The 107,512-nt window shown below is 42.6% G+C and overlaps 2 protein-coding genes and 1 long non-coding RNA gene across 3 annotated transcripts in view; 1 reads left to right on the top strand and 2 right to left on the bottom strand.

Annotated features, from left to right (window-relative positions):
* LOC311146815 (protein patched homolog 1) overlaps nucleotides 1-15,484 on the top strand; it is a 28,471-nt gene extending 12,987 nt beyond the window's left edge. The window contains exons 6-20 of the mRNA XM_084183414.1: nucleotides 1,634-1,829; nucleotides 2,013-2,134; nucleotides 3,087-3,234; nucleotides 4,185-4,316; nucleotides 4,452-4,700; nucleotides 4,979-5,104; nucleotides 6,113-7,001; nucleotides 7,905-8,047; nucleotides 8,241-8,421; nucleotides 8,635-8,915; nucleotides 10,180-10,317; nucleotides 10,494-10,636; nucleotides 13,820-14,201; nucleotides 14,338-14,863; nucleotides 15,043-15,484. Of these exons, the coding sequence (XP_084039540.1) occupies nucleotides 1,634-1,829; nucleotides 2,013-2,134; nucleotides 3,087-3,234; nucleotides 4,185-4,316; nucleotides 4,452-4,700; nucleotides 4,979-5,104; nucleotides 6,113-7,001; nucleotides 7,905-8,047; nucleotides 8,241-8,421; nucleotides 8,635-8,915; nucleotides 10,180-10,317; nucleotides 10,494-10,636; nucleotides 13,820-14,201; nucleotides 14,338-14,826 (3,619 nt within the window). The 3' untranslated portion in view covers nucleotides 14,827-14,863; nucleotides 15,043-15,484. The remainder of the gene's footprint in view (nucleotides 1-1,633; nucleotides 1,830-2,012; nucleotides 2,135-3,086; nucleotides 3,235-4,184; nucleotides 4,317-4,451; nucleotides 4,701-4,978; nucleotides 5,105-6,112; nucleotides 7,002-7,904; nucleotides 8,048-8,240; nucleotides 8,422-8,634; nucleotides 8,916-10,179; nucleotides 10,318-10,493; nucleotides 10,637-13,819; nucleotides 14,202-14,337; nucleotides 14,864-15,042) is intronic.
* A 23,073-nt stretch (nucleotides 15,485-38,557) lies between these two features.
* Nucleotides 38,558-58,294, bottom strand: LOC311147028 (kinesin-like protein KIF2C). The gene is made up of 21 exons (XM_084183637.1): nucleotides 58,198-58,294; nucleotides 57,330-57,424; nucleotides 56,934-57,017; nucleotides 56,769-56,817; nucleotides 49,809-49,937; nucleotides 47,985-48,098; nucleotides 47,660-47,760; nucleotides 47,336-47,431; nucleotides 47,189-47,243; nucleotides 46,920-47,082; nucleotides 46,619-46,709; nucleotides 46,471-46,534; nucleotides 44,546-44,637; nucleotides 44,197-44,339; nucleotides 43,614-43,818; nucleotides 42,535-42,645; nucleotides 40,859-40,926; nucleotides 40,676-40,769; nucleotides 39,611-39,694; nucleotides 39,071-39,164; nucleotides 38,558-38,968 (listed from the first exon to the last, which is right to left on the bottom strand). The coding sequence occupies exons 1-21, from the start codon at nucleotides 58,256-58,258 to the stop codon at nucleotides 38,892-38,894; spliced, it is 2,070 nt and encodes a 689-aa protein (XP_084039763.1). The 5' UTR covers nucleotides 58,259-58,294; the 3' UTR covers nucleotides 38,558-38,891.
* Nucleotides 58,295-74,074: 15,780 nt separating this feature from the next.
* LOC311146214 lies at nucleotides 74,075-86,957 on the bottom strand. The gene is made up of 3 exons (XR_014614662.1): nucleotides 86,752-86,957; nucleotides 76,785-76,834; nucleotides 74,075-75,965 (listed from the first exon to the last, which is right to left on the bottom strand). It is a non-coding gene; the product is annotated as an uncharacterized lncRNA (long non-coding RNA).
* Between the last annotated feature and the right edge of the window lie 20,555 nt (nucleotides 86,958-107,512).

Here is a 107,512-nt window from a genome sequence, read left to right as displayed (position 1 = left end):
AAATGTCTTTGTTGTTATTTATTTGCTGTTTCTTTTTGCTGCTCTGAAGAGAGCTGGGGGTGGCCTGGCCACTGAGGATAATGTCCCCTCAAGCTTCCGCTTCAGTTCAGCCGAGTTTAATGCAAAAAGAGGGAGAGAGAGAAAAAAAACTTGCGAGAACAAAGAGCAGCAATCTATGGAAAAACAAAAGGCCTAGGCCGGTTCACTCAAGCAAAAAATAGCAGATAAAGGAGCCTCTCTTTGCAAGCAGGAGCAAAGGCGCTTGGTATGTGGGAATGGGAGACTAGCAGCTTTATTTGAAGCCACTCTCTTCATGAATCATTGGAGTGAGGTTGGGCCCAGAGTTAGGACACTTTAGGGATTGCTATGGCCATGGATTCCTTTCTCTGCCTCTCTCCCAACTAAAGTAAATGGCCTCGAAGTTTCTATATGTATATATATATATATTTTTTAAAACTTTTTATATGATTGGTACACCATTATTTTATGACTTGTAGTTTTAGTTTTTGTGTAGATTTTTTTTTTAAAGATAGTTTCATTATTGGATTTTTTGGAGGTGTGAGAATGTCAAATTAGAACATAAAATCGACCAAATGGGTTATATATTTGCCATGAGGCATCTTTAGATTATTGTATAGAATAAATGGTACAATGTTAACACAGGACAAAGTCAAAAAGATTTTGATGATCATCAAAAGCACCTTGCTACATTACGACCTATACAGCCAAGGCCATTTCTGGTTATCTGGTGTATTATGGGTAATGTGGTATGATATAGATGTCACAAGGGCAATCTTGTAAAGCAGAGGGTGCTTCCTCTTGACAAGTACTCTCCTTGTACTGGTGGGAGCCACTGAGTTAGCGCACTGTACAAAGTTGACTTGGTACAGCCAAAGCTGTCAACTGACACCAAAGCATTATCCCTCAGGCCACATAATTGCCTACTCTTTGGAGCAAATTATAAATTTTGCATGGGAGGAGGACCCAAAAGCAGCAGCAGCGAAAAGCCTCAGGATTAGGCCTTTTGAAAGGCTCTGTGAACATCACACCACTAAACAGCGTGAGAGGCAGGCAGGCAATCAGTCCGGCCTCCCAGCAGACAGGCTCCCTGCTCGCCTCCCTGCTCAGCTCACCCATCAGCCAGCCAGTGCCACCAGCCAGCCAGCACTCTCACTGCTCTACTGCAGCCTTATCAAGATGTCTGCGAGCCAGAGGTAATTGTTATGACTCGATGCACAAAGTTAAGAAATAGGAGCGAGCAGCCTGCCGCCGTGCCTTTCCCTCTGCATTGTGGCCCCGTGTAACAGGATAATAAACGCTACTTTATAAATGCAGCATCTGCAGCTCCTCGCCACCAGGGAGAGTCCGGCAGAGGCAGGGCAAGACCAGAACCAGCCGATGGCATACAGGAAGGCAGGGAAGTGGGGAGGTGTAGGAACGGTGGCATGGGTGCAGCTGGAGGAGGAAAGGTAAAGGAAGGTGCAGAATGTTCTGCAGAAAGAGCACAGCTGAACTGCACTGGATAGGACTGTATATAAAGACATGCAGTGACGCAGATTGCTATGGCCATGGCATCTCTCTACTGTGCCCTGCGACTCCCTTTGAGCCTGTATGTTGCTGTGTTCCTCTACAGGGGGATGCCTGACATCCAGTGGATGAACCTGGACCCTCTGAAGCTGATGGAGGAGCTCAGCCAGTTCACCAGTCTGGAGGGCTTCAGGGAGATGTTGGACAAGGCCCAGGTGGGCCACGCTTACATGAACCGCCCCTGCCTGGACCCCAACGACCTCGAGTGCCCCATCAGCGCCCCCAACAAGGACCTGAGAGAGGTAGGCTAGCGCCACATTACCCCTCTCTCCATTCCATCTCTCCCTCTCTCTGTAACTCTCTATCTCCTTCCACAACCACTCTCCCTCTCTTTTAAAGAGGAAGGTATTTTTGTGAGCCCGATGTTCCTGGTTGTTAAATAAGCTAACTGTTGGCCCTGCCTGTCTGTCTGTCTCCCTCCACAGAGTCCTGACATCGCTGGGCGGCTCCAAGGCGGTTGCCACGGCTTCTCCAAAAAGTTCATGCACTGGCAGGAGGAGCTGATCCTGGGCGGCCGGGTCAAGGACACCCAGAATGCTTTGCAGAGGTAAGAGGGGGAGGGGGTGTACACCAGGGCCAGGGCGGGATTGAGGGTGAGTGAAGGGAGTGAAGGGAGTGAAGCGAGGACAGTGAGGGCCTAGCTAGCAGTGAGGAATCCCTCTGACTCCTAAGAACTTCACACATCCGAGGAATGCCTCGCATGAAGCTGGATCCGTTTCCTCCTCTGACCCCAGTGTAGGATAAACCAATTAAACATGATGGACAGCCACCTAAACTAGGGACAGATTTGTTGAGGAGTGGGACAAAAGGGAGCTCTCCTTTAAGTCAGAGAAAGAAAAAGGGGACACCAAAGATAATTGACAATACAAGAGTGTCTACCACACATTTCTAATGCTAAGGATTTGTAAAACATCTTGATATCTTGATATACTGCCGTATGTGTGTAAGACACGATTCCTGGGCTCTGTTAAGTATTATGAATGCTTTCTTTTATTTCAACTGAATTCAAAACCACAGCACAAATATGAATGGAGTGACAGTGTTGGGCCTCTGCCCAGATCACGACCTTCGCAAATCTGGATGGAAGGGATACAGTCATTTAAAGCCACAGACTATATTCCATAATATGATTTATGATAATCTTATTCACATTTTTTAACACCACAACTCTCACATCGGTGCCAAGTCGCCTTCAGGGCCATCTGCTGTGGAAAAAGGCATCAAGACACCTGCTTTCACCCGTTCAGGCAATAGAGCCTGTATCTGCATTCAGAAACACTAGCCAACAGCTGACTTCTCCTCCCGTTTCTCCACGTACACTGTATGTAATAGTATGTCATATCTATGACAGCCGAGACAGGAGTCCCCTACAAGAGGACTCATAAGGATTCTCTGTAGTATTTGGGGGGTCTTGAATGTGGGGAACATGACTCCTCTGTGTGGCCTGAGCTCACTTGGCCGCAGGCGTCTGACTGTGTCTCTCTCTCTGTCTCCTGCAGTGCGGAGGCCCTCCAGACCATGTTTCTCCTGATGAGCCCCAAGCAGCTCTACGAGCACTTTAAGGATGACTATGAGATCCATGACATCAACTGGAATGAGGACAAGGCCACCGCCATCCTGGAGTCCTGGCAGAGGAAGTTTGTGGAGGTATGTATGGGTCAAAAGTAGTACACTCATTAGTGCACTACACCTGGTCCAAAGTATTGAACTATATAGGGAATAGGTTGCCATTTGGTACAAAGCCTATGTTTCTGGCCCCTAGCGCCCCGCCTCTGCCGCCTGCACCTTTCACCAACCTGTCTTGACCCATTTGAGTAATATGCCGGCAAATAAGAAATTAGAGAACAAATCATAGAGCGTACTTTAGGTTGGCCTCAGGTTGGCTTGTTTTTCCCTACTCCTTTAAGTTTGAGTCATGCTGTTTATCTGCCACATGCTTAGAGGAGGGGCTTTGGCCCAGGCACTGCAACCTCTGCCTGAATTCCATCAATCCTCAACTGCCTAGTAAACGGAGTCCTCCAAGGAGGCCACTGACAGACTACCAGTTATAGGAACAAGCTGTTTTTGTGATAGCTGACACCCAACATGCTGACTGAAGGGGTGGGAGGGTCATGCCTCCAGCAATGCCCGCTCGCAGAAGAGGAGGGAGAGAGGGAGAGAGGGAACGGGAGACGAGGAGAGGGGGAAGGTCACTGTAAAAACAAAGTGCAGGGTGTTTGGTTCCCCTAAGGTTGTCGGCCATTCATGGTGCTGATGGGGTAGCTTGAGAGACCATTTGATTTCATTTGATCCCCCTGACCCTTGCTCTCTGGTCATTAGTTGTCAAGCTTCATTGGGGCTCACCCTTATCTTGTTTGTGTGTTGTTGGCCCAAAATAGGAAGTTATGGGCATGCCCTGATCTTTGAAGAATACCCTGTTTGTATGGGACTGTCAGGAAAGGAATTTAAGTATTACCTGACAAAGCCTCAGCCGCCGCCATGCAAACTATGTCACTACAACTGGCTTATATAATAGAAATAAATGAAATAAACTGTCAATTCTATTATTGACCCTCACCTAATTTTAAATACAGTTATTTTATTTATTTTGTTCCCAGGTGGCTCATGGAAGTATCCCCCAGAACTCCACTTCAGAGATCCACGCCTTCTCCACCACCACCCTCAACGACATCATGAAGTCCTTCTCTGATGTCAGTGTCATCCGGGTGGCTGGAGGCTACCTGCTCATGGTAAGAAGTAGTAACCTACTCTCTCTACTGTAGGTTCATCATTAATATTAGTGGTTCAGTACAGATGCCTATTCGCCTGTGCTGATTTCAAAGTTCAAACCCTCACGCTCTCTCTTCTCTCCCGTCCTATTCTAGCTGGCCTACGCCTGTGTGACCATGCTCCGTTGGGACTGTGCCAAGTCCCAGGGGGCCGTGGGGCTGGCTGGCGTGCTCCTGGTGGCTCTGTCTGTGGCAGCTGGCCTGGGGCTGTGCTCTCTGCTGGGCCTGTCCTTTAACGCTGCCACCACACAGGTTCTCCCCTTCCTGGCTCTGGGGATTGGTGTGGATGACATGTTCCTTCTGGCCCACTCCTTCACTGAGACTGGCATCAACATCCCCTTTAAGGTAAGCTAGCTACCTCCCCTCCCCAAGCCCCCTAGTTCAATCACCTGTAGATCCACTGTAACCTCATACTTAGTCTCTGTCCCAAAAGAGGTATATAGTATACTACATTTGAGCAGACCAGGGCTCTGGTCAGAATCTGTGCACTATATAGGGAATAGGGTGCCATTTGGTACGCACACTTAGTTATATTAGTTAGAATGATAAAAGTGACTTATATTAATGTACTCTGGCTGGCCTGGCACTAACACCGTTGACTGTGTTTTGGTTCACCCCTGCAGGAGAGGACGGGGGACTGCCTGAGGAGGACTGGCACCAGCGTGGCGCTCACCTCCATCAACAACATGATTGCCTTTTTCATGGCAGCCCTGGTCCCCATCCCAGCACTGCGTGCCTTCTCTCTGCAGGTACCAGACTGTGCTGTATGCCTCACTGTGTTTACACTGCCTAGCTCTGCCGTGGAACCAGGAGTGCCAGGCACCCACACCGAGGGAAACACTGCCAGGCTTTTTCAGAAGTGACATTTATTCAGAGAGGGGGAATCTTTCTTCTTTTCTCTTCCTCTTTTTATTGCTCGCTGCACCTACAACGCCAGGACAGGCTCCCTCTCTCGCTTTCTCTTGCTCTCCCTTTCACTCTCTCTCCCTCTCCCTCCCTCTCGCTCTCTCTTTCTCTCTCCTCTCTCAGGTGGGGAGGGTGGAAATAATCAGAGGAGGAGTGGATCAGTATATCACTGGGCCGTCAGCCTCTAGCTCTGTGATCTGCCCGCCTTCCCCTGGGTGGTCTGTGGTGCAGTGGAACCATACCGACTATAATGTCAGCCCCAGGGTGGTAGAGTAGGGAGGTAGGAGGGGTCCTGCACAGACACGCAGAGAGGGAAAGGGGGATACCTAGTCAGTTGCACAACTGAATGCATTCAACTGAAACGTGTCTTCCCGCATTTAACCCAACCCCTCTGAATCAGAGAGGTGCGGGGGGCTGCCTTAATCAATGTCCAACTGCCTTGCTCAAGGGCAGAATGGCAGATTTGTCCAACTTGCCGGCTCGGGGATTCGTATCAGCGACCTTTCGGTTTCTGGCCCAACGCTCTTAAGAGCAGCAGCGGCCTTGGGAGTCCCCTTTCCTTTCCCTCAGTTCCCTGGCTTGTTGACTATTTTCGCTGGTGATTTAGGGAGCGTTTTCTTTTACTTTCTGGGACTGAATCCGAGGCACTAAAACAGCAAGAGAGCTTGAATGTAGAGACCTTTTTGTGGAGCTCAAGGCGGCAGCTGTGGAGTCAGGTGGCGGTGTGGAGCGAAGTCATGAACAGGGTTGGCCCCTCTCCTAAACAGTATTTCTCTCTCTCCTTCCTTTCTCACCCCCCCCCCCCCCCCCCCCCTCTTTCTCTCTCTCTGTCTCTCTCTCTCTTTCCCTAGGCGGCCATTATTGTGGTGTTCAACTTCGCGATGGTGCTCCTCATCTTCCCGGCCATCCTGAGTTTGGACCTGCACCGTCGGGAGGACAAGCGTCTAGACATCCTGTGTTGTTTCTACAGCCCCTGCTCCTCCCGGGTCATCCAGATCCAACCCCAGGAGTTCTCCGATTCCAACGACAACACCACCACCACCCACAGCCACGCGCCTGGCGCCCAGACTACAACGACCTACACAGGCTCCACCATCACCACCAGCACCCAGATCACCACCACCGTCCAGGCCTTCACCCAGTGTGACGCGGCGGGCCAGCACATAGTCACCATCCTGCCCCCCACCTCCCAGATCTCCACCAGCCCTCCCTCTGTGGTGGTGGCCTCCTCTCCCGCTCCCCCCTCCCCCACCGACTCCTATGGCTCCCAGCTCTTCAGCCCCTCTAGCTCCACCCGGGACCTCCTGGCACAGATGGACGAGTCCAAGGAGGCCAGGGAGTGTGTTCCGCTCCCCTTCTTCCGCTGGAACCTGTCAAGCTTTGCCCGGGACAAGTACGCTCCTCTCCTCCTAAAGCCAGAGAGCAAGGTGGTGGTCGTGGTCCTCTTCGTGGCTCTGCTGGGGCTCAGCCTGTACGGAACTACCATGGTCCACGACGGACTCTACCTGACCGACATTGTGCCCCGCGACACCAAGGAGTACGACTTCATCAAGGCCCAGTTCAAGTACTTCTCCTTCTACAACATGTACCTTGTGACCATGGACGGCTTTGACTATGCCCGCTCCCAGCGTCTCCTCATCCAGCTGCACAACTCCTTCACCTCGGTCAAGTACGTGGTGAGGGACAGCGACCAGCAGCTGCCCCGGATGTGGCTGCACTATTTCCAGGACTGGCTAAGAGGTAAATACAGTTTAACTAAAGGAGACCTTGTTTTATTTCATTCCAGAAGCCCTATAGTGATTCTAGTATTAGTCAGTGTGTGTGTTTGAATGGGAACTCAGTCTGTGGTGGGTTCTTGCCCTTGGGGTAGAGAGTTTGGTGATGTCCGGGCCTTTGGAGTGACAGGCTGGGGTTTGATGTTTACCTTTAGTCTAAGGACGAAGGTGGAGGATGGGAGGTGAGTGAAAGCCTGTGGTGGTGAAAGTTCACCCCCATCCAGCAGGGCTGGAGGGCAGATGATGTCGTAGGAAGGCCAAAGGTTATCTCCCTCACCTTTTGGCCTCTTCCCTCCAGCTAAAAGTTGTTAGAGGTCCTAGACTAGTCATGAGGAAGTATTAAGCTACAAGGTATTAAGCTATTAAACTAATATTAAGCTATCGAGGATGGGCCGCGGGTAACCAGGTTCGCCGTTCCAAAACATAAGGAACTGAACTGTTCAATCGATGGAGAACTGGAGTGGGATAACATACTCTCTCCCTCTCCACTCCTCCCTCTATACTATTCCTTTCTAGTCCCTGTAATTAGATAAAGGTTGTGGAAACTGGTTTTCACGAAAGGCTTTGCTGGTTAGTTTATTCAGCCCACACACGAGGAACAGAACTGCTGTTTTTGGATGTGTGTGTGTGCTTGTAGGAGGTTGATATTCAGAACACTCTGTAAAACATATTATTTTAGTTTGATGACTCATTCTAAACGTGCCAGTCTACCATCATATTTTCACTACTCTAAAGTATAACTCCTAGCATGTTGTGGCCCTGTCAATAGCTGTATGATATAATAACCATGAGAATGTAGTGGTAAAAGTGGATCCGACAGAGACGGCTAACCCTGTTCTGTCCTGTGTTCTTTTTCTCTCTCCTCTAGGACTGCAGGCTGCCTTCGATGCAGACTGGGAGGCAGGCAGGATCACCTGGGATAACTACCGTAACGGCACCGAGGATGGTGTTCTGGCCTACAAGCTGCTCATCCAGACCGGCTCCAAGAAGGACCCCTTTAACTACAACCAGGTGTGTACAGTTACAGTGCCATGCCCCTACTGAGTTCAATATAATTCAGTTTCCCAGGTCTCCCTTGGGGAAAAATGTATTCTGACCTCATTGGGACTTCCTGGTTAGGTTGAATCACCCCTCAATATGTTAGAAGGTATAGTCCTGCTACTGTGAATGCTAAACCCAGTCTCTCTCTGTCTGTCTACTCTAGCTGACTTCTCGTCGTCTGATGAATGAGGAGGGTCTGATTCACCCAGAGGTCTTCTATATCTACCTGACTGTGTGGGTGAGCAATGACCCTCTGGGCTATGCTGCCTCTCAGGGTAACTTCTACCCTCACCCTCGCGAGTGGATCCACGACAAGTATGACACCACCGGAGAGAATCTGCGCAGTAAGTGTCCCACTTTAGGCGTCTCCTCACAATCATATGAATTCATAATTTTTAATCAAGTTGCTACCATGATCCAAGTTCATAATGGTCTAGGACATTTGTGTCTTTCCTTCAATGTAAAGGTATTGTTAATACTAACAACAGGTTGTAAATAAGAATACGTCATTCTGTTAGGACCTGAGTGTCTAACCCCTCCTCCTCCATCTGTCACAGTCCCTGCTGCGGAGCCCCTGGAGTTTGCTCAGTTCCCTTTCTACCTGAACGGCCTGAGGCAGGCGTCCGACTTCATCGAGGGTATTGAGAGCGTGCGCGCCATCTGCGAGGAGTTCACCCGTAAAGGTGTGCTCAACTACCCCAACGGTTACCCCTTCCTGTTCTGGGAGCAGTACATCGGCTTGCGACACTGGTTCCTCCTGGCGGTCAGCGTGGTGCTAGCCTGCACCTTCCTGGTCTGTGCCATCCTCCTGCTCAACCCCTGGACCGCTGGCATCATTGTAAGTCCCCTCAGCTCAGCACCCCTCCTCTTCTTTCTCCTCCTACACGTCCTCCTCCTCCTCATCCCAGGCCTCCCTCCCTCAGCACAGCTCAATAACCCTGCCACAGAGGGAGCGGAGGCCCCATCTCTGGGGAGGGCCCTTGGCGGGTTGGCCAGAGGGTGCTACTCACACCCCCCAGGCCTTTGTCATTCTAATTTGGCCCGGCCGGTCTTAGAAAAGGAAATGCAAAGCCTCTGCTGAAGGCTTTACCTCCAGCTCCCTTTGTCAAAAATTGGGGACAGGACGGATCTGCCCAGTCGCGACCTTGGCCTGCTAAATCCATCCATCAGGCCTGGGGGGAGACGGCCTGTCAGCTCAGCGGCTGGGAAACATTTCACACAGCCTGGTCGTGAGGGGAGGGTCCCTGGGCCGCCCGCCTGGTCAGACCGCACTGAAGGGTGACTCTCGTGACCGACCGTTGGGGCTGTAGTGGCGTGGTTCAGTCAGTGTGGCACAGGTTTCAGTTGGAATTGGAATGTATTTCATTTCACTATTTAAGTAGTCAGTCCTACTGAAAGACAGACGGCACAATCTTCCCAAACACACAGAGAGCAAGAGAGAGAGGGGGGAGGTGGGGGGGGGATGAGATCCTTTCAGGCCTACATGTGCACAGTCACATTGTCTCTCTTTAAGCTGGAGCCTCTATAGTTTCACTGCCTATATGTGGCCGCGCAATAAAACAGGGTTTTATCATTTCCAATTTAACCGTGACCAAATTGGGACCCCTGCCAGCATCAGAGGTTCACGAGGCTAAGGATTTTCAAAGTCCTCTCTCTCTATCTTATTAAAAACAGGGGAATGTTTTTCTGGAGAAGTACATTTGTGGTGAAATTGTGTCAGGAGAAATGACAAGCAGTGGAAGGGGAGCGGTGAGAGTCCATATTGTATTTTGTCTGACACTGTCACTCATTTCAGCAACCTTGAAAGAGGGAGCAGCCAGGGAGGGGGAGGGGGAGGGGGAGTGAGACTAGGGCCTGAGTGTAATTCAATGCCATGCAGATGACAGTGAGAATCTTCCGAATGTAGGGTCAAAGATTCTGTGGGGTGAAGACTTAACTCTTACCTAATAGTATTATGGAAATAGGCACTGAAAGTTGTGGGTGCAAGACATAACTTTCTCTCTTTTTCTCTCTAACACTTTCACCTACTCTTCAATGGTTGTGTTTCATTGTGACTCCAGAGTTTGAGGCAGTGTCTAACCAACCCGTGTTCCTCTCCTCAGGTCTTCATCCTGGCCATGATGACGGTGGAGCTGTTCGGTATCATGGGCCTGATCGGCATCAAGCTCAGTGCCATCCCAGTGGTTATCCTCATCGCCTCTGTGGGCATCGGCGTCGAGTTCACTGTCCATATCGCACTGGTAAGAAACCTCCCTGACTCTATGGCGAAGGGTGCAAAACAAAGTCAATGAAGATAAAAAGTGTTGTCATGGATGGAATGATGATGTAGCCACTAGTTGCTACTTTTTCCAATGAGTCTGTTCTACTGGACAGCCTGACCCTAACCCTCTGTCTCTTTCCTCTCTCTTGTCCCCAGGCCTTTCTGACGGCCATAGGGAATAGGAACAGGCGTTCTGCAGTGGCCCTGGAGCACATGTTTGCCCCTGTGATTGACGGGGCCATCTCTACTCTGCTAGGGGTCCTCATGCTGGCTGGCTCCGAGTTTGACTTCATCCTGAGGTGAGTGTGAGAGACTTCACTTCCGCCAGGGCAGATTCCCCCATTCCCCCCAGTCCATATGTCGCCTTACGGAGGAAGTGCTGGTGTTATGTTTATGTTTATGTTGCTGAGGGGGCTGATGCATGGAGACAGTTGTATTTTCCCTCTGAGTGAGGGAGCCAGTGTGGGCGGGGGTAAGGGGTGCATGCAGGTGGGAATGCGGACCCCCCACCTGGTCCTGTCTGTCAGTCCTTCGTGCTGCCTGCCTGCCTCCCCCAGTGCCCAGCGTCCTAATGGCCCCACCCTCACAGCATAACAAATGGAGAAAACATCAAGGGTGTGGAACAGCTGCTCGTAAACATGAAAATGTTCGACTACCCACTGGGTGGTGACTCGCGCACATGCACACACCACACATACGAGCACACACACACGCATGTAAACACACACACATTATTTTCATAGGGAATCTGTAAACATTCCAATCATCCGGTTGAAAGCTTTTGTGCCCAAATAGGGCACCACATTTAAAAAAAGGGTTTGAACTGGTCAGTTGTACCCCTACCAGAAGTCACCACCACAACCCTCACTCCAAACCAAGGCCTCTGGCTTCTGTTGGAGGGATATTTTTTCACTGCCAAAATGCATCAGTGGAAAAAAGCTAATAGCAATGTTTTTCAGCTGAATCTGGCCTCAGCTGGAACCAAACCACAGCCTTGAGAACAGCCTCAAACAGGCCCATGACATAAAAATCGCTAACTGAGAAAGCAGGGCAGCACATTGAAAATATAAATACGCTCAGGGTGGCTTTTTGGCAGAAACGCTCCAAGCTTTCTTTAAGTGTTTGAGTCAAGCAACATGGTGATACTGGGAAAGATTGTTTTCCCACCAAAAATGGAGAGGAGAGGAGGAAGGAGGAAGGACAAGAACAGCAGGGTGGGAAAGAGTGAGGAATAGAGAGTTGGGAGGAGGAGGGTGGCTGGTTCTAGGATAGTGGTGGAGGTTGGTTGGAGAGCTAACTGTGTGTGTTGTAGTGGTGGGCTAGCAGGCAGCACGAGCAGGGCATTCACACTAGGAGGTCCTGTTTAGATGTAGCAGAGGAGAGCAGAGCCGTCCCTCTAGCTTGGGAGTAGCATAAATACATTGCTGTAAACATCTCCTGGCGGTGGTACCATGAATAAACAGCCCAGCGAGCTCAGCAGCCCTTCTCCAAAGGAGCCACCCCTTCCAACTCCGAATGGAAAAGATTACAGTTTATATAAACAACAGAATTCTTAACACTATGTCTTCTCTGGAGGTCTAACCCAACTGGGGCCCGTGGATAGTTTAGGTACTCTCTTTTTTTTTTTTTTTACCCTTTAAATAAATCAAGCTCCACTTTCAGAATGTTGACTTAGTAAAATAAACAAGTGACTTTTTTTCTTGACTTTTCCCAGATGCAGGATAGTTATTATAGCGAGTGGTTGAGTATCTAACGAGTTGAGTTGGACGGTAACTAGAGGTGAACAGAGATGGTGGTTTCTGTTTCATCTGGTTTTCTACTCTTCCTTAGGGTATGTGTGTTTTCATTTGAAACTACTTTTAGGGGCTTAAGAAGTGACCAGTCATGTGTGTGTCTTTTTGAAGTCAGGCATGGTCATGGTTGAGATGACTGAACTGAAATATTTGGTGAAGTATTTTGTAATAACAAGTTAAGTTGAGGAGTAAAACAGAGAGGCCTCCATTGGCCTTGTTAAAGAGACAGACATAGGGAGAGTGGAAGAGTAAATGGGAGGGTGCAAGAGGAGCACTAGGTGAAATAAAGGCAAGTGCTATACCAAACTTTAAGAATGACCTTCCCTTCTGAGGTGTGACACGAACGAAGCCGGCATGGTAGAGTCGGGCCGGGGATGAAAGAAAGTTCCAGAATGCTATTGTCCATGTCCTTGTTTTTCATAATCCACTCTCTTTTTCTTACCTCTTTAAGTCTGGACCGCAGTGAAAAGAGCTGAGCTCTCTGTTTTCTGTTAGTGTTTAAGTGGAGTCCTCTCTAATTTTCTCATGCGCTCTTTCTTGTGGTAACCTCAGCCCTCCCTCAGAGCACAGAGAGGCTCACATAAACCCAGGCAACCTCACAGCTCTGTAGCCCATTATAGAGTACCATTCACCACGCAACCATTTAGGGCAGAGCTAGGAACCACAACAGCTCCATACAACTCCATGAGAGACAAAGACAAGGCTCTCAACAGCATTGGGAGCATCAGAGGCTGTTTTAGTTGGAGCATGTTGAGAATCTGATTTACCCCCTGCCCTTAACACACAAACACACATTTCTTCAAGAGCAGCTTCCCATTCACTCTGGTTCCCTTCAGATAACAGACTGAGTATACGGTTTCCTCTCTGTTCTCATTACAAAGGGACACTGACTGTATGTACATTACCTGTATCTCTACTATCATTTGTGGCCCACTCCACACACTAACCAGCAGTAACGTTGAATACAAAACAGGATAGGAGTAACAGTAGCTCTGGGACACATCCATCCAACAGGCCTTGTCTATCTCTCTCCTGTAGTGTCTGTGAGGTGTGATGTGATTTGGCTGACGTAGGCAGGCGGCTCAGCAGGGAGGAAGAACAGGCAGGATCCACTGGCCAGCCCAGTATAAACACAGAGGTGCCTTGCCCTCGCCACGCTGAAATTGGAGCTCAATGACTTCGGATATTAAGTTGTTAAAGGGAAAAGTACATTAGCAGCAGCGGCAGCAGCAGCTCAGAGGCCAGGAGGGGCACGTTTCTTCTCCCCAGCCTGCAGTCAGACAGGGAAGGGAGGGAGGGAGGGAGGGAGGGAGGGAGGGCCCTGGTGTTTCTGACGTGTAGGATCTGCTGGCTAATGTAAACACATATTTTCAGGAAGTGGCAGTGCTGTGGATAGATGAGGGCTCCCAGAGGGAGAAGATGGAGGCCAGGAATGTTCTTCCAACTTGTCAAGTTGCCAGCAGTAAAGAGGGACGGACAGAGGGAGAGAGGAAATTGAGGGGAGGGGGGGAAAGGGAATGAAAAATAAGGGGGAAAGTAGGGCCAAACCTAGGGCTTGAGGGAGGTGGTCTGATTCTATCTCTCTCGTGTCGCCTGTTTACTAATGTGCCTGAGTGCTGGTGGCATTGCTTATTCCCATTCAGAAGGAGCCTTGGTGACCGAATGTTCTCTCTGTGTTGGTTGTTCCAGGTACTTCTTTGCGGTTCTGGCTATCCTGACCGTGCTGGGGATCCTGAATGGACTGGTGCTGCTGCCCGTGCTGCTCTCCCTCATGGGCCCACCCCCGGAGGTCACCCCGGCCGACAACGGCAGCCGCCTGCCCACCCCGTCGCCGGAGCCCCTCCCCCCTCCCATGACCCACCACGGCTACTACGCAGGACACGGTCCACAGGGCCCACGACAACAGGCCTTCTCAGAGTCATCGGACTCTGAATACTACTCTGAAACGACTACCACGTCAGGGATAGGGGAGGAGGAGTACAAGTACTGTGACCGCAGTCCTTACATCACCCCTCCTACCTCTCATATACTACTGGAGGACAGCAAGAACCCCAGCTTCCCCAAACTCACGGTATGATAGCGCTGCTGTATAGTTGCTATTTCATACATGATACTTCCCAAATACTGTATGATATGTGCATTACATTGTTATTAACAATGAAAATCATGGTTGTAACCTCATGCCTATTATCATTCTACTTTTCCAGGTGGTGAAACCGTTCAAAGAGGGCCCGACCGTAACCGTTCAGAAAGAACTCTTAAATGAGTCTTCTCCGAATGCGGTGACCTCGGTCAGCTCTCAACTCACACAGTGGGATAACAAACATGATTACAATTCTGACCAGGGACCCAGGAGGCAACATTTACCCAGTGACAGGACCCAAGGTCCTGGGAGGACTAATCACTGTGGTCCCAGGTCTCAAACCAACAGAGGGCCTCATCAAAACAGGACTAAGATGCCGGCCTATAATGGTGGTATCGTGGCCAGTAGTGCTGTTACTACCATGGTTACGGCCACGGCCTCAGTGACTGTGGCTGTGCACCCCAGCTTGCCGGGGGCCTACCATGGGTACATGCACGAGGGCTACGAGGACAGTGAATCAGACTGCTTTGAGGACACTAAGAGGACTTCACAATCTTGTGGGAAAGCTCCCCAATCTTCCAAGAGTGAATCCTTGGAGCTTGAAGACCTGTAATCTGTACAGAACCAGCATCAGGCGAACCAGGAACAAGGTGAGTCTCATGCTGAAGCTAAAACATCCTTTTATATAGATCAACATTAGGCTATATTAGCATATTTTTTACATTAACATTCTGTACATAGGCTGTTTGTATATGTCTCTGTGTGTGCAGTTATGACTGCTGTTCAACAATGGTTCTCACTGTCCTCTTTCTTCCTTCTTGTGTTCCAGTTGGCCCACGGATCCAGGCAGCCAAAGATTGCTAGACACCCTGCTACCCCATCCTGCCCCCTATGTCTGGAATCCATCTCTGGCTGGCTGCCTCTCACTTGGGCGTCCCCGATACCCAGCCCTTTCTCTTTCAACTGTACATAGACCTCACACAGACAAGAGGATTTATTTTTTAAGATATTAAAAAATGTATTGTTTTAAGAATATATAAATGTATGAGTATATATTTTAATACTAAATAGAGGGAAACAACTATTTAAAAGAGTACTGTATAACTTGGGTATTCTCTTATGTAAAACTCAGATGTATAACATGATTTGGGGGGGTTTCCTCCCTTTGTATAGATTAAGAAGATGTGCTATATGTAAAAAAAAGTTCTGAAAAGTGAGACATTATTAAGATTAGGTTATTGAAAATATAAGGTCAGTGTTTGTTTTTTTGCTGCTACACTTCAAAAAATGGAAATGATTTGCCTTGAAAATATGCAGTACCCCCCTCCCCCGATCTAAGTTGAGAAATAACTTTAGATGTTCTAGATGTTCTTACGCTGAGGGTGGAGGGCGTCTTATTGATTAAGCTCTGTAACACACACACACTATGATCTATTCTGATTATCCATCGTTGGTTATGATTGCACTGTACAAATACAAACAAGCTCAGTAAATATTTTTTCCCTTCTAACAATAACCATTGTGCCTTCACAACACCTTCCCTCTTGAAATACATAAGCACAGTATATATATTCAAAGTTGGATGTAAATATGATATATGTCGTTTGTTTGAGAGCATCATTTCACCGTTTTTATTTTGAGTTTAGAATCCCCAGATATGTACTTCATTTACTAATGTGACATGATATATAGACATTTAGCAAAACAATAGAATCTCCCACTTTGACTTTTTCCATAATACACGGGCTGTTCATCCAGAATAATGCCTGTGTTCAGACAGTACATTAATATGTTACCATGTATTTGTCAATTTCAATTAACCTGTAGCTCTGTAATGCTCTGTATGTCTGTGTGCAGTCAGCAATTTGACTTGTGTCACTTTGGGTTTAAGTTTCTTGAGCGTCATTCATTGTGTCACAGCTCACTGGCATGTTGCATTATGTTCATCGTCTCGTTGTTATTTTGCAGTCTACATGTTTTATTACTTGAAGGAGCTGTGATAAGGGTTTTATTTCTTTCCTGAGTTTATCTAAGCTGTATATTGGGTAAGGTCAACTTTGTCATCCCCCTTGTCCTCTAACTCAACTGGGGTCTAGGGGTAGTATTTGACTAATGCTGGTTGTTTACCCAATCTTATTCTGAAAGGGAATTTACATCAAATGCAAAGGGAGTTTTTAGTGTTGTTGTTTTTACATTTTTTGGGCTGCTTTAGGGTTGTGGTAGACATTATTTCAACCTTGTGCAATTGTTGACTAGGTAGTGCATTTTGAACAGGACAACTACTCCAAGACCCACTTACTGTGTCATGGAGGAAGTCTGTGCTTTTAGTGCAGTAACTCTCTCTCTCTCTCTCTCTCTCTCTCTCTCTCTCTCTCTCTCTCTCTCTCTCTCTCTCTCTCTCTCTCTCTCTCTCTCTCTCTCTCTCTCTCTCTCTCTCTCTCTCTCTCTCTCTCTCTCTCTCTCTCTCTCTCTCTCTCTCTCTCTCTCTCTCTCTCTCTCTCTCTCTCTCTCTCTCTCTCTCTCTCTCTCTCTCTGTCTCTGTCTCTGTCTCTGTCTCTCTGTCTCTCTCTGTCTCTCTGTCTCTGTCTCTGTCTCTCTCTAGTGTAGGCCTCATGCAAGCCAGCATTTCTGTGATTTTGTTGTTATTTTATTTTTTACATTTGTATTATGGATAAAGTTGGTCGTTCAGTTGGTCACATCACTGCCAATTTAATGCAGGGAAATGTAATAGATTTAAGTGGTAGCTTGGGTTTCTTTTGTACATAGGGTTATGAAAGAAAAATAAAGTAGCTACTGTGCATTCTGGAAGTAAAAAAGTTTCAAGTACATCCTACATTCATTCACTGCTTCAATACAGAAATACATGAGTGTGTAAGTTATAGGAGTGCTAGGGTGGGGGTGGGGGTTCTGCATAGGGTTGTAGTTTTATTTCAAATGTATGACATGCCATATAAAATATTTATATAAAAAATTTATTTTTGTAGTTTGTACAGATGTTAGTCACTAGACTGAAGTTCTATTTTTAAAGAGTAAATATATATTATATATAATTATATCTATTGTTGAAGAGTTGTTTTTGTTTATTTGCTTTTTATTTTTTTTGGGGGGGGGGGTTGTGGGAGTGGGAGTGGGGGGAGGTGTCCACAATGAGTAGAGGGGTTTTTTGTTTTTTGGAGAGAAGGGTTCACTTGAAAATGAAGGAGAGGTGTGGCAGACACTGTCCACAATATTTAGTTTCCTCGCCTTTCCTTCTTCATGTAATGAATTGAAGTGTTATTACTCTTTTTGTCGATGTCTAAAACACTGTGACTTCCGAAAACTATGCTCAAGAAAACCCTTGTGTGACCATTATTTTCCCTCACCTTCTATAGGAATTGAACTAACAAAATAAATTCAAATGAAGAAAAAAAATCCTATCTGTTTCTATTTTCTTAATTAATTCAGTCTGGTGTGGGTTTTCTGTTAGCGTCTATTAACACAGTCAACACCTTTATCACCTCCCTATGTCATCTTACAACTTGTTAGTGACAGATCTGTTTGCTGGGTAAATACACAGTCCTGTTTAATAGCCCTGCTGACCTCCACAAGTTCTCCAGGGCACATTGTTGAGAAGCTCATCAAATAACAAATATTTAAGATTGTGTATCTGAAACCCATTCCATCAACCTTATTGTGGCGCAAGTAGTGGACACAATCCTGACCTGCTGTCTTATCTTTAGTCAATCATTCTCTTTCCAGAACTCCAGTGGCACTCCAGTCTCCTTTTCACCTCATTTAACACCTGATTTATTTAACAAAAGGCACATCTCAATAGGTGGTCCAGGTATGTCATGACACAAGTGGGGGGTGGGGTGGGCTTTCCTCTTTTGTTCTCTATGGCTCCTCTATTGTGCCTCAAGCAATGACATCACAAATTCCCATCGGACCAACTCCTTGAATGCCCTACTCCTATTTGCCTCCCCCAATTTTTTTTTACCCTTTAGTGTGTACTTTACTGTATTTATACTTGGGATATCACTTTTCAAGAGGAAAAATCACTGGAGGACGTCTTTAATAGTCAACTCAAGGACTCTCTCCTACCTCAAGCCAATATAACACTTGTTATTTTATATACAAATTATGATTTGGTCATGGAGGAAGGGCTCTATTAAATCTGTATCGCTGAAGCGTTTAATTGCGCGATAGAAATGGTATGGTAACTTCCAATTGAGCCTATGCAGCGTTTACCATGAATGCAGTCGCCGCTAACGTAGGAACATTGTCTTTACATTTAAATCACTGTGTAACCCGGAACTTCCGCGATATGGATTGAACAGAGCGTTCACACTATTTCCCCCTTCTGTTGCGCTGACAAATACTCAAACTTCAGCTAGCCACAATCTTTGCTGCTAGCTTGCTAATGCTTGGAGGAATAAGAAGAGTCAGGTACAGTTCTACTAGAGTAGTGAAGACTAGGCCTCTCTGATGACTTCCTGCCTCATTGTTATGACTCCAACACCACTGTCCCCCACATAACAGGTCCACCTGTGTAGATGAAAGCTGTTTGCTGTAAATTCCTGTGCTTCCCACAACAGCATCTAATTTGTCAGCTACCTGGGTCTTTCGAAGTTACTGTCATGCCCCTAGAGCCTTGGGAGAGGGAAGGTGGGTGAGGGGAAGTCTTCTAAGGTATAAGCACACAATGTACATAGGATAGTTCTTCAACATATTACAGGTAGATGTATGGATTATATTGGTGTGTGAAAGGAAGAAATAGCTTCAAAGTGCTACATTTCAATCCACATTTTCAATCAATCATTAATTTAGAACCTACAACATTTTACATTTAAGTCATTTAGCAGACGCTCTTATCCAGAGAGACTTACAGTTAGTGAGTGCATACATTTTCATACTGGCCCATTTAGGGCCATCATTTCAATGCCTATAGCCTACCTATGAAGGTGATTATATTTTACAGTTACACATAAAATATGTCTATGTGTGTGTTATCTACTTTCTATTTCCCACTCTAAAAAAGTCGTAGTCAATATTTGGAGCTGCACAGAAGAAGTGCTGGCGACCATGAAGTGGCAGAAGATGTTGCTTGCTGACCTCTATGGGTCAGTGTTGTTCACATAGGGCCCAATTCAGACTTAGGAAATGTACGCAGACACACTTCTCAGTAGTTGGTATCCAGACTTACCTTATGCAGGTGCGTAACAGGCTTTGCAGGTGTGGTCCCCTTGCGTGCTCAATACATTTCATTCAACCGCTGAAAAACCTCCCACTTGCTGGCCAACCGATTTTCTTGTGGAGATTTCATTCAATAGGGTTTTCAGTACATTTATCTAAAGCCATCTCTTTCAATTTGGTGTACCTTTAATTAGATTTTCTTCCACAGACTCACTAAAATATATGGAGAGAATGGTTCAGAATATTACAATGATTTGATTCATCCTGAAAGATGCCATATTCAATTGTTCAATGCCTGAAATATTGGAAGGTGAGAAAAGTGTACAATAGGGGTTGAACAATAGTCCTATAAATCTACCCTAATTATCCTCACTAATCATGGAACTGTGATGACTACAGTCCAGTCATTGTGAACCATGCGCCAGGCTCCAGGTTTAAACTGCAAAATATAAGGAAACGAACACTAAAGTGACAGTTATAAATGTATGTGGGCAAACCTTACGGTGGCTACAGATAGTGGCAAATATTTAACACGACACAAATTGTAAACAATGCAGTGAAAAGTTGGGGCATATAATTAAAACATTCTAGAAATCATAAATCAACTCGGTAGTTTTGGCACTATACTGTCATTTGTGCATGGCTACAGAAGCCTATAGCTTGGGTCTCCAAATTTCATCCCTGCAAGTCATAAGGCCAGCATTTCATAAACAATACAGTGGAAAAGTTGGTATGTTGATATGCTTCAGTTTGCTGCCGTATGACTGGTTTCACATTTATCTCCAGCGATCATAAGGTAAAATTAAAAACAATTATAATTTATGTTTATCCTTATCCAAACAGCTTTATAGCTCTTATAAAGTAAATGACAGTGTTATTTCTATTGGAAAAAAACAAAATAGATGTTGTTCCACTTGGAACCAACAGGTTGCTCGACCTTATTCATTGTTTCATTGTGTGTAAAGGTGGTCGAATTATGAGGGAATTAAGTCAAGGTCAGAATACGGTGTATCTGTAGACCAGGGCTTCCGTTAGCCGGTAATAGCCGGCTTTTGGCTGATAAAAAAAGAAAAGCGATAAATACAATTGCAGCTGGTCTATTGTCCAGGAGAAGAATATTTTTTTTTTTTGTTGCCTATTCATTGATGAAAATACCAGTCGATGTAAATTCATTTGACTGGTCATGCTTATTGGTCTATAGGTTCATTTGCATAATTTAGTGGAATTAAATTGGCGAGTGTTGAGAGTATTTTCATTATGTATCTTATTTATCAAGTGTACAGCATACAGATACAGAGTCTTTGAGCGGAAAATCTGTCAGACAGCGCGAGAGCTGCTGCTACAGCATCAAACACACCACTTTACAATGAGCTGGAGGCAGTGTGCATTTTGAAAAAATATACTTAATTGTTTGAAACCTGAACATTTTACTACATATTATGAGGCATGTCTTACCTTGCTTCAAAGTAGGCTAGCAAAAATCAGAACATACAGTATCCGTGGATGAAATATTTTTATATAAACTTCCTTTCATTGTCCTGTAGCCAATGTCAAAATCGCAGTCATATTAGCAACCCATGCTAGTTGTTGCATATTAGATATCCCCTCTTTCTACATTTCTAACAGATATTTTCAACTTTGTCACATGAAACCGCTTGCATGTGTGGTGCGCTTTTGAAACCCTGTCACATGAAACAGCTTGCACGTGCAGTGCGCTTTTGACAATTGTGTTTCCCGCTAATTGCATTATGGAATGAACATTCGCATAGTCTACTGCCTTGTGCGCATTGCTGTGCTTATAATGTGAAGAAATAATAGTTTATCAACATTTTAAACGAGACGTTCTATCTGTTGTATCAGCCTCATTGCTTTTAAACATTTTCTTATGTAGCCTAGGCCTACTGGTTGGATGGATTTGGGATCTATCGTCTCACAACTGTCCCAGAGTCTGTTTGGAATATGCTATTTCTTTCTTGACATGTACAGTACCAGTCAAAAGTTTGGACACACCTACTCATTCAAGGGTTTTTCTTTATTTTTACTATTTTCTACATTGTAGAATAATAGTGAAGACATCAAAACTATGAAATAACACATATGGAATCATGTAGTAACCAAAAAAGTGTTAAACAAATCAAAATATATTTTATATTTGAGATTCTTCAAAGTAGCCATCCTTTGCCTTGATGACAGCTTTGCACACTCTTGGCATTCTCTCAACCAGCTTCATGAGAAATGCTTTTCCAACAGTCTTGAAAGAGTTCCCACATATGCTGAGCACTTGTTGGCTGCTTTTCCTTCATTCTGCGATCCAATTCATCCCAAACCATCTCAATTGGGTTGAGGTTGGGTGACTGTGGAGGCCAGGTCATCTGATGCAGCACTCCATCACTCTCCTTCTTGGTCAAATTGCCCTTACACAGCCTGGAGGTGTGTTTTGGGTCATTGTCCTGTTGAAAAACAAATGATAGTCCCACTAAGCGCAAACCAGATGGGATGGTTATAATTATTGGTAATTATCTGTTTAGTGCAATGGTGGAGAGTGGTTTCCAATGTTAATGTGCTAGCTAATGTGCTAGCTAGCCAACGTTTAATTTTTGCTGCGTTATGAAAGGAACTAGACACGGACATGAATTATATGTTTAGTGTGTTAACACACTCTTGGTATGCTAGCTAGCTAGCGGGTAGCTACTGGTAACGTTTATTGGTAATTATCTGTTTAGTGCAACGGTGGAGAGTTGTTTCCAATGTTAATGTGCTAGCTAGCCAACGTTTAATTTTTGCTGCGTTACGAAAGGAACTAGACACGGACATGAATTATCTGTTTAGTGTGTTAACACACTCTTGGTAGTTTGTTGTAACCAAGTATTGGTGCTAAACTGTGTGTTATTGGATGCTAGCATGCTAGTTAGCTATGGCGTCATAGCTAGGCATCGTGGGCTGTTGTGGGTAGTTACTGTGGGTTGGCATTGTTTTTCGGCGGTGCCGGGGGTAGCACGGAGCTAGCTAGCTAGCCGTTCTTCAAACAAGGTCAACACAGTGGCCATTGCTAGCTAGCCAACAGACACGGACACGAATTATCTGCTTAGTGTGTTAACACACTATTGGTGGTTTGTTGTGACCAAGTGTTGGTGCTAAACTGTGTGTTTTTGGATGCTAGCATGCTAGTTAGCTATGGTGTCATAGTTAGCTAGCTGAATAAAGTGGGTTGAGTCTATTCCTTTAAACATTGAACCGCTGTGGTTCACAACAATTCTGATTTCTAAAGGTGGAAGTTGGTAGAGTTTTTGTTCGGGTGGTTCAGTGAAACAATTATAGTTTCTGAGGTAGAAGTTTTTGGTGAGGGAGGCCCTGCTCTCTACTCTCCCAGATGTTTAGTTCATTTCATTCCGATCTCCTCTGCATTATTGTAGCCATTTGCTACAGCCTGTCAACTATGCCTCTGCCTATCCCTGTTCTCTCCTCTCTGCACAGGCTACACAAACGCCCCACACCGCGTGGCTGCTGCCTCTCTAACCTGGTGGTCCCTGCACGCACCCCACACCTGGAGTTCCAGGTCTCAGGCAGCCTCTGGAACTGCCATTCTGCTGCCAACAAAGCTGACTTCATCCCAGCCTATGCTAATCTCCAGTCCCTCGACTTCCTGGCGCTGACGGAAACATGGATTACCACTGAAAACACTGCTACTCCTACTGCTCTCTCCTCGTCTGACCATGTGTTCTCGCATACCCCGAGAGCATCTGGTCAGAGGGGTGGTGGCACAGGAATCCTCATCTCTCCCAAGTGGACATTCTCAATTTTTCCCCTAACCCATCTGTCTATCTCCTCATTTGAATTCCATGCTGTCACAGTCACTAGCCCATTTAAGCTTAATATCCTTGTCATCTATCGCCCTCCAGGTTCCCTTGGAGAGTTCATCAATGAGCTTGACGCCTTGATAAGTTCCTTTCCTGAGGATGGCTCACCCCTCACAGTTTTGGGGGATTTCAACCTCCCTATGTCCACATTTGACTCATTTCTCTCTGCCTCCTTCTTTCCACTCCTCTCCTCTTTTGACCTCACCCTCTCACCGTCCCCCCCTACTCACAAGGCAGGCAATACGCTTGACCTCATCTTTACTAGATGCTGCTCTTCTACTAATCTCACTGCAACTCCCCTCCATGTCTCCGACCACTACTTTGTTTCCTTTTCTCTCTCGCTCTCCTCCCACACTACTCACTCTGCCCCTACACAGATGGTAATGCGCCGCCGCAACCTTCGCTCTCTCTCTCCCACTACTCTCTCCTCTTCCATCCTATCATCTCTTCCCTCTGCTCAATCCTTCTCCCTCCAATCTCCTGATTCTGCCTCCTCAACCCTCCTCTCCTCCCTTTCTGCATCCTTTGACTCTCTGTGTCCCCTATCCTCCCGGCCGGCTCGGTCCTCCCCTCCAGCTCCGTGGCTTGATGACTCATTGCGAGCTCACAGAACAGAGCTCCGGGCAGCGGAGCGGAAATGGAAGAAAACTAAACTCCCTGCCGACCTGGCATCTTTTCACTCCCTCCTCTCTACATTTTCTTCATCTGTTTCTGCTGCTAAGGCCACTTTCTACCACTCTAAATTCCAAGCATCTGCCTCTAACCCTAGGAAGCTCTTTGCCACATTTTCCTCCCTGCTGAATCCTCCCCCCCCCCCCCCCCTCCTCCTCTCTCTCTGTGGATGACTTCGTCAACCACTTTGAAAAGAAGGTTGACGACATTCGATCCTCGTTTGTTAAGTCTAATGACACTGCTGGTCCTACTCACACTGCCCTACCCTATGCTTTGACTTCTTTCTCCCCTCTCTCTCCAGACAAAATCATGCGACTTGTGACTGCAGGCCGCCCAACAACCTGCCCGCTTGACCCCATCCCCTCCTCTCTTCTCCAGACCATCTCCGGTGACCTTCTCCCCTACCTCACCTCGCTGATCAACTCATCCTTGACCGCTGGCCATGTCCCTTCCGTCTTCAAGAGAGCGAAAGTTGCTCCCCTTCTCAAAAAACCAACACTCGATCCCACTGATGTCAACAACTACAGACCAGTATCCCTTCTTTCTTTTCTTTCCAAAACTATTGAGCGTGCCGTCTTTAGCCAACTCTCTTGCTATCTCTCTCAGAATGACCTTCTTGATCCAAACCAGTCAGGTTTCAGGACTGGTCATTCAACTGAGACTGCTCTTCTCTGTGTCACGGAGGCTCTCCGCACTGCTAAAGCTAACTCTCTCTCCTCTGCTCTTGTCCTTCTAGACCTGTCTGCTGCCTTTGATACTGTGAACCATCAGATCCTCCTCTCCACCCTCTCCGAGCTGGGCATCTCCGGCGCGGCTCACTCCTGGATTGCGTCCTACCTGACCGGTCGCTCCTACCAAGTGGCGTGGCGAGAAGCTGTCTCCGCACCACGTGCTCTCACCACTGGTGTCCCCCAGGGCTCAGTTCTAGGCCCTCTCCTTTTCTCCCTATACACCAAGTCACTTGGCTCTGTCATATCCTCACATGGCCTCTCCTATCATTGCTACGCTGACGATACACAACTAATCTTCTCCTTTCCCCCTTCTGATAACCAGGTGGCGAATCGCATCTCTGCATGTCTGGCAGACATATCAGTATGGATGACGGATCACCACCTCAAGCTGAACCCTGGCAAGACGGAGCTGCTCTTCCTCCCGGGGAAGGACTGCCCGTTCCATGATCTCGCCATCACGGTTGACAACTCCGCTGTGTCCTCCTCCCAGAGTGCGAAGAGCCTAGGCGTGACCCTGGACAACACCCTGTCGTTCTCCGCCAACATCAAGGCGGTGACCCGCTCCTGCAGGTTCATGCTCTACAACATCCGGAGAGTACGACCCTGCCTTACACAGGAAGCGGCACAGGTCCTAATCCAGGCACTTGTCATCTCCCGTCTGGACTACTGCAACTCGCTGTTGGCTGGCCTCCCTGCCTGTGCCATTAAACCCCTACAACTCATCCAGAACGCCGCAGCCCGTCTGGTGTTCAACCTTCCCAAGTTCTCTCACGTCACCCCCCTCCTCCGCACACTCCACTGGCTTCCAGTTGAAGCTCGCATCCGCTACAAGACCATGGTGCTTGCCTATGGAGCAGTGAGGGGAACGGCACCTCTGTACCTTCGGGCTCTGATCAGTCCCTACACCCAAACGAGGGCATTGCGTTCATCCACCTCTGGCCTGCTGGCTCCCCTTCCTCTGCGGAAGCATAGTTCCCGCTCAGCCCAGTCAAAACTGTTCGCTGCTCTGGCACCCCAATGGTGGAACAAGCTCCCTCACGACGCCAGGACAGCGGAGTCACTCACCACCTTCCGGAGACATTTGAAACCCCACCTCTTTAAGGAATACCTGGGATAGGATAAAGTAATCCTTCTAGCCCCCCCCCCCCCAAAAAAAAAAAATTGTAAAGTGGTTATCCCACTGGCTATAGGGTGAACGCACCAATTTGTGAGTCGCTCTGGATAAGAGCGTCTGCTAAATGACGTAAATGTGCCCTTGAGCAAGGCACTTAACCCTAATTGCTCCTGTAAGTCGCTCTGGATAAGAGCGTCTGCTAAATGACTAAAATGTAAATGTAAATGTAATGGTGTATCGCTGCAGAATGCTGTGGTAGCCATGCTGGTTAAGTGTGCCTTGAATTTTAAATAAATCACAGACAGTGTCACCAGCAAAGCACCCACACCATAACACCTCCTCCTCCCATGCTTCACAGTGGGAACCACACATGCGGAAATCATCTGTTCACCTACTCTGCGTCTCACAAAGACACAGCGGTTGGAACCAAAAATCTCACATTTGGACTAATGTCCATTGCTCTTGTTTCTTGGCCCAAGCAAGTCTCTTCTTATTGGTGTCCTTTAGTGGTGGTTTCTTTGCAGCAATTCGACCATGAAGGCCTGATTCACGCAGTCTCCTCTGAACAGTTGATGTTGATATATGTCTGTTACTTGAACTCTGTGAAGCATTTATTTGGGCTGCAATCTGAGGTGCAGTTAACTCTAATTAACTTATCCTCAGCAGCAGAGGTAACTCTGGGTCTTCCATTCCTGTGGCGGTCCTCGTGAGAGCCAGTTTCATCATTGCGCTTGATGGTTTTTGCGACTGCACTTGCAACCTTTATGTCTTAAAGTAATGATGGACTGTCATTTCTCTTTGCTTATTTGAGCTGTTCTTGCCATAATATGGACTTGGTCATTTACCAAATAGGGCTATCTTCTGTATACCACCCCCTACCTTATCACAACACAATTGATTGGCTCAAACGCATTAAGAAGGAAATAAATACCACAAATTAACTTTTAAGAAGGCACACCTGTTAATTGAAATGCATTCCAGGTGACTACCTCATGAATCTGGTTGAGAGAATGCCAAGAGTGTGCAAAGCTTTCATCAAGGCAAAGGGTGGCTATTTGAAGAATCTCAAATATAAAATATATTTTGATTTGTTTAACACTTTTTTGGTTACTACATGATTCCATATGTGTTATTTCATAGTTCTGATGTCTTCACTATTATTCTACAATGTCCGTAATAGTAAAAATAAAGAAAAACCCTTGAATGAGTAGGTGTGTCCAAACCTTTGACACAAGCCTACCAGACGAGCTAAACCACTTCTATGCTCGCTTCGAGGCAAGCAACACTGAAGCATGCATGAGAGCACCAGCTGTTCCGGATGACTATGTGATCACGCTCTCCGTAGCCGATGTGAGTAAGACTTTTAAGCAGGTCAACATTCACAAGGCCGCAGGGCCAGACGGATTACCAGGACGTGTACTCCGAGCATGTGCTGACCAACTGGCAAGTGTCTTCACTGACATTTTCAACATGTCCCTGACTGAACATGTTTCAAGCAGACCACCATAGTCTCCGTGCCCAAGGACTCTAAGATAACCTGCCTAAATGACTACCGACCCGTAGCACTGACGTCTGTAGCCATGAAGTGCTTTGAAAGGCTGGTCATGGCTCACATCAACAGCATTATCCCAGAAACCCTAGACCCACTCCAATTTGCATACCGCCCCAACATATCCACAGATGATGCAATCTCTATTGCACTCCACACTGCCCTTTCCTACCTGGACAAGAGGAACACCTACGTGAGAATGCTATTCATTGACTACAGCTCAGCATTCAACACCATAGTGCCCTCTAAGCTCATCACTAAGCTAAGGATCCTGGGACTAAACACCTCCCTCTGCAACTGGATCCTGGACTTCCTGACGGGCTGCCCCCAGGTGGTAAGGGTAGGTAACAACACATCTGCCACACTGATCCTCAACACGGGGGCCCCTCAGGGGTGCGTGCTCAGTCCCCTCCTGTACTCTCTGTTCACCCATGACTGCATGGCCAGGCACGACTCCAACACCATCATTAAGTTTGCCGACGACACAACAGTGGTAGGCCTGATCACCGACAACGATGAGACAGCCTATAGGGAGGAGGTCAGAGACCTGGCCGTGTGGTGCCAGGACAACAACCTCTCCCTCAACGTGACCAAGACAAAGGAGATGATTGTGGACTACAGGAAAAAAAAGAGGACTGAGCACGCCCCCATTCTCATCGACGGGGCTGTAGTGGAACAGGTTGAGAGCTTCAAGTTCCTTGGTGTCCACATTACCAACGAACTATCATGGTCCAAACACACCAAGACAGTCGTGAAGAGGGCACGACAAAGCTTATTCCCCCTCAGGAGACTGAAAAGATTTGGCATGGGTCCTCAGATCCTCAAAAAATTCTACAGCTGCACCATCGAGAGCATCCTGACTGGTTGCATCACCGCCTGGTATGGCAACTGCTTGGCCTCCGACCGCAAGGCACTACAGAGGGTAGTGCGTACGGCCCAGTACATCACTGGGGCCAAGCTTCCTGCCATCCAGGACCTCTATACCAGGCGGTGTCAGAGGAAGGCCCTCAAAATTGTCAAAGACTCCAGCCACCCTAGTCATAGACTGTTCTCTCTGCTACCGCATGGCAAGCGGTACCGGAGTGCCAAGTCTAGGTCCAAAAGACTTCTCAACAGCTTCTACCCCCAAGCCATAAGACTCCTGAACAGCTAATCATGGCTACCCGGACTATTTGCACTGCCCCCCCACCCCATCCTTTTTACGCTGCTGCTACTCTGTTAATTATTTATGCATAGTCACTTTAACTCTACCCACATGTCCATATTACCTCAACTACCTCAACTAGCCGGTGCCCCCGCACATTGACTCTGCAACGGTACCCCCCTGTATATATAGCCTCCCTACTGTTACTTTATTTTACTTCTGCTCTTTTTTTTCTCAACACTTTTTTTGTTGTTGTTTTATTTTTACTTTTTTTGTTAAAAATAAATGCACTGTTGGTTAAGGGCTGTAAGTAAGCATTTCACTGTAATATCTGCACCTGTTGTATTCGGCGCATGTGACCAATAAAATTTGATTTGATTTGATTTGATTTACTGTACAAGCTGACCAATAGAATAGGTAAACTTTTCTACTATGCGGGATAGTAGATTGACATAGGCTAGTGATTTTGCTGTTCGTTACTCATCTTGTTGGCTGAGGAAAGGTAAATGTGGACAGCTATTCTAACATCTTCAAAGTGTGCATCAAAATTAGGTAAGAAGGACCGCATATTGTTGCATCCTCGACTTGCATGTTCTGTTAATATGAATTACCACAATCTAAATGTGATTTCTGTCATTCTGAGCACCGTGGGTGGATGCCCTAATCAGGTTACGCACCCAATGCATATGGGTCCAGTACATTTTTCAAATGTCCGGTAAATTAAAATGCTGTTGGTCAAACGTCCAGCGCCACATTTTCCTAACGGAAACCCTGTAGTAGACACACCTTTGCCACACCTCCATTTCTGTGATCTCTACCTGAAAGAATAGCTGGCTGAAACATGCGTTACCTCATGCCTAAGTTCAAGGTCAGAATACGAATAGAGAGAAAAGTGCATAAAAAGGGAATTAAGTCGGGTCTGAATCGGCACCATGGAGGGCTCAGGGCTGTGTGACTGTGTGAATGCATCACAGTCTGGTTTACCTCAAACCGTGGTTTACTATTCTCCTCCAAACAGTGTCCAGGCAGCCTGTAACCTACGGGGCTCTCCTCTGTCTCCAACCCAGGATTCACTCTCTCTCACCCTCACAAATCTAGTTTCACCTAATGGTTGATGTGGGAACCTGGATTTTCCCACAGGAATTATTACATTGTTACTGTGTTTGTGACGACAAAAGTAGTTGAGATATTACTCATAAAGATAATGCTGCAAACACAACTTTATTTTAAAGTAAACCTATCACATAGTTTTAAACACAGTCGTTGAAAATTATTGTTTTTGTTTTATGGGTTAATGAACTATAAAGCATGACAAAAGTGAAATGAGACCATGCTTACAAAATGCATGGCTGGATGCATTTAGAACTACTGTCTGTGGTTCTATCAACCCAAACTAGGGGATAAAAGCTAAACGTCTTTTGATTTTTACGGGTTTCAATGGCATTGGTTTTAACAAGTTAATTTAGATACAAAGTTTTTCCAGACAACTTGAAACCCTAGTTATTTTTGTTTGGTTTTTATAACGACACGAGGTCTAGGGGACGTGTTTCACTGAAATGTTGGATCCTGACGTAGCTTTAACTGCCTCTTACTGTGGACCTCCGTGACGTATGCTTCAACAGAAAGCAGCAGGCTGATGGTGGGGGTTGATATGGCACTGCTCATTCATGCCTGCTCCCTGCCTGGCACAGCTCTGACTGCATGGGCACTGAAGCCAAGAATCAGACTGAGTGGCACTTTGGGCAGCAGCAAAATCATGGGGGAGTTCTATTCTGTGAACTGTTCTCTCTCTTTATCACACCCGCTTCTATGAACTTTATCAAGACAGATTAGTGTTGAAGTTTGAAAAGGGTGTGGAAAGGAAAGAGCGCATGGGGGAGAAACATGGGTGTGTGTGTGTGGGGGAACTGTGGAGAAGTGTGTGTGTGTGTGTGTCCGTGGCGTGGGGATGTGTGGAGGCTGGGGGTAGCTAGCTTAGGGAACGAAAGACAGCAGCTGGCAGTAGCTGAAAGACCTTATCCCCTTTAAATAGCTAGCAATTTACAGTATGGGTGAGATAACAGCTGACATCTTTAACAACAGATAACTAGATCTTGGAGGCAAAAATCAGGACCAACCAGTCTCTGTAAAGAATTGGCAGAGGATAAAAAACTGAGGGGGACAAAAGAGCTAACACATGATCTGCTGTGCATCTTGGGTGGCCTGAGGATGAGCGCCCATTGTTGTTAGAATTCAATAGGGCTGATTAGTAAGAAGTGTGTGTGTGTGTGTGTGTGTGTGTGTGTGTGTGTGTGTGTGTGTGTGTGTGCACGCGCGCACGGCGCACTGGAATGCTTGTTTGAGTTTGTGTGAGGGGGTGTTCTGTGTTTGCACATTTGCAGCAAAAGTAGAAGAATGAATAGAAATAAAAAAAGTACTAGTTGACAACATACCTCCTAAATGTTATTCCTTCTGGAAAGTCTTCAGTTGGAATAATACCCCTAAAGCACTTTAGAGATGTATAACATAAATAACTAATGCCATAGTTTTCAATGGCAATCATTATCTTACATAAATGTATAATAGGCTACATAGTTTACTAACTTAGAACTAGTAGTCAGTTACTCCTTTACTACTAATTTACTACAAAGACAATGTAAAACTTGATCCAATGTGCATTGTGTTTGTGCAGTCATGCACCTATAGAATGTTGCTCCTATAGAATGTTGCTCCCTCCATTTTGTTTCTTCTAATCAGTCGTCTGACTACACTCCATCACGCAGAGAAGATATCAATATTTACTAAATGTACGTCAAGCTAACAAATGTGTTTGCAATTTATACATTCTCTCTGACTGGAGGAACAATATGAATTTCCAGGTCGGCCCCTGCAGTGTAAACATTTTTTAAATAAACAGGAACCAACGTAATGCCCTTTTAATTGATTCATTCTGGCCCGCCGTGTTTACAGAAGGGCCTAAATTTAAACTCGTAATGCAAACCTAGTGTACAGAAGTGGTTTGTTTGGTTAAAACAATAACAATTTGAATGCCAGCAACATCGGGGCTGTTTGCTTTGTGTTTCCATGATTGGGGCTCCTTTTGGGGACGAAAGACCAGTGAATCCATGCTGGCTGTTCTTTCACAAATTACACACACCATACCACAGCACAGTGTGACTGCGAAAAAGACTCAGAGAATAATCATACACTCTTAGAAAAAAAGGTGCTCTCTAGTACCTAAAAGGGTTCTTCAGCTGTCCCCATTGGAGAACCCTTTTGAGTTCCATGTCGAACACTTTCCACAGAGGGTTCTACATGGAACCCAAAAGGGTTCTCCTATGGGTACAGTCGAAGAACCCTTTTGGAAACCCTTTTTCTTCTAAGAGTGCAAGGTGGCATGGCATTGTAGAGCAATCTGGAAATGAAGAGAATCAGAGGATTATAATTAAACACTTGCAAGTGGCAGTAAAAGATAATGAAGGTATAGTGCAGACTGGCAGGCATTTAATGTGGCCGGCTCAACATGGCATATAGCTGTGGGAGCTGCACCATATGCCCCTCGCTCTGCGCAAACATCCCAGCTCTGTCCATAAAAAGGATGCTTGAAACCAATGCTAACAGCACACTGACATGTTTCTGCACTAGGCTATTTATGTTCCTTTCTATGTTCTCCCTAGGCTAACATACCTCTCACTCTCTGTTCTGAAGCTGAATGTGAATAGGATACTTTATTAGCCAAAATAGCATATCATAGCATATGTTCGGCCCTATATCTTGATCCTAACCATGATTTTCTATAGCCTACAACTGTAAAAACTGCATGGACTAATAATGTTCAGGACTGCGTACTTATTCCCTATACTGTATTGTGCACCACTTTTGACCAGAGCCCTGGTCAAAAGTATTGCACTAAATACGTAATAGAGTGCTATTTGGATTGCATCCCAGGGCTTTGGCCTGCTGTTCTGTTCTATTCCAGACCAGAAGCCTGTCTGTTCTTTACTCTACACTGAAGTCCTTCTCCACAGGGTGGAGTATTGCAGTGAGACTGAGCACTAATAGGGAAATTGTGAAAGACAGAGTGGCCCTACGGACTACTTACCACATGTAGAAACCAGGGAAACTCTGCTCAAGCATAACAACTGCTCCAGGAAAGGCCGCTGAAGAAAGTATTTGTTCCCATGGGGACCTACATTACTTACTACTCTAATACTGAGTGGAGAACTGACTGTCAACTGTAGTTATTCGATTAGGGCACGTTTTATGTCTGTCGTAGTTTAACTCTACACTTCAGTGCTTAGGTAATCATGTTGGATGCTGTAAACATAATTTCTAAAGGCTGACACTGTTTTAAGTGTTAAGGTGCTAAGCACTAAGAAATGTTTTCAGCTACAGTGTAATGGTTTGACTTGGAGGTGGTTGAGTGTACTTGCCTGGCACCCATCCACATTGGTTCGGCCAAAGTGACATTTCTTCTCCCCGATGAGTGTGGATTTCCCTCCCTCCCCTACGATTTCTAGAATGCGAACACATTCTGACCGTTCTGATTGGTCCCAGAAACCGATGGGTTGGGCCAGAGCCAGCCCACATGATGACGTTATCAACTTTGATCCTCTGATTGGTTAGATTTTTTTGAGAATCCAATCCCTGATGAATTTGTTTTGTACAACGCCCTTCATTTTGAAGTCACACAAATGACTTCTAGGATGGCAGATTCAGACTGAATGTGTTTAGCGATCGATAGAGCAGCGGAATTAAATTCAGGGTGAGTCATCAGGCAATGACTAGACTATGCTAGATGAGGTTACAAATCCCTAACCAAATGATCCTCATCACCTAAATACATCAGTGGTGGGGAGTGGGTCGAGCTCTTCTAGGAGCCCAGCCCTAGGCCACCTAGCCCCAGCAGTCCCAGCTCTAGCCCAAACTAGCCCCAACCCCACCCAGGCCAAACTAACCCCAAACCCAATCCCAACCCGCTCCAGCCCAGCCCACCAATCCCTTGCCCAGATTGCATGCTGCCTGTCCCAGAGCTGACTCACTGTGGGCCCACAGGGCCTCACCACATGAAACAGGGGTTTGGGCCAAAGGCCTGTCCACAAAGATACATATGCTTTTGCTATTAACCATATTTATGAGTAATGGAGGGAATGCCCTTTCAAATGGGGTAAGACACATTTTTGTTTCCCTTTTGAGCATGACAACTAACAACCCAACCTAGAAACCTTATGTAACTCCAAATCTATAGCAGACAACTGGATACTTCACCTCATTTCTGTAAATATATCTTTAGCAACTGTTTAATTTGTTGTGTGTATGGAAGACATACACTACTATCTACTGCTTTGAGTAGTGTAATTCAGTCATTTCTGTATGAAATGTGAGATCACCATCAGTGCTTGTTGTAATGGTTGGTGGTAATGACTGGTCAAACGAATAGTACGTTGTTACACCTGTGTGTACCAAGCTGGCCATTCACTCATTACTGACCAAATAAGAAAATAAATAAACAAACATAGCCAGCTGGGAAAACCTACACTAACATGGGGTGGTGTTGAACAAAATGTGAACGGTTGGTGGTAACATAAAAATCCCAAGGTTGTGCACAGTGTTTCATTGTGAGGGTATATACAGTGCATTGGAAAGTATTCAGACCCCTTTACTTTTTCCAAATGTTGTTACGTTATAGCCTTATTCTAAAATGTATTAAAATGTTTTTCCCCCCTCATCAATCTACATACAATACCCCATAATGACAAAGGAAAAACAGGTTTTTGAAAATGTTTGCAAATAAAAAAACTGAAATTTCACATTCACATAAGTATTCAGACCCTTTACTCAGTACTTTGTTGAAGCACCTTTGGCAGCGATTACAGCCTCAAGTCTTCTTGGGTATAATGCACAAGCTTGGCACACCTGTATTTGGGGAGTTTCTCTCATTCTTCTCTGCAGATCCTCTCAAGCTCTGTCAGGTTGGATGGGGAGCGTCGCTGCACAGCTATTTTCAGGTCTCTCCAGAGATGTTCGATCGGGTTCAAGTCCGGGCTCTGGCTGGGCCTCTCAAGGACATTCAGAGACCTGTCCCAAAGCCACTCCGGTGTTGACTTGGCTGTGTGCTTAGGGTCATTGTCCTATTGGAAGGTGAACCTTCACCCCAGTCTGAGGTCCTGAGCTCTCTGGAGCAGGTTTTCATCAAGGATCTGTCTGTACTTTGCTCTGTTCATCTTTCCCTCGATCCTGACTAGTCTCCCAGTCCCTGCCGCTGAAAAACATCCCCACAGCATGATGCTGCCACCACCATGCTTCACCGTAGGGATGGTGCCACATTTCCTCCAGACGTAATGCTTAGTATTCAGGCCAAAGAGTTCAATCTTGGTTTCATTAGACCAGAGAATATTGTTTCTCATGGTCTGAGAGTCCTTTAGGTGCCTTTTGGCAAACTCCAAGTGGGCTGTCATGTGCCTTTTACTGAGGAGTGGATTTCTTCTGGCCACTCTACCATAAAGGCCTGATTGGTGGAGTGCTGCAGAGATGGTTGTCCTTCTGGAAGTTTCTCCCATCTCCACAGAGGAACTCTGGAGCTCTGTCAGAGTGACCACCGGGTTCTTGGTCACCTCCCTGACCAAGGCCCTTCTCCCCCGATTGCTCAGTTTGGCCAGGTGGCCAGCTCTAGTAAGAGTCTTGGTGGTTCCAAACTTCTTCCATTTAAAAATGATGGAGGCCAGTGTTCTTGGGATCCTTCAATGCTGCAGACATTTTTTGGTACCCTTCCCCAGATCTGCGCCTCGACACAGTCCTGTCTCGAAGCTCTACGGACAATTCCTTCAACCTCATGGCTTGGTTTCTGCTGACATGCACTGTCAACTGTGGGACCTTATATAGACAGGTTTGTGCTTTTCCAAATCATGTCCAATCAATTGAATTTACCACTGGTGGACTCCAATCAAGTTGTAGAAACATCTCAAGGATGATCAATCAAAACAGGATACACCTGAGCTCAATTTCAAGTCTCATAGCAAAGGGTCTGAATACTTATGTAAATAAGGTAGTTCGTTTTTTTATTTGTAATACATTTTCAAAAAAACCTGTTTTTGCTTCATCATTATGGGGTATTGTTTGTAGATTGATGAGGATTTTTATTGATTTAATCCATTTTAGAATAAGGCTCTAACGTAACAAAATGTCAAAAAAGTCAAGGGGTCTGAATACTTTCCCAATGCACTGTACATATAACAAAATGTATCTCTATCAAGATTGGAGTCTTCAGGCAAAGTTATACAAATGCAATTGTATTTGGAGTCTTCAGGCAAAGTTATACAAATGCAATTGTATATAAACACAAACAAACACTGGGAGAATTTCTGAGCACAAACTACAACTATACACTAATGTTCTTACATACAGGTCTCACAGATTGTCCAAAGAAACATTTGAGTTCTCTACTAATTTTCGTGATTTAATCCCAGTGAAAAATTGTAGGAGTACAGTAATGAGTGGCCCATGTAGCAGCCCTTGTATGGCTCCCCCGGTTGCAGTTAGACTGACCTCTGCTGGATAAACTGTAGAATGCATTATGAAACTCATACAGCACTCATGTTTTCCCAAAAACAGAATAAATATTAAATCCAGCCAGGCAACTGCAATAAGAGAACAAAAAATTATACAGTTCACATTTTTTTCACTAAAAGTAAAGAGAATGTGACTAAGGTAAAAAAAAAAAAAATCTTAACCAAATAAATAAATGACTTTTAATTGCATTGCAAAAGAAGATTAAGACGACCAACACCTACAGGAATTCAAACGATGCTTTCTGTCCCGTGTTTGACTGATGTTTCCATAAATGGCTCCATTAAAGGATCAGCTTGGTGTGTTTAGTGCTAAACACACAGGACTCATGTTGAAAGACACATACAGGCTCTTGTTCAGATAACGAACACCACAGAGACAGACAGAGCAGTCCTGAGAGAAGAGCACAAGAGGAGCGGGTCAGGAAGAAAATAAAAACACAGGGCCGGCCGGCGCTCCGCTCTCCTCCGATGGACCGACTCGCTGGGTGGTTAGTCTGTTTATTTAGTCTGTGGAGGTGATGGGAACAGAGCAGCAGCCACTGCCAATTTTCTTTGCACCGAGAAAATATTCATGTTGACAGCTGGAATCCAGGGCACAGAGTCAAAATGGGCATCCCAAATGGCACCCTATCCCTTTTATAGTGCACTACTTTTGACTAGAGCCTTTTGTAGTGCACTATGAAGGGATATGCTAAATGGCATATTATTATTATTATTATTATTATGAAGGGAATGGGGTTCTATTTGGGATGCATACAAACAGTCTCAGGGCCAACAGATACAAGACCAAGCTCACATGAAACACAGCTCCAGATTCAAATACCAGCACCATTCAGAGGAATTTGAGAGAAAACAAGGGGATTTGGCAAGGCAATTAACAATTCAGAAGCAGAAATGATCAGTGTTGTGAAATAGTAGAGAAGGGTTTATTAATATGTCTGAAACATGAGCCTATTACCGTTTCAAAATGACAAATAAAAGAAAGTACTGCAACTGCTCGTCACATATCAAATTGTGTGAAGTAATAATGTAGTAGGTCAAGGTTCTCTGCTAATCCACTATACACTGAGTGTACAAAACATTAGGAACACCTGCTCTTTCCACGACAGACTGACCAGGTGAATGCTATGATCCCTTATTGATGTCTTGTTAAATCCACTTCGATCAGTGTAGATTAAGGGGAGGAGACAGGTTAAAGAAGGATTTTTAAGCCTCGAGACAGTTGAGACATGGATTGTGTGTGTTCCATTCAGAGGGTGAATAGGCAAGACAAAAGATTTAAGTGCCTTTGAACTGGATGTTAGTAGGTGCCAGGCGCACCAGTTTAAGAGTGTCAAAAACTGCAACCCTGCTGGGTTTTTCCACACTCAACCGTTTCCTGTGTGTATCAAGAATGGTCCACCACCCAAAGGACATCCAGCCAACTTGACACAACTGTGGGAAGCATTGGAGTCAACATGGGCCAGCATACCTGTGTACCGCTTGACACCTTGTAGAGTCCATGCCCCGACGAATTGAAGCTGTTCTAAGGGAAAGGGGGGAGGGGGGGTGGTGCAACTCAGTATTAGGAAGGTGTAAAACTGAATAAATGTGCCTTTATAAAACCGGCTATACTTCTCACTATAGAGAGCACCAATCACACTGTTGGAGATCTGTTCCTGATAGCTCTATTTTATAGTAAAAAGGGAGCTGCCAAACGACTGAGGCAAGCAGATGAAAGGGCGCAAAAAACTGGAAATTCAATTCTGAAACTAGTGTTGTGGCACAACGCTAGATGGACATCAAGAATGAGGCCGATAATAGATGTGACCATGAGCCATAGTTGATGTGGTTACGTGCGGTCCGTGTACCAAATTATTTTCTATAAAAATAAAAAAAACTCAAAAAGCAGAGCAGCATGTCATCACGAATAAGGAAAGAATAACCAGAAACCGCTGTGCTCGTTAACCATTATTTAGATGCAGAGTTCAAAGAAAAGTTCACGTTTGCGGTATACAAGGCCATTGGAAAGTGTTTCGCATAGCGCTTGCCTGTGAAAATGGGCAGACTGCTTGTTGGGGGAGGGTTGGTTTGGGGGAAGGGAGGAGAATACCACCCAGTGAGATGGGGGCTGGGGTTGCGCTCATAGGAAACAGTTGTGCTGCCTACAAGGCCTCACACTATGCAGTGGGGCCACCCAGATGCAGGCAGAATTTGTTTATTTTTATCCTTTGGGGAAAATTGTTCAGTGTGAGATGTTTATTAGGGCTTTGATTTGTCATGTGTAAACCTTTGCTTGCAGGGTGTGTGTATACACAAGTTGGAATTGTGTATAGTAGAGGTTTGGGGTCAAGAAGGAGAAAGGAAAGGAGGAAAGCCCCCACACTGAGTGCTAGGCAGAGGTGCATGGGTCATCCTCCAGCTGTCTCTGTTGATGTCATAGGGCTAGAATGCAGCTCCGGGGTAGGGCATGTGTACAAACACAGGGAAACATTTAAAACTACTTAAACAAAATAAACATGAGAACACAAGCATCAGGCAAATGGTTGGTTGGTTGATAAATGCAACAAAATAACATTACGTTAAGGATGACATATCAATAGGAATACGTTTAATTAAAAAAACTTACACTCAAATAATTTCAAAGCTGGACAAATTTTCATTTTGTATACAAATACATTGAAAACATGAATTGTTAACATTCTTTCATGGACATCTATGGTATGTAGTGAGAGGCTTTACATGTTAGAGGTAATGTTTTATTTATTTTGCCATTCATTAAAGTTAGCGGAATTGAATTTATGCCCAATTGAACCCTTGCACAATAGTTAATGCATGATAAAACATTCACAACTCAATGGTACTTTTAATAGCACCATATTTCCAAGTGAACAAGTTGAGTGGCTGTCCCTCTCAGCAATAACCTGATTTGGGCGACAGCCTTGCCAGTCGCTCGCCATCGATGGCAGATTGCAATGCCAGGACTGTGTCTGTCAACAAGAGTAAGCCAAGGCCACAAAGTTAGAAAATCTAGAGGGCACACCTGGGACCAACATTGGCTTTAGATCTGGTTCCTCAACACATTCACATACCCAGTAATTTTCTTGCGTAGTCCACAATATCTGTCACCCCAGCCTCAATGTCATATGATGGCATCTCCATTGGCTTGAGAAAATCACTGGCCCTCTGTACAACACATAAGAAAACAAAGACATATGAAACTTACCCATTCAATACAGTCATTTGAAGTGTCAAATATTTTATTACATTTCAATTCAAGCCAAAAATTGGTGCCGTTATAATTTCAGAATGTCAGAACTTTATATTCATCTCCACCATGTGAAAATGACACGTTTCTATGTTTTTTGTTAAAAAAGATAAGTGTTTCCAATGACATCAACCAATTAGTAGGCAATACCTACTCATAATTGTTTTTTTTTAATCACACGATGCACACCAATGATGTCATTGCAAACACTTATCTTACTCTCTCTTTTTTTACTACAAAAAATAGAAAAGCACAATTTTCACATACGTTGATGTTGGGGTGGTGCTGGAGATTGTGAATATGAAGTTGACATTTTTGGGAATTTCCCTTTAACATGAGGTGAGAAAAAAAAAGCTAGGTATACCGTCAACTCCTCATGCACTCTCTCCTCCAGCTCAGACACCTGGGAAATGGCCTCATACATGTCGGTCATGGGCACAATGGAGTCCTGCAAACAAGACTGGGAGTTAATATTCTTGAAGGCATCACTGTCTAGTGTCCACTTGAGTACTTGATACTATGTCAGACTGAAGACCAGGAAGTATCTAGTACCATCTCTTTAAAGTGACATATTTTCAGTGACAAGCAACTAAACAGGGGCTGCATCTGAAATGGCACCCCACCTCCTAGTCAGGGCCTAAAATTAACACACGACACTGCAAAATGCAGGTCGAATTTGGCATTGGTGGGTAAAATGTCTATTTCACCAGCAACATTGGCAGGTGGTCAGGGCTCCACAGTGTGCACTTCATTCGCATTTGTGAATAAAAATAGTAAAGTATGATCACATTTATAGTCAAATTAATGCTGCAGTAGCTGTTTTCAAAGTATTTCTGCAGTTTTGTTTCATAGCTGATAAATTAAATTGCACAAAGTCAAAGAAGTACGAATCCTATAGCATATCCCACCTCACGCTGCAACACTGCCTGGCTGGGGGCCGTGCGCAGGTTAAGAGCTGAGCAGAGGCATAAAAGTTGGCTTTTTTGGCTATTTAAATTGTTTTGTTCACAAGCTAGGTTGTTTTTCAATGTTTGAGTTTCAACTGCTAGGGAAGAGAAGACAACGCTGCTACTAGTCAGACAATCTCACAGGCACAAACATGACTAACAATTGTAACCGCCCAACCTTAAAGGGGAGGTGAACATTTGTCTCATCTGTGATATTTTGGTTAAGACTCACATCACAAAAAATGAAATGAAATTAAAACAATATACCACATTACTTCTTAGTAGTAATACATTTATTGTTTTCGAAACATTACAAAGCATGCTCATCCATTTGTGTTTTGTTTGTGTAATTTCAGCGACATTCTTATTCTATTTTGGCTGGTAAAAAATCTGAGTGGTGGGTAGATTTTTTATCTAACTGCCACAGTGGCTGGCGAACCAAAAAGCACTACTTTATCACACCCAAGGTCTTTCGATCTCACCTCCTCTGAGGAGCTGTTCTCCACTTCCATCTCATCAATCTTCTTGGGAAGATCAGCATCATTCACCCTGGATGTCCCGTTCAGTCCCTTCGCTCTATGACAAGGAACAAAATACATAAGAAACATTTACCACTGAAAATCAACAACAACATACTTACTATCCATTCATGGGTTTGAGTGTACCTGTCTGCATAGCGTAGTGTGTTTAGAGTGTAATCGCATGAGGCCATTCCAGGAGACACCATAGCAATCTGGAACATAAGAAAACCAATAAACATTATAGCCGATATTAAGTATAGGGACAAAGTGGAGGAGCAATTCAGCGGGTCGAATAAGAGGCGTATGTGGCAGGGGCTCCTAACGATCACAGATTACAAAAAGAAAGCCAGCCACGTCACGGACACTAACGCCGCCCTACCAGATGAGCTAAACACCTTATTCCCCACGCTTCGAGCACAACGACGACTGAGCGGACAAGGAGAGCCCCTGAGGACAACAAGGGTTACGTACTTACGGTCTCCACAGAGGACCTGTGTAAGTCATTCAAACGTGTTAACCCTCGTAAGGCTGCCGGCCCAGACGGCATCCCTAGCCACGCCCTCAGAGCATGTGCAGACCAGCTGGCTGTTGTGTTTTCGGACATTTTCAATCTCTCTAGCTCAGGCCGCTATCCCCACCTGCTTCAAGATGTCCACTATCATCCCCGTGCCCAAGAAAGGGAAAGTAACTGAATGACTAGCGACCCGTAGCACTCACTCACTTCATCATGAAGTGCTTCAAGAGGCTAGTCAAAGACCACATCACCTCTTCCCTCCCCGACACACTCAACCCGCTCCAATTCGCCTACCGCCCGACAGATTCACGGACGATGCAAATGCCATTGTACTGCACATTGCCCTCACCCACCTGGACAAAAGGAATGCATTTGTGAGGATTCTGTTCATCGACTACAGCTCGGCCTTCAATACCATAGTGCCCTCTAAGCTTAACACAAAGCTCACGGCCCTGAACTCCTCCCTATGCAACTGGGTCCTGGACTTCCTGACAGGCCACCCCCTAGGTGGTGAAGGTAGGCAACATTACCTCTTCCACACTGATTCTCGCTGACGACATGACAGTAGTAGGCCTGATTACCAACAATGACGAGACTGCCTACAGGGAGGATGTGAGTACTCTGACGGCGTGGTGCCAGGTAAAAAAAACCTCTCCTTAAAGTCAGAAATACAAAAAGGAGCTTATTGTGGACTTCAGGAGGAACAAGGCTAGGCACGCCCCCTTCCTCATCAACGGAGCCACCATGGAGACTGTCAAAAATGTACGCTGAGGAACTTGACATCTCCAAGGAGCTGAAATGGTTAAACCACACACACACTGGTGAAGGCAAGACAGTGACTCTTCAACCTCATGATGCTGAAAAAATGTGGCCTGTCTCCAAACTGTCGGGCTGCATCACACTGGTACGGCAACTCCACCGGCGCGGACTGCAAGGTGCTACAGAGGGTGGTATGCTCAACCGTACACACCCTTGGGTGCACACTGCCTGCCCTCAGGACACCTACACCACCAGGGGTCGCAGGAAGGACAAAAGGATCATCAGGGACCCCAGCCACGGCCAGTTCTCCCCGTTTCCATCATTCAGACGCAGGCAGTATAGGAGCATCATGGCAAAAACTGTAAGACTGGCCAATAGCTTGTACACCCAGATCAGGCTGCTGAATAGACACCACTAGTCAGCTACCTGCTCCCACTGTCCCCCTCCTGCCACCCCAGACTTCCTACCCCCCCCTAATAATAAGACATTTTTCAGACTGTGCCTCTAGACCTAAAGCCCAAAGAAAGGAGGAGGAGTCAAGCCTTACCATGCATGTCCTGGAGTTCTCTCCGATGAAGGAATCTCGGAGCACCTGTGTCAGCTTGCTCATCCTGAAGGGTATGTGGTGGCTGTCCATCCCCAATGAGCGAATACATTCCTACAGGGAGAGGAGGAAGCAAGCAAGCAGCGTTCAAACCAGCATTTCGCAAACTAGGGGTCGCGACCCCACACAAGAGAAACTGAAATTAAAAAAAGAACGCTTGGTTCATAGAACCGGGGTTACGTCAGTAACCTCTGGTAGCCACTAGATGCAGTTGTAATAAACAGAGTGGTTTCAGTTTTCTTCCTACAAATGTGGCTCTATCCTTTGAACCGTTTAAACTACAAAGTATTATGATCCCACCACTGAAAGACACGACTCTCAGGAACATGTATAAGCCTTCTGTTTCCCTCCACAATGCCCACAAGCCGCAGGATTCATTAGAACAGAGTTGACAAGACCAGGCACTAAATCAGACTGGGAAAAAGAACAATGACGTTGTTTTCTACACATTATTGCCTGATGATCTTCTGAACTTCCCAATACCTTTCTGATGCATTTCAGTCTCTTCAAACCATACCTCCTTCAGATTGAAATACTGTCAAAAGTACTCAGACTGATTTGTAATAGAATAATATGCCCAATTAAAAACGTAAATGTCGATTACTTTTTTTGTTATTATTATTATACATTGATAAAAAAATGTACATGGTGGCGTCGCGGAAAAAAAGTGATATCAAAACGGCGTCGCGGGCCAAAAAAGTTTCAAAAAAGGTTATTTTGAGGTCACAAGATATTGTTACATTGATACACTGTTGACATTGCCTACACATTTCTGAAGGCTTATGCTGTATATAGAGGTGGTTCATACCTGCTATATGATCAGGGTCATATTCTCTAGGCATAAAACTGAAGAAAACGGACTGCAACAGAGGGACTAACTGAACATGTCCAATTAGAAACACCTGTTCCCATTTTCTGTTGCAAAACATTTTGCTACGGTGTGTTCACTAATGAATACGACCCAGGTAAAGGGAGGTCTAAAGAGTGAGAATAGAAGGACAGTAGACAGTAGTTGTATTCACCTTGAGAGCCAGCAGGCTGCGGTTGATCTCGGCCGTCTCTACGAGGGTTTGTCTGTCGTTGCTGCTGACGTCTGTGCCCCTTTCGTTCCCCGCCAGGTCCACCAGGGAGAACTTTCCGTGCAGCTTGTTCCTCCTCCGCAGGATCACCTGCAGGATGGCGTGGGAGCGAGACGAGTTGGCGTTGGCGGACGTCTGGCCAGACGTCCTGAGAAAGATGCATCAGATCGTCGTCACAAATAAATCACTATGCACTTACACTTTAAAATAAGTTGTATTGATCCTTTTTTGTTTCTGGAGGACTCTATAGGGCTTTAGTATGCTAAAGTTAGATGAGATATTCATATTTGTCAAAATACAAAACAGGAACAGAAGACAACACACTTGCTAGACAGGGGGAGGGAAAACCAGGGGTCTGTTCAGGAGGGCGCAACGTTCCAAAATGTACAGTGTAGACAAGATATGATTGTGTGTCAAGCAGAATAGGGAATCCTGTCAGCTCTACTAATTCCATGTATATCTGTAACGTTTTGAATGTTTCACCTCACTGAATACACTCCGGGTGGAGTCAAAACAACATATGTACCTGCATGCACTGCCCATCTCAATCATCTTGATGACGTCTTCAGCACACGACACGTACATCTCCTGCAGGCCGACCACCTGGACCTGTTGTTTCTCATCCTCTAGCACTCTCAGCTTGGCCTTCTTGTTCAGCAGATCAAACACCTGCATATGGGAAGCCAAGTGTTAGTAGTGCTCTGGTCAAAAGTAGTTCACTATATAGGTTGCCATTTGGGACACAACCTTAGTCATATCTAAAATTAGTCTAAACTTCTGTTCCAATCATGATGGATTCTCCACCAACAACAAAACATTTCTACCATCCAAATCACCAAGCTGCTTGAGGAGTACTACGAGTGCTTCCTTCTCACCTTGCCGTTGTAGATCTCAAAGAAGGTCACATAGGGGCACAGGTCCTGACTGGAATATCTCCTCTGCTTCAGAAGGGTGAACACATCCTGAGCTAAAGAACAAGTAAGAGGAACAAGAAGTTACAAGACACTGAAAGACATCATGGAAGTATCGCCTAAGTAAAGGTTATGTACAGTGCATTCGGAAAGTATTACGACCCCTTGACTTTTTCCACATTGTTACGTTACAGCCTTATTCTAAAATGAAATGTAGTTTTTTTGGTGAAAAAAATCACTCAATCTACAGACAATACCCCATAATGACGAAGCAAAAACAGGTTTTTAGAATTGTTTTCAAATGTAAAAAAAAAAAAAAAAACGGAAATCACATTTACATAAGTATTCAGACCCTTTACTCAGTACTTTGTTGAAGCACCTTTGGCAGCAATTACAGCCTCGAGTCTTCTTGGGTATGACGCTGCAAGCTTGGCACACCTGTATTTGGGGAGTTTCTCCCATTCTTCTCTGCAGATCCTCTCAAGCTCTGTCAGGTTGGCTGGGGAGCGTCGCTGCACAGCTATTTTCAGGTCTCTCCAGAGATGTTCGATCTGGTTCAAGTCCGGGCTCTGGCTGGGCCACTCAAGGACATTCAGAGACTTGTCCAGAAGCCACTCCTGCATTGTCTTGGCTGTGTGCTTAGGGTTGTTGTCCTGTTGGAAGGTGAACCTTCACCCCAGTCTGAGGTCCTGAGCGCTCTGGAGCAGGTTTTCATCAAGGATCTCTGTACTTTGCTCCGTTCATCTTTCCATTGATCCTGACTAGTCTCCCAGTCCCTGCCGCTGAAAAACATCCACACAGCATGATTCTGCCAGGTTTCCTCTAGATGTGACGCTTGGCATTCAGGCCAAAGAGTTCAATCTTGGTTTCATCAGACCAGAGAATCTTGTTTCTCATGGTCTGAGAGTTCTTTAGGTGCCTTTTGGCAAACTCCAAGCGGGCTGTCATGTGCCTTTTACGGAGGAGTGGCTTCCTTCTGGTCACTCTACCATAAAGGCCTGATTGGTGGAGTGCTGCAGAGATGGTTGTCCTTCTGGAAGGTTATCCCATCTCCACAGAGGAACTCTGTCAGAGTGACCATCAGGTTCTTGGTCACCTCCCTGACCAAGGCACTTCTTCCCCGATTGCTCAGTTTGGCCGGGCAGCCAGCTTTAGGAAGAGTCTTGGTGGTTCCAAACTTCTTCCATTTAGGAATGATGGAGGCCAATGTGTTCTTGGGGACCTTCAATGCTGCAGAAAGGTTTTGGTACCCTTCCCCAGATCTGTGCCTTGACACAATCCTGTCTTGGAGGTCTACGGACAATTCCTTCAACCTCATGGCTTGGTTTTTGCTCTGACATGCACTGTCAACTGTTGGACCTTATATAGACAAGTGTATGCCTTTCCAAATCATGTCCAATTAATTTAATTTACCACAGGTGGACTCAAATGAAGTTGTAGAAACATCTCAAGGATGATCAATGGAAACAGGATGCACCTGAGCTCAATTTCGAGTCTCATAGCAAAGGTTCTGAATACTTATGTTAATAAGGTATTTCTTTTTTTATTTGTAATACATTAGAAACATTTCTAAAAACCTGTTTTCGCTTTGTCATTATGGGGTAGTGTGTAGATTGATGAGGGAAAAAAATAATGTAATACATTTTAAAATAGAGCTGTAGCGTAACAACATTTTTAAAAAGGGAAGGGGTCTGAATACTTTCCGAATGCACTGTACGTATAACATTTCCGTACATAAAAAAAAAGGGTATCTAAAATGTGAGGTGGATAGATCTATTTTGTAGTATTGCCCTCAGAAATATCAAAATACTTATAGAAAATAATCAAAAGGGATAACTAAGCCAATATTGTAATGTTGATGCCAATAGAAAGTAGGCATAATCAATTACCCGCCAAGGCATAGATCCCTTTGGAGCTATTCTGGCTCTTCCCTGAAAAATCTCCTCCCATTGTCTGAATAGGGTAAAAGATGGGTAAAATGTTACATGAGACAGTACTGCTATAGTGTCAACCTGACAGGTAAAGGGAAAGACTTACATGAGTTTTACCACTTCCAGTTTGTCCGTAAGCAAAACAAGTTGCCATCCCTCCGTCAAAGATGGTCTGGACAAGAGGCTTGGCGGTAAACCTATCATTAACAAATACAAGTATGTGATTGTCTTGCAAAAACAAGTAATGGTGATACAACCAACAAACTTCATACAAGAGAACATACTTGCAAAAGGGTATTTGAACAGAAAGTTAAAAAAATAAAAATCAGCAAATAATAGTAAAATAACCCTGATAGAGAAAACAAACTGAACATAATATTGTTTAGAAAACAATAAAAAGTGAATACCTGTACACTAAGTCATTGGTGGATGACTCGTCAAAGGAGTAGTCAAAATGGAAGACCTGGTTGTCCAAGTATTTGGTCAGGTCCACTTTCTGCTTGGGTTCATGAACGAGCAGCGTTCCATTACCAGGGATAGTCACCACATCAATTTCTTTCTTGGTCACCTCTAAGACAGTCACACATAGAAACTCAACATTAGAATGGACCCAAGAAGCAGGGTGATGATACAAGGAGTGAGTTAAAACGTTCTTAGTTTAGACAATTAAGCATACCTTTATTGTTGAGAGGACGCTTGCGAACACACACACAAATTCTATGAGCTTCAACCTGTTGACCAAAAATAATGATTTAAGATATATTCTCAAATATAATCACTAATTATAAATGCCCTTCCACATTTCAACACTTGTTCATCTTACCGTATCAGATGGAGATAAAGGAAGTACTTCCAAGGTCTCTCTGAAGTCTTCAATCATCTGGTAAAACTGCTTGTTCGGTCGGTTTGTGTCTCCAAACTACAGGAAGCAGAAATACATGTATAAGAGAAGTGATAAACTGTTGGGTCTGTAGTATTTCAAAATATTTGTGTAAATGCTTTCACTGTGCTGGCAACTTCAAATGCATAAAAATGAATTGGGGTGAATTGACAGTAAGTTAGCTATAGACCTACTGGTCTGCATCTACATGAAAGCTCATTTCCACAGGACAATAGTACCATGTAAACATTATACAATGTCTCATACCTTTCCCTTCTTGGGAACCATGTCATAGCTCTTGACTGCATGGGACAATCTTTTGTTCACTGGTTTGCTCATGTCTTGGGGTAGCACGGATCTCCGTCTGTCTGAAAGAGTGAAGATATCAAATGTGATGAATGATGCTCACGAAGATAGCAGGGCGTCTCAGAGTCTAGAATCAGGTCCCCTTGTCCATTTAATGTCTTATTAATTGTGATCTAGAAGGCAAAACTGATCGTAGATCAGCATTCCTCTTCTGAGACTATTTATGAATACAGGTCCAAAGCGATAAACATAGTGATTTGTGTGACTCAAAGTTCCTAAAGCTCACTTGAGGTGACTGAGGAGACACTCTTGGCTTCATTCTCCTTCAGGGCCTCATTGACTGGCGGCAGGACAACAGTCTGTCTCTGATCGTTCCTCTTCCCCTCTCGGTTGGGCACACCTGGAAAATGAAGCATGTTGAATATCAAGAAGACAGAGGGAAATAATTATGAGGGTAATGGAATTAATTATTTGAATAACAGTAAGAGATATAGCCTGAGCGCCAGTCGGTTTGTGCCATCATGCCAACTCCGTCACTCGACAATGACATCAATGGAGTTGGCAAGAGCACAAACAGATCTGGGGCCAGCCTATAAAGGATAGGCAAGAAATCAGAAATCAAATCTTATTTGCCACATGTGCTGAATACAACAGGTGTAGACATTAGTGAAATGCTTACAAGCCCTTAACCAACAATGCAGTTAAGAAAATTTTAAAATTTGAAAAATTACATGTGTTAAGTCAAAAATAGATAAGTCAAAAGTAAAAAATAGCAAATAATTAAAGAGCAGCAGTAAAATAAAATAACAGTAGGGAGGCTATATACAGGGGGCACCGGTTAGTCGAGGTAATTGAGGAAATATGTACATGTGGGTTGAGTTAAAGTGACTATGCATAAATAATAAACAGAGTAGCAGCAGCGTAAAGGGGGGGGGGGGGGGGGGGGGCAATGCAAATAGTCCGGATAGCCATGATTAGCTGTTCAGGAGTCTTATGGCTTGGGGGTAGAAGCTGTTAAGAAGCATTTTGGACCTAGACTTGGCGCTCCGGTACCGCTTGCCGTGCGGTAGCAGAGAGAACAGTCTATGACTAGGGTGGCTGAAGTCTTTGATAATTTTTAGGGCCTTCCACTGACACCGCCTGGTATAGAGGTCCTGGATGGCAGCAAGCTTGGCCCCAGTGATGTACTGGACAGTACGCACTACCCTATGTAGTGACTTGTGGTCGGAGGCCGAGCATTTGCCACACCAGGCGGTGATGCAACCAGTCAGGATGCTATCGATGGTGCAGCTGTAGAACTTTGAGGATCTGAGGACCCATGCCAAATATTTTCAGTCTCCTGAGGGGGAATAGGCTTTGTTGTACCCTCTTCACAACAGTCTTGGTGTGTTTGGACCATGATAGTTCGTTGGTGATATGGACACCAAGAAACTTGAAGCTCTCAACCTGTTCCACTACAGCCCTGTCGATGAGAATGGGGGCGTGCTTAGTCCTCTTTTTCCCCCCTGTAGTCCACAATCATCTCCTTTGTCTTGATCACGTTGAGGGAGAGGTTGTTATCCTGGCACCACACGGCCAGGTCTCTGACCTCCTCCCTATAGGCCGTCTCATCGTTGTCGGTGAGCAGGCCTACCACTGTTGTGTCGTCGGCAAACTTAATGATGGTGTTGGAGTCGTGCCTGGCCATGCAGTCATGGGTGAACAGGGAGTACAGGGGGGGACTGAGCACGCACCCCTGTGGGGCCCCTGTGTTGAGAATCAGCGTGGCAGATGTGTTGTTACCTACCCTTACCACCTGGGGGCGGCCCGTCAGGAAGTCCAGGATCCAGTTGCAGAGGGAGGTGTTTAGTCCCAGGGTCCTTAGCTTAGTGATGAGCTTTGAGGGCACTATGGTGTTGAACGCTGAGCTGTAGTCAATGAACAGCATTCTCACGTAGGTGTTCCTCTTGTCCAGGTGGGAAAGGGCAGTGTGGAGTGCAATAGAGATTGCATCATCTGTGGATCTGTTGGGGCGGTATGTAAATTGGAGTGGGTCTAGGGTTTCTGGGATAATGGTGTTGATGTGAGCCATGACCAGCCTTTCAATCACAAAATGAGAAGCAACCCCCACCTGAAGCTTTGAGGACAGAAGGTGGATACTCTGAAGACAGGAAGTCTTGTTTAGTCTTAGCAGGCTCAGAGATTGGAGGAGGGGGCCGGAACAAGCATGTCTGCCGTATGGACTTTCTGGGAAGTGGAACTGAGAAGAAGAGAATACATTTAGCATAACACCTTTACCACTACAGTTGAATGAAGTAGTCTTGGTATGATTAATAACGCTTGTTCATCATCCTTCTGATCCCAACACTAGACACTAAACACTAAACCATAGAAATATAATGATTTCTATTTAGGCCTAGTAAACAGCTGGCCAGCTCCTTTACCACCACTAATCCTCTATGTGTGTTCAATTTTAGCTGGGTGAATCAGGCATGCCATAAGCCACGTCAAACTCATTCCAAGGAGGGCCGAGTGTCTGTGGGTTTTTGATCCACCATTGTACTTGATTGATGAATTAAGGTCACTAATTAGTAAGGAACTTCCCTTTGTTGAACAAGTTGAGGAGACTAAATTACTTGGTGTTACCTTAGATTGTAAACTGTCATGGTCAAAATATATAGATTCAATGGTTGTAAAGATGGGGAGAGGTCTGTCCATAATACTTTGACACCACACTCCAAAAAGCAAGTCCTGCAGGCTCTAGTTGTCTTATCTTGATTATTGTTCAGTCATGTGGTCAAGTGCTGCAAAGAAAATACCTAAACTCAGCAAATAAATAAACTTCCTCTCACTGTCAACTGCGTTTACTTTCAGCAAACTTAACATGTGTAAATATTTGTATGACCATAAGATGATTCAACAACAGACAAACTGAACAAGTTCCACAGACTAACAGAAATTGAATAACGTGTCCCTGAACAAAGGGGGGGGGGGGGGGGGGGGGGGGGGGTCAAAATCAAAAGTAAGAGTATCTGGTGTGGCCACCAGCTGCATTAAGTACTGCAGTGCATCTCCTCCTCATGGACTGCACCAGATTTGCCAGTTCTTGCTGTGAGATGTTACCCCACTCTTCCACCAAGGCACCTGCAAGTTCCCAGACATTTCTGGGGGGAATGGCCCTAGCCCTCACCCTCCGATCCAACAGGTCCCAGACGTGCTCAATGGGATAGAGATCCGGGCTCTTCGCTGGCCATGGCAAAACATTTCATGTCCAGCCTCTCTCGGACAGTCTGAGCACTGATGGAGGGATTGTGCGTTCCTGGTGTAACTCGGGCAGTTGTTGTTGCCATCCTGTACCTGACCCGCAGGTGTGATGTTCGGATGTACCGATCCTGTGCAGGTGTTGTTACACGTGGTCTGCCACTGCGAGGACGATCAGCTGTCCGTCCTGTAGCGCTGTCTTAGGCATCTCACAGTAGGGACATTGCAATTTATTTCCTTGGCCACATCTGCAGTCCTCATGCCTCCTTGCAGCATGCCTAAGGCACGTTCACGCAGATGAGCAGGGACCCTGGGCTTCTTTTTTTTGTGTTTTTCCAGAGTCAGTAGAAAGGCCTCTTTAGTGTCCTAAGTTTTCATAACTGTGACCTTAATTGCCTACCGTCTGTAAGCTGTTTGTGTCTTAACGACTGTTCCACAGGTGCATGTTCATTAATTGTTTATGGTTCATTGAACAAGCATGGGAAACAGAGTTTCAACCCTTTCCAATGAAGATCTGTGAAGTTATTTGGATTTTTACAAATTATCTTTGCAAGACAGGGTACTGAAAAAGGGACGTTTCTTTTTTTGCTGAGTTTAGTTAACCTCTTAAGGATCGGACCCTTTTCTTCCAATTTTCATCTAAAATGACATACCCAAATCTAACTGCCTGTAGGTCAGGACCTGAAGCAAGGATATGCATATTCTTGATACCATTTCAAAGGAAAAACATTGAAGTTTGTGGAAATGTGAAATTTATGTAGGAGAATATAACACAGAGCCGGTAAAAGATAATACAAAAAAACAACATGCGTTTTCTATTTATTTATTCCATCATCTTTGAAATGCAAGAGAAAGGCCACAATATATTGCAGTTTAGGCACAATTTAGATTTTGGCCACTAGATGGCAGCAGTGTGCGTGCGCAAAGTTTCAGATTGATCCAGTGACGCGTTGCAATACTGGACTATTTTGTATCAAGTCTGGCCACATATGCCGAATTGGTCAACTGGTACATTTCCAAGTACATAACTATAGAGAACATACAAAAATGATATGGTAATACAAAATGTAAATTTACACACTCCCAGGAATGTCATACATGATGGATCATTAGCTTATACACTAACTTTCACACATCTAGTTGGCCGGGCGGGGTGGGTGTGGAGCCAGAGACAGCAGGGGTTCAAACTGTAGAACCCAGTTCCTACATTTGAATATAAAATTGATTTTATCAAACAAAACTATGCTAAATGTTATCTCTGGGACCCTTAGGATGACAAATCAGAGCAAGATTACTGAACGTAAGTACATTATTTACCTTCAGAGGTGAATGTATCAAACCAATTGCCGTGATACGTTTTTTTGTTGTTGTGCACTCTCCTCAAACAATAGCATGGTATTTTTTCAATGTAATAGCTATTGTAAATTGGACAGTGCAGTTAGATTAACAAGAATGTAAGCTTTCTGCCCATATATGACATGTCTATGTCCTGGAAAGTTTGCTGTTACTTACAACAGTCATGCTAATCACATTAGCGCACGTTAGCTCAACCGTCCTGTATACGGGACACCGATCCCGTAGAGGTTAAGCTGCTGCTAGCCCAGAACAGAGTGGCACGTCTTGCTCTTCATTGGAATCAGAAGGCTATTATAAATAATATGCATGCCAGTCTCTCCTGGCTAAAAGTTGAGGAGAATGACTGCATCACTTCTTTTTATAAGAAACATTGTGTGGAAAATTCCAAATTGTTTACATAGTCAACTTATACACGGCTCTGACACACACACTTACCCCACCAGACATGCCACCAGTCAGCCACCAATTGTGCAAGTTCTCCCACTTAAAAAGGATGAGGCGCCTGTAATTTTCATCATAGGTACACGTCAACTATGACAGACAAAATGAGAAAAAAATGATCCAGAAAATCACATTGTAGGATTTTTAATGAATTGATTTGCAAATTATGGTGGAAAATAAGTATTTGGTGAATAACAAAAGTTTCTCAATACTTTGTTATATACCCTTTGTTGGCAATGACACAGGTCAAACGTTTTCTGTAAGTCTTCACAAGGTTTTCACACACTGTTGCTGGTATTTTGGCCCATTCCTCCATGCAGATCTCCTCTAGAGCAGTGATGTTTTGGGGCTGTCGCTGGGCAACACGGACTTTCAACTCCCTCCAAAGATTTTCTATGGGGTTGAGATCTGGAGACTGGCTAGACCACTCCAGGACCTTGAAATGCTTCTTACGAAGCCACTCCTTCGTTGCCCGGGCAGTGTGTTTGGGATCATTGTCATGCTGAAAGACCCAGCCACGTTTCATCTTCAATGCCCTTGCTGATGGAAGGAGGTTTTCACTCAAAATCTCACGATACATGGCCCCATTCATTCTTTCCTTTACACGGATCAGTCGTCCTGGTCCCTTTGCAGAAAAACAGCCCCAAAGCATGATGTTTCCACCCCCATGCTTCACAGTAGGTATGGTGTTCTTTGGATGCAACTCAGCATTCTTTGTCCTCCAAACACGACGAGTTAAGTTTTTACCAAAAAGTTATATTTTGGTTTCATCTGACATTCTCCCAATCCTCTTCTGGATCATACAAATGCACTCTAGCAAACTTCAGACGGACTGGACATGTACTGGCTTAAGCAGGGGGACACGTCTAGCACTGCAGGATTTGAGTCCCTGGCGGCGTAGTGTGTTACTGATGGTAGGCTTTGTTACTTTGGTCCCAGCTCTCCGCAGGTCATTCACTAGGTCCCCCCGTGTGGTTCTGGGATTTTTGCTCACCGCTCTTGTGATCATTTTGACCCCACGGGGTGAGATCTTGCGTGGAGCCCCAGATCGAGGGAGATTATCAGTGGTCTTGTATGTCTTCCATTTCCTAATAATTGCTCCCACAGTTGATTTCTTTAAACCAAGCTGCTTACCTATTGCAGATTCAGTCTTCCCAGCCTGGTGCAGGTCTACAATTTTGTTTCTGGTGTCCTTTGACAGCTCTTTGGTCTTGGCCATAGTGGAGTTTGGAGTGTGACTGTTTGAGGTTGTGGACAGGTGTATTTTATACTGATAACAAGTTCAAACAGGTGACAATTAATACAGGTAACGAGTGGAGGACAGAGGAGCCTCTTAAAGAAGAAGTTACAGGTCTGTGAGAGCCAGAAATCTTGCTTGTTTGTAGGTGACCAAATACTTATTTTCCACCATAATTTGCAAATCAATTCATTAAAAATCCTACAATGTGATTTTCTGGATTTATTTTTTCTCATTTTGTCTGTCATAGTTGACGTGTACCTATGATGAAAATTACAGGCCTCTCTCATCTTTTTAAGTGGGAGAACTTGCACAATTGGTGGCTGACTAAATACTTTTTCCCCCACTGTAGAGCCATTAATGCATGAAACTCCCATCTCATATTGCTCAAATTAACAGCAAACATGGTTTAAAAAACAACAGATAAAGCAACATCTCACGGCACAATGCCTCGCCTCTATTTGACCTAGATATTGTGGGTATGTATTGATATGTAGGCTACGTGTGCCGTTTTTAAATGCATGTAGTTCTGTCCTTCAGCTGTTCTTGTCTATTAATGTTCTGTATGTCGTCATATTTCATGTGTAAGAGTAGACGCTGTTTTCACAACAATGGGGATTCTAATAAAATACCAAATACCCTCACCTGGTTGTCTAGGTCTTAATTAAGACCAAGTCACTTGGCTCTGTCATATCCTCACATGGTCTCTCCTATCATTGCTACGCAGACGACACACAATTAATTTTCTCCTTTCCCCCTTCTGATAAACAGGTGGCGAATCGCATCTCTGCATGTCTGGCAGACATGTCAGTGTGGATGTCGAATCACCACCTCAAGCTGAACCTCGGCAAGACAGAGCTGCTCTTCCTCCTGGGGAAGGACTGCCCGCTCCATGATCTCGCCATCACGGTTGACAACTCCATTGTGTCCTCCTCCCAGAGTGCAAAGAACCTTGGCGTGACCCTGGACAACACCCTGTCGTTCTTCGCTAACATCAAAGCGGTGACCCGATCCTACAGGTTCATGCTCTACAACATTTGCAGAGTACGACCCTACCTTACACAGAAAGCGGCACAGGTCCTAATCCAGGCACTTGTCATCTCCCGTCTGGATTACTGCAACTCGCTGTTGGCTGGGCTCCCTGCCTGTGCCATTAAACCCCTACAACTCATCCAGAACGCTGCAGCCCGTCTGGTGTTCAACCTTCCCAAGTTCTCTCATGTCACCCCGCTCCTCCGCACACTCCACTGTCTTCCAGTTGAGGCTCGCATCTACTACAAGACCATGGTGCTTGCCTACGGAGCTGTGAGGGGAACGGCACCTCCTTACCTTCAGGATCTGATCAGACCCTCCACCCAAACGAGGGCACTACGTTCATCCACCTCTGGCCTGCTAGCTCCCCTACCTCTATGGAAGCACAGTTCCTGCTCAGCCCAGTCAAAGCTATTCGCTGCTATGGCACCCCAATGGTGGAACAAGCTCCCCCACAACGCCAGGACAGCGGAGTCACCGATCACCTTCCGGAGACACTTGAAACCCTACCTCTTTAAGGAATACCTGGAATAGTATAAAGTAATCCTTCCAACGCTTCCCACAGTTGTGTCAAGTTGGTTGGATACCCTTTGGGTGGTGGACCATTTTTGAAAAACACAGCAGCGTTGCAGTTCTTGACAAACCGGTGCACCTGGCACCTACTACCATACCCCATTCAAAGGCACTTAAATATTTTGTCGTGCCCGTTCACCCTCTGAATGGCACTGAAATGCACAATCCATGTCACAATTGTCTCAAGGCTTAGAAATCCTTCTTTAACCGGTCTCCAACCCTTCATCTATACTGATTGAAGTGGTGACATCAATAAGGGATCATAGCTTTCACCTGGATTCACCTGGTCAGTCTGTGTCATGGAAAGAGCGGTTCATAATGTTTGGTATACTCAAGTCTATGTCTATATAGTTTCAACCACAGTAGACTGATTTAAGATAGAATACAGACATATTTTGGAACCTATTCCATATGGAACCTATTGTCACAAAATTGAATTGTAGTTGTAAACAGTATGGTATACATCTTCTCTGTACATGATTGGTAGCCATCACGGACCAAATAGTTAATCAATTATTTATGTACAGATAACGTACTGTCCCACTACAAGGGCAGTTCCACTCAACACCAAAAGTTTGTAAAGTTATTGTGCATCTGAAGATACAGGCCACTGTGATTTTATCTTCAAATCAAGGTACAAGTGTGAGGAAAATAGCCCTATATGATGGGATTCCATCTAATATAAAGTGATTTAGCATATGATTTGCTTAGAGAGCAACATACATTGCATGCAAACCTGTCTCCTCAGGACCCGCTGGAGCAGAAGCTTATGAAGGAAATATCCTTAAAATCAACCATCACACACACACCACACCAATGAAATACACACTTCTAAGACGGGGGTAGGCAACTAGATTCAGCTGCAGGATGATTTTTGTTTCGGAGTGAATGGTTGGGAGCTGGAACATAATTATAATAATTTGTACACTGCAAATTGTCCGCAACTAAGTCCAAAAAAATATTTGAAAGTAAAAATAATTTAATTGTTGATTACATTGAGACATGATCACGTCTCTTTTTTTTTAATTCATGGGAATATTTTCACAGATTTCCTAAATTAACAGATTTTCATAAACTAAACTCATTTTTTGCTGAATTCCTATTGATTTTACAGTCTTTTCTAACCCCCCAAAAACCCTGTTCTAAGACATACTAGAACTACTCCTAATAACTTAAAGACAAATCACTTACGATTGGAAGGAGCAGGGATCCTGGATGAACGGAGACGGCTTTCATATTTCTGGAGAAAATAAAATCACACATGTAGACATTGTTCCTGACTTTAGGACTATCAACTTTCAAATGCAATACACTATGAAGCTCAAGTTCCTAGGCCCACCCCTAGAGTAGGCTTACCTTCTCTCCAGGAGTAGGTGTAGTAGCGGATTTCATGTGCTCAAAAAGCTCTTCATTCAGGGACCATAATTCATTCATTTCGAGCTAAAGGACAGGAATAGCAGCAGTATGTCAACAATCATCCGTTTCAGTTTAAAAGACTTGCAGCACATAGCATAGCTAGATCTTTGAAAGATCCAACTATTGTCATCCAGATCTCTTACACGAGTCCAAACGTATTACATGTCACTCAAACTAGTTTAAACGGGATATTCCACTCAAAGAAACATGTTAGTATTTTGTTCATTAGTCAACTGTTGATATGGTCCCAAAAAAGTATCAGTAAAGTTTAAGATCGAGCACTTTCAGTCAATTGTTCTCTGTAACATAGACAAGGCACTCTTTTGAGTCACTTACCTCCTTTCCCCTGCATACTGATTTCTCAAACCATTCAACCTTCACAGTAGATTTTGTGGAATCAACAGCTTTGACGTTTGCAGGATGCACTCGCCCTATAAACACATTCAGCCATCAGTCACATTACACCACCTGTTAGCAAGTTCACACCAATGCCTAGCTGACTAAACTCCACGGGGAAGGAAGTTGGTGGAGTTCATTAGAAACTTCCTTAACCGTAGAGTTTAGTCAGTTAATCAAACTGCAATGCCCTGCCTGGACCAGAGCTAATATTAGGTAGCTAACGTTAGTCACCCATTTCTACAAGAGGGTAACGTTAACTATACTAGTAAAAACTAACCAACGGATGGCTTCATTATTATCCTGTCCAACTAACGTTAGCAAAGTTAACTACCTAGCTAAATTTACTAAAGTATTTAGCCATCTTGTTTCTTTGTAACTACAGTAGCTAACTATTTAAGTCAGTAGGCACCTGTAATAATTACAGACTATTAGCTAGTTACTGCAAATCAACAACCACACAGGTAAGATTAGCCGTGCCGTGCGCAGTTAACGTTGTGTTGAGTAAATTCGGCTAGCTGTGTTCAACTCATTCACCTATACTATACAGTACAGTAACTGACTTAAGTATTTAAAAAAAAGTTAGTTACTGTAGCTAATACAACAAATAACATCCAAATACATAACGTACGTTCCTGTTAGCTAACTAAGAAGCGAAATCATGTGGGAGGCAAATCTAACTTGCTAACCACCTTAACGTAATGTGTATATTTGGTTGTATTGTGCAGCGCACATTTGAAAAAGAGACCTAGCCAACGTTCCCTGGTAAAATGAAGGTACAATAAATAAAGTTTGCTACACAGCTTACCATCGCTTCTTTGGATGTTGACTGAAAGCCCAACAAGAAGGTTCGTCATAATTGAATCCATGTTTATTCGTGTGCTCACTTGACACTCTTAAAAAGTTATCAAAACCCAGTCAACCGCCAAAAGTTTGAAAGTTGTCTGACGTCACCGGAAGAAGTAGAAAAGGCGATGCTCATTGGTCGGGGGCAAGGATGTTTAGTTTTAGGCTAGTTTATTACCTAATTCGACAATTTGAAAAACAAGCACACATAAAACTTTAAAAAGACACCCATGTACGTGACACAATAAAGTCTGGGACGTATTTCCATTGTGGTCCTCTTGTGACAAGATCGCTCGGCAAGATTGGCAACACGGTTGTAACGTAAACGTCGTCATGGCTAGAAGGACTCTACACTAGCTTTTGTCAAATTAATGTCAGATTGGAATTTTCGTAGCAGATCAGGAGAATTGATGCAGCACAGGCAGGTTAGGATACTTAACATAGCAGGTTAGGATAATTAGGAAAAGGGTTAGGGTTAACTAAAATGCAACTAAAATGTTTGACTTTAATTTGACAAAAGCTGGATCCCTTCCAGCCATGACCTAGTATGGTAGTAAAATATTTACAAAACATAAAAACAAATATAATAAAAACATCTATTACATTATTGCAGTTACCTGCGCAGTTGTCGTATCCATTTGAAGAAGTATGTGGTAATCTTTTATTTTGTACATTTAATAGAAACCATTCACTTGAACTTATGTCGTTTCTGACATTGTGACATATTGCTTGCATTTCCCATTTAAAATATGGGTGTATGATGCAATGACATACATAACCACAGTATGGCAGTAGCTAGCTACCCGTTTGGAACCTCTGTAGCTACCGGCCAGCTGCATGAAAGGTTTTTTTGGAACCTCTGAAATGACAAATGACCGTATACAGTATGATCCGCCACTTCTCACAATGGTGCATGGTGCTCGTTTAGGAAAGTTATATCAAAGCTGAATCAGTCTTGGAAGATCACATAATGATTCATTAGTGTTCAACATAACATAAAAACACCACCTAATTTCTTATGAGTCCCCAAAAATTATCATGTGGCCAAAACTGCCAATTGTTTTATTCATGTAGGCTACACTGTCCCGCGAATGTCCCGCAATAACATCCTGTTGTCCTGCATTTTTATATTTTAAATGTGGTCACCCTAATAAATTATATGACTCAAATCAAATTCAACAATGTCTTACTGTGACTCATTATGTTATTTAGTGTAATCAAAGATTTGATCTTGACACCTTCCACCTTTTATTTAGATGCCCAGCCAGCCCCCCAAGATGTTCCTGGGACCTGCCTGAGGACATCATTACCTTGTTCAGTGTGGATGGAGATTAAGTCACACCATTTTAGGGGAAGATCAATAGTTACTTTATCTGCAATTTAACCCAGATTCTGTGGGAAAATAAAGTCATTGGACAATATGGTAAAAAACTGCCACAGTTTGCTCTTTAATTTGTGGGTGGCTTTGAAAAGGCTAAATGAGTCATTCGGTTTCGAATTAGGTCTAAAAAGTGTTTAAACTGAATTGCTAATACAGAATGGCCAGGTTACAGACCATGAAAATATATTTCCCCTCAGTTCAACTAATGGATGATAACCTAATGAGTCTAGAGTATAGGTAGATTAGACTCAATCACAACATAGTCTGGCCAGAATAGACATATGGTGGCCAACAATACAAAACAATAGGCACATAATTCAAAAGTAAAAAATAAAGAAATTAAGAAATATAAAAACAAGCAATGTCAGAGTCTATCGTTCAAAAGTTTGGGGTCACTTAGAAATGTCCTTGTTTTCCATGAAAACATACATTAAATGAGTTTGAATAGGAAATATAGCAAAATGAATAGGAAATGTAGTCATTGACAAGGTTAGAAATAATGATTTTTAATTGAAATAATAATTGTGTCCTTCAAACTTTGCTTTCGACAAAGAATCCTCAATTTGCAGCAATTTTAGCCTTGCAGACCTTTGGCATTCTAGTTGTCAATTTGTTGAGGTAATCTGAAGAGATTTCACCCCATGCTTCCTGAAGCACCTCCCACAAGTTGGATTGGCTTGATGGGCACTTCTTACGTACCATACGGTCAAGCTGCTCCTACAACAGCTCAATAGGGTTGAGATCCGGTGACTGTGCTGGCCACTCCATTATAGACAGAATACCAGCTGACTGCTTCTTCCCTAAATAGTTCTTGCATAGTTTGGAGCTGTGCTTTGGGTCATTGTCCTGTTGTAGGAGGAAATTGGCTCCAATCAAGCGTCGTCTACAGGGTATGGGATGGCGTTGCAAAATGGAGTGATAGCCTTCATTCTTCAATATCCATTTTACCCTGTACAAATCTCCCACTTTAGCACCACCATAGCACCCCCAGACCATCACATTGCCTCCACCATGCTTGACAGATGGCATCAAGCACTCCTCCAGCATCTTTTCATTTGGTCTGCGTCTCACAAATGTTCTTCTTTGTGATCCGAACACCTCAAACTTCGATTCGTCTGTCCATAACACATTTTTCCAATCTTCCTCTGTCCAGTGGCTGTGTTCTTTTGCCCATCTTAATCTTTTATTTTTATTGGCCAGTCTGAGATATGGCTTTTTCTTTGCAACTCTGCCTAGAAGGTCAGCATCCCGGAGTCGCCTCTTCACTGTTGATGTTGAGACTGGTGTTTTGCGGGTACTATTTAATGAAGCTGCCAGTTAAGGACCTGTGAGGCGCCTGTTTCTCAAACTAGACACTCTAATGTATTTGTCCTCTTGCTCAGTTGTGCACCGGGGCCTCCCACTCCTCTTTCTATTCTGGTTAGATCCAGTTTGCGCTGTTCTGTGAAGGGAGTAGTACACAGCGTTGTACGAGATCTTCAGTTTCTTGGCAATTTCTCGCATGGAATAGCCTTCATTTCTCAGAACAAGAATAGACTAACGAGTTTCAGAAGAAAGTTATTTGTTTCTGGCCATTTTGAGCCTGTAATCGAACCCACAATTGCTGATGCTCCAGATACTCAACTAGTCTCAAGAAGACCAGTTTTATTGCTTCTTTAATCAGCACAACAGTTTTCAGCTGTGCTAACATAATTGCAAAAGGGTTTGCTAATGATCAATTAGCCTTTTAAAATGATAAACTTGGATTAGCAAACACAACGTGCCATTGGAACACAGGACTGATGGTTGCTGATAATGGGCCTCTGTACGCCCATGTAGATATTCCATAAAAAATCAGCCGTTTCCAGCTACAATAGCCATTTACAACATTAACAATGTCTACACTGTATTTCTGTGCGAATGTTTTTCAGCCAATGGACTGGGAGACTAGTCAGGATCGAGGGAAAGATGAACGGAGCAAAGTACAGAGATATCCTTAATGAAAACCTGCTACATAGTGCTCAGGACCTCAGACTGGGGCAAAGGTTCACCTTCCAACAGGACAACGACCCTAAGCACACAGCCAACACAACCGAGGAGTGGCTTCGTGTCACGACTGTGTGTGAGATGCGGTAAACGAAGTCAGGCGCAGGACACAGAACTCTCGGATACGTACTTTTAATACAAAAAGGATCCAAAAGGACACAGAAAATAACTCCACGCAGGGAGGAAATAACCCGCTCACAAAATAGACAACCGTGAAGGGGAAAACAATCACACACAAAGTACAGATGAGAGACAGGGGTAATTATAAGGGAAACAATTAACATAATGACAAACAGGTGTAAACAATACAGACAAAACTAAACAAACACCAATAACATCGAACGGCAGTAGCTAGTACTCCGGGGACGACGAACGCCGAAGCCTGCCCGAGCAAGGAGGAGGAGCAGCCTCGGCAGAATCCGTGACACTTCGGAACAAGTCTCTGAATGTCCTTGATTGGCTCAGCCAGAGCCTGGACTTGAACCTGATCTAACATCTCAGGAGAGACCTGAAAATAGCTATGAAGCGACGATCCCCATCCAACCTGACAGAGCTTGAGAGGATCTGCAGTGAAGAATGGTGTGCCAAGTTTGTAGCATAATACCCAAGAAGACTCGAGGCTGCTAAAGGTGCTCCAACAAAGTACTGAGTAAAGGGTCTGAATACTTATGTAAATGTAATATATTTAAGTTTTTTTTATATTTTATAAATTTGCACAAATTTATAAAAACCTGTTTTTGTTTTGTCAATATGGGGTATCGTGTGTAGATTGATGAGGGGGGAAAAACAGTTTAATCCATTTTAGAATAAGTCTGTAACGTAACAAAATGTGGAAAAGGTCAAGGGGTCTGAATACTTTACGAATGCACTGTACATGTTGCATTTATATGTGTATATTTTTGTTCACTATATATATACACAGTATATATACTGTATATATATATATAAACAAATTAAAATATATTTTATATTTGAGATTCTTCAAATAGCCACCCTTTGCCTTGATGACAGCTTTGCACACTCTTGGCAATCTCTCAACCAGCTTCACCTGGAATGCTTTTCCAACAGTCTTGAAGTAGTTCCCACATATGCTGAGCACTTGTTGGCTGCTTTTCCTTCACTCTGCCGTCCGACTCATCCCAAACCATCTCAATTGGGTTGAGGTCGGAGGATTGTGGAGGCCAGGTCATCTGATGCGGCACTCCATCACTCTCCTTCTTGGTAAAATAGCCCTTACACAGCCTGGAGGTGTGTTGGGTCATTGTCCTGTTGAAAAACAAATAATAGTCCCACTAAGCCCAAACCAGATGGGATGTTGTATCGCTGCAGAATGCTGTGGTAGCCATGCTGGTTAAGTGTAATCACAGACAGTGTCACCAACGAAGCGCCCCCACACCATAACACCTCCTCCTCCATGCTTTACGGTGGGAACTACACATGCGGAGATCATCCTTTCACCCACACCGCATCTCACAAAGACATGGCGGTTTGAGCCAAAAATCTCCAAATTGGACTCTAGACCAAAGGACACATTTCCACCGGTCTGATGTCCATTGCTTGTGTTTCTTGGCCCAAGCAGGTCTCTTCTTATTATTGGTGTCCTTTAGTAGTGGTTTCTTTGCAGCAATTCGACCATGAAGGCCTGATTCACACAGTCCCCTCTGAACAGTTGATGTTGAGATGTGTCTGTTACTTGAACTCTGTGAAGCATTTATTTGGGCTGCAATTTCTGAGGCTGGTAACTCTAATGAACTTATCCTCTGCAGCAGAGGTAACTCTGGGTCTTCCATTCCTGTGGCGGTCCTCATGAGAGCTAGTTTCATCGTAGTGCTTGATGGTTTTTGCAACTGCACTTGAAGAAACTTTCAAAGTTCTTGACATTTTCTGTATTGACTGACCTTCATGTCTTAAAGTAACGATGGACTGTCTTCTGGCTATCTTCTGTATACCCCCTTACTTTGTCACAACACAACTGATTGGCTCAAACTCATTAAGAAGGAAATAAATTCCACAAATTATCTTTTAAGAACACACACCTGTTAATTGAAATGCATTCCAGGTGACTACCTCATGAAGCTGGTTGAGAGAATGCCAAGAGTGTGGAAAGCTGTCATCAATGCAAAGGGTGGCTATTTGAAGAATCTCAAATATAAATATATTTTGATTTGTTTAACACTTTTTTTGTTACTACATGATTCCATATGTGATTTCATAGTTTTGATGTCTTCACTATTATTCTACAATGTAAAAATAAAGGGAAAACCCTTGAATGAGTAGGTGTGTCCAAACATTCGACTGGTAGTGTATATATAAAATGGTGTGCATAGACAGTATGGACAGTATATGAATAGAAAAGGTGTGTACAGCAGTAGTTACAGTAGTTATATAGGATAAGCCATGACTAGAATACAGTAAAGTGGGTAAAACAGTATGTAAACATTATTAAAGTGACCAGTGTTCAATGACTATGTACATAAGGCAAAGCAGACTCTAAAGTGCAGGGTAGAGTACCGGGCGGTAGCCGACTTGTAACAGTGACTAAGGTTCAGGGCAGGGTACTGGGCGGAGGCCGGCTAGTGGTGACTGTTTAACATTCTGATGGCCTTGAGATAAAAGCTCTCGGTTCCAGCTTTGATGCACCTGTACTGTCTCCTCCTTCTAGATGGTAGCTGGGTGAACAGGTTGTGGCTCAGATGGCTGAGGTCCTTGATGATTTTCTTGGCCTTCCTGTGACACCGGGTGCTGTAGATGTCCTGGAGGGCAGGCAGTGTCAAATCAAATCAAATCAAATGTTAATGATCTCATACACGTGTTTAGCAGATGTTATTGCGGGTGTAGCACAATGCTTGTGTTTCTAGCTCCGACAGTGCGGTATATCTAACAAGTAATATCTAACAATTCCACAACGTATACCCAATTCACACAAATCTAAGTAAAGCAACGGAATTAAGAATATATAAATGAATATATGGACGAGTAATGTCAGAGCGGCATAGACTAAGATACAGTAGAATAGTATAGAATACAGTATATACATATGAGATGAGTAATGCAAGATATGTTAACATTATTAAAGTGACTAGTGTTCCATTTATTAAAGTGGCCAGTGATTTCAGCCTCTAATGTGCTAGTGAAGGCTATTTAACAGTCTGATGGCCTTGAGATAGAAGCTGTTTTTCAGTCTCTCGGTCCCAGCTTTGATGCACCTGTACCGACCTCCCCTTCTGGATGATAGCGGGGTGAACAGGCAGCCGCTCGGGTGGTTGTTGTCCTTAATTATCTTTTTGGCATTCCTATGACATCGGGTGCTGTAGGTGTCCTAGAGGGCTTGTAGTTTGCCTCCGGTGATGCGTTGGGCAGACCGCACCACCCTCTGGAGAGCCCTTCGGTTGCGGGCGGTGCAGTTGCCGTACCAGGCGGTGATCAGGCTGTTGTGTCATCAGCAAACTTGGTAATTGAGTTGGAGACGTGCGTGGCCACTCAGTCATGGTTGAACAGGGAGTACAGGAAGGGGCTGAGCATGCACCCCTGTGGGGCCCCCGTGTTGAGGATCAGCGCAGCGGAGGTGTTGTTGCGTACCTTCACCACTTGGGGTTGGCCCGTCAGGAAGTCCAGGACCCAGTTGCATAGGGAGGGGTTCAGACCCAGGGTCCAGGAGCTTAGTGATGAGCTTGGAGGACACTATGGTGTTGAAGGCTGAGCTGTAGTCGATGACAGCATTCTTACATAGGTATTTCTCCTGTCCAGGTGGGATAGAATTGTAGTGGGTCTAGGTTGTTGGGTAAGGTGGAGGTTAACAAATTTAGTACAGGTGATTGCAAATGTTTCCAATAAAAACATTGCATGCAGCCCCCCGACTTATTGATGCATTGCTTTTATTGTCAGAAACCACAGAATTCCATGTCTACAGCTGAACCCGGAGACCCTTTGATGCTCATTTAACATAAACTTGATGCTATGTAATTATGGCTAGCATGGCTCAGCATGACGCTCAACCACTCTGATCATCGAAGCACACACTCTCTAATGCAAACCAAATTCAATGAATACACAAATAAATAACATGAGGTTGATGAATCTCATATTCAACAAAGGGAGCCCTGTTTTTATTTCTTGCCATTCATAAAACTAATGATAATCACTGTAAATGAAGTAAGTTGCATTTATGTTACAGTAGATTTGTCACGACTTCCACCGAGGCTGCCTCCCCTCCTTGTTCGGGCAGGTTTCGGCGCTCATCGTCACCGGCTTACTAGCCACTGCCGCTCCATATATCATCATTCCATTTGTCTTGTCTTGTCAATTACACACACCTGGTTCTTATCCCCTCATTAGTCCGTGTATAAGTGTTCCCTCTGCCCCCCTTGTCCTTGTGGGTGATTGTTTATTGTGAGAGTAGTGTAGCTCGGTGGAGCTACTCGCACTTTGTATTACCGGGGTAGATATTTCCCCTGTGCCTGTATATTGTTGGAGTATCCCATACTGTGTATTGCCAGGGTAGAGAGTTTCCCCTGTGCCTGTTTTCGTGTGTCGCTATCCAGCGCAATCGTGTACGACGGAATAAACTCTGTATTCGGTGATTTACTCTCCTGCGCCTGACTCCTTCTATCATACTCATCACAAGATTTGTGTATAAATTACAAATGAGCTGTAAACATGTGTGTGATCTGTAACTCAGTCACAGGCCAATATTTACACTGCTTCTGCAAAACTTTCCCCCCCAATGTTAGCAGTGATTGTAATTAATGATCATCATCGATGGAGAGTTGTCATGGCATCTTAATTCTATATAATAACAAAATGTCCAAAGTTACTAACTCTACTTTGTCTAGCACGATATCTTTCTAAAGATCCCAGAGAAGATGATGTTACTAAAATCCCACCTCAGCCACCACCTTTGCTATTTTTGCTAGATGACGGTGAAGCAAGATTTAGGGACTCCTTGATTAGGAAGCAACATCAAAAAGTCTACTTCTTTCACTGCAGTCTGAAAACAGTTAATTGCCACTGTAACACACACGCATGCAGGCACAAAGTCATGCACGTAGGCACGCATGTTCACACACACACACACACACACACACACACACACACACACACACACACACACACACACACACACACACACACACACACACACATACACTCCAGTCAGTCAGTCAGAGACAGTCCATGCATAATATGTAGTGTTTTTCATTAGGGATGCTATGATGGCTGTGGGTTGTGTGTGACCACAGGGAGTCTGACAGGATGTGCCAGGACTTCAGTGCAGTCATGGAAAGAAAGCCTAAGTAACAGCAGTGATGTGTGGTCACATCCAGGATCTGTTGTTCCCATAATGATTTGTAAGTCGCTCTGGATAATAGCATCTGCTAAATGATGTAAATGTAAATTTAATAATGCCTTTCGGAGTAGGCATCTACATTGGCCTTGGCGGAGTGTGTGTGCATGTGTGCATGTGTGTGTGTGTGTGTGTGTGAGAGTCACACTCTTACTGAGTTAGGCGTATAGTCCAGGTATAGAGGATATCTGGAGAAATGACCACACCCATTGAAATGTCACTTTCAAATTTTCAAGCTAGTTAGTATAGTGTATGACCGCTTCACTTCCTCTAGTCTACTGGTACTTCAAGTCAACCGGAAAATCGATTCAATTGTATCTTCAGAAGAATGACAGATACCCGAATGACGACTAAAACAAGAAAATTGTTGTTTGGAGTGAAGAGTGGTGAGTAAGGAAGTGTTGTATTCTGTGAGGTAACATTGAATGGCTATAGGTGTAACAAGTGTTTTGCAACATAATTTCTCAGGGGTTGATGCTTCACCACTCCTGCTGAGGAGGGAATATGTTTTCTTGGGTAGAGCCTAAGATGAGAGAGAATGACTGTGTCCCAAATGGCACCCTATTCACTATGTAGTGCACTACTTTTGACCAGGGCCCATAGGGCTCTGGTTAAAAAGTAGTGCACTATATAAGGAATAGGGTTTCATTTGCAACGCAGTCGATGAGTCACCCTGATTCCTGAAGATGTGTGAATAAACCTTACAAAACCCTGCGAACAAAAACAGCTAATGTGGTATGAGGACTCACTTCTGTGTCTTATAATAAGTTTAGGCCCAGCAAGCTGTGCCAAAATGATGCTATGAAAAAGCCTTTTAACACAAGACAGTAGAAACCCAAGGGGTTCTGCTCAGGCTCCTTTCATTGACATACAGTGGGGAAAAAAAGTATTTAGTCAGCCACCAATTGTGCAAGTTCTCCCACTTAAAAAGATGAGAGAGGCCTGTAATTTTCATCATAGGTACACGTCAACTATGACAGACAAAATGAGAAAAAAAATCCAGAAAATCACATTGTAGGATTTTTAATGAATTTATTTGCAAATTATGGTGGAAAATAAGTATTTGGTCAATAACAAAAGTTTCTCAATACTTTGTTATATACCCTTTGTTGGCAATGACACAGGTCAAACGTTTTCTGTAAATCTTCACAAGGTTTTCACACACTGTTGCTGGTATTTTGTCCCATTCCTCCATGCAGATCTCCTCTAGAGCAGTGATGTTTTGGGGCTGTCGCTGGGCAACACAGACTTTCAACTCCCTCCAAAGATTTTCTATGGGGTTGAGATCTGGAGACTGGCTAGGCCACTCCAGGACCTTGAAATGCTTCTTACGAAACCACTCCTTCGTTGCCCGGGCGGTGTGTTTGGGATCATTGTCATGCTGAAAGACCCAGCCACGTTTCATCTTCAATGCCCTTGCTGATGGAAGGAGGTTTTCACTCAAAATCTCACGATACATGGCCCCATTCATTCTTTCCTTTACACGGATCAGTCGTCCTGGTCCCTTTGCAGAAAAACAGCCCCAAAGCATGATGTTTCCACCCCCATGCTTCACAGTAGGTATGGTGTTCTTTGGATGCAACTCAGCATTCTTTGTCCTCCAAACACGACGAGTTGAGTTTTTACCAAAAAGTTCAATTTTGGTTTCATCTGACCATATGACATTCTCCCAATCCTCTTCTGGATCATCCAAATGCACTCTAGCAAACTTCAGACGGGCCTGGACATGTACTGGCTTAAGCAGGGGGACACGTCTGGCACTGCAGGATTTAAGTCCCTGGCGGCGTAGTGTGTTACTGATGGTAGGCTTTGTTACTTTGGTCCCAGCTCTCTGCAGGTCATTCACTAGGTCCCCCCGTGTGGTTCTGGGATTTTTGCTCACCGTTCTTGTGATCATTTTGACCCCACGGGGTGAGATCTTGCGTGGAGCCCCAGATCGAGGGAGATTATCAGTGGTCTTGTATGTCTTCCATTTCCTAATAATTGCTCCCACAGTTGATTTCTTCAAACCAAGTTGCTTACCTATTGCAGATTCAGTCTTCCCAGCCTGGTGCAGGTCTACAATTTTGTTTCTGGTGTCCTTTGACAGCTCTTTGGTCTTGGCCATAGTGGAGTTTGGAGTGTGACTGTTTGAGGTTGTGGACAGGTGTCTTTTATACTGATAACAAGTTCAAACAGGTGCCATTAATACAGGTAACGAGTGGAGGACAGAGGAGCCTCTTAAAGAAGAAGTTACAGGAGCCAGAAATCTTGCTTGTTTGTAGGTGACCAAATACTTATTTTCCACCATAATTTGCAAATAAATTCATTAAAAATTCTACAATGTGATTTTCTGGATTTTATTTTCTCAATTTGTCTGTCATAGTTGACGTGTACCTATGATGAAGATTACAGGCCTCTCTCATCTTTTTAAGTGGGAGAACTTGCACAATTGGTGGCTGACTAAATACTTTTTTCCCCACTGTAAGTACACACAATAAGTATAATACTTTTGATTGCCCATGCAGAGCCAGTGATGTCATGAATCTTAATCTCATTTTAGTGCACTTTTGTGACCAAGAAAGACGACACTTTACAGTTCTGTCTTATGATAGATCAAAAGAGGTTACGTGTCTACTAAATGGGCACCATGCCTATACAGCTGCCAGAAACTCCTTCTGTAATGTTATGGTGGCTTAAGTGATTAGTTGGGCAAACTCAGTGAAACACACCATGTACTGACAAAGTGGGAGTTCTTTATTGACTTATGGCCCGCAGATTTTTGAAGCATGGAATCAATTTCAGTCGATGGTTAAGAATATCAACAAAACACAATATCCTTGAGGAGAATGGTAAGATTCCAGTCAGAGAAAGGGGAAGTACACTTATATATCCCCATAATTTTAGCTGTCAGTTTTATCCAACCTCAATTGTATCTTAAGCTAAAGATTTGCATAAACAAAACATTGAACTATGCCTTTACACGTAAAGCTTGAAGCAAATGTCTCGCCAAAAAAAGAGGGCGTTAGAGGCAATGAAAATTGCATCTGTCAAGTACTAGGATCATGTTTATGTACAGATCCGTTTGGAAGACACATGAGACAAAGTTCCCCCAACCATCCTCTCTTGTACACATCCCTTCCTTGTACACATTTCATGACTCATGGACTGTTGGACACTATTTCACAGACTTAAAGGAATAAAATGGAGAACAATACTTTTTTAAATTAATCTGAAAGCTTTTAATCAAAATCAAATCAGTTATTTGTCACATGCGCCTAATACAACAGGTGTAGACCTTACTGTGAAATGCTTACTTACAAGCCCTTAACCAACAATGCAGTTCAAGAAATAGAGTTAAGAAAATATTTGCTAAATAAACTAAAGTAAAAAATAAAATAAAAGTAACACAATAAGATTACATAACAATAACGAGGCTATATACAGGGGGTACCGGTACTGAGTCAATGAGCGGGGTACAGGTTAGTTGAGGTAATTTGTACATGTAGGTAGGGGTAAAGTGACTATGCATAGATAATAAACAGCGAGTAGCAGCAGTGTAAAAACAAAGGGGTGGGTGACTGGAGTCTTTGACGTGGGTGACTGGAGTCTTTTACAATTTTTTGGGCCTTCCTCTGACACTGCCTAGTATATAGGTCCTGGATGGCAGGAAGCTTGGCCCCAGTGATGTATTGGGCCGTACGCACTACCCACTGTAGCGCCTTACGGTCGGATGCCAAGCAGTTGTAATGTACCTTTGGTAGGATAGTTTCGACCGTAGATCATCCAGTTTGTTTTCCAGTGATTGCATGTTGGCCAATAGAACCGATGGTAGTGGCAATTTACTCACTTGCCTATGAATCCTCACAAGACACCCCAACCTTCGCCCCCTGTATCTCCGTCTTTATAATGCAAGTATGTGCATGCGTGTTCTACCTGAAATGTGTGGCTTTTAAAGATTACGTAACTGCCTCTATAAAGGCACTTTAAAATCAGACTGGATGTGGTTGCCTAGTGAGTGAAGATGTCTATTAGAAATAGAGAGATATTGAAGTACATACAGTACATGGTTATGTTGACATTTATACATTTCCTTCATTTTTATGTAAATGTGCAAAATACTGTTATTCAAGCTACATTTCAAAACGTCTGGTCTATGGTAGCCTCGGCTGCCCAGGTGAAAGCCTGTGACAGACGCTAGGTCTATGGAAATCTGATGTGAGATCATGTGAAACAGTAAAACTAATAGCAAGCTAATGGTAAGATGTGTGCCTACCTGCCGCAGGTATTCACACAGAAAAATATCTGACACAGTAATTACACATGAATTACTGGATAGAGAATACTTTATCCATACGTCGTACCCTGACAAAAACAGGATAGAGCAGTACTGATTTGGGTCAGAGCATATTCACACAGGTCAAAACAACGTTTAGTCTTACATGCACACAAAAAAAGGATTTCTACTTTATGGCAATGATTTATATCCCTATTTACCATTTCCTTGTCCTTTTAAGCCATGCATTTTAGATATAGTTTGCTGTAAACAGCATCAGTCACTTTAAATATTTCTAATATAGGTACAGACTATTGACTAAACATTGAGGCTCCTTTGAAAAATGAAGAAAATTCTGCCAAAGTGATGTCGCTGATGCTCTGTTGTGACCGGTGAGTCTTAAAATTAAATCTGTCTTAGTACACGTATAGCCTAGATGATATCTACTGAACTAAAGACATATGCAATCTATCAGTATGATCATCAGTATTTCCCCACAGCCCCCAAAAAGTCAATGTAAGAAGTATGCATCTTTTATAATGCCAATCATGATGTACTGTATGCCAATGTCAATACTTCCTCTGTTTCACTTTTCCTCTCACACGACCATACATCTACAGTAAATGAGAAGGGGTATAATTGTTCATGAAGACTCCTTCAGAAAGTTCACCCGTAGGCCTGTCAAGCAAAGTGAAATGCTACATGTCAATATCTCCAGGCAGACGGGTTATTAGATAGTTGTAAATCACAGATAAGCCCTTCACTTTTGGCACGCTTGTCTTCTGAGGTCAAACTATGACATATTGATTAGTTTACATTTACATTTACATTTACATCATTTAGCAGACGCTCTTATCCAGAGCGACTTACAAATTGGTGCATTCACCCTATAGCCAGTGGGATAACCACTTCACAATTCTTTTTTTTTTTTTTTAGGGGGGGGGGGGGTAGAAGGATTACTTTATCCTATCCCAGGTATTCCTTAAAGAGTACCTGTTCATCATGATCTGTCTCCTCCACTACTGTAATACTATGTGAAAAAATCTATCATATATCGGACATGAGGTATAGTTTTGAATATTTATGCCTAGTCACTTTAACTCTACCCACATGTACATATTACTTCAACTACCTCAACTAGCCGGTGCCCCCGCACATTGACTCTGCACCGGTACCCCCCTGTATATATAGCCTCCCTACTGTTATTTTATTTTACTTCTGCTCTTTTTTTTCTCAACATTTTTTTTATTTTATTATTTTTTTAACTTAATTTGTTAAAAATAAATGCACTGTTGGTTAAGGGCTGTAAGTAAGCATTTCACTGTAATGTCTGCACCTGTTGTATTCGACCAATACAATTTGATTTGATTTGATTTGATTTGAATTGAACATGGTTCAGAGTCTTGTCACAGCAATCTATTAACTGTTATCATAGAGCAGCCATACAGTATATACTGCATGTGTACAGTACTTGGTTGTTTTTTAACTCTCTACTTGAAGACAGAAAATTGGCCCCAATCGTGCTTATCATGACAACAAAGTGGCAACTGTCCCTAGTTTTTCTCAGAGCATGAGGAGAAAATGAGGAAAATATGATCCAGTCGCACGCAACCCGGCCGCCTCAGAACTGACATTATTTAACTGTGTGGAGGTTAGACAGCTGTGATGAATCTAACCCCTCTGTAAAACCAAACACGCCTCTTTATGTGTCATGATGCCGACCAGACTGGTCTCAGACTAGATGTAGCATAGTAAACGTAAATCCGGGACACTCAAATTAGTATGATATGTTACGTTTGGTATGGTTACATAAGATAGAAGGTTACTTAAGGAAAAAAACGAAAGGAGGATGGTTGGTTGGGGTGGGGGGGTGGGCGTATAATGTGAACGTGTAGCAACCCAAAGGTTGCATGTTCATAACGTGAACGTGTAGCAACCCAAAGGTTGCATGTTCGAATCTCATAATTCTAGCTAATTAGCAACTTTGCAACTGCTTACTACTTTTTAGCTACTTTGCAATTACTTAGCATGTTAGCTAACCCTTCCCCTAACCCTAACCTTAACCCTTTTAGGTAACCATTCCCTAACCCTAACCTCAACCCTTTAACCTAACTCCTAACCTTAACCCTAACCTTAACTCCTAACACTAACCCCTAGAGCTAGCTAACGTTAGCGTTAGCCACCTCGCCACATAGCTAACGTTAGCCGCAAAAAATTGGGATTCGTAACATATCATACGTTTAGCAAATTCTTAACATATTGTATGTTTTGCGAATTGGTAACATTTTGTACAAATGGCGATTTGTAACATATGCCACGGAATGCAATTCGTAACGAATCATACAAATTGTAATTCGTAACACGAAATGGATGATGGATTAATACATATCATACAAAACGTAACATATCATTCTAAATGAAGTGTCTCTTATTTACGAACAGAATAATACTCTGAGACCATGTTGTGCCGACAGATTATGAGTCAGACAGCAGTGCACTCAGTCTGTACACTCTTAGAAAAAAAGCTGCTATCTAGAACCTAAAAGGGTTCTTCAGCTGTCCCCATAGGAGAACCCTTTGAAGAACCCTTTTTGGTTCCAAGTAGAACCCTTTTGGGTTCCATGTAGAACCCTTTCCACAGAGGGTTCTACATGGAACCCAAGGGTTCTACCTGAAACCAAAAAGGGTTTTACCTGAAATCAAAAAGGGTTCTCCTATGTGGACAGCCTAAGAACCCTTTTAGAACCTTTTTTTTTAAAGCATGTAAAGCATGCCATTGGTTTAAAACGGGCACTAATGTAATCAAACACTATCTTAAATAAGACAGATAGATGGCATATGCTTCCACTTCATTTTTATTTATGATTATTTTAGAGGCCATCTCTATGATAACCTTTTGAGAAGCAAAAAGAGGGAGAGGCAAAGTTTTGATAAATACATATTCATTTTTTGGAAATATACAATCTTATCTAAGTACACAGACTTGTTGTTTTATTGGGCCTTTCTTACACAGAGAAAAAACATTTCACATTAAATAGACCTAGAAGTCGAGATGTATAAAACTAGACGCTCCGGTAGAAAATACATCTGGAAAAACTCTGCTCCTGTAATCTATTTAGAGGACAAATGACAGGAGCAGTATTTCTCCATGGGCTCGGGTCATCTAGTGGATGACTGGGGTGAACCAACTTCTTCTCTCTGCCTTGATTGCTGATTGCTTTCTGTTTGTTGATTGCCATGATTACGTGAACGCATTATGTTGATGTTTCATTTTGTTAATAGGCATAACTCCGGTTTCTGCTGAACTGAGCCAGTGCTCATTATATCAAACTGCTATCAGCTCAGTAGGCACAGGAGGTTGAGCCCCACAACTCGCAATGCTCCGTTTTCAACACAGGGAGGCACACCCACAAGGTAGTGGGAGTTATTATGAACAGTCCCTTTGTCCATATACATACATACAGCTGAGTCCATGTGTGATCTGGTGGACTAGTCATTCCAACAAGCAATCGTCATGATTATAATGTTTACATCCGCAATGTCACAGTAGATTATTTACACAACATGTGTAGTTAATAATGAGTCTCAAAATCACACAAGCACTGAGTAGGTCTTACTGCAGAAAATAATAACATAATAACATATTTAATTTCCTTAGAACTTACAAACACATTGCACCTTCTGGGATAAATAGGCTGTGCTGTAAAATAAACCACTTCGAAACACTTCACAGCCAAGACACGACATGATGAAGAGTGTTTATCACTCTAAATTCCAGAGCAATTTAGAACGGCTTTGACCGTGCCCCTCGACTTGACCAACCTGATTGAAAATGGGAGCATGGTTCACAATTAGATTGTCACTGGTTTTCCCAATGGGACAATTAGATTGTTACTGGTTTTCCCAATGAGACATTTCCTGTGATTCCTTCCTGTATGAGACCCTGGCCTGCCCCCTCCTCTCCCATCACTCCCCTCCCTCCCGACAGTGTTTGCTCGCCCCTCCATCATGTCCAGGGTTTCACTCCACTGCTGATGAGAGATGGCCTCTGAGGAGCGGAACTTAGCCACTGTGAACATGGGCTTTCACAGATCTGTTCACAAAGCTGGCTAAGTCCTGCACCTCAGGAAACTCTGAACCATGTATCACTAGATCCAGATGTCCTCCATTTCTCTTGTGTATCCATTTTTCAGTTTTCAGTTTTTTTCTTATTTTATCCAAACAGTATGAGCTTTTAGATATGGATCAGAACTGAGTTACGTTCACTTGTGGAGATATTTGGAGACGATGGCTTATGGACAATATCCTTGTTGGTATATCCCTGCCTAAATAAACTGCTAGATTATATTTACCACTTTAGAGTGGGGTGTTGAGACTGTCAAGGGACTGGGAAACCACATTTAGATGTTATGGAACATTTCACATTTGTAGAAAATAATGCTTGTCTGTGGCGTTATTAAAATGCTGAGGAAAGTAAGAGGCCGTTATCTACAGTATATCCTGACCATGAGAGTCATTGGCCTCAGTAGTGTGACGATCCTCATCCTGGGTGAGCTTCTGACAGAACATGTAGCATGGTGACGGTGGACTAAGGTTGAGGAAGGCAACAGGCTCCAGCGGGATTGGATGGAGATGATGTTGAAGTGGGTGGCATGCAGCTGGTTAGAAATCCCTGGCAATGTGATTTTATGACACAATACCAAATCACTCTGCCAGGAATCCCACTGGCTGCCCCATGTAGGATGGCGTGAGAGACAGAGAGAGAAAGAGGGGGGTGGGGGGGAGAGAAAGAGAGAGAGAGGGAGAGAGAGAGAGAGACAGTTAGGCGGACGGACGGACGGACGGACGGACAGGCAGACAGACAGACAGACAGGCAGACAGACAGAGGGCAGGTGTCTGTGCAGTATGGCCGAGTCCAGCCACTCATCACCCTGTAATTACAGTTAACACACGTCCCTCCCTGAGCTCACAGTTCCCCCTCCTCGTCCTCTCTTTAACAGTCCTGTAGGAACAGTCCTGTAGAAGGAGGGCTCACATTCACTGATGCACCTGGGCAAAATACACACTCTATGCCTGTTTAGAAGAACCTCGCACTGGACTGGATGTAGTTATATTGTCCACATGCTTTGGCCATGTGCTTTCTGATAACAATATGACCAGTACTGTTAATTCACTTATTTTGCATTGTATTCACAGTCATACACACAGGACAAATTATGTCAATTAAATGAATGATTATGTCACTTAGATGTATGTGTGCCACTTGCTGTTTTTATTTAAAAATACATAAAGAAGCCACACCAGGCAACAAATACATATACCAACATTTCAGAGGATTATATACACAAAAATCAAAGACTTGTTTCTATTGTGGTCCTCACTGCACTACATACAGTGTACATTTAAATGGCCTTACATGCAATAGCTACTCACTGCCACTCAGTGGAAGTACTTCTATTAGATACTACCTAGCACGTCATTATGGCATCAACCACATCAACACTTAAAAGTTAATGTCCAGCTCACTATACATTGAAACATACTCACCCTTAGGATGGTGTGTATGTTGGAAGTCTTCTAAAACGCTGAGATCAATACTGTAAAGACAGTGAAAGAGAATAATTTAAAGGTAAAGGGAGGTAAAGAGAATAATTAACCATCCTTCAATCATTACACATTTGTCCCATGGAAACCTATAAGACTCAGTAGATTAAAGAAAGTATCAGTAACTGCAATATATGTAGGGTGTTGTTGTTGTTGTGCAACAGAGCCTATCCATAATTGATGTCTATATTGGCATCGACGTCACCCATCTCTCCAGGTGGAAAAATGGTTGTGGACATTTGCAGAATGACAACTAACATACACTGCAGCTTCAGAAGACTACCAGAGATGAGTACCAGTGCTGTGCATGGACAACCATTCTATTTATATGTGGAAAACACAGTCCCATTTACTCTTGAGGTGCTGACCTGTTGCACCATCTACTACCACTGTGATTATTATCTGACCCTTCTGGTCATCTTTGAACATCTTGAAGAATCATGTACTCTTATAATCTCCACCCAGCACAGCCATAAGAGGACTGGCCTCCCCTCAGAGCCTGGTTTCTCTCTGGGTTTCTTCCTAGGTTCCTGCCTTTCTAGGGAGTTTTTCCCAGCCAACATGCTTCTACATCTGCATTGTTTGCTGTTTGGGGTTTTAGGCTGGGTTTCTGTATAGGTACTTTGTGACATCTGCTGATGTAAAAAGGGCTTTATAAATAAATGTGATTGAATAGAGGACCACGATGACTACTACATTTTCTCACAACTAACTCAACTCCTCACTTTGCCACAGAATATACACAACATAACCTAGATGAGTATAAAATACTCAGACAGACAGAATTACAGGGGCTACAGTCATCTACGTGGACCTCTTGATACAGAGAGAGCAGCAGTGGCTATTTCTGATGGACTGAGACTAAAGGTTTGCCCTACTTCTCACACAGCTCAGAAGCAGGGGACCTCTCCTCCCTAACAGTGGACAAGCAATCCAAAAATAGAATCAAAGGCCAAAACATGGCCTCTCAAAATATTTATTCCATTACAGTGATTTCTTGAACAGGAAATACAAGTGTCCAATCCAGAATAAACACTAATCTTCTTGTATCGTTTATAGCGTGCGATTATCTCTTTCCGCTGCACTCGGCTTTTAACACTTCATTGGTCGTCACTGACTGACTGACCCAGGGGCTAATAATGGGTGCAATGGAAAATGTTACGCCATCATCATCGTCGTTTCACAATTCTACGTTTTCATTTGAACTTTGTGGTCAGTAGACTTTATTTAGGCTAGCAGCAGTGACCATCTCAAACTTGGGGGGAGGGAAATGGATGCATAATAAATATGGATCATACTAGAAATGAATGACAGTGTATCGTCTGATAAAAGTTTTTAATTGCATCATTTGTCAATCATGCCTCTTAATCATGCTTACAGTTACTTAGTCTTAGACTATGGCAATGCAGATAGCAGACGTCTTGTGGCTTGAACGCATTGGACAGCTCCCTTCCAAGTCTGACAGCTAAATTAATGTTAATTAAACTGGTCAGGTTCCTGGAGACAGACTACTGAATTAACCCTCATCTTTAAAGTTAAATTACTTGTGCCCTCTGCTCACTCTCTCATTTGCATCTCTTTATAGCCTAGAGAAACACTTGAATGACTAAATAAAATCGAAGAGAGCTTATATTGGAAGATAGGATGCCATTGAATTAAATACATTGATGTAAGAGGGGTGTCAAAAGGACACGAAGAAAGAACAGATTTTCAATTTGAAAGCCTTTCAGATGTATTAAATGAACAGGTGTGTGTGCTGTTATGTTCATACATAAAAAAAAAAAGAAGAAATCATACAGAAACCTATTTATTGCAAATTCATTTTCACCCCAAGTCAATTATAACTTATATGAACTTCTAAAAGTCGACTGTCAAAACATGTCAAGATTTTACATGTGACGTCATAAGCCTGTCCACAAAATTGGAGAGTATCGCTGCTCTAAGTCTATGGACAGATCACAAAGCCCTGTGGTAATGGCATTGGTAGGATCCCTCCGCAATGTCTGTATGAAGATCAGCCCTGTGCGGTGAACACCACTTCATAATATATTAGTTTCATGAAGAATACTCACATTTATACTGTACATACTTCCCCATACAAGCTAACAAGCTTTAGTCTGCTTTAATCAACTCTCTTACTCTGGGAACTTCTGAGGTCGTACTCTTATGTTCAGGGAGAGTTTGTACTTGGCCAGTCTCTCTAAATCACTGACAAAGAGATGCTATCTAGATCAAAATGGAAATTGTCTGCTGACCCATCTTTCTGGGAAATGAATGCTATGGCTAAGAGTGCTGTCAGATTCCTGGATGAAAGTTGGATGAAAAATGTCCTTTCCCCATAGTACCCGCTTTTAAAATTGATGTCTCCAACATGTCTAGAATTGCAGAAGCTCTCTCTCTCTAGGCTAAATTACTTCCATTTGAGACCAGCCATTGGCACCTCACTTTCCAGCATTAGAATCCAACATTCGACACTGAGATTTGCTCATGCATTACAGTCCTACTGCCACTGACTGCCAGACAATCATGGAGTTCGTCTCCTAGTCTTTAAGTAGTGCCAGAAACCTTCTCCTTCATTGACCATGATTTTCACAGTCTCAGCTGTTGTGGCTAGACGATTACTCTACTCTGGGGGCAGGCCAGAGGAAAGGACAGCACGTGATTGGTCTGGCCCTTAGTCAGAAGCCATTTGTGTCCTTGCCGGAGAGGAAACACAGCAGTGGACAAAGGAGTCATTGCATATTGGGAAAGGGTGGGCGGGTTTCTAGTTTCTAGTTATAGTTGACTTTGTTTCCCAGATGGGACATAGGGAGTGAGCAGATCAGAGTGGGCCTTTGGCTGTTTGGCAGGGTAGGTGGGGGTCACTCAGATGAGCCATGACGCAGGCAGACAGCAGCACTGATAACTTCAGTTGGAGACAAGAGAATAGAGAGGCTCAAACAACCACTAGGCCTCAGGCTCGACTAGGGAGTGTAGGGACCTGTCCTGACTGCCAGGCCAAAATAACAACCACCCAACTAGACCACTAAAATGGCAGACAAATCCACCAGTAGAAATAGGAGATGCTAAATGGCACCTATTTCACTTTTTCTACTCAAATCAACATGTAGCAATGACTTGAAATTATGTTAACATGGAAATACCTGTCATTCAAAGTGAACTCGTGAACTGCGAGGTTCACGAGTTCACTATGATTATAATTCAGAGCGAAACAGTAATTAACAAAAAAAAATGTTTTCGTGTTTTTTAAGATGTTTCTTCTTTACTGAGGCTAAATGGCACCAGAAAGAAAGTACATTGCTATTCATCAACCTTATGTTCATGCAAATCACAAGTGTTATACCTGTTTGTAAATTTATCAAACCTAAAACATCTGAAACTTCAGAATCTGTTAATAGCAAAAACATTTGATAGAATTTGCAACAGAAAATATTATCTATAAGTGACTGTTGTCAGAAGAATATGATCATATTACCATCCTTGTTACAAAGATTTAACAATGGTTCTATCTAATTATTATGTATTCAAAAAATAATAATATTAAAGCTACGAGCAGCAATGAACGGGGTTCACAGGACGACAGAAAGGACACAAGATACACCAGATATACAAAAGTATGTTGACACCCCTTCAAATTAGTGGATTTGGCTATTTCAGCCACACCCGTTGCTGACAGGTGTATAAAATCAAGCACACAGCCATGCTGTCTCCATAGACAAACATTGGCAGTAGAATGGCCTTACTGAAGAGCTGAGTGACTTTTAACCTGGCACCGTCATAGGATGCCACCTTTCCAACAAGTTAGTTCGTCAAATTTCTGCCCTGCTAGAGCTGCCCCAGTCAACTGTAAGTGTGGAGTGTGAAGTGGAAATGTCTAGGAGCAACAACGGCTCAGCCGCGAAGTGGTAGGCCACACAAGCTCACAGAACGGGACCGCTGAGTGCTGAAGCGCGTAGCGCCTAAAAATCGTTTGTCCTCGGTTGCAACACTCACTACCGAATTCCAATCTGCCTCTGGAACCAACATCAGCACAATAACTGTTCATTGTGAGCTTCATGAAATTGGTTTCCATGGCTGAGCAGCCGCACACAAGCCTAAGATCAATGCCCCCGTGCACATAGCAAGGTCCATACAGAAATTGTTTGTTGAGATCGGTATGGAAGAACTTAACTGGCCTGCACAGAGTCCTGATCTCAACCCCATCGAACACCTTTAGGATGAATTGGAACGCCGACTACGAGCCAGAGCTAATGTTCCAACATCTAGTGGAAAGCCTTCCCAGAAGAGTGGAGACTGTTATAGCAGGGACCAACTCCACATTAATGCCCATGATTTTGGAATGAGATATTCGACGAACAGGTGTCCACATACTTTTGGTCATGGTCCCCGTGTAGCTCAGTTGGTAGAGCATGGCGCTTGCAACGCCAGGGTTGTGGGTTCGATTCCCACGGGGGGCCAGTATGAAAAAAAAAAAAAAAATGTATGCACTCACCAACTGTAAATTGTTCTGGATAAGAGCGTCTGCTAAATGACTAAAATGTAAAAAAATTTAATGTAGTATAAGTTGGATAACACAGAAAGCACTCTATCTGTAGGAACTATCCTTTATGTGCAATCATGAGTCTAAATACAAAATGTAGAGTGAATCTGACGTATGGTTCATAAGGAGAAGCTCATTTTGAGCAATAGCATTACATATGTGAAGAATTAATTTTTTAATAGTTTCCTAATTCAATGTGGTTCATCTTAGGGATGTCAATAATAGCGATGACAAGTTTCAAGTTGATCGGCTACTGTGGAGTGGATTTACGGTGGTTTAAGTGGACACGTAAAATATTTTTTGTGTGTGTCATTTGGTCCTATGGTTCATTAGAAGATTTCTGAAGTATTTTTTGCATATTTTAGCATTTTTCCTCAAACTCTTTAGTGACTATTGTGATGAGCCCAAAGAACGAATTTGGAGTGAATTAGACTTTGATTTTTCATGATTATTTTAAGCATTACTGTTACATAGTTAATAGTTTCCTTATTTTTAAGAAGTCAATGCCAACCTTAAAGTTGCAATATCTAACTTTTTGGGTGCTCTGACCAAATTCACATAGAAATTGGATTATAGATATGTCAATCTCATTGGAAGCAAGTCTAAGAAGCGGTAGATCTGTTCTATGTGCTCTATTTCTATGCTTCCCGTTCTTAAGTTTCGTTTTTGCGTCTTTTACTTTCGGTTTTGTACACCAGCTTCAAACAGCTGAAAATACAAAAATGTTGGTTATGGAAAATATATTTCACCACAGTTTAGATGGTACAATGATTCTCTACATTATACTTGCTTGTTTTGTCACATAAATTAAAATTAGGCGAACTAATATAATTTTAGCAACCAGGAAATGGTGGAGCAATTTCTGCATATTGCACCTTTAACATGGTTCATCATGGTAATGTCTTTGATTACCCTAAAAGTTTCAAGTTGATAGGCCATTGTGAAGTGGATTTACATGGACACGTAAAAAATCGGATTTCCAGATTTCCAGGATCAATAACTCAGCCATCTCTTAACCAATCCCTTAGCTTTTCTCAAACTAAGTTAAGAGATGTACCATGGGCCTACATACCAACTTGTGGTTCATGAGAAGTTTTTCAAAGGTTTTCAAAAATGTCCAAGATGGAGAAAAATCTATCCTGACGGACCTTATGGGTGTTTGAGGCAAATTTGTATAGCATAAGGAAAGACACCTAAATACAAAGTTTAACGTCTCTAGGTCAAACAGGGTGGTGGATATGAAGGTTAAAGTGAGACTGCGCCACCTATAGGCCAATCGGCGCCATTCTTTTTGACCAAGTTACTCATGGCCTCTAGTTTCTGTGTGCCAAATTATTATATTTTTTAACCTATCTATGCTTGAGTTATTTGACCATGTCAAGGATCTTTTTTTTTTAAATCTAAGAATAACAATAGGTATTTATTTCAAACTCCCTAGGATGTTTTACATTTGTGTGTGGAGTAAACAAATAATTATGTTGAGGTTATCAGCATTTGCCAAATTACTTCCAAAGAAACCTCTTTAGTCACTAAATGCCAGGAATCTGGAAGCAAAATAACCCTTAACTTTATTTACTTCACAACATGGACCCAGTGAGTATGTTCAGAGTTCAAAGTAAACTCTAAGGACACAAACTTGAATCAAACCAGGCTCAGACCAAAGTAATACTTTGGCTGCTTGAAACGAAACAGAGCCTTTTCCTACCATCGCCAAAGAAAGTAGTCAAAATGCAAAAGCTTTGAGAGAAATTAGAGAGTCATAAAAATAGATGAAGTGTGTACAGGCTTTTCCAATTGGGTGTTGCATGACATGACTGAGATTTCATGGCACTTATCTCCCTCATTAACTTTAAGAATCAGTTGTCAGAGCAGTTTACCGATCACTGTACCTGTACACAGCCCATCTGTAATTAGCCCACCCAACTACCTCATCCCCATATTGTTATTTACATTGTTATTTATTTTGCTCATTTGCACCCCAGTATCTCTATATGCACATCATCTTCTGCACATCTATCACTCCAGTGTTAATACTAAATTGTAATTATTTTGCACTGTGGCCTATTTATTGCCTTACCTCCATAACTTACTACATTTGCACACACTGTATATATATTCTCTATTTTCTATTGTGTTATTGACTGTACGTTTTTGTTTATTCCATATATTATTTTTATCGCACTGCTTTGATTTATCTTGGCCAGGTCGCAGTTGTAAATGAGAACTTGTTCTCAACTGGCTTACCTGGTTAAATAAAGGTATAAAATTTATAAAAATTTAAAGAATAAAGAAAACTAAACTCTATAGAAATTACACATTTTGAGTCATTAATAAACGTAAAAATTAAAACGACATGAGTACCCACATATCACTTTCCGAATAGATGTGGTGAGACGAGTAGCAGCAACAACGTTGTTTTCCCACACGTATTAAGGTAGACAGAATTTGGGGACTTTATGAGGCTTGGAAAAATGCAATAAAATGTATTTCTGTGAATGCACCCATCTGTTGGACCTTAGAGGACTTCCTGTAAACAAGCTTTGGAGAACAGAATCTCTCACGCTAGCTCCTCGCCTGTAATTGGCCTTTCTTTTCTTCTTTCCTTTTGTCCGCCTACTCTACTTTTTTCTCTCTACCTACCTCTCTTATCTGTCTCCTTTCATTCTCTCTCTCACTCTCTCTCTTTGTCTTTCCCTTCTAAAATACCTCTGAAATATATTGCTTACTTCATAATATTGAATGTAATGGTGTCCTTGGAAGCTAACATAACTTTGGTGTAAAGAGTAAGGGTTGGACAGTGTTGTTATTGTTAACTTTATTCTATATAGTTATACATGTATAGTATGTAATATACTATATGCCTCTATTTCATAACTTGTTTTTATTATTAGGTCAATATTAGATCTGATTATTCTGTATATTTGTCACCCAGAATGAAATCTAGGATCAGATTTATACATTAGGCCATATTAAACACTGACACATGGATAATCGTGTATATAAATCTATATTCCACCTGTAACACCATGCAATTACATATCCAGATGCATAAATTCACGAAGGAAATCAACAGTTTTTTCCCACAAACATTACTCAATGGAAAATGTTGAATTACATTCAACAGTGATATTGTTGCTGAATGTAAGCAGCCAAAATATAATGACATACATGTATTATCTCTTTCTATTTAGGACTAAACAAATAATAAATAAGCAATATCTAAATAAATATATGATAGAGGATATGTATTTTTTTTTTATCATGTATTTATTCTATTCAATATGCTATGTTTTATATCCATTTACTCATGACCATCAAGGATTTTCTTTCAAAATAATCTGATATTGTATGATTCAATTTACATATTGTGCCGTAGTATGACGCTTTGTGTAGAATTGGTTCCCTTTCAATCAATTAATTTTCAATATTGATCATTTGTGTAATTTCCTGATTCTTACAATGAAATGTAAAAAGTTACTATGAGCCCAATTGAAGTCCAGATTGCAAGGCTTTCCGTCAATAAGAACTCATAGGAAATAATACCGACAACATAATTGTTTGGTACAGGCCGTGTTCACTCTCTATGGTTCAGATATATCTCCATTGAAATATTAATGCTACATGAAGTTAGATTTCAGAGCGGAGCTCAGTGAGTATATAACCATATACTGTGAACATATTAAATATTGGTTTTGGTGGTGGTATATATAAAGACATCTATTCCAGTATATGCACACTGTTTGCTGAATATTATCAATATTTTCAGTGTAAAAAGTCATTTTTGAAGAAACATTACAAATAAACCATCCCAATTGTTTAAACAGGACCCATCCCTTTGCCATTGACGTTTGTGGAAACTATACATATCAATGAGCCAACTCTACTCAGTCCTGTCTGGACAGTGTCTTTAAAAAGAAATCTCTACATTCAGTAAGAATATGTACAGTAGGTTAGTTGTATTTTCTTCCAGTGAAGTACTGTTGCTGGAGAATCTCAGTAAGATGTATAATGCTAGCTGAAGAACCCCAGAACCCTGCTATAGTATAATGGCCAACTGGCCAGCAACTGTCTACACAGGGAACCACAGTGTTGTTCTAATCGTTCAGTGATGTTAGGTAGAAAAGGCAGCTTACTTCCTCCCTCTGTGCCAACACCCAGCCCAGAGAGAAAGGGAAGAGAGAGTGAGCAGGCACATGGCCCGGCTTTCTTATTCATTATACAACTTCTAACTTCTGAAGCCTGTGTTACAGTTGTTTATTTCTCCCTCCTTCCTCCTCTCATATTTGATTCATTTTTAAGGAGAGCCATATAAGCAATGAAGCAGGGGAGGTTTACATTCACGTAAACAGATCTAATCGATTCTAGCAATATTGTTAGATGTGGCTACATGCTAGAATTTCTGATTTAAAGCAATATGTCCAGGCTATAACAAAAAATGACTTTGGTACACATACTGAATATAGGAGGTGTATGAGAACTATTTCTATGCTGCCACCAATACTAAAAGGATTGTGATCCTCTGAATGAGGTGCACTAAAAGCGCATAAAATATGTTGGTTCAATTCCTTCCCTGATTGCAACCATCACAAAGCAAAATCAATTATAGTCCTTGTGGATCCCATTTCAAGTACATCTACAACACATTGAAACAAAATGTGGCCCCTAGAATTTCCAGGTCATCGTTAGAACTAAACAAAAAGTGCGGTCTTGTCCAAAGTACACAGTGAAACAACAGCATAATGTTGAATACTGACAAAAGTATTTTCCTTTTTGGTATATTTTTTATTGATAACTCAACTATTGAGGATAAAAAATAAGTAGAGATATCAATTGGGGACTGGCAAGTCCTAAAGTTTCTGGCTTTGATTCAATGCAGTGTTAATCTTCAAATTGACATTTGCATTCTTTCTAAGTCTAAACAAAAACACTGAATTTCTATTGAATCTCTTCCCTCTACAGGTCATATACAGTATACAATAGGTGTTTTTGGAGGCTATACGGTACTAAACCTGATATACTGTAGGTTTATCTAAAAGGTTATCTTAAGTAATGTAAAAATAGTACAAAGTCGACTGAAAGAGGATAACCTTTTCATTCATTCCCTGTATGGGTCCACAGAGGAAATTCAAGGGAGAACCAAATGCACATTACACATGCTGGAGACCCAAACCGCTCTGAAGGATCAAAAAGTCCTCCAAGTACTTACTGGAAAGTAGTATACTGCAGCATATATCATACGATCACAGTTTCCATTTGCAACACAAATCTTGAAGTTATTGTATGTAGTTAGACGGTTGCTATAAGAATTCATTTTTACATTAGACACAAACTAGAAATGTCAAGATTGAAGAAAAGCACTGTCTTACTCACACAAAAGTACTGCCAGCTTTCACTTGGGATTGATTTAAAGCCCAATGGTCTTTATATGCCCTTAGTGTGATGATCCTAAAGCCATTGCTTAAACAGAGAATACAGCAGATCATACAAGTTGCTCCTTAGCTCCAGTGCAACCCCAAGCTCAAACTGTGCTCCAACTAATACGCTCCTCCTCCCCTCTTTAAGTTAAGGACTGAGTCAAAGACATACACATCATTCACAGAAGTTTCAAAACCACACCCAGAACTGCATGGAGAGGGAAACACTGAGTTTTCCTTAAATAACCCCAGAGGTGGGAGGAAACTCCTGTTTTCTGCTCAGACGAACCCTCAAATAGCCATGTAGTAGGTTGTGTTTTGAAAAGAGGATTATGACGCGGTGGTGATTTTCAGGATGTTTATTTTATTCAGCTAGAGGTTCTATTTTAAATACGTAAGTAGGTGTGTGGTGGGCTCTGGCTTTAAACACCATGGATTATAGAGATATATGGTCTCAGTGCCTAGTGGTAATTGAATATACAATTATGTCTGCCTTCATGCGTGTGTGTGTGTGGTTGGTGTGTGCGTAGGCACATGGGCCTGTAGTTAAGGGTTCTCTTCATCCTAATTCTCGTCACTGATGACAACCAGCTGCACCTCTTTCCTCTATGAGTGGGCACCATGTAGCATTCATCCCGCTTCATACATATGGATCTCTTTAGGACAAAGAAGCACACAATTTCTATAGCACAACTTGCTCTGCCATTTTTATTGTGTTTGCTGTGTAATCTTGGTCGATCTCATTGCTACATGTGTTTTACTCTCTGTAATAAGGGCTATGTGGAATCCGTCATATGAAATTAGTGATTTGTAGTTTGTAAACAAATGTTGTGTTTCTTTGGGGTAATGAGTGCCAAATTAACATGACATTAAAGTGTTGTCTGTGAGCATGAAAAGGCTGTTGTACCTATTTCGAACATTATTTTATTTTCTTTGGATTTGTGACAATACAGTATATTGTTATGAAAAGTACATCCGAGCCTGTTATCTTACCCCCCAAGACTAATCATTTATAAATGACACGCCCAAACTAAAGGTGTAGTGTGGAGCCTCTGAGGGGTATCAGTATTTGTCCACTAGTTTCTATTTACAGCATACTGTTATGTTGCTAGGGAACAGCACTACATTATCAAATCAATCAAATTAGGATTAATTTTTCTCCCATTATCTGGGATGCATATTGCTTTCCGGTACACAATACTGTGGCTACAAAGAAAGCTTGACGTAGCCTAAACAATAAACAACTAAATGTTCTTTCAAAGTCAACCTGACCCTGCCTTCTATGACTTCATCTAGTTGAAATGATGTCCTGAATAGGCATTTATAATCCCAGAAAAAAAGTTTCACAAACTTTACACTCCCATTTGTTTGTCTGAATAACTTCACTTAAATAGACAATACCAAACAATGGACAACCGTTCTAAATTCGATCTAAAAGCAGATTGACAAAGGAGGGGTCTAGAACCAAACTATAAAATGTCCGATTTGGTCCGGCAGGTTTCCCAGAAGGCAAGTGAAAACAAAGGCTGCCTACGCACTCCCTATCTTTGACTTGAGACAAGGCAGCCAGACACAGACTGGCAGACCAACACAGGGAACACTTCACCTGAATCTCACTGCATAGGAAACTCAGTGCATGCTGTCGGTGTGTGTGTGTGTGTGTGTGTATGTGTGTGTGTCTGTGTGTCTGTGTGTGTGTGTGTGTGTGTGTGTGTGTGTGTGTGTGTGTGTGTCTGTGTGTGTGTGTGTGTGTGTGTGTGTGTGTGTGTGTGTGTGTGTGTGTGTGTGTGTGTGTGTGTGTGTGTGTGTGTGTGTGTGTGTGTGTGTGTGTGTGTGTGTGTGTGTATGTGTGCGTGGATGTACAGTATGATTCATAGCCCTGAACAGACCCCACCCTGCGTTGGCGGGAGATTTGGCAACTGTCAGTTATCCTAGCCCCTCCCTAGGAGGACTGCTGCTCAGACAACTGCGCTCTTTGTTCGAATGTCATTTTGAAAAAGCAAGAAAAGAGAAAACATATTTTTCTGTGGCCATGATGTGATCTACAGTATCTCACACCACTGTGGGATATCTAAATGTTCTGAAATAAACAAGAAGCACACGCTTTTGATGTGTCTGACGCTGTCTTTACTCAAAGAAATTAAACTTGATGATACACTCTATGAATGTGTTATCCCCTATGTTCACAGACTTTTGTGATATACTTTATTATCATGCATCTACATGAACCTTATTATGGATTATTTTATTAGGAGGATTGTTAGTATGGCTGTTTTTAGTAACAGCTTGACAGAATGAAGTGTTACATTGATCAGACTAGCAGGGAGGTTCTGTTGCCACAGTGCTACTGAGACAGTTGCGGTACTGATCCTACTTGGGGCCCTGCGATGGGGGCCCCTGCTCCCAGCAGCATCTGTTCTTTGCAAAACCGATTTCCAATGTGTCATTTGGAGGCCTTATTGCTTGTGAAATGAAATCATGGTAACAGTAAAATAGCGTCAGAGCCGAAGCCCGGGCTGTTATGGGACTAGCGTAGTCCCAATCAATCCTGTTCCCAATTAGAGATTAATATGCGCTTAAGCGCCGACGTCTCTTTGAAGTTTCAAACTAAGCGGATAACTTAAGACCAGAGTAGCAGCTAGGATATCAAGTGAATGTGGTCACGTGGGGCCTCCTAATTTTACTTTAATGGGTAACATTGCTGTAGGTTGTTCTGAAGTAACATGCCAATGGACGACTGGCTGCCTGCGCCAACATCAGATATTCCGTTTTAGAGTTGCTTCCCACATGAAAAAATATTACAGTTTACTATAGAATACTACAGTACTTACTATATAATTCTATAGTAAACTGTAATATCCTTCGACCATGTGTAGTACTTACTATAGAATGTTGTATTATACTATAGAATACTATAGTAAATACTATAATATTTTCCGCAAAAAAAACAATGTAGTAAATACTACAGTAATGTCTGCAAAAACACTACAGTCCGCAAAAACACTACACTTTTTAAATATACAGTAAATACTACAGTACTACAGTATTTACTTTGCACATACCCTGCCCATTTCCCTCCATATTGCAATTTGTGCCACCCATAACTGAGAAACCTACATGCCAAGTATAGACCATATATTGTGTTCCTTACAGGTTATAGAAAAGAGCAGAAGCTCTGAACTATCCGTTTAAACCCCAGTTCTACCTACCTACAGGTTATGGAAGGTTTGTTATTTTAGTATTTCTTCAGTAGGTTTCCTCAAGGAGAAAGCCTCTACTTCTATGTCAAAGATAATAAAACAAAAACACAGTAAATACTACAGTAATGTCTGCAAAAACACTACAGTAAATACTATAGTACAGTCCGCAAAAACACTACAGTAAATACTACAGTATACTACAATCCGCAAAAATACTATATTAATTACTATAGTATATACTACAGTTTTCTTTTACTACATTATTTATACTATAGTTAACTGTAAATACTACAGTAAATACTACAGTATTCACTGTATTGTTTTTGTGGACACTACAGTAAATACTACAATACAGTCTGAAAAACACTTCAGTGAATACTATAGTATTCATACCATAGTATACTATAGTCATTTTTCATGTGGGTTGAGTCGATCCAAATTAAAGCATCCATTCCCCATTCTATTCAGTTTAGCCTGCCATCCACATCTGCATGACGTTGTGTCTCATTTTGACCCATTAATTAAGAATTCATTGGCATTCAGCTTGGCTTTAGCATTTCTAAATGAATGAACTATTCTGTATGGATACACACTGCTGCTCTTTATCAGAATCTCAACAGTCTCTTATGCTCAAACCCACTCAATAAATAACTTCACTGGCTGTAAACAAAATGAGGCTGCTTGAGTTTACATGGCCTGAGCGCACACAACAGCACAGTAGACGTTCCAATATATAACGGCATGTGAATTGTAAGGCAGAGGTCAAATGTAAAATCAAACTTCAAGGCAGGCTGGCAATATGGAAACACTTAAACAGAGGCTTGTGTGCTCCAGCAGCCGAGTACAACCGCAGGCCCGCTATGACTATTTTTGTTTTCATATTGAGGTCCAATTCTCTTTGTCATGAAAATAGATTTCATATCATTTTGAAGTTGCTGCATGCTAATATATAGCTATGAATTCTGTGTAAACATTGCACAAACAAACATTCTATGGTACAGTATGTAGGGGTTTTACTTCCAGATGTACTGTCACTGTGGTTGTTTTCTGGCTAATCCAGTGTACCAAATAAATAAAGAATCCGTGTTGAATCTGTGAGTGATTAAATCAAAAGATGTGTTTACAATACACACCTTTGTAGTATTTGCTTCACTATCAGCTAAATGAAAAAAAAGGCCTTGTTTGCCACTACACAAATTACATATTCTACTTTACAGCAGAAGTCAGGAATTAGCAGCTAAACTGAGTGGACAAGTTTCAACATTATGGTTATGATTGCAATGAATAAGGTGTAATTTGTTTTAGCCATGCCCTACTGACACTACCCTGACTTGCTCTTTGGGGTTTTGGGCTGGGTTTCTGTATAGCACTTTGTGACTGCTGATGTAAAAAAGCCTTTATAAAAATACATTGTATTGATTGATTGATTGTCTGTTCTATTGTGGTACGAGTTATAGTTATAAAAGAAGACTGTGAGGAAAATGCAAACACCATTATTCACATGAGGGCACATGTCAAGCTGAAGAGACCATGCTGAACAAACAATAGCAGGGGTCGACGACGTTAAACTTGGAACAATTTACCCTTGACTTCCCTGGTTGACAGAAAACTACCTCCATTGTAATGCAATACTTGTTTCTGGCTCACACTTCAACGTCAGCTAGGTTTCAAATGGGAATGGATAATTATTGTAGAAGATCTTAGTTTGTTAATACAATAGCTTGAACATAACTTGAACTTAAGGTAACAGATGTAGCAGTTTCCTGTGTTTTATTTGCAAATGTCAAAATGGCTGATGTTCTTATTCTTGTGTTGTATTATATAGATTTATTGTAGTTTGTGGTGACTTTGTTAAAAGCAAACAACATATCAAGATGGGCTCTAATCTAGATCTAGATTTGTGCTTCATTAATAAATTGATTCAAGCAACTCAGTTTAAAATCCATGAACTGCATAACCACACTGTCTGCATTCTTCAAGATTATGTTTGTATCCAGAGGTTGAAGATAAACTCATTGTTTAGTAGAAAACATAGGCTATACGGTATTATAATATAATGATAATGTAGAACAATTTCGCAAACAATGTCTTCACCATATCTGCTAATAATCCCCCACCGCTGAGGTATATATCCTTTGATTATGTCAACCACGGTAAGATACATTGATTATAGGCCTAGTCAAGATAAACTTATTGGTCTAGTCAATATAAAGATGAATCACTTTGTTCCTTATAATTAATGACAAATAACAAAACCAGACATGGCAGCTGTGGTTCACCATCATTCATCCTCCAGATCTTAGATTTATGTGCTTTTATTTTTAATAGATTCCATTGGGATAAATAAATAAATGACCAGAGATTAGTGGACATACCTTTTGAACAACATTTATTTGATGATTATTAATGTGATATAGCCGAGTGTTGCACTTTATTTGTTTCATCCTCACTGACTGGAGTTATACTTTGATATTTTATGGAGGTTGTCGAATCGTGCCTCTACACGTACCGTGTGGGTAAAGGCGTGGGTAAAGGTGAACCTTTTCAGGTGAAGGACAGCCCCCTCTGCCTCAATCCTGCATTACAAGCAAAATGTTTTTACACTGGGTAGTCTTCAGTTCACCCCAGTATTCAAATTCAACCCACAGTGCTCATGGAAGTTTGATTTTCTAGTCTGAAATTATCCTTGGGATTTGTTTGTGTTACATTCTGTCATGAACAAAAAAAAATCTAATTCTGTTTTAACAAATGGGTGCATTAATCTAATGTGCATCATTGTGCCTCTGCATTGAATATACTCTATACAAAATAGCTGACATTTTATTTAATGATTGCAGTACTGTCAGTCTGTGGAAGTCTTTGTGTTGTTCAATGTAATTTGTCTAAAGATCATTGTGTACAGCGAGAGCGGGAAGAGGATGAAAATGTGGATGAAAGTCTCACAGCACTAAGTTAATATCCAATATAACAATAGAGATGAAGTGGACCAATTTCAGGGATGACAATGTCCAGAACCCAGAGTCCAGAGTCAAAAGATCTTGTAATTTGCCTGTTCTCACTGGGGATGAAACACCTAATTCTTTGTTTTGTTCCCTTGTTGGCATTGACAACGTCGATCCGATGTTATTACGTCAATGGAGATGTATCAGGAAAGAAATATGTTGTTGTGACTCAGATGGTCAATCTCTCTTCCAGGAATTGTACTGCAACTATCGTCACCAAATGAAAATGCATTAATCACAGATCACCTCTTAGAAATGCACCGACCCAGATCAGTGGCATTTTACATTGGAATAAACTAATTGGGATATATTAAGCAAAAACACCAAGCCAAAAGGGCATATAGCAAGTTTCGCTGGTGACATTGTCTGTGGCACAGATTGTTCATTGTAGAGGAGCGGGCTGAGTGTCTGTGTGTCGTGTGAGCCTGCCGCTATGTGTCTATGGATATATCTCGGCATGTGGATCTGATTTCCTTTGGCCATGTCACAGGCAGGAAGGCTTAAACCATGAGTCATGCCCCTGGGGCAGGCAGACTCTTTATGGCTGGCTGGTGTGGGCTACATTGTAAGTAGACTATTGTTATGGCCACTGTCCATGCCCCGGACCATGCAGAGAGCAGAGCGGAGCGCGACAGGGCTGCTACAACCATGTTGTTTTCCCACACTCAGTCCCAGACCCTAGCCTCCTCTGGTCTGGCATGGCAGACAGCTGGGCCTTGTTATCAACAGGCCATCGCTCTCACTGATAATGGCCAGATGGTGTGTGGTGCTGTGGAGCTGTGCATCCTCAGTTAGTTAGTCATAGGCCCCTACCTCAGTTGACCCCTCAGACAACAGCCTAATTTCATAAGGAGCACAGAGACTGACTTCAAAGTGGAACGCCCGCGCTGTCGCTGTACAGAAGGCATTCATCAAAATGATCTGGTCACTAAGGCAACCGACAAGATTGTGATTCTCAATACGACATTATAGCTCCATTGATCAGCTATAGCTCTTCTATCAGCTAGCTATTATAGCTCAGAGAGTCTATGGGTCATATTTGTTTAAAGTGTATCGCTTAGTAGTATCACCCTTTAGTTAGAATGATGAATCACTTAGTTCTTTGATAAGTACCTTTTGCCTTTGTTTGGCCAGCTGAAATGCATAGACTAGTCTCTGCAGCTGAACATCTCAACCTGGCAAGATGAACAAAGCAATGTTGTGTACATTAAAGTTATATGACATCCGGTGTAAAAATGTGTCTATAGTGACTGGTCTCTCGCCTGCTTTCTTTCCTTTGTGATTAAGGCACAAAGCCCAGTGTTGAAGGATAACTCTCTCTCTCTCCATCTTCACTAATGTCCCTGGCTTTGGACATTACCCAATTACGCCTAGCTTCCTTTGTGATAAATTTAGAACATATTGATTGCGCGAGTGTAAGCAGGGCTTTAGGTTTACAGCTAATTTGCAGTAGCCTCTCGTCGCTGTCTGATGAAAAACTTTTCAGGAAATGGAAACAATGAACATATATTCCCTTTAACGAACACAGAATTATGAAACTTCAGAAGCTATTTTGAATCCATTTTCTTGGTCCTAGAGTCATGAACTGTTCAGAGAACATTGAGGGTAGTTACTGCTTTCAATGAATATTCAAAAAAATGAAATTTGTAAAAATGGAACATGGCAGCAAAATAATCATATAGAAAAGCACACACTGGAACGTAACACACTTTAACAGAAAGTTATTGTTCATTCTAAATTAATTACAAAATACATTTTAGTCAGGTTTATTTAAATGTAAAGATTCTGTAGATATTCTGTGGATAATATTCAAATAACGAGATATAATGTGATCTTGTAGTATGCCATTCTTTCTACACTGCGTATCATATTTAATGAAAATCTTGAAGTATATAATATGGAACCAACAAAGGCCATTGAAAAGAATGTGCCTTATACAGTAGTAAGTAATTATCTTATGAATAATAACTATGTATTTTTCATTTGTGAATGAAAATAAAGCTTGTTTTAAAGATCCACCACCAGCATTTATGATTCATAATATGATACCCTCACAGGATACTGGAGGTTCTCCCAAAAACCTAAGCTGAATTAAAATGCGATTTTTGTCAGACCACCGTGCTCATCTGACAACTCCAGTTTATCGTTCCAGGCTCCTCCAACTGAACCGTGCCTCCAGTACTACAGTTCATTTTCTCTCTCTTTGAATTTCACCCCCAAATCGTTCCCCTGACTTAATATTAGTTTCTGTCCTCCACTCACCGCTCACTCATTTCCCCCCATGAGTCACCGTGTGGTTTGGACCGGGGATCAAGCGGCGACTAACTGAGACTTCCAGAACAGACATGGAATAAAATGTGGGTTAAAAGTTTAGAGAAGACATAGGGGAGGCAGTGGGAGATCATAATAGTATAGAAACGGTATAACAACTCAACACTCAACAGACTTTAGATGTCTATCTCTGCACAGAGAGAGGCCTAATGACCTGAGATGGCCTCTCTGATCTGAATGAAGCATGTCCACCCTTCCTCCTTTTAGAGCCACATTATTCTCTCTATGCGTCCCAAATGGCACCTTATTCCCTTTATAGTGCACTACTTTTGACCAGGGCCTACTGACATCTCTGGCCAACTGTGTGGCAGGCGGATAGGTTAGGTTAACTAGGTTACTGGGATAAATTATCACTTCCTAATGTGTCAGACAGTGGAGGAGTAGAGGTTAAAATAACATACTACCTGGTTTTCATTAGCACTACCTGGCTTATTGTAAACACATGGTCTGCGTCCAAAATGGCGTCCCAAATGGCACCCTATTTCCTATATAGTGCACTACTTTTGACCAGAGCCCTATGAGCCCCCATCAAAATTAGTGCACTATATAGGGAATAGGGGCACACCCATGGACCCATGTTCTCTGTCTCAGTGCATTAGTAGCAAGCTGTCGGAGTGGGTCCACTTATCACAGTGTGGTATTGTATGATAGTTGTCTGTTTTCAGTGTGGATCCGTGGCTGGTTTCCCCGGCAGAGATCAAGCCTAATCATGGACTAAAAAGCATGTTCAATGGAGAATCTCCATTGAAATTGCTTTTTAATCCAGGCCTATGCTTAATCAGTGTCCAGGAAACCGGCCCATAATATAAGAAATTGCCATTATCATCATTACGATTACAGTGCACCAGCAGCAACATGTTCATTTGGCGTTCATTTGGGTGGCCATGAGAGTTCCAACCCTGCAGAGGCAGTTAACTGTTTCATCTTTATTGTCAATGAATAATGAATGGCATAGAGTTCCTAAGGGTAACGTTAGCCAGAGAGCAGTACTCTTCCTCAAGTCAGCCCTCATTACAGGGAGGTAGAGGAGATCCGCCCCAGACACACAGTCAAATTGTATTCCTGGTGCCAGCACACCCTTGATGTTGGAACATTGGTCCTGACAAGAACATTGTAAACATTAGAGTTGCATGTACAGAATTGTGTTTTTCTCGGATATGTAAAACTGGGTAGAATTGGATACGTTGACCTGGCGGGTAGGAGCGTTGGGCCAGTAACCGGAAGGTTGCTGGATCGAATCCCAGAGGTGACAAGGTAAAAATCTGTCATTCTGCCCTTGAACAAGGCAGTTAACCCCCAATAACAACTGCTCCTTGGGCGCCGATCACGTGGATGTCGATTACAGTTTTTTCCAACTGCTTACACACGTTTTCAAAACTATGTCTCCTTTTTTCAAAACTCTACACACAATTCCCAAAACTGCACACACAAAATGCTAAATGCCTCACATCTCCTTCAAAATGTAACACTTCATTCAAAATGCCATAAACACATGTCAGAATGAAGCATTTGCATCAAATGGCAAACACTACTTTCATAATAGTAAATTTTTGGATATACCATGTAAACACTGTTGTTCTAAATCTAAAGCCCTTTGGTCTTTCATAGGCTTATATATACATTCCAATACTTTGTTCTACAGTGAAAGTAATCTGCTGAGAGGGGTAACAAGTACACTGTAAACACCAATGCAATGTAGAAACAGAAAATATTTATTAGGCCAAACATTACTGTTGTATACAGTAGCATACAACAAAACCATAAACATATGTAAACCAAAAGTATATTCTTTAGAATACAGTAAAGAACACAAAAGTGTGTGTGGGGTCCGTGGGGGGGGGGGGGGGCAGTCCAGGAATTGGTAGGCGGGGGGGGGGGGGGGGGCAGTCACCAGTGCTAAGCTACGCTTCATCTCTTCTCCGGGCTGGGTCTGGTCACAATACTTCGTCCACATCACAAGATACGTTTTCTCTTGCCAAACATCGAGGGAAGTATCTCCTAGCATGGCGTATCCAACCTTGGACAGAGGCAACCTCTATGTCCCCACATGCGTCCTCCATTGCCTGGAGATGCGGCATGCGGGCATAGGGTTGGCAATCATACACTTTCCAGCGCCAGGCTGAAAATAATTCCTCTATGGGATTTAGAAAAGGTGAATATGGGGGTAGGTACAAAACTACAAATTGTGGATGGGTGGCAAACCAGTTTTGGGCCAGAACAGCCCGGTGAAAACTAACATTGTCCCATATAACCACAAATCTAGCAGGCTCCTGATATGGATCAGGGACAAGCATTGTGTAAATAGCATCCAGAAAAGTGAGGATATGGCCGGTGTTGTACGGACCCAGTGTGGCATTGTGATGGAGGACCCCGTTTTGAGTGATGGCAGCACACATAGTTATATTACCCCCACGCTGTCCAGGGACATTGGTAATTGCCCTCTGTCCTATTACATTTATTCCGCGGCGCCTGGTTTTGGTGAGGTTAAAGCCAACCTCATCCACATAAATAAATGTACATGGGCATCCATCTCCAATACTCTCTGTAACAGACAAAAGGATATACAGATGAGTAAATATGGTATGTCTGAAGTACTGGAAGTAGTGTTGCATACATACCTCTACAAAGTAATGTCGCAGATTCTTGACTCTGTCAGAGTTTCTCTCAAATGGCACCTTGTAAAGTTTTTTCATCGTCACTTGGTGCCATTGGAGGATGCGTTGTATGGTCGACAGGCTTACAGCATTGATGTTGTTACAGTTTTTTCCAACTGCTTACACACAAAATCTTTTCATGTCACACGATTTTTGAAACTTCTCACTCAAAGTGCAAAACTACACACCAAATCTCCAAAACCATAAGCTATTTCTCAGCCTTTGACTCAGTTGTCAATTGCATAAAACACTTTTTTCAAAACACTACACACAATTCTCTACCTAAAACACAAAAATCTAACAGGAAGTGACTTGCTTTCCTTTTCCAAACACAACCAATCAAAATGCTACACTTATTCACCAGGTCAAACACACTCTCCTCGAATGTTCAAACACTAATTGCTTTACTGATCACTAACCAATCACTGCTTTACTGTAGTATAGGACTGTTTTGAACAATGGATGCCAACAATGGACAGAGCAAGAGGAGTAGGAGGGAGAGGCAGGGGACAACAACGAGGACAAATTCAAAGATGAAGAGTTGGAGGAGGAGGAGGAGGAGGAGGAGGAGGAGGAAGAGGAAGAGGACGAGGGCAAAGAAGAGAAGGAAGGAGAGCCATCTCTGATGAGATTAGGGCAACACTTGTTGATCATGTGATCAACCACGGTTTGACCATGAGAGAGGCTGGACTGAGAGTCCAGCCCAACTTGAGTCGATTTACAGTGGCGTCCATAATTCGAACCTTCAGAAATGAGAATAGGTATGCAACTATCTAATGACTATTTTAGCATTAGAGTAATGTACTGTAAAATACGTATGACTGCATAGTATTGCATAAACATTTGTAACTCTAAGCCATCCATGTACTGCACTGCATTGAATGAATGAGGTTGGTTATCATGCTGTACTACATTTTTGTGTACATTGTTTACAGTTCCTATGCTGAACACATACTGTGTTTGAATTCTGTACAGAGTGGAAAGGCAAAGACATCATGGAGGACGAGGACGTTTGTTTACAGATGTACAAGAGACTGCAATTATAAATATGGTTTTGGCCAACAATGCAATTAGGATTTGAGAGATAAGAGAGCATATCTTGAATAATGACACCATATTTAACAACATCAATGCTGTAAGCCTGTCGACCATACAACGCATCCTCCAATGGCACCAAGTGACGATGAAAAAACTTTACAAGGTGCCATTTGAGAGAAACTCTGACAGAGTCAAGAATCTGCGACATTACTTTGTAGAGGTATGTATGCAACACTACTTCCAGTACTTCAGACATACCATATTTACTCATCTGTATATCCTTTTGTCTGTTACAGAGAGTATTGGAGATGGATGCCCATGTACATTTATTTATGTGGATGAGGTTGGCTTTAACCTCACCAAAACCAGGCGCCGCGGAATAAATGTAATAGGACAGAGGGCAATTACCAATGTCCCTGGACAGCGTGGGTGTAATATAACTATGTGTGCTGCCATCACTCAAAACGGGGTCCTCCATCACAATGCCACACTGGGTCCGTACAACACCGGCCATATCCTCACTTTTCTGGATGCAATTTACACAATGCTTGTCCCTGATCCATATCAGGAGCCTGCTAGATTTGTGGTTATATTTTGGACAATGTTAGTTTTCACCGGGCTGTTCTGGCCCAAAACTGGTTTGCCACCCATCCACAATTTGTAGTTTTGTACCTACCCCCATATTCACCTTTTCTAAATCCCATAGAGGAATTCTTTTCAGCCTGGCGCTGGAAAGTGTATGATTGCCAACCCTATGCCCGCGTGCCGCTTCTTCAGGCAATGGAGGACGCATGTGGGGACATAGAGGTTGCCTCTGTCCAAGGTTGGATACGCCATGCTAGGAGATACTTCCCTCGATGTTTGGAAAGAGAAAACGTATCTTGTGATGTGGACGAAGTATTGTGACCAGACCCAGCCCGGAGAAGAGATGAAGCGTAGCTTAGCACTGGTGACTGCCCCCCCCCCCCCGCCTACCAATTCCTGGACTGCCCCCCCCCCCACGTACCCCACACACACTTTTGTGTTCTTTACTGTATTCTAAAGAATATACTTTTGGTTTACATATGTTTATGGTTTTGTTGTATGCTACTGTATACAACAGTAATGTTTGGCCTAATAAATATTTTCTGTTTCTACATTGCATTGGTGTTTACAGTGTACTTGTTACCCCTCTCAGCAGATTACTTTCACTGTAGAACATTGTATTGGAATGTATATATAAGCCTATGAAAGACCAAAGGGCTTTAGATTTAGAACAACAGTGTTTACATGGTATATCCAAAAATTTACTATTATGAAAGTAGTGTTTGCCATTTGATGCAAATGCTTCATTCTGACATGTGTTTATGGCATTTTGAATGAAGTGTTACATTTTGAAGGAGATGTGAGGCATTTAGCATTTTGTGTGTGCAGTTTTGGGAATTGTGTGTAGAGTTTTGAAAAAAGGAGACATAGTTTTGAAAACGTGTGTAAGCAGTTGGAAAAAACTGTAAATATGGTGTCATTATTCAAGATATGCTCTCTTATCTCTCAAATCCTAATTGCATTGTTGGCCAAAACCATATTTATAATTGCAGTCTCTTGTACATCTGTAAACAAACGTCCTCGTCCTCCATGATGTCTTTGCCTTTCCACTCTGTACAGAATTCAAACACAGTATGTGTTCAGCATAGGAACTGTAAACAATGTACACAAAAATGTAGTACAGCATGATAACCAACCTCATTCATTCAATGCAGTGCAGTACATGGATGGCTTAGAGTTACAAATGTTTATGCAATACTATGCAGTCATACGTATTTTACAGTACATTACTCTAATGCTAAAATAGTCATTAGATAGTTGCATACCTGTTCTCATTTCTGAAGGTTCGAATTATGGACGCCACTGTAAATCGACTCAAGTTGGGCTGGACTCTCAGTCCAGCCTCTCTCATGGTCAAACCGTGGTTGATCACATGATCAACAAGTGTTGCCCTAATCTCATCAGAGATGGCTCTCCTTCCTTCTCTTCTTTGCCCTCGTCCTCTTCCTCTTCCTCCTCCTCCTCCTCCTCCTCCTCCTCCTCCAACTCTTCATCTTTGAATTTGTCCTCGTTGTTGTCCCCTGCCTCTCCCTCCTACTCCTCTTGCTCTGTCCATTGTTGGCATCCATTGTTCAAAACAGTCCTATACTACAGTAAAGCAGTGATTGGTTAGTGATCAGTAAAGCAATTAGTGTTTGAACATTCGAGGAGAGTGTGTTTGACCTGGTGAATAAGTGTAGCATTTTGATTGGTTGTGTTTGGAAAAGGAAAGCAAGTCACTTCCTGTTAGATTTTTGTGTTTTAGGTAGAGAATTGTGTGTAGTGTTTTGAAAAAAGTGTTTTATGCAATTGACAACTGAGTCAAAGGCTGAGAAATAGCTTATGGTTTTGGAGATTTGGTGTGTAGTTTTGCACTTTGAGTGAGAAGTTTCAAAAATCGTGTGACATGAAAAGATTTTGTGTGTAAGCAGTTGGAAAAAACTGTAAGGCAGCTCTCTGATTCAGAGGTTTTGGGTCAAATGCGGAGACACATTTCAGTTGAATGCATTCAGGTGTGCAACTGACTAGGTATCCCTTTTACTTTTCCCTTTACCATGATTCTCATGATAATATATATATTTTTAACTCCACAAACTGGCATGTCAATGCTAAATTCTGTTTGACGTTGACTGAACTGTTGCAGGCTGGTATAATACCACAAAGTACACCAGGTAAAAGCCATGTGCCACATAGTGATTCTGTATCTCAGAGCTTGTAACACAAAGGAGGAAGTTACTTACTTGGTAGTGCTAACTCCTCATCCTAGCCTCGTGCTACTCAGACACTATAATAGTTCCCAGAATCATTCACGTGCAGCGCGTTACAGAGTTCAACTAAGCAGAGGAAACTTCTGGTCAGACCTCAATTTGGGGTCTTTGGCACAGAAAACACGGCTCTTATGGAAAAAATGATGTCCTGCTTTAGTAAGTAGGTTACCCAGGCTTGATGATTTACAAGCATGTGATCTCTAAATTAAAAAATATCACAAAGAGCCACATTGTCCTCTATTGATATTTTTAAATATCAAAATTCCTTGTGGAATACCAAAGCCAACAGTTATTACATGAGCTCACGCTTTGCTAAACAGCTATCCTAATGTTGTATTCAGCTTCAATGTATTACATCTGTCAAATGGGTTTTACAAAGGTCTAGCAAATGTATTGATTTATATAACAGAAGTGTCATTATTTTGTCAGACAATATTTTCAGTAAAACTAAAGAGACTAATTAATAGGAGCGACAGTTAGTGACTTAAAAACACATTTATCACCCGTTGTCCACACCCTTAAATCACTTCATTGCATTTCTCTCCCTCCTTAGTTCCTCGAAGTCTGTAAAATGGAAAAGATGTGAGTGATGCCAGTCTCTTACTGGAATAGCCACATCCATCATGTGGAAAACTTGGTTCAGGATGGCGTTGTTTCAATGTCTTGTGGGTCTGGTGCTCATATTGCTCCACAGAGATGTCAAAGAAAAGACCTGCTGGAGTTTCCAAGTAAAAAAACAAATCCATCCAAATCACAATAATTTAAATTCATTGTTTTATACAGTATGAAGGCATCTTGTTGAACTTGGATCTGAGTACAGTTAGTAGGAAGTGCTGTAATGACTCGATGGCTGCATCTCGACAGGGACATCCAAAAAGCAATTTTGAATATTATTATTTTCAAAACTCTGGTTGGCATTTAAAGCTGAGTGTTTGACAGGGCAGGCGGTTCATGTAAGGTTTTAAGTTGTTTGCAGTATTTCTATTTGTGTATTCAGATAGAAATCAGAATGTGATTCAAGACTGATATGTGTCTCCACACATTGCAATCAGATACTGTACTGTATGTATTGAGTCCAGGTGATAACTTCAATTACTGTAGCAAAGAAGCTCTACGAGAAACAGCTCAGTACCTATATAGGCCTAGATGTTGGCTGCATTACAAATCGAAATTGCTAACGCAAACAACGTCAATATGCCATTTCTATTGGAATCCTGATATATAGGCCTAGTGGCAGGTGTACAGTACATACAGTACATTATGGATTTGATCAGAAATTGCATGCCTCCAATCATAAGTGTCCAATGATTGGGCTCCCGAGTGGCGCAGTGGTCCTTGAGGCGTCACTACAGACCTCCTGGTTCGATTCCAGGCTGTATCAAAACCGGCCGTGATTGGGAGTCCCATAGGGCGGCGCACAATTGGCCCAGCGTCGTCCGGGTTTGGCCGGTGTAGGCCGTCATTGTAAATAAGAATTTGTTCTTAACTGATTTGCCTAGTTAAATAAAGGTAACATTTTAAAATGTTAAAATGATACAGAAACCTGTTTTGCATTTGCAATTGCATTTGCAGTGTGTTTGCATTTGCAGTATGCGGTCTAGAATTACAACCTGGCTTTCTATTATATTTGGAACTTAAAATACACTCAGAATATAATATTGAATGATACGGTAGCTTATGATTCCACTAAAAGGCCATTGATTTTCTTGATTTTCTAACATGGAGTGGGGCAGCTTGGGCATGTGACTGTGAGGGAGAGGAGCCTGTTAGAGAGAGAACTGGTTGTGTGACTGGGCTGGGGCTATGTTGGAGGGGTGTAACCCATGGTGACTCAGTGATCAGCTATGTTCTTGTTCAAGGTGAATGACTCACAGCACAGGGCTGAGGCCTGCTAGGATCTTCCTTTAGTGCCAATGGATATGCTTCCCCCTCCGCCTCTGCCTCTACCACCACCACCACCACCATCATTAAAGCGACCATACGCAAAAACACAAATTCAAATGAATTTGGAACATGGAGGTTAAGTTGCCATTGGGGTTTTTATGAAACATTTGTAAAGTGACAGATCTATTCCAATTGAGAGAGAGAAAACCCTAGTCCTGTACCAGCTACACTGTGAGTAGTAAAATAAAGGTCCATTTGAAGCAGGACGTATATGTCAACATGTAGCTGGTAATGAGGCACTTGTTGAGCCACAATGCTGCCGTGAGTCACACAGGAAGATTAAAAACGAAGTGGACTGGTGTGACCACTCTGCTATTCCAGGGGGCTTGTTTGGTAATGGCCAATAAATAAGGGCTCAAATGAAGAGTGACGCTCTGTAGCGCTCAAGGTGAAGAAAAGCGGAGAGAGAGAGATATAGATAATCTTGTTTTCCAGTGTTTCTGAAACCAGAGATAATTGATATCATGTAATTGCCCATATACTGTGTTTCCATGCCTGCTCCAGGTCTCAGTCTGGGTGAAGTGAGTTGTCAAGGAAAGGTTGAAGAATGTTTTGGGTGACAATGTTTTGAAGGAGAGACTGCAGTGCCTTCTCGTCTTTCCAGCAGAAAATAAACCCCTCTCAGAATTGTATTGTCATTTGCATGAGAAGCGCAGTGCTATTCAAGTCATTAAACGTAAACCGCTTTGGCATCTTAACATTTTACGATTTCACTCTTGAACAATAATTATGAATAAGTGTGTTGACTGAATAAACAGGCTTTGCGTTCAGGTTAAAGTGGCGCTCCTGTCTCTGTTCAGCAATTAAGCCGTCTTCCTCCCACATACTGGGTGCTCAAGATGTAATCCATGCTCAGAAATTATAATGAATGACTCCATAGAAAGGGGACTTTGCAATAGGCTATAATCTTATTTTATTTCCATCCTCGTATTAAAGAAGATAACAATTTCCATCAAACTGGATTGAATCCACCCCAACATGTAAATTATTTGTACTGAGTAACCTTTTGACTTGTTGTGGCTATACACACAAACACAAGCCCGAAAATGGACTTGCTTGGCTGTACATTTGGTGTATTGAATGATAGTTTTTCCATTGTACAGATTTCAGATGCAATCAGGTTGTCTTTTCTTTGTCCACTGGGTTGTTCCACCAATTTGTTGCCTTTTGAGAAGAGTAAATTGGTAAAAAATAATTTTTTAAATGTTGAATTTCACCAATTCTTTTCATTCTCTCATAAAGGGCACATGTTTAACTTAATATAAAAACATGTTTTCCCATCTCACAAGGTTAAATAAAATAGAAATACTATAGTAAGTGCCTATTAAGTGCCAAATAAAGTAACAGGCTTGATCATAACAGTCTTGATCAAAACAGGGTTGATGATTTCATCTTAAATTAGCCATGAATCCCCTCGTGACAGGGGGAATAGAAGGTTGTGTGCAACAGGGAGTGGCAATTGAATGCAAGCTTCACAAAAAAATGAAATTGCTTAAATATTTCAAGCCTTTCTATCTATGGGTAACAGGGTTGACGTGTTACGCTTAACCCACTCAGTCTTTCGCCAAAAAACACCAGAATATGGCCAAAAGGAGTAGAACCAGCTCACCTGCTTTTATACTACGATTTGACTATTAGATGTTCAATGTTTCTTTTGAAGAAATGTTTTTTTAAAGGAATAGTTTTTGTATTTTTATTTTTTTATATATATATGTTTTATTTTAATTTTTTGGGGGGTAGTTCAGCTTTAATATTGCAGATAGATTGTAACTTCCATCAATGTAATTGTCTGCATCACTTCCAATCCCCCATATGTTTTTTTCTAAAAAAAAATCTCTCGCATATATATATATATATAGGGGAGGGAATGGCCATTAGGGATGTAACTCAGTTGGTTGAGCATGGTGTTTGCAACGCCAGGGTTGTGGGTTCGATTCCCACGGGGTGCCAGTATGAAAAAGTAAAAATTATTGTTTGCACTCACTAACTGTAAGTCGCTCTGGATAAGAGCGTCTGCTAAAATGTAAAATGTAGAAAAATGTACACATACATACATATATACATACATATCCTTAAAGAAATATATATTTCCCTTTATTACTTTCCAACCCCACCATCCCCTCCCTAATTGGAGTAAACTAGTGAACAACAATGCTTAGGCCGCTACTTCATGCTTATACATACTATATACATTTTATGGACACAGTCACTAATTATATTTTGTTTGTTTTTACTCCTGAACTTCCTCCGATCATTTTCATGATGTCCATCTGGTATGCTTCTATATGCCATATCTTTCTAACTGTGCTCTTTCGCAAAAGCTCACAATATATAACCTATATACTATGGACACAGCATGTCTTACACTAGTTATCTTGTTGTTATTAGTTGTTGTTATTAGTCCCATCCTTCAGCTCCATTCAACACCTCCCATCTATCTCTTAACACCATCCATATTGGATTTCTATTTGCCATATCTTTTTCAACTGTACTGTGATGTTTTACAAAAGTTCTGAACCTTTCTATTCTCATTGTTTTTACAGTTTGTGAATTGAAAATAAACATCTTTGCTAAAAGTATTATTATATTATTGATCGATTGACTATGACTTTTCAGATCACCCAGTAGTGCTATCTGCAGGGTCAACTCCATGCAAATATTGCAATCCTTCAGCCATTCCTGGACCTGTGTCCAGAAACAAGCTACAAATGGACAGTACCAAAACAAATGATCTAATGATTCTGTCTCTTCACAGCCAAATCTGCAGAGCTGGGAAGATTGTATCCCCCATACAAATAACATTCTACTGGTAGCAAGAATTTTATATAATAATTTTAATTGAAAAATTCTAAGTTATTCGAAGGAATAGTTGCACCATATTAAAACGAGAGTTCAAATCACGTAACAGGGTTGACCTTAAAATGATGGAAAGATGTAAATGAATCACTAATCACATGAAATAAATAACAATCTTCAGAAATTACTTTGTCAAAGCAGCAAAATAACTAGGGTTTTACAATTATGGTGAAACTTGGGTAAATGTTTGGATTAAGTGGGTTGAAATCTTCCTAGAAGTGACACAAGGTTGACAGAGGGACATGTCAAAATGCATAATTTTGGCATTTTACCAAGCGTTTATTCAAATTAAAAATCTGATTTATGGAATTCCCCATGTGGTTTATATTAAAGGGCACTTAATTTAATATAACAGGCTTTTAGAATTCAAAGGGATGCAAAAGGCACTCTATTCGTGGAACAACCCCACTACTGTTTTACCATTAGTTTGTAGGCCTACCTCTTACTGAGTTAATTAACTCACTCGCTTATCACTCATACTGCACTGTTTTTAACAGATTTCAAATGCAAGAATAAAGCAGAGCACTTTAAGGTACACATTTTAACTGGTTCCATTCTTTCACATTAGCAGGAATGTTTATGTGTTGCTTGTCTCAGTCTGAACAGTTTTGTTATTTCCATGAAACGACCGGGCTGTTGGAACATGGCAGTAGCTTGTTTTATTACGTTATGTTTTGTGTAATGACTTTATGACATGGTACAGTGGTGAAGAATAATGCTGTAGATGTGTGGAAAGCCTGCCTGCTCAATGCTAGAAACGCATCAAAATGCCTCACCATTAGCATATTTAATAAATCAATTATTCATTCAGAACTAAATAAATATATATACAGTGGGGAAAAAAAGTATTTAGTCAGCCAC

The sequence above is a fragment of the Coregonus lavaretus genome (genome assembly GCF_964263955.1).
Source record: "Coregonus lavaretus genome assembly, chromosome: 19".
NCBI lineage: Eukaryota > Metazoa > Chordata > Actinopteri > Salmoniformes > Salmonidae > Coregonus > Coregonus lavaretus.
The sequence above is the reverse complement of the archived record's forward strand: the minus strand, read 5'-3'. Positions and strand labels throughout refer to the sequence as shown.

Coding starts and splice junctions, on each gene's coding strand:
- LOC311147028 (XM_084183637.1), bottom strand. CDS start 58,258: ATGGATTCAATTATGACGAACCTTCTTGTTGGGCTTTCAGTCAACATC. Junction 47,244..47,335: donor CTTTATCTCCATCTGATACG/GTAAGATGAACA, acceptor TTTGGTCAACAG/GTTGAAGCTCATAGAATTTG. Junction 38,969..39,070: donor CTACGCAAGAAAATTACTGG/GTATGTGAATGT, acceptor TCTTGTTGACAG/ACACAGTCCTGGCATTGCAA.